Raw genomic sequence first — 144,179 nt, 5'->3', positions numbered from 1 at the left:
CTGTATGTACCTCTACTGGCTTCTACTATATTTTTGATGTGTTTATGTCTCATAAAAACTAGTTCCACTACTCTTATTCTAATCAAACTTCAATTTCTTTGCCATAGGGAGGCTCAGCTCGATTTTAGTGAAACTGCACAAAATGATCCGATGGTCAAAGGGTTTGAAACTTCATTCCTTTGGATAGTTCAACCGCACCAGCAATTTAAAGCCTGGTTAGGGTTCAGGGTTCAAGACCTAGGGACTGCATGGATTGTTTTTTTCTTTATCTGCCTCTGTTCCAAAATAAGTGTCAACTTTAGTACAACTTTGTACTAAAGTTGGCAAAGTTGGCATAAACTTGAGACACTTATTTTGGATTGGAGGGCGTATTGGCTATGATCTGTGAATCATTGAGATTCAATAGCATGCATGTTAGTCTCATTTGTATTTGATGGAATGTTGCAACAGGGCAACCTTGGATGCAAGATACATGAAATAAAAGCTGAAAGATTCATAGCATTGTACATTTTTCGCCGCTTTCGTGTTTTCGCTGAGCTGCCGTGTTTTTGCACTCCTCCACTGTAAGAGTGGAGAAAATTGTAAAGAGTGGAGACGCTCTACCTCCTTTCGCCAAAATGTGGGACATACAACATCCGGTGCACGTGTCATGCACCAAAGTAAAGTGTACAGTACAAGTGAGACTCAGCACCGTCATACCACCTCACTAATAATGACCAATGGGCCGTCAAATCACATAGAACGGGTAGTAAGTTGGATGGACGAATCAACCATCACTCTTCGTTGAATCCGCTTCTCCCTTCAATACATGCGCCAATGAGAGGTTGCGTCCGCTCTGCCCGGGCATGAATGCGACATCGATTCTCTAGAGCGGCGCTGGCCGTTTTGGGTGGGGAGTGCACACGGACGATGGAAGGGCCTTGGGTGGGCCAGGATGGTTAGGAGAGGGCGTGGCAGCTGTCCTGACCGGACGCCCGGAAACGAGAGGATGCACCGACTCTCACGGCTTCTTAGTTAGTACGTAGTACTACACACCATCTCTGTGTAAGTCGATGTATCGCTCTCTCTAACACACACACGCTGTTAAAAAAACAAACACACATGCACACACAGGTTCATAGAATAGGAATATTGTGGGAGTGAGATAAATGGAGTACGTACAAGAAGAGAAGGGCTACACGCACGTCCGTCGGAGACACAGTCGCTGCCTCCACTATAGCATTTAGAACACATAAAAAAGAAGCCAAAAATATTTATTTATTGTCGGCATGTATTAGCAGTTTACTACTTCCCGGCTAATCTCATTTTCTTTGTTTTCCCATATTATATAGTCTTATTTTCACTTCTTTCGACCACATGCTCACATTCCAAGGTGCATTAAATTGATGCATACAAGGATTAAAAGAAACCAACCAGTGCATGTAACAGTTCCTACTCATTTAGTGGCCGTCCATGAATATATTGTAATTAAAGTAGATTAAGTTTGAGTAATGTTGTAAACTACGAGATAAAGTACATTTCTGCACTCATCATCTGCCTTGGTTGATGAGATTTCAAATTTAAGCCCTATAAAGCGGAAATGAGGGAGTAGTTAAAAAAATTGGTCAAACTTTGACAAAAAAATATATGACGTGGCGTAAAGACCTGGACGTAGGTAGTAGTACGAGATACAGTGGCACACTGACTTAGGCTGAATACAAGTGCCTGCTCATTATTGGAAGAGACCAAAGTGTACATACAAAGTTAAAATTGAATTTCTCGAAAATATTCAAAATTGGAGGATGGTGCAGCCCACCTTTCCGATATTTTGACCGTGTGTGGTTCAGTTGTTGTTAACTTCGAAGGGTCATGTACCACATGTGAACGATAGTAAGCGCGACCGGGAGGCATGCAACGTTAATTGCGAGTTGACTCCTTCGAGCGTTAATTTTTCTTCACAAATTAGCATTGCCCTAGTATTTTTCTTCACTACGTTCAATAAAGAGTTCCATTTCGTGCACAATTTAAAATGATTTTTATGTAGAGAAAAATAAAACCACTCCAACTATACACGCTGCAACCTCGACGCTTGTTTTCTAGGGTTTGCTCTCTTCTCACTCTCTCTACTATATATATACACGCTGGAGCCTCAACGCTTGTAGTTGGTCTCTTCACACTCTCTCACCCTCTCCAAACCTAAACAAGATTGCGTTGTCCTCCCTCTCTCCCCTCACTGCTGGTCAAAGAGCCGACAGGATCCCGTCCGCCGGGGGAAAGAAGGAGGCTTAACGCTGTCGACATCGGCGAGGGAGGGAATCCACTACCGGCGCATTTGTTCCCTTTCACCCAGCGGTGGCACGGGAAGGCCTCCGACCCCTTCTTCCTCGCTATCGTACATAGTGTGGGCAGACTGGCCTCCGACCGTCCACTGAGCCACACCCCAAGAACCTTAAGATATAATTTACTGAATCCACATGCATTGCTCTAGCTGCATGTGGATTTTTTCCGCTTCTGCACTCGAATCTAGGTGTTGGATCAAATAGGAAAGTAGTGGGGAAAGTTGTATAGCATGAATCTAGGACGTGGTTCAAAGAGGAAAGGAAGGGGGAAAAGTAGTATAGACTGGCTATCCAGCACCTACGTTGGTTGAAATGGAAAACAATGACAAACGAAGTACGCATATGTGTAACGAACTCATCTTTCTGTGGGTGGGGGACAAGGCTATAGAGTTTGAGCAGGACTAGATTTGCTGCCCTCACATAGAGAAAGGTGTCTAAAGATAAAAAAAGCTGGAACCAACACAAATATGCTCCTTGGTTGTTTGTTCTTTGTTGCAACAGACTATGCATCACCCCTTTATACATCAGTAGATGCACATTGTGCTGGTGCGTCCACTATCCCGTACAACTCTTTAGCTGTTGTTAATCTAATAATGACATTGGAAAACTGAAGCAATGCCACAGTTAAAAGCAAATTACATGCTTAACGAATTTTATTGTTACTATAATCTCTCTATTAATATGAATCAATGCCACAGTTTGAGAAATGCTACTGCCTTGCTTTCTTTCCCATTTTGATAAGTAAGATGCTTCTTTTTTGTGGGCTTTAGTGTCATCCACTATTATTGACCAGTAATTGTTTCCTTTGCACCTCTGTGTAAACAGGGTTATCTACTTCACCTCTTTGCTATTGCGACCTTTCGTTGCACTGCACAAAACACTTTTGCTTTAAGAGTATTTTGTGCAGTTCAACCAAAATGTCACACCGACAACATTGCTTGATCTTAGTGGAACTGTACAAGAGGAGATCTGACTTCCTATCTGTGTTGGCAAATTTGTTTCAGATCTTCTTCTTGTGAGTTGTTTGAATTCCGTGTCATGAGAGGTCAGTAATGGCCTTCTTCCACATGATTGTGCAGTGTGCTTTCATATGTTGTGCTACTTATACGGTAATGCTGCTTGATTTTCGTGAACTACACAAAAGGAGACCAGACTTCCAATGTGTATGTGCACCGTAATATCCCATTGAGGTAAGATAATGATATTTCACAACTGTTGGCCTGTATTTTGCTACTGTCATTAGAAAAGTAATGTTGTTGTTAAGTGCTATACTTGTGCTCCCTAATTGACATGCCAAATCTTACATTGAAGGCGAAGCTTGTATGTTATTGAACCAAATGATGAAGGGGATGAACAAGCGGAAGAAGAACAAAAATCAACTCCCGGTGCTGTAATGAAGCACTGGAACTGTGGTGACACAAGTAATGATATAGTTTTGCATCTTAATTTATTGCTATGGATGGAATGACCAATTGTTTTGCCACTGTGATTTGATGCCACTGTTAATGTAATATGTAATTATCTCTACTTGTGTAAACATAGATCTTGTTTGCAGATAACATATATTTTAGTGGAACTGCACAAGAAGATGTTGGAAACATTAAACTAATCGAGGAGTTTATAGTAAGCATGGCAACCATAGTAGATAATAACAGATGGTTTCGGAGAAGTGTTTCATCTGCATGCTCTACACAATAAGCCTCCTGACAAAGGTTGGTACCGGCCCACGGATTTCATCCATATGATTGAGCTTTGTCATCTCTATTGGTGTCGTGCTACTATTTAGCTACTGTCATGAGAAAGTGGTATTGTTTCGCATGTTAATCTATGGCTGCCAATAAATTGATGCACCGGTTTGCCACCGTTATAACCACTAATAAAATTAAGTAATAATACAGTTCAAATTGAGCTGCTGTGTTTGGTATCATATCATTTCCTATGAGGATACTAAGGATGCATCTCTTTGTGACTATACATTTCATCAATTACTCCCTTTGTTAATGTAATGGCTATTTTAAATATTTCCTTTCCTCTTTTTCGAGCAAACAAGGATGCTAGCATTTAGTTGTTCTCTTGTCTTTGCACAACATGATCATCCTCCTCTGAAGAATAAAATGGAGCACGTGAAGTGCCTAGTTACGATTATGCCAGGATGAAGAAGCCCAGTCTATCTTCTCATCAGAAGCAGCAGTTGAAGGATGGTTACATTACTCCCCACAAGACCAAACTAACTTTAGCTCAGAAGGAGTCACCGATTTCCATCTTCTTTGCTATGATGGGCATGTACAATGTTGTTCTAGGATTCTTTCTGGTGAGTTCCATTTTTTTAAATGTGTGCTCTGCATGGACCATGTAGGTGCTTGTTTAAACTGTAAATTCATAATATGGTTTGCTTTACTAATCACTCTTTTTGTATTTATGCAAATAGGGGCGCTCAGCTTGATTTCAATGGGAACTGCACAAAATGTTCTGATGGTTCGTGCCCATTATACTTCATCATGCACAATACATCGAATGTTCTCGAATCATTCATTTCCACGTCAAGCAAAAAATTACCTATAAGAAAGGAGGTGCCGATATGTTTAAGGCATTGCAACATATAAAGGAGAAATCATCCAAGCTACGCACGAATTTTGCTAATTTTGGTGGAACTGCACAAAAAGAACTACTGGTTTATTTAGCACGAGGTGCCATGTCAATATCCGAATTGATGGAAAACCCGGCCCATTCCACAATCATAGGAATTTGATATTTTGGAATGGGAAAACCTTGTCAAAGTTTGCTCATTTAGGTACGCAAAAAGACATGCATTTGATATTTTGGAATGGGACAACCTTGTCAAATTTTGCTCATTGATGTTAGCAAGAAGCATGTGTTTGATATTTTTGAATGGGACGCCCTTTGCTGTCAGCATCATGGATCGATTTTTCTTTATTCTTTAGTTGTGAAGTAGATACTGGCTCTGACATGTGAATCACTGAGATGCATAATCATCAATTGTTTTGAATGTTCTCTATGAATTGCCAGACCTGTGAGTTTGATTTCAATGTACAGGCACGCTAAAAGGCTGCTCAAACTTTTTGTACCTGTGAAACTATTGCAAACGGGGTGATCATCGTGCGTCCTGGGAATAACGCTAGTATGTATTGTTTTGCATGTTCATCCAATGCCAATGATACAAGAATTCGAGCTAATCGAACTAAATTCGTTCATACACGGCCGGATTTAACATAAACATGCCGGATTTCATTACATTTCATACATTCTTCAACTAAAAAGGGGTGCACTGGAGGTACAATTAATTAACCTAATCTATGATCTCCGGCGCCCATTTCCCATGTCCGGCTGACCCGAACATAAGCTTATTCCCCAGCACAGCTCTCCGATTCCACGTCACCGCCAAGAAGTTAATCGGCCGTCAGTGTTCAATCCGCCAAGCTTGGCTTCAACCGGAGGGTAGCAGTGGTGGCCTTACTTGGACCCGAGTGGCGGCGACCTACTGTGTTCTACTCTTCCTCGTTTTCTATGTGGCGCGGCCTCGTTGGCAGTGGGGCGGGGACTCGACGGAGCCGACGATGTCCTCTGTCTCGTTGCCGACGGGGCAGCGCCTCGATGGAGCGAGGGAAATCCTCCCCGTCGTTGCTAGTAGGGCGGGGCCTCGGCGGAGCCACTGATGTCCTTTGCCTCGTTGTTGGCGGGGCGAGGCCTCGGTGGAGCAGGGCCACACCAAAGCCAGCGAAGTCCTCTGCCTCGGTGCCAATGGGACGGCGCCTCAGTGGAGCCGGCAATGTCCTCTGCCTCAATGTTGGCGGGGCGGGGCCTCGATGGAGCAGGGCCTCGCGGAGGCCGGCGAAGTCTGTCGCCTCGGTGCCGGTAGGGGGGGTGGGGGCGGGGGGCCTCGGCGGAGCCGACATTGTACTCCGCCTCGTCGTCGATCTTGCCAAACAGCGCCTCGCCCGCTTCATCGCCCTCTTTGTAGGCGGCCGCAACCTCCGCCGTCCGCATGCGGTATCGCTAGCGCGCGAGCCGGCTCTCGTGGGCGGAGCAGTACGACTCGAGCAACGCCTCCTGCTCCGCCTGATCCATGGCGACCTGCTCCTCCGCCTGCAGGTGCTCCTAGAGGACATGGTGGTTGTAGGCCGCGTCGGCCTGCACCTTCCGGAACTGCTCCTCACGCTTATGCCTCACCATGTCCATGTATTGGGCACGAGCCTCGCTGATGGTCATGGTGCAATGCACCAGCGAGGATGGCATGGAGGAGAGGGTTGGCGCCGGATCGTCGACTACCACGTTCTGCATTGGGACGTCATCGTCCTCCGGCTGCTTGCCGGCCAGCTAGTCGATAGCAATGGTAGCCATCTCCATCTGGTCCGTTGTCTGCTCGTCCCGAAGAGCGCTGGAGTGCGAGGAAGCCATGGTGGGAGTGGTGTGGACAGGAGAAATGGAACAGAGGCGGATGGCTGCGGCTATGGTCGACGCAGCAGTTTATATAGCAATGGTGGGCGGCAGAGGGACAGATGGGTGGCGCCGGAGAAGCCACCTCGGCAACCGCGTATCATTAATGTGGGCGGCAGAAGGATGGACGGACAACACTTGTGTCGTCTGAACACGGAGCAATCGCCTGCACCGGGAAGCGGCGCGGGCGGAGCTGACCGTTTCGGGCGGAAAGCGCGTGGGGGCCAGGAAGGCGGTTTGGGTGGGCCAGGGCGGTCAGACTCGTGCTTGGTAGTGGTCCGGTCCAGCAGCGGGACATGCTGGCTCGCCAGCGAGCTCGCCGATCTGAGCAACGACAATCAGTCGATGGACGTGGCTCCTGACCAAGAGCCGGCGCCACCGCCCAAGCCGGTTTATGCCGTGTTCACGATAGAGCAGGTGCGACCGCACTTTGACGCCCAAATGGCGGAAGAGCTTCCAGTGTAGGAGGACCTGTGCTGCGACCTCCGTCTCCTCAACGAGCACCGGCTCGCGGAAGGGCGCATCACCGGCGAACAAGCGAACGGCAATGCCGTTGTGGACTTGTGTCCCTATGATCCTGGCTTCGTGAATGAGCAGCGGGCGCTATATCAGACCATACGTTGGGCCCGCGAGGCCCTCTCCGTCGTCCTTTGAGTCATTGCGCTCGCCGGGGCGCCGTCGTCTCGCGTTGTCAACATGGTCAAAGAACATGAGGAATTAGGAGATGATTTTAATTTGAGAGGGTGACAGTGGGGACCTACCAGTGCCATAGCCACACGTACACAAGTGCCTCCTTATTATATACAACTATATTTTTTTTGCTTCCTCCTAGTTTCCTGACATCACGGCCCCACACCATTGTCAGCCTATATAGTCAATAAACGAGAGAATTCCACAAGGAGCTCCCAACAGCTGGGACACAACAGCTAGAGCAGTATTTATGTTTTTTAGATGTGAGCAGAGTTTTTCTTGAGCGATGTTTTTTTTGTTTTTCAGATGAGCAGGGTATCAACAGGGCGGGCTGTGGCCCATCTAGGCCAGGCTATTATTTCATGTCAACCAAATATATAGCCCAGATATTAATTTTTTTCAAGCTGAAAATGGCTAGCCCAGCTTTTTTTTTTTTGAGGAATACCCAGCCTAGGTCAACTTGTTATTCTCCGCCCCACTGGGCTGCATATCTTTCCTAGGAGGGATGCATTAGGCTTAACAAGAAAATGGGCTATAAGAAATAATAAATGGGATGTAATTATAAAAACTGGCCTGTAACTATAAAAAGTGCACCAAACACGTAATTAGTTAAAAATATTATTATTGGATTTTGAAAATTTTAATTTCATTACTTGTTGCGCGTGCAATATTTCGTTGGATTTTTACATAATACAAATTTATTTTGAAATTATATTTAGTCTGACTGGAATTTTTGGATAAAAATATTTTGGATCCCATCAAAATGTGGGAAATTTTATGAATTCTGTTTTGAGCGGTTGGTTGAAATTATTGATCGTTGTCCTAGCTAGAAAATGGGCTGTAATTTTAACAAACTGTAAATGGGCTATAGTAAATTCCATTAGAATTCAAAAATGTGATGTACATTCTTACATATCCCAAATGGGCTATATGTTCTCTTCCACACACTTGTGGGCCTACTAAGTTGACGTGTATGCAAGGCTTTGTCAACTTATAGTCAACACACGGTTCTAGCAGCAGTGGCCGTTGGATGTCCATCCAACGGATGTCGTGCTTCTTCTTCAATCTCGGATATTCTTGCTTCAATCGCCCAAACCACCGCTGGCGGTACCACCTCCCATGGCCTACTGTGCTGGCGCGCAGGACTCACCGGCCCACCCTACTCCCATCGCCGTCCAGGCCATTTCTCTACTCACAAACACCTCCTGTTATTCTTTGGCGACGACAGCCTCACGCCGCAGCCGAACCAGTGAACCCTCTTACTCCCCTCCACGTGGGCATCCACCTGCCTCGTCTTCCCTGGCTCCGCGTCATTCCCTTCCTAGGCCTCGCCGTCGTCCACCGCCTGGGTGCTGTCCGCGCGGCGTGGTGAACAGATGACAGCCATCGGAAGAGGACTTTACGCGGTGAGGCTTATAGATGGACCCACCAGCTACATCATCGCACGCAAGGAATTGCATCCATATTACGAGCAAAAAAATTATTCTTCCCTCTGACAGCTGGGACCCACCCGCTATAACTTCGCATGCAAGGAAGTGCGTCCTTATTCTCCCTCACAGCTGGGACCCACCTGGTCGTAGCATACGTAGCATTTTCTGTCTGATCGCGAATGTGTACGTACATACTGGTCGATCGGTCTCTCTACAACGATGAACCTTGGCCGAGCAAGCAGTGGCACGTGTAGCACTACTGCAGGATGGTCCAAATGCGACACTACGATCAGAGACCCGTCGAAGAAACTGTGTGCGATGCCATAATCGCAAACAGTGGTGCAAAAACACCGTCAAAAAGGTGCAAATCGTTTGCGATGGCGGATGCTTCAAACACGGTTTAGATTTTAGTTGTGTGTGCGATGCAGGGCATACGATCCAGTCCAATTAACTGTTTGGGATGAGGAGGAACAAAAGAAACATGCAGCCATATGAAGGTGTGTGCGATATACAACATACGGTTCACTAGGATGAACTGTGTGTGATTAGGCAACACAATGGAAATGGTTCAACTAAACAAGATGTGTGTGATACGCGGCAAACAGGTCCTTAATCAGAAATGTGTATAAAGACCAATAATAATAGAGACGATTGCTGCTAATAAGCCATGTGATTTGCTCTGTCTACAGAAGAATAACAGTTATATATATATAACTGAAATAAACATCCAATTACATAAGTGACTATACACATCATTCACACACACCTCAATAAACAATTGCATGCATTCTAAAGTAGGAGAAACGATCGTCTAGTCATCTACTTCTTGTGACGTTCCCGCCACTGCTCTATGGCTCGATCCCTTGTCTGGGGCAGGAAGAAGACACTTCCTCATGTCAACGATCCGCCTGTACATCTCGTAGCTTGTGTACGCGTCCATGGCCGCGTACTTGACATGTTGTCCATCCAGTCTCTCATGCCACACACTGTGCCAGGCGTTCTTGTCCTTCTTGCTCTCATTCTTCATCTTCATGTAGTAGGGGTGGATGACGGCCGAGGTGAGGTTGACTAGAGAGTTCAATTTGTTTTTTTCGCTGCCCCAGACCTTGTAGTGGTGTTGGATGTTGACAAGATTCGGGCATTTCTAGTCCGAAACCTTGAGCGCTTTTAGATCGTTGGTCGTGTCCACCGTAGCGAAACTATAGTCAGAGCTGTTGATAAACCTGTATAAATGCTCGCAAGGCCTTGTGGCAAGGTGGTAGTGGTAGATGAGGACGTCATGTCGCACACACAAGTGGGCGACGACAACCTTTTGATCATGCCCGGCACGACCGATGGTGTACTCGAGGACGAAGCCGACCACTCGGTAATTGTCCTCGGCAAGGAACTGCTCCATAGTTTGGATGGAGCTCTCCACCGAGACCGGATCATTCGTGTACACCACCGAGAGGGCCTTCCCCCTCACGTGGGTGTCAACTACGTGATGCGTGGTGAACTGCCCGCTGTTGTCGTCGGCGGCTGCTGGGAGCTCCATTGGAGCCACGGGGAGCGCCATTGGAACCGCTGGATGTCTTCTCTGTATGTGTCGTCGTGGGTGTGCTTATTGTGTCGTGTGACGCGAGAGATGAAGGTAAATGGCCGCAGGAATAAATAGGGCCGGACGGCCTGGATTCTCTGCGCGTCCGCATGTCAGTTTTTGCAGCGGGTAATTGCATTGTCGCACCGCGCCCGGCGCAACCGCATGCACACGAACGTGCGTGATCGTGCGCCGGCCCTGAACACTGGCAGCGCGCGTGGAGGGACGAGGGCAGAGCACTGGGAGGGACGCGAGAGCAGAGCGCGCACAGCGGGAAGCGAGCAGAGCGCGCCGCCTGCACCGCAAGCAACCACATGCATAGAGAAATTGAACACGCAGGAAATGGTCGCCCACAAGCCGGCCGACAGTTGCGTCGATGCGTAGAGAGCGGCCGTGTGCTACTACCTTTGTCTAGTCTATAGTCCCCTTTATATTCTGTGCCATACTTTGCCCTCAAATTTAACCAACAAAATGTTAATGCATGTTATAAAATTATATAATTGGAAACTATATTCAAATACGAATCCAACTATATAATTTTTGGCGACATGCATTCATATTTTATTAGTTAAACAATACTTATAAACCAGGACGGGGGTATAGTAGGTAATTAAATCACAATTTTTTATATTAACCGTATGTGTACGCGGCCTTTCGTCCTCCTTTCACACGTCTTGTGACCCCGCTGCCGCAGACGGCTTACAACACAAGCTTGCGCAGCGCGCGGGGGCGTTCTTTTGGCCAAACGGTGGTGCTAATGAATCGTCGGTGAGCCTGTTCCCGCGCAACCTTGAAGGTTCCCATGCAAGCTTCCTGCCCGACTCGGTGAAATCCCCCAAAATCCCAATGCTTACCGGCCTGCTATATAAACCCTCACGGTCGGTGAGTCATGCATCGCATTTTCCCCTCCCTCCCTGTAGCTTATCTCGTATGCTTCTCCCACAATCACGAATGGCAGCCGTCCGTCATCGTCGCTCAGCCACTCCGCCGTCATCAGAGGACAGCTCCAGCTGGGAGGCTACACCGCAGTGACGGTGCAGTCCCCGACGTAGTGTATTGCGCGTGGCGTCCCTGTTGGGTGTGCGTGGAACACCCACCACATGCTCTGCCGACGTTGCCGCCACACCACCGTCGAAAGCCAGGGCCATCGCCTGCTCCGCCGCCGCAGCCTGAAGGCGGGAGGTGGCCTTCGTGGCCGCCACCCCACTGCCGGCCACCGTGGCCATCACCCGCTCCGCCACCGCGGCCCGAAGGCGGGAGGTGGTGGTCGTGGCCGCCACCCCATCGTTGGCTGCCGTGGCCGCCAGCCCACCGTCGACCACCGGGGTCATCACCCACTCCGGCACCGCCTCCCGAAGATGGGAGGTGGAGGTGGATGCCCGCACGCGCGTCAGCGACCTTGCGCGCTACACCGAGTTCCTGCGGGAGGAGGAGGAGTGCCACATCGAGCCTACAAAGAGCCTTACTGCCGCCGTGGCCACGGCACATGCCGCCTCAGAGGCCACGGCAGGCACCGTATTGTGGTTGCCCAGCTTGTCAATAGGCTCCTCCTCCTCTTCCCCTTACCGAGTGTTCTCGGCCGGGGAGAGGCAGCCGGAAGTAGTACAAAGCCCCTCTGTAGTAGTAGTATTTAGGGGCTATTTTGTTCAGTTCATCTGACTATAGATGTGGTGGAACTGTACAACGTACTTAAAATTAGCTAATATATAGTTGAACTAGCTATTTCAGTACGTGGTTGACAACAATTGGGGAAAAGTTTGGTCGGTTCAGCTGTCGAGTTGAACTGTTTGTACAAATTAGGAACGACTTCTTAATCTATGAATGAAATCTATGCTTAATTACTGAATTTTAGTTGCAAAAACTAGATACTGCTAGTGATTTTTAGCTTCATATTTTGACAAGTCGCAGTGTTACAAGGTTGATAAATGGCAATGTTACTAGATCAACAAATGTCAATCTTTCCAGTTTGACAAATGGCAACATACCAAATTGTTTGTAAGTGGTTGCACACGGGTCATCCAAAAGAACCGTTTGCGTTGAAGAGATGCACAAATCCTGCTCTCACTTTGCATACGGGTGTTCTATCTATAACGTTTGCAATCAAGTGTTGCACAAATCCTGCTCGACACATTTTCCCTTGGCTTCCTGGGGAAGCTGTCGGTTTGCATATGGGTGTTCTAACTAAAACGCTTGCGATGAGTGTTTTATTTTTAAAAACCATTGACATTTTTTCAAAATAAAATTGTTTGATAAGTTTGTACATTAAGAGAGAAAAACGCAAGTTCGCTCAAATCATATCTTTCATTCAGTTATGTTGTGAATTTATATTCATATGATCGAGATACAGTATTAAACCCAAGAAAAAAAACTATTTCTGGCGGTGGCTGAGGCGGCGTGCCGCGCCGTCGTTGTCGTCCTCTGGGATGCCGTTGTTGAAGTCTTCAATGCAGCACAGAATGTTCTTCACTTGTAAATCAAACATCGTGTCGTCGCGCGATCGACGGGCGGGGCGCGGGAGGACGGCAGCTGGCGGCGCTGAGAGGTAGCGGTCGATGGCGGCGTCCCATGCCGCTGAGGGGGGCGCGCGCACTCGCACGGGCGCGGCGGGTGCAGCCAAATGCACGGGGACCGGCACCGCGGTGGGTGGAGGGGGTGCATGGGCACGGGCACGGGCGCTGGCGCTGGCATGTACATGAGCTCGCGCTGGTCCGCGGAGACCTCGCTGACGCTCGCAGCTTCCAGCTATGTGATAGTGCTCGGCGACCAGCCCATCAATGCTACGGGGATGGTCGCTGGCGCGGGCGCGGGGATGGGAGCTGGGATGGGAGCGAGGGCAGTAACCGCCACGGCTAGCTCATTCTTTGCCATGTCCATGAGGCCCCATTCCTCCTTATTTTCTCTCTCCTCCGGCTCGGAGTCGACTTCACCAAACTTGAAGACTAGTGGCAGATGATCCTTCTGCGCCATGGCGTTGGTGGAGGTCTGCGGGAGGGAGGGGAATGGGAGGAGAACAGTAAGGCCATTCCATGATAGCATGCCAAGTTTCATGAATTTCATCCCTGGGTTTACTAGAATTTAAAAACAAAGTATCTCAACATTTTGCCGGCAATCAACGGTGCCCTGTTGTTTGTAATTCATCCCCATTTCTTGCATGGGACCTAAGCATGCACCCAAGGACACATATTTGATTTTTCAACCAATTCATATGCACTGGAGCATGTGCATGTAGTTCAAATCTGAATTATGCATATAAATGCATTGAAAACTTAGTTAATGCATAAAAATGTCCAAATGAACCCCGAAAAATCATAACATCAACACAACACTCCTGTTGTTCTATGTTGACACGAGAAATTTTTTGAAAGCAATAAGAGGCAATGGATATCGTTTCGTCCCCAAAGGTGGGCCATTCCCTACCGAAATCATCATGCTTGTTCTGAGAAGCATATACCCAAACCTGCCCCAAATGGGACAAAAAATTTACCACGACATGTTCATGCCGCTCCATGATAGCATGCCAAGTTTCATGAATTTTAGACGAGTTTTGGATTTACTAGAATTTAAAAACCAGGTATCTTAATGTTTGCGGCCGAGTGACGGTGGCAAGGTGTTTGACATTCATTCCCATTTCTTGCATGGGACCTAAGCATGTAACCAAGGACACAAATTTGAATTTTCAACCAATTTATATGCATTAGAGCATGTGCACGTAGTTCAAATTTGAATTATGCACATGAATGCATTGAAAACTCAGTTAATGCATAAAAATGTCCAAACGAACCCCGAAAAATCACAAAATTGACACAACACTCCTGTTGTTCTATGTTGACACGAGAATTTTTTTGAAAGCAATAAGAGGCAATGGATATCGTTTCGTCCCCAAAGGTGGGACGTTCCCTACCGAAACCATCATGCTTGTTGTGAGAAGCTCTGCACTGGTACGCGTCGGTCCTAAACAAACGGTTTTCAACCCCTTTCTGCGACGGCATTCGGAACCGTCGCCAAGTGAGTGTGGGCGATAGGGGGTCCTTCCCACACGACCCAGAAATCGTTGGGGATATGCCCTCCTGGCACACATGCTCGGAAAAATGAGGTCGCGTGCGACCGGCGAGCACACAAATACAGAAATACGTACAATAGTGCTCAAAAAAATACAATTGTATAGGCGAAATCATTTCCGGTCGTAAGTACATCCACACAGTCAGTCACCACTAAATTTTTACGTTCATATATACATCCCACACAGTCACTACAAGGAAAACGTTTGCGCAAGGTGGCGTAACGCAAACAGTTTTGAAGAGAATGTCGTGTGTGATTGTTCATTGATCCAACACGCTTTATTCCTAGAAACTGTGTGCGTTGCTTGAGGTCATCGCCCACGGTGTTTTCTCATTAACCGTTTGCAATAGGAAAACCCAATTAGCAAGCTAATTGGCCAATTAGCAGGCTAGTTGCCCCATTATTAATAATCCATTTACTAATCTAATTGACATTCATATTAAGCACATAATATATTCCATTTTCATATTAAGGAAGCAGGATTTCATAATTGAAATACATCGGACTACAACATGATATAGCTTCAGCACTCAGCTACCCCATTACACAACTGCACCACCAGCAAGTTTCACATGCAACATCTAGAACCTTTCGAAATTAGCATCATAGACGGTACATAGAGAGATGCATCTCATCTGGAAAACTGCTGAAGCGGAAGGCGAATATTGAGCCTTCATTCATGTTGAAGGTCTTTGCAACTTTAGGCCAGTGCCTGTGGATGGTTGATCATCCATCCTTCGACCTCTTCAGGAACACTTCAATATTGAACCGTGGGTGTTGTATGAAAACTTTCCTCGCCTCCTGACCACAGAGGTGGTTTGAGAGGTAATCATCAGTGAACCCTGAAGACAAGGATGTGCATAAATATCTTCTCTATATTGGAAACAGGGCAAAGGAATAAAAAAAGGCAAGGTATAATAGTTAGTACCATCTTGTAAACCTCAGTGCTTCCCATTGTTTCCCTGCAACACATATAAGGTAGTTAGTCATCAGGTTAAGTAAGGGTTCGCATGCTATCAGTAAAATATGTTGATGAAAAATAAGCACATTGCAGATTCATCAGATTATTTCAAGCCACATGTAAAACCCATTTATCCAAACCAAGCATGATTAAGAACTAGGAAATATAGCACTTGTATATGTTTCTCATGTATGAAGTGCAACCAAATTCGATTTATTCCTCACATGGTATACAATAACAGAATGCAGCCACAACAATTGAACATCGCATTGCAGAATTGAACCAAGCAGTTAACTAAACACAACAACAAATGAACCAAACGTTAACTGAGCACCACATTGCACAATATAACATACTCCTAATTGAAGATCAGATAGTTAACCAAACCAAGCATGCTTAACAACTTGGAAATATAGCAATTGTATTTGTTTCTCATGTATTTAGTACATCCAAATTCGATTTATTCCTCACATAGTATACAATAACAGAATGCAGCCACAACAATTGAACATCGCATTACAGAATTGAACCAAGCAGTTAACTAAACACCACAACAAATGAACCAAACGTTAACTGAGCACCACATTGCACAATATAAGATACTCCTAATAGAAGATCAGTCAGTTAACCAAACCAAGCATGCTTAACAAGTTGGAAATATAGCAATTGTATTTGTTTCTTATGTATTTAGTACAGCCAAATTCAATTTATTCCTCACATGGTATACAATAACAGAATGCAGCCACAACAATTGAACATCGCATTGCAAAATTGAACCAAGCAGTTAACTAAACACCACAACAAGTGAACCAAGCCACAACAAAAGAACCAAGCAGTTAACTAAACACCAATTGAAAAATATAACATACTCCTAATAGAAGATCAGAAAATTGACCAAACCAAGCATGCTTAACAACTTGGAAATATTGCACCCTGAAGAATTGAACATCACATTTACAGAATTGAACCAGGCAGTTAATTGAACACCACATTGCACGACATATAGAACATATACACTATAGCAGAAGATTGCATGGTAAAAGTAGATAGCACAATTCACTAGAATTTGTTAAGGAAAGGCAGTAGCTAGCAAACTGGACATGGGTCCTTATAGTGAGCTAATAAGACAAGCTACTCTTCATTGTCGGAGATATCGATGACGATTGGCTCCTTGGACATGGAAGAGGGCGAGGCCTCCGCATCGTGGGTGCATCATTGTAGTGGTGAGTTGCCTGAGCCGCTCCGGGCACCAACCTGCTGGCTCTCGAGCTGAGGTAAGCACGTGCACGGTGAGAAAACACCACGTAGTCTTCGTCCAAGGCACCGACGGTGGCCTCGAGAAAACGCCACGAACTGTCATTTAAAGCAGCCAACCGCGTCGCAGCGTCGGCGCGCGAGGCGTCAACGGTGGCCTCGACGGCGAGGTGCTCCTCCAAGATCTAGGGTTCGGCACGAATGGCAGCCATCGCGACCTCATCCCCGCGTGTGGCCGCGCTTTGCTTCTCCGCTGCCAAATGCTCCTTGAGGTCCTGGCTATACTGTGTGCACCATGGCTTAGGCCGGCGCTTATTTGGTGGAGGGGTCGGTGATTTGGGTGGAAGGTGTCGCGCTCGCGCCGGCGGTCGGGGCATGTGGGATGTAGAAGGAGGAGGAGGATGGGGCTCGGGTGTGGATTACCTGCCTGAATAGGCGAGGCCGAGCACCGTGAAGTAGGGTCGCCGGCGAGGAGGCGGCGGTGCTGCAAGCAAGGAGTGAAGGCTTCAACTTGGAAAGGAAGGCAGAAAGAGGGGAAATGTGGCTTTTGGTAAGGGGGAGGGGCGGGGAGGTAGATATTTCCGCGGAAGCCGAAAATTTGGAATCGCTCCAGCCAAAAAACTGGCGCGCAAAGTGTCATCAGACACGGTCCGAAGATATTTTGTGCTGCATCTCACACGGTTGGTTATAATAAACTGTGCGGGATGTACTTGATTTTTCGTCTTTATTTGAATTACATAATGGGGTCACATCGGCCATGGACGGTGTTTGAATTGTTAGACCTTTTATCTGCAGTGATCATAAAAGAATTGGAATTATTCAGGGTTCGTTTGGATATTTTTATGCATTCAGTGAGTTTTCAATGCATTTATGTGCATAATTCAAATTTGAACTACATGCACATGCTCCAGTGCATATAAATTCGTTGAAAAATCAAATATTTGTCCTTGGGTGCATGCTTAGGTCCCATGCAAGAAATGGGAATGAATTTCAAACACCATGGCACCGTTGATTGCCGGCAAAACATTGAGATGCCTGGTTTTTAAATTCTAGTAAATCCAAAAATTGTCTGAAATTCATGAACCTTGGCATGCTATCATGGAGCAGCATCAACATGCCGTGGTAAATTTTTTGTCCCATTTGAGGCAGGTTTGGGTATATGCTTCTCACAAACCAGAGCTTTTCACAACAAGCAAGATGGTTTCGGTAGGGAACGCCCCACCTTTGGGGACGAAACGATATCCATTGCCTCTTATTGCTTTCAAAAGTTTAATCGTGTCAACATAGAACAACAGGAGTATTGTGTTATTTTTTTGATTTTTCGGGGTTCGTTTGGACATTTTTATGCATTAACTGAGTTTTCAATGAATTTATGCGCATAATTCAAACTTGAACGACATGCACATGCTCCAGTGCATATAAATTGGTTGAAAAATCAAATGTGTGTCCATGGGTGCATGCTTAGGTCCCATGCAAGAAATGGGAATGAATTTCAAATACCAAGGCACCGTTGATTGCCGGCAAAACATTGAGATGCCTGGTTTTTAAATTCTAGTAAATCCAAAACTCGTCTGAAATTCATGAAACTTGGCATGCTATCATAGAGCGGCATCAACATGCCGTGGTAATTTTTTGTCCCATTTGGGGCAGGTTTGGGTATATGCTTCTCACAAACCAGAGCTTCTCACAACAAGCATGATGGTTTCGGTATGGAACGCCCCACCTTTGGGGATGAAACGATATCCATTGCCTCTTATTGCTTTCAAAAATTTTCTCGTGTCAACATAGAATAACAGGAGTGTCATGGAATTGTCACGGCAGATGTCCTAGCAGAAGGACTTAGTTGTGGATCCATTGCGACGTAGTTAGCTTAAAGGGGTTAAAACGGGACAAAGGACACGAGGAGTTTATACTGGTTAGGCCCCTTACAGTGAAGGTAAAAGCCTAATCCAGTTTGAGGTGGTATTGCTAGGGTTTTGATTACCAGGGAGTGAATACGCTTAGCGTGACTTTCGATCTATTGTTTTCTTCCCCTAAGCCTCTGCTGGGTCGTCCCCTTATATACATGGGTTGACGCCCCATGACTTACAGAGTCCCGGCCGGCTCATACAAACGTGTCCGGCTCAGTGACTTATCTTACATGCCTTACAATACAAGTCGTATATAGATGGCGGTTTACACTTACGGGCCTTAAGCCGCCTTTGAGTTTTGGGCCCTTTAACAAGCCTACTACATGAACCGCCATCTTTAACATATTCATGGGCTTGGTTTATGAATCACCATTGGGATAACCCGGCCACTCCTAGGCGGGTCACATCCAATAGTCATATCCCCAACATTAGGCCCCAGGTTGATTTGAACTTGTTCATGTCAATCTTCAACACTTAGAAAAAAAATCCTTCTTCATTTTCTTGTGAAATATTGTAACCCGCCATGACGTCATCTCCTGAAATTGCGGTAATCTGTCGTGATGTAACACCCACGATGCGGCTATATCTCCCACGTGTCGAGGCACGGCTTAGAGGCATAACCGCATTTTAGGATTTGTCGCAAGAATGGTCATCTTCACACAATCCCATGTAATGAACGAGAATGGGATAAAGAGAGTTGGCTTACAATCACCACTTCACACAATACTTAAATAAATCATGCATCAATCAGAGTACACACATAGACCGACTATGGTCAAAGCCAAAAGAAAAGAAGATAACCCAACTGCTAGATCCCCGATCGTCCCAACTGGGCTCCACTACTGATCAACAGGAAACGAAACATAGTAACGACCAAGGCCCTCGTCGAACTCCCACTTGAGTTCGGTAGCATCACCTGCACTGGTATCGTCGGCACCTGCAACTGTTTTGGTAGAATCTGTGAGTCACGAGGACTCAGCAATCTCACACCCGCGAGATCAAGACTATTTAAGCTTATAGGAAGGATGGGGTAATGAGGTGGAGCTGCAGCAAGCACTAAGCAAATATGGTGGCTAACATACGCAAATAAGAGCAAGAAGAGGAGCAACGCAACGGTCGAGAAGCGAGAAGTGATCAAGAAGTGATCCTGAAACTACTTACGTCCAAACATCACCCAAAACTGTGTTCACTTCCCGGACTCCGCCAAAAAGAGACAATCACGGCTACACACGCGGTTGATGCATTTTAATTAAGTCAAGTGTCAAGTTCTCTACAACCGGATATTAACAAATTCCCATCTGCCACATAACCGCGGGCACAGCTCTCGAAAGTTTATACCCTGCAGGGGTGTCCCAACTTAGCCCATGATAAGCTCTCACGATCATCGAAGGATATTCCTTCTCCCGGGAAGACCCGATCAGTCTCGGAATCCCGGTTTACAAGACATTTCGACAATGGTAAAACAAGTCCAGCAAAGCCGCCTGATGTGCCGACAATCCTGATAGGAGCTGCACATATCTCGTTCTCAGGGCAACACCGTATGAGCACTACGTACAACTAAAACCAGACCTAAAGTTTCCCCGAGGGGGCGCTACAAGTGGCTGTAGTTCGGACCAACACTTAGAGAAGCATTGGCCCGGGGGGGGGGGCTAAATAAAGATGACCCTCGGGTTGGCCGACCCAAGGGAAGGGGGTAATAGGTTGTTAGGCAAATGTAAAGCCAAGGTTGGGCCTTGCTGGAGGAGTTTTATTCAAAGCAAACTGTCAAGGGGTTCCCATAACACCCAACCACGTTAGGGATGCAAAATCCGGGAACATAATACCGATATGACGGAAACTAGGGCGGCAAGAGTGGAACAAAACACCAGGCATAAGGCCGAGCCTTCCACCCTTTACCAAGTATATAGATGCATTAATTAAAATAAGAGACATTGTGATATCCCAACATATCCATGTTCCAACATGGAACAAACTTCAGCCTCACCTGCAACTAGCAACGCTATAAGAAGGGCTGAGCAAAAGCGGTAACTTAGCCAAACAACGGTTTGCTAGGAAAGGATGGTTAGAGGCTGACATGGCAATCTGGGAGGCTTGAAGAGCAAGTGGTAGGTAGCGCAGCATAGCAATAGAGCGAACAGCTAGCAAGCAAAGATAGAAGTGATATCGAGGGTATGTTCATCTTGCCTGAGATCCCGCAAGGAAGAAGAACGAGTCCAAGAAGAAGACGAACGGGCGTAGTCGAACGAATCCTCACAACTCCGGAACGAAACCGAAGGTAACGAGAGAAGCAAACCGGAAAGAAGCAAACAACATAGTAAACAACCATCACATAAACATGGCATGATGCGCAACCAAGTATGATGCATGTCCGGTTTAAAGAGGCATGGCATGGCAAAGTGCACAAACAATACTACAAGTTAAGTGGAGCACAATATGCAACGAGTTGCATATTGACGAAACACCACATTCAAGTTATTTAGTTCGCTCTCATTTATGTACCCCAACAATATTAAATGTTGTTAAACATGGCAAGAGGTGAAGCATAATTAAGCTAACTATTTAGGCAAGTTTAAATGAGGCCGGAAATAAGAAACAACAATTCCGGAAAATCCTGATATGCATATTTCGAATTTGTTAAACATGAAAAGTAATTCCACCATGTTAAACTATGAATTTTTCTACCCCATTTACATATAAAGTTTATTAAATTTGGAGCTACAGTATTTAGTTCAAATTAATGCAAATTAATGCAAACAACAAGTTAGGCAAATTAATGCAAACAGCAAGTTAAACATTTTAAACATGGATGAAAGTTGCATATTATGAAACTAGATGAAATTCTAAGCACTTTATATGTTTACATCACTTTAATATGATGCATGGTCCATGAGTTATTATATGCATGAAGTTTAGGGTCCAATCTGTAAATATGCAGTGCACTGGTTAATTAGAAAAACGTTCCGCGAAAAAAAAAGTGACTCGGGCCTAATCTGGCTGGCCCAACATGCACAGGAGAGGGGCGGGTGCTGCTCACCCTAGGCCAAGGCCCAAGTCGGTGGAGAGGCAAGGCATGGCGGGGCGCTGGCTGGACCGGCTCGCGGGACGCGGCCCAGGCGGTGGTCAACGTGAGCGATGCGGGGCGCGCTCGATCCCGAACTGCTGCTCGAAGCAGGGGAAGCAGGGGCCGACCATGAGGGACTTGGACGACGGCGGTGGACTTGGCGTGTACTCCAGCGAGAGCGACGACCTCAGGTCAGGGGGAGCTCGGGGGCGGGGAAGGCACTGCTCGTCGTCCTCCCGCTCGATGCAGAGGAGGCGACGGCGCGGGACTGCGGGGCTCCGGCGGGAGAGACTTGAGGCGCAGTGGTGGCGGGCGCGGATCTGGGCGGAACTGGAGGCGGCGCGACGAACTGAGGGGGCGACGGCCTCGGCTCCTGCAGCAAAACGACGGCGAGGCGGAGAAGTCAGCAGCGGCGCGACAAGAGGATAAGAAAGGGGCCGGAGGCGGCGCAAGGAGCTCACCAGCGGGCGGTGAGGACGACGCAGAGGCGACCCGAGGTCGCAGGTGAACAGGGCGGCGCAGCTCATCTCCATGGACGGACGGCCATGGTTGCTCTCTTGTCCAGAACGAGAGAGAGATGAGTCCGAGGGGAGCGAGAGAGAAAAGGAGAACGGAAGGAAAGCAAGAAGGCAGGGGCAGGGCGCTCATCTGCTGGTTTGGTCAGCCGGCGGCGGGGCTGTCGAGGTGGCCGGAGACGAGGCGAGGTGGAGGAGCACGGGGAGGCTCGGACGGCTACAGGCGCGAGAAGACGAGATCGGGTGGCTGCGGCTGTAGGGGTGGATCGAGCAGAGACCGGTGAGGTTGGTCGGGGATGGATTTTTGGATCGGCTCTCGGGGGGATCCCGAGAGAGAGTGGCAGCGGCGCTAGGGTAGGATCCCTAGAAATTAGGTGGTTTGCCTAGATATATATAGTAGGTGGATTTAATTTAGGGGTATATCGTCCCTCCGATCGTAATCGGACGGTCGAGATTAAATAGTTTACGAGAGTCCAACGAGAAATCGTTGATGATTTAGGGATGTTAGGGGATGATCCGGACCCATCGGTAACAACAATACGGGTCGGTTTCGGGAAAGCTTTCGAACGCGCGCGAGGGGTGGTCTGAGAAGGGTCGACAAAGACAAAGTGTCTGAAAAAAGGCCCCGGAGAAGACAAGAGAGAAACGAAGAGCAAGGTTGCAAGTGTGGTTGGTCTCGAAATGGTCAACGAAGGCAGGGGACGCGGCAACTACGAACGACTACTAGTTTTAAGAAAAACATGCGGATACAATGCGTATGATGACATGATGAAATGCAACAACAACAAAATAAAACACACGACGGTTACGCAAAACATGGAAGGCGTCTGGAGCGTTGGTCTCGGGGTGTCACACGTGACGTCACCTGTTATTAATATTACATACGGCCCAAATGTTAATACATCTTTTCCTTTAATGAACCTCCAAAAAACGAGCCGCCCGTGCCGTCACATATCCATTTTCTTGTCTCCTCGATCCCCGCGCATGTCACTTATCCTTCCAGCCTTATAAATAGGGCCACATGTCCTCTTTTCACTCTCCTCCTTTGCCTTCTTGCCTTTATCTTCTTCCTCGCAACGCTCCAGCGAGCCCGAGCTCCGCCGCCGTCGACCTTCGTCCACTGCTTCAACTCCGGCCACTGCATCACCCTGAATGAACTAGAACATCGCGGCGCCCCTCCGCTGTTCATCAGCGTCGGTAAGCATTCACTTTTTCCTTTTAATAGATCTACCTTAGGGTTTCCCTGTTCATCGGCGTTCATCACCATTCCTCCTTCTCTTTCCTAGATTGCATAATTTTGATCTGAAAACGACACTAATCTTATGCGGTAGCAGTTTTAGCACTTGTTTTTTGATATCAGAATATGTCCTCATTGCAACAGATCTCATCTGGGCATCCCCACTTTTCGGTTGCCGCCACCTTAGGTTTAGATTTTATTTCATTTTTCTGAACTGCTGCAGATCCAATCTTATAGCTCCAATCTGTGAAACATGTTTGCCCCAACACTTAGTAAAATTCACTCTTGTCAGATCTTTAAATACCAGTGCTTGTCATGGCGACTTTCATCACCGGATTATAATTACCAATATATCATTAGGCCCCATTTCAGCCGCCATTCTAAATATATGCTATAGCTTTTTACTTCCAGCTTAATGAATCAATTTGAACCTGCAAACTTTTTCTTTCCTTTAGGCTTCTCTCTTCACAATGCCGCCAAAGATAGTCACTTCATGTAACTGGGTTCCCTCCATTGTCACTGAGAAAACACTCAAAGACTTTGTCAAAATCGGGTACTTGCCAGCAAAGAATGTCATGCATTATCGCGCCCCTGATCCAGGAGAAGAAAGGCCTCAGCCAAAGGATGACGAAGTCATTGTTTTTACTGATCACATGAATCGGGGCTTCTCACCGCCCGGTTCTAAATTTTTCTGAGATGTTCTGCACTTTGTTGAACTGCATCCTCAGGACATCGGACCCAATTCTCTTTCAAACATCTGTAACTTTCAAGTTTTCTATGAAGTGTACCTTCAAGAGGAGCTCATCGTTGAACTCTTTAGAGAATATTTTTATTTGAACCACCAGAACAAGTTCACGAACGGACCCAGTTTGGAACTTGGTGGAATCTCAATTCAACGGAGAAGAGGTGCCATCTTCCCCTATGCTTGCTTGCCGAGTCATCTGAAAGATTGGAACCAGACATGGTTTTACTGTAAGGATACTTCTCCGACTGATGAGAATCCACTGACGGGTTATCGTGTCCAGCGTCTTGACCCAAAACATCATCTTCCGGAAAAGCTTACCACTGCTGAATGTGCAAAGCTTGCCCCCGCCATCGCAAAGGTTAAGGCTCTGCTAGGAAATGGGTTAACTGACGTTGACTTGGTTTGGTGCTGGATTTCTTGGCGGATCATACCCTTAAGCCGCCGGCCCGACTTAATGTGTACTTACACGGGCGGCATAAAAGATCCACTGCGCCACAACTCTGTGCGTTTAACTGATAAAGGCGTTGATGAGATGACAAAGTCCCTTCTAAATGAAGATCCGTAAGACTGCAGCAAAGTGGGTCTGAACCCTTTCTGCAAACTTAACCCGCCACCGGATGTGAGTTTCCAACTTACTTACTTTTACCTCATCATTTAAATATTATATTAACTCAACTTTGATGTGTTTCACAGGCTGACTCTGAATTCTGGAAAAAGAAATATGACCATGAAGCTGCCAAAAGGCCAGGGCTGCCAAGAAAGCCGCCAAGAAAACCACCAAGAAGACTAAGAAGAAATCAAGCGCTTCCAGGATGTTTGATTTGGATGACAACTCTGAGTCGGAGGTAGCCCTTGACTCCCTTGGCTCTTTTTTCAACTATCTTATTGACACTGATTATTATCAGGATGACACGGGGGGCAACCAAGCAGTTGAAGAAGAGGTAACTATTATTTCCTCCAGCTCAGCACCTTTGCCAAGACAGAAAATTCGACGAGTAACCCGGAAAGTAAGGTTTTCACACCCCTTAGCTCATTTGGATCCTCACTTTCTTTTGAAGCAATAGCAGCACAAGAACCGACGACAGACTCGAAATAGTGGAGGTGAAGAATTATCCTCCGGCTTACCAAATACTCCAGTTCATCGGAAACGTCAAAACGAGGTCCTTCCGAACTTAAACTCTTTTTACCCACTGGCGGGTCTCAATCGCCAGCCACTTAATTCTTCCGATTCAAACTACCAGGAGGTTTCTCGCTCTACCTCCGGCGACTCATCATAGACCCAGCTGCCGGCTTTCAAAACTACTCCTGGGTAACAACAATTACTTTTATTCTGTACCTCCTTATGCTTTTATAATTGTACTAACTTGTCGTAACTCATGCAGTGGCCAAGCAAAGCCTAGTAAGAAGGCCAAGGTGATCAAGCCAGTTGAAGATCCTAAGGTCCATGAACCGGAGCAGCAAGTCCCAGCATCAAAAGTTTCTAAAAAACGACCAGAAGAACCTGTTCATGATGTCCCACCAGAAATTCCTGACCTCTCCGGCGACCAAACAAAACTCAATCCTTTGAGTACTGAATCATCAAGCCCACTTAAGTCGTCGGAGACTCATGCCGATGACGTTATGATCACTGGCACCGGCTTTACAGAACCAGGAAATCCAACTGTCTCGGCCAAACATTCCGCTAAACAAGAGTTCATTGAAAATCGGAAATTGAGATTTGATGTCTGAGGGAGTCCTGGATTAAGGGGTCCTCGGGCGTCCGGCCTGTTAGTCATGAGCCGGACTGATGGGCCGTGAAGATACGAAGACCGAAGACTGCACCCGTGTCCGGATGGGACTCTCCTTGGCGTGGAAGGCAAGCTTGGCGACCAAATATGTAGATTCCCTTCCTTGTAACCGACCCTGTATAACCCTAGATCCTCCCGGTGCCTATATAAACCGGAGGACTTAGTCCGGAGGGGGATACACTCATTACCATAGTCTAACAGGCTAGACTTCTAGGGTTTAGCCATTACGATCTCATGGTAGATCAACTCTTGTAATACGCATATTCATCAAGATCAATCAAGCAGGAAGTAGGGTATTACCTCCCTAGAGAGGGCCCGAACCTGGGTAAAACATTGTGTCCCCTATCTCCTGTTACGATCGACCTTAGAGGCACAGTTCGGGACCCCCTACCCGAGATCCGCCAGTTTTGACACCGACGTTGGTGCTTTCATTGAGAGTTCCACTATGCCTTCCTCAGGAGGTTTGGTGGCCCTTCAATCGTTAACAACGATGCCGTCCAGGGAGAAACCTTCCTCCCCGGACAGATCTTCGTGTTCAGCGGCTTCGCACTGCGGGCCAACTCGCTTGGCCATCTAGAGCAGATCGACAGCTACGCCGTGGAGACTTGATCTTCACTGGATTCGAGACCGCAGCAGCCGCTCCCTATCACACCGATGCACACGATCTAAATCTGTCATCGGATCACACTCAGGAGATCACTCCCGTAACTGCTCTGGCCTTAGATCCGGAGCAGATCGTGCCATCCGAGGATGGGAAGCTCAACCCCACCACGGAGGCCACGGATTCCGCGGCATTAGAGCCACACACAGACTCCAACTCATGGAACATCCGTGTCACCGGAACTCCGAACTCGACTCCGGATATAAATTCCAAAGCATGTGCACCCGCGGACGCCGAGCTTGATCGGCTATCGATCTTCGAGTTCAACCCCGCAGATATCTTCCAGCACTCGCCCTTCGGCGATGTACGGACGACGATGCCGACGAGGAGCAGGGCCAAAACCCGCCATTTACTGGATGATGGACCGCCACTTCTTCGTATGATGTGTACATGGTGGATACACCCAAAGCAACTTACGATGACCACAAAGAAAATCCAGTTGAGAATAAACCTCCGGAGACACACCCCAAGCGCCGGCTTCCTCGGCGCCCCTCTAAGTCACGTTGTTCCAAAGACAGCAATACTGGCACCGGAGAAAATAGTACTCCGGACGATGCCGAAAATAATACCCCATCGAGGTAACCTACGAACAGGAGGAACGGGAAAATGGGCAAGTTAGCCCTGATGAACAGGCCATACACGAAGACTCAAAGGACAGTAATTATCTTCCGCTCTCCAAGGAAGAGGAGAGCCTCGAGAACGAGGATTTCATCGTGCCTGAGGTGCCTCTCGAGCAGGAGCACTTTAAACGCCGGCTAATAGCCACTATAAGGAGCCTGAAAAAGAAGCAGCTACAGCTTCAAGCGGACCAAGATATGCTCAATAATAGATGGTCCGAAGTCCCGGCTGCTGAAGAATACGGCCTTAGTGGCCCAGCCAAAAATTACCCGAAGCATAGATTGCTACCTCAGTTCGATGACGAGGCGCTGGAGCCCATACCATCATCGCACAACGTGGCCGACCGACCGCCACGCGGTCAGGATAAGGCGACAACTCAAGCCGAACACCAGACCGCCCCACCTCGCCGTAAAGGCAAGAATAAAACAGCTTGGGGTTGTACATACGACCTTCGACAGGACTTGGACATTAGAGCAGAACACACAAGATCGATCTACGGATCGCAAGGACGTGCCTCGACACGTGACGACGGCTACCTATTCGGACGTGACAAACCTAGCCACGCCCGGGCCGAAAACCGCAAACGGATCCCATCAGAGGTATGTCGCAGTGTGGCCCAATATAGAGGCGCCGCACACCCTCTTTGCTTCACGGACGAAGTAATGGAGCAGGAATTCCCAGACGGGTTTAAACCCATGAATATCGAATCATACGACGGAACAACGGATCCCGCGGTATGGATCGAGGACTTCCTCCTCCACATCCACATGGCCCGCGGAGATGACCTTCAAGCCATCAAATACCTACGACTAAAACTCGAAGGACCAGCTCGGTACTGGTTAAACAGTCTGCCGGAAAATTCCATTGGCAGCTGGAAAGATTTGGAAGACGCCTTTCGCGACAACTTCCAAGGAACATTTGTACGGCCACCGGATGCCGAAGACTTAAGTCACATTGTCCAGCAGCCCGGAGAGTCAGCCAAGAAGCTCTGGACTAGGTTCTTAGTTAAAAAGAACCAAATCGTCGACTGTCCGGAAGCGGAAGCCCTTGCGGCCTTCAAACACAGCGTCCGGGATGAATGGCTTGCCCGCCACCTCGGTCAAGAAGGACCTAAATCCATGACAGCCCTTACCGCTCTAATGACCCGCTTTTGCATGGGAGAAGACAGCTGGCTCGCTTGTAGAAGAAACAGGCCAGCGACCCGGGCACTTCCGAAATCCGAGACGGAAATGGCAAGCCACGACGCAGCAAACACAAAAGTCGCAATGATAATGAAAGATCACGCGACACAGCGGTCGACGCCGGATTCAGCAGTCCCAAACCCGGTCAACGGAAAAAGCCATTCAACGCGAACAGAGACGGACCATCCGATCTAGACAGGATATTGGATCGACCCTGCCAGATTCACGGCCACCCAGATAAACCAGCTAATCATACCAACAGAAGCTGTTGGGTCTTCAAGCAGGCTGACAAGCTCAACGCCGAGCACAAGGGGAGGAGGCCGCCAGGCGATAGGGACGACGAAGAGATTCACCAACCTAATACCGGGGGTTAGAAGCAATTTCCCTCCGAAGTAAAAATAGTAAACATGGTATACGCGACACACAATTTTATAAGGGAGCAGGAGAAGCACCCCCTTCGGACCGAAGATTATGCTATGGCAACTTAAGTACAAAGCGGTCTTATTAAACCGCATACCTTGTTGGCCATTAAGCGACCGGTCTCCATTCAACAGGATCAACCAATCCCGGAGCGGAAATAGCAGTTCGGCTTCTGCCACCCACCTCATATACCCGCGAAATTTGTATCGCGCATACATCACTACGTACTTAAGATACTATGGGCATCGGCGGAAGCACAATACGGACAAGCCTGCAAGCATTCCCGTAACATTTTTTCTCTAAATTACTCTTTCTTTCTTCATTATCTCTTAAAAACAGGTGACGCAAAGGACAAACATCTAACCGACTCTATCGGAGTTCGAATCCGTACACTCACCTAAGGGGCTACTTCCGTCAAGGACTCCCCTCCCCGAGGACAGGCGGCGCAGACGTGACACAGGAGGTCCAAAATAACTTTTTGTAGACCGCACTCTTTATTTCGAGCCTGTAATATGCCTCTTTCCTCCGCCTTCGACCTCGGGCATGTCAAATAGCCGGGGTGGTGGTCTTTCTATCTATAAAGTAACCATTGACATATCACTCAGGTCCCAGTAAAACATAATCCACATTAATCATTCGTTTCTTTTTCACAAATGAATATGGCTCCTATGGTTGTTTCACAAACATACGTCGGCATTTCCCGCCAGGGGCTCAGTATGGGAACAAATGAGTTACCGACAAAGTCCGAACAACTTTATAACGCACTTCGGCGTCGCGAGTTTGGCCTTATATGCATCAGCTCCGAATCATGTCTTGGGTCAATGGTTGGGTTGCCCGGCTCCTGTGCTTGCTACCTTACGTTCCGCTCTGTCGGCTAGGGTAGTAAAGGGAGAACTACTGCGATTGTGCTTCCGGTTCATCTGGTCAAGCACCTCATTAGAGAAAGCCGAAAACCGACTGTCATGATGCTGCGAGAGCTGGTCATCCACTCGATGACTTATTGGAATCTGTCGCGATTCCCTCCGTATCATATGAAGGACCTTTTTTCTTCAGGTCATATATGTAACGCACCATATTGGAATAAGCCGTACACATACCAGGGGCTATATCGTAGCCACCCCCTATAAAACTCCTATGGCTAAGTGAAAGTGTTAACGCCCTATAGTCTGATTGCCTGGTTCGCCGCATTGTCACCTCCTTCATGGACCAAGACGTTGGGTCAAGAGTGATCAAATGCTTTTCCGAACACCCCCGTACTTCCTGCGAGGGGGCTGAAGCCGACGACTGGAAAACTTTCAGATTATATAAAAACAGCCGCCGAGGAGGAACAAAAGCTTTTGAGCAAAACATAAAAATAGATTAACTATAAAATTGTCTTTTACAATTCCCATACACCTCACTCGAATATTATGTCTTTCGAGCATTGACCCTCTATCAAGCAGGCAGCCTCTAAGACGTCTTCAAAGTAATGCTCCGGTGCATGATGGTCCTTGCCCTTGGGTGGACTCTTCACCGCAACATCGATGGCCTTCATCTTCCCCCAGTATGTCTTGACATGGGCAAAGGCCATCCGTGCACCCTCAGTGCACACCGACCGATTAACAGTGTCGATACATGGTGCTGCATCGACAAGCCGCTGCACCAAGCCGAAGTAGCTATTCGGAATAGGCTCAGTCGGCCACAGCTGGACTACGACGTTCTTCATGGCAGCACCGGATATCCTATGAAGCTCGGCCCATTGGGACATCTGTTCATTTAGCAACAGAGGGCGCTTTGATGCGCCAAACTATGACCAGAGAAGCTTCTCCGTTGCATACCCCTCTCGCCCTTGGTAAAACTGCACCGCATCGGAAGAACTCTTCGGCAAGTCTAAAAACTCGTCTGGAGAACTCCACACTTGGTTAAGCTGAGCATAGTTCGGATCGCCGAACTTAGTCTGTAATAAAAAGGGCTTACTGGCCGCGATCTCCCCAGCTTGTCGTATCTCCTCCCGAGCCGCTCTAGATTCGGACCGCGCTTCCTTCGCCTCTTGTAAGGCCTTGTCAAGTTCAGCTGTTTTGGCTTTATTTTCCTTCTCAAGGAATTCACAACGGCCAGCAGTATCCTTCAGTTCGAGCGCCATCATGGATATTTTCTCCTCGTCTTGGGGCCGGGCAGCCTATTCGGCCTTTAACTCGGCCGATGCCTTTTCGGCAGCTGCATTACTAAACCGGGCTTGCTGCTTGGCCCGGGCCAGCTCTGCCCGAAGAACCTCAACTGCGGCAGCACCATCTGCAGCCATACATATCCTAGTATACAACTTTCAGCATCACGCCTATATCACAAACATGTATGTGTAAGGACTGCTCCGAATACATACCTAGCGACTCGTCAAGACGCATATTGATTAATGCAATGTCATCCCCTGCCACATCAAGCTTCCGCTACAGCTCGGCAATATCCGTAGTCTGGGAAGTAGCCAAGGGGGAAGCAGCCTGTTTTCCAATTAAACAGATTAGTCCTTGAGTGTTTCTTCTTGATCCTCCGTTCGCCTCCCATGGGAAGCCAACCCGAGTCTCAGGGGCTACTACCTATACACAGGTGCATTTTTGCAAATAAAACATAGTTGAAAATGTTACAAACCTCGAAGCGTCTTAGCAGGCTCATGAAGGCTTCATTCAATCCGCTCTTCGTGGATAGAATCTTCTCAACCACCGTACCCATCAAGGTACGCTGTTCCTCCGAGATAGATGCTTTTTGCAGCATAACCCTCAACATATCCGGCGCCGCCGGGTCTCCGGCAGCCGCCGTAGGAGCACGACCATCCTTTGAAGGAACCCGTTCACCCGTCTCCAGAATCATCGTTGGCTGAAAACCGAATAGTCCGGGGCCTTCATTGTTGGCCCCTGAATCCCGGACGATCGGAAGTCCACATTCGGGTACTGCCTCTATCATCCCCCGCACCACTTGTTGATCAAGAAAAACCCTCCCTGATGACACTTCGGAGACGTCCACCTTATTGGGCAAGGAGGTCGGGGGAGGCGTCTCGCTTTCCATCATCTCTGGGAGGAGATCTCCCGAAGAAGAGGATTGCCCAGGAAAACTCTGTGCCGAACTGTAAAAATACACAGGCACGTTACATGTCTCTTCGGTAACAAGAAAGGAACGGGATGCGATCAAAGCACCCTGGATTCACTTACGATATGGTCGAGGGCTTGTCCTCACGACGGAGCTGTTCAATAGCGTCGCCTCCCAATCCCGAGCCGCCCGACGGTGGCATCTTGCCCCTCTTGGGAGACCACCCCTCTCAACCTTCGGAGGTGGCCCTTTTCTTCCTGAATGGAGAAGGGATAATTGCTTCTCCTTCGCCTTTGTCTACGGGCGAAGAAATGTCGATTTCTCCGGACGCGGTATCTAATTTACCTCCAGAACGAAGGTCATCCTTGGTCTTCCTACTTTCCACCTTGCCCTCCTCTACCGGCGCCTGGCATGGTGCCGGTACCAGCATCCTTGTTAACACGGGGTCCGCTATGTCTTCGGGAAGAGGGGCCGGACACCTAATCCATTCCGCTTTCTTTATCCAGCCCTGAAAAAAGATGGTTTACTTAGTATCTTACCACAGGATACCTGATTAGGAGGTGTTCAGCGGATGGATACTTACCGTGGTGTCTGGATGGTTACAGTCGAGGCCGGTATCTTCGGTGGTGTCCGACCATTGCTTTCGTTTCCCAAAAAATAATTTCCACATTCCTTCGTGCGTAGTGACGAAGAAGTGCTGAAGAGTCCGTGGCCCTTCTGGGTTAAACTCCCACACGCGGAGAGGCCATCGCTGGCATGACGGAGTCCGACGGACTAGCATTACCTGAATAACGTTGACAAGATCGATATCCTTCTCAATGAGGCTTCGGATGCGACTCTGCAGGGTCCGCACTTCGTCAACTGATCCCCAGTCCAAACCCTTATTAATCCATGATGCAAGCTAAATTGGGGGGCTGGATCGGAACACAAGCGCATGTGGCCACTTGGAACCACGGGGCTCGGTGATATAGAACCACTCTTGCTGCCATAAGTCGGAAGATTCTGTGAAGGATCCTTTTAGCCAAACAGCGCTGGTTAGCCTGCTCACTGAGGCATCACCACACTCCGCCTGCTCCCCCTCTATCACTTGCAGCTTCACATTGAAGGTCTTGAGCCACAAGCCGAAGTGTGGAGGAGTTCGGAGGAAGGCTTCGCACGTGACGATAAACGCCCAGATGAGAAGAGCAGAGTTCGGGGCAAGATCATGAAAATATAGTCCATAATAGAACATGAGCCCCCGGACGAAGGGATTAAGGGCGAACCCTAATCCTCGGAGGAAGTGAGAAACGAACACGACCCTCTCACCGGATATGGGGGTAGGGATAACCTGCCCCTCCGTGGGAAGCCGATGGAGGATTTCTGCGGTCAGATATCTTGCCGCCCGAAGCTTCGCAATGTCCTCCTCTGTGACAGAAGAAGCCACCCACCGGCCTTGACGGCTGGATCCGGACATGACTGAGGCTTGTGGCGGTTGAAACCTGGGTTTTGGAACTCGAGGTAGTAAGGGTTGAGGAAGACGCAAGCGTGGAGAAGAAAGACGGGCCTGTACCCCTTTATAAAGGCCGTGAATATCGAACGCCTCCTCCCGGGCCTTGAAACTTGCCTATTCCCAAGGAGTTGTACCCTAAAGACGGTTGGGTTACCCATGTCCGTGTCGATAAAGAATCCCTTAATAAGGGGACACGATCTCTGCTTGGATAAGACGTGCCAATGACAACCGCGTCTCGAAACGTGGGGCAGTAGGCCAAAAAAATGATTCAAAATAATGACCGGACTGACGTAATGTCATGTTGTAAGAAGTTGCCAGAGGATTGGATTTAAAAATTATTATGCCCTCTGTGGAAGTATATGCTACTTGTGTTGTAGAGCCGAACTCGATTGTCTGAAGACCATTGTGAAGTATCCGTAAAGGGGGAACCTACCTTGCAATGCCGAAGACAAATCAGCGTGCCGGACTCCTCGTCATTGAAGCCAGGTTCAGGGGCTACTGAGGGAGTCTTGGACTATGGGGTCCTCGCGCGTCCGGCCTGTTAGTCATGGGTCGGACTGATGGGCCGTGAAGATACGAAGACCGAATACTGCACCCGTGTCCGGATGGAACTCTCCTTGGCGTGGAAGGCAAGCTTGGCGACCAAATATGTAGATTCCCTTCCTTGTAACCGACCCTGTGTAACCCTAGATCCTCCCGGTGCTTATATAAACCGGAGGACTTAGTCCGGTGGGGGATACACTCATTACCATAGTCATACAGGCTAGACTTCTAGGGTTTAGCCATTACGATCTCGTGGTAGATCAACTCTTGTATTACTCATATTCATCAAGATCAATCAAGGAGGAAGTAGGGTATTACCTCCCTAGAGAGGGCCCGAACCTGGGTAAAACATTGTGTCCCCTGTCTCCTGTTACCATAGACCTTAGAGGCACAGTTCAGGACCCCCTACCCGAGATCCGCCGGTTTTGACACCGACAATGTTGCCCACTATTCTCAATTGATTAGTAGTGAAGTACTCTCTGGCTACGTCAACCAAGTACACTCCAGCCGCGATCTTGAAATTGATATGGTGAAGCAGATGCATCAAAAATATGAGGTATGAATTCCTGTTTAAATAAGTTATGTCCACCTTGCCAGCCCCCAAGTCTACTAGGTATGATCAAATTAAATACACTGTAGACTTTAGAATAACCATGAACATCTTTGTAGAATCCTTCCAAGGCCGGCTTTCGTATTTATAGTTGAGCCGGATTTTAAACAATTAACTTTGCATCCGTAATCCCCAAGGGCCGGTTTAATCTGCATGAATGAGCCGGTCCTGTTCACCATTGTTTTATAAAGAGAGCTTAACTATATAGCCCCCATAACCCGGCTGTGATTGTTCAAGACACAACCGGGTTATCAGAAAGCAATAAGGAGACACAAGCGATATCCATTAGCCCCCAAGTGCCAAGTACTTTTGCTGGCAAAGTGCTTGGGACTTACTGTCATGAGCCATTGTATGAAGAATATTTCGGCAGGCATTAGGCCCCAAGTGCCAAGTGTTGTTGCTTGGAAAAGGCTTGGGACTTATATTCCTATAACCCGGATATGAATGTATTTGTAACTCTGTGCTTGTACAGGATGCCACTGCTGAACTTCAATCACAATTGGCTGATGCAAAGAGCTAGCTGGAGACTCAAGAATCTGAGACCCGGAAAGCTGAGTCAAAGTTCCAATTTAGCGTGGTTGAAACGGAAAAACTGAAGACCAGTTTTGAGGCGGAGAGAAGCGCTTGGGCTGAAGAAAAGACTGCTTTGACACAGCGAGCTGAAAAAGCGGAGGCGGCTCTTCAAGAGGTGACCACTGAGCTCACCGGTTTAAAACACCATGTATCCCAGATGGTTTCTACTATCTTTGGTGAGTCGCCTTGGTAATAATCAAAAATGAATCTTTTCCTTGATAGTATAAACCGCCTCTAACCAATCAATGACTTACTCAGGTCCCAGGAGCAGCAATCTTAACCAAGATATGCTTGTGAAGCTCAAAGCTGTTTACACACTTGTTGAACATCTATACACTAGAGCTCAGCATGGCCTGGCCACAATTTCTCATACTAACCAAGCACGTACTCTCTTGATAGATGTCTTGAAAACGCTTTCTGTGCTGCCTGCTAGGATGGATGAGATGAAGCAGTCGTCTGCAAGAGCCGGTGCCGTGACGGCTTTGAGCCGGGCTAAGGCATGGTTACCAGAGCTAGACCCGTCTGAGGTAGCTACTGGATATCCAAGCTTGAAAGAAGATGACACTTCATTTGATCAAAAGGACTTCACTGCCTGTGTGAAAAAATACGTCCTCTGGCCAGTCTGATTGCCAATGAAATGGACCTATCAAAATACCATCCGGCTTACAACATGGAGAATCGGAAGATGCCGATGCCGGCTTATAAAGTGATGGATCTAATCCCCCCAATCCGTAAGAATACTTTTCCCCCTGAAGTTTAGCCATCTGAACTTATAGATGATGAGGCTGAATTTCAAGCTTTATGTGGCATCGATTGGTCATCACCAAATTTTCAGACGGCGGAAGAGGATAAAGAACCAGAAAAGGATGATCCAGAGGCCTCAAGTTAGCAAGGCCAAGAAGAGTGAACCGCCGGGCGGTTTACATTGTTGATCCTTTGAAAACACTTGGTCTTGTTTGGCTCACGGAGTCATGTAATAGGGTAGTGAAACTTTAATCTACCGTGCCATCGTGCACGTTGTTGTTTTGCGCAATACTGCTGATCTGCCAGTTTAAGAAACTATCACTTTATGCTTATGATAATGTTTATTTATGCAGATCAGATTGATCATTACCCTGCACACAAACAGATCACGAGTGCCCTGGCGGTTTACCGCCGGGCGGGTCATGATACCCTATTGAGACCACTGGGGACAGATAGTCCATGACCAGGGCCGGTCTAACCACAATGTTGACACAATTGTTAAATAAAGAATCGTACATGTAGTGCGTGTTTAGACTGCCGGCTTATCATCTCCATGCAGTTAGAGTTTTTAGAGCTATAACTCTAATCATAAGATTATTATCCTCTGACGACTTAGAGTCTGCCATCCTGGTGGGTTGCAAAGACCCAAAGATGCTTCAAATATGAGACATAAATAGGGCAGCTTGGCCCGATTTGTGAAAACCATATGGCAAGAAAAAAGAGCTTATAATAAGGAATCAAAAAATTCGAGGCTTTTGCAGGCCGCCAAGCCAAAGTTTCTTCTTCAATGAAACTAGCCTGATGGCCACTGGAACGTACGCACTTTCCGTGAGCCGGCTCTCACATGACCCAATCGACATTTGAACCAAGATAAGTTCAGGTCTTTTTTAAAGATAGACTTATCAGGAGTACGCGGGGTCGGAGTAGCATCGTGCATCACAGGCCGATTTATCGAAGTTTCAAGGAAGGCGGCTTATGAGCCTAGATCAATCCTGACTATCTGTAAGCCGTGCTATCACATGACAAATCGGTGTTTTAACCTTAACAAGATCAGGATCTTTGGTGAATACACCGTAAAAGATTGATTGTTAAGGGTTCGGCGGGTCAATCAGGATTACCTAATGAAGAAGCAGCTGGTATATAGGTAGGATGAACCGGAAAGGTTATGTCCTCTTTGATGAATACACCTATGTTTGAACAAGATAACTTGGTCAAGAGGGTAGTAGTGCTATGTTCTCTTTGGTGAATTGTCACGGCAGATGTCCTAGCGGAAGGACTTAGTTGTGGAGCCATTACGACGTAGTTAGCTAAAAGGGGTTAAAATGGGACAAAGGACACGACGAGTTTATACTGGTTCGGCCCCTTACGTTGAAGGTAAAAGCCTAATTCAGTTTGAGGTGGTATTGCTAGGGTTTTGATTACCAGGGAGCGAATACGCTTAGCCTGGCTTTCGATCTGTTGTTTTCTTCCCCTAAGCCGCTGTCGGGTCGTCCCCTTATATACACGGGTTGACGCCCCGCGGCTTACAGAGTCCCAGCCGGCTCATACAAACGTGTCCGGCTCAGTGACTTATCTTACATGCCTTACAATACAAGTCGTATATAGATGGCGGTTTACACTTACGGGCCTTAAGCCGCCTTTGGGTTTTGGGCCCTTTAACAAGCCTACTACATGAACTGCCATCTTCAACATATTCATGGGCTTGGTTTATGAATCGCCATTGGGATAACCCAGCCCCTCCTGGGTGGGTCACATCCAATAGTCATATCCCCAACACGGAGTGTTGTGTTATTTTTTGTGATTTTTCGTGATTCGTTTGGACATTTTTATGCATTAAATGAGTTTTCAATGCATTTATGTGCATAATTCAAATTTGAACTACATGCACATGCTCTGGTGCATATAAATTGGTTGAAAATCAAATCTGTGTCCTTGGGTGCATGCTTAGGTCCCATGCAAGAAATGGGAATGAATTTCAAACACCATGGCACCGTTGATTGCCGGCAAAACATTGAGATGCCTGGTTTTTAAATTCTAGTAAATCCAAAACTCGTCTGAAAGTCATGAAACTTGGCATGCTATCATGGAGCGGCATCAACATGTTGTGGTAATTTTTTTGTCCCATTTGGGGCAGGTTTGGGTATATGCTTCTCACAAACCAGAGCTTCTCACAACAAGCATGATGGTTACGATAGGGAACGCCCCACCTTTGGGGTTGAAACGATATCCATTGCCTCTTATTGCTTTCAAATTTTTTCTCATGTGAACATAGAACAAAAGGAGTGTTGTGTTATTTTTTGTGATTTTTCGGGGTTTGTTTGGACATTTTTATGCATTAAGTGAGTTTTCAATGCATTTATGTGCATAATTCAAATTTGAACTACATGCACATGCTCCGATGCATATAAATTGGTTGAAAAATCAAATCTTTTGTCCTTGGGTGCATGCTTAGGTCCCATGCAAGAAATAGGAATGAATGTAAAACACCCTTCCACGGCCACTCGGTCGCAAACATTGAGATACCTGGTTTTCAAATTGTAGTAAATCCAAAACTCGTCTGAAATTCATGGAAAATGGGAGCAGGATTTGTGCATCTCTTGAACACAAACAGTTCTTTTGGATGACCCGTGTGAACCACTTACAAACAATTTGGTGCGATTTGCCTATGTCATATTGGGTATGTTGCCATCTGTCAAACTAGAAGATTGACATTTGTTGATCTAGTAACATTGCCATTTGCCAACATGGTAACACTGTGATTTGTCAAGATATGAAGCTAAAAATCACTCGCAGTATCTAATTTTTGCAACTAAAATTTAGTAATTAAGCATAGATGGAGGAGAGCAGGCGTGTTCAACCAGGCGTGCAGCGGGCGGCGCAGTACTATTCGATTTGACAGCGGGCAGCACAGTCTCGATACGGCTTTAATGCAGACGAGGGAGAGGGTAGCTGTTCCCGAAATGTTGAATGGCCAATGATGCATCCTTCTTCAATTAGCATCGTGTGAATGCATGAAGGAAGTAATGGGAGTACCGGGAAAAGAGGCAGCACGATGTGAATGCAGCGCAGTTTGCACTCATATAAAGGCGCCCCTCCATTCCAATGCATCTACCACATCGTACGCACCTAAGCATTTGCCTAAGAACCTAAACTAATAAGCGCAAAAGTGCCCACTCCAGACCCATGGCGGCGATGCGCACGAGCAGCCAGTGGCTGTGCAAGATGGTCCACGACGCCGGCCTGCGGCATGGCACCGTGGATCGTCTACATATGGTGCTGGCGACCGGCTGGTGGATGGCCGCCGTCGACGCCATCTACGACTCTCAGTTGAACCAGATGATCGTTCGCACCACCAATAGGTTCACCGTCGTCAAGAAGCTCATGGACGACATCGCCGTACTCCTCCAGCCCGCGCACTCGGGCTCCTCATTGCCTGCCACCCTAATCGGCCTCCATGGTCGGAACCTCTTTCAAGCACTGCTGGCCCTACGACTGCCCGCCGACGCCATGAAGAATGTCCACCTGGAGGTCGCGCTCGCCGCGAGGCGCCTTGCCCTGCAAGAAACCATCGATCTACACATCCATGTGTACGAGCGAATCGTTTGCATAGGTATCTACAAGGCCAGTGAGGATGCTACGACATTGGCCTTCTTCAACCAGCTGGAAGCCTTGGATGCCTTTGTTGAGAAGCACCTTGACCTCGCCACAAAAGCCGCCGCTCCTTAGCCGTCGGTCGGTAGCCCAGCCGGCGCACTGAGTTGAGGAGGAGGAGGTCGTACGTTGACGGATGCATCTTTCTTCTTGCCTCCTGTAACCACCACTGCGATTGCATCATCGTGGCCTTAATTCTTATTTTGCTATTGCAGTCTCGTTCTAGTCAATACATACATGTGCGATCCCTATGCTCAATACAGACATGTCCGTTCCAGTCTTATTTTGATGGCTTGAATGAAGGTCTATCCAGCCGTTAGGCGCCACAGCGCACTCTGCTCGCGTCCGCTGGCGCGCTCTGCTCGCGTCCGTCGCCGCGATCGGCTTTTCCTTGCGTGTTCAACTGCTATATGCATATATATATATGGTTGTCCGCCGTTGAGGCAAACGCGGAGCACTCTGCTCGCGTCCCTCCGCACGCGCTCTGCCAACGGTTGGGCGTGCACATGATCACATCAGGGGCCCCGTATGCATGCGGTTGCGCCGCGCGCTTTGCCATGCGATGCAGTTACGTGCGGCACGATGGAGTTACACACTGCAAATTAGAACCGCCATCAAGGCCTGCCAATATTCCTGGCCGTCCAGCTTCCCCTTTAATTCCCGCGGCCATCATAAACTTAGTCTCTTCAACCTTTCGATTGCGCCCCACAACACAACAAGCACACCCACGACGACACATAGAGAGGGGATGTCCAGCGGTGCTCCAATGGAGTTCGGCGAGCATATAGTGGAGACCCACGCAAGGGAGACGGATCTCTTGGTGGTGTACACCATCGACCCGGCCGTGGTGGATGACTACATGAACAACGTTGAGCAGTTGCTTGCTAGAGACAAGTACAAGGTGGTTGGCATCGACCTCTAGTACACCGCCGGTCGTCCCGGCATAGATCAGAAGGTTGTCGTCGCCCAGTTGTGCGTGCACCATCATGTTCTCATCTACCACTACTGCATGGCCACAGAGCCTGGCGACCGTTTCAACAGTTTTGTCAATAGCACCGACTATACAAGTTCTCCATGGTGGAAACCAAAGACGATGTAAAAGCGCTCAGTGTTATGGGCTTGGCCTGCAAGAACCTTGTCGAAATCCATGACCACTACAGGGTCTGGGGCAGCACGAAGAAGGACTCCCTGGTCGAACTCACCTCGGCCATCATCGACCCCTACTACGAAACGATGAAGCAGGATGCCCAGAGAACAAGCCCCCTATCCTGGCACAAGGCCTGGATGCGGCAATTGGATGAACCTCACCTCATGTTCGCGGCCAAGAGCGTGTACATATGCTACGAGATGCACAGGCGGCACATGAGGAAGTGCCTCCTTACCCAAATCGACGAGCCCGGATCGAGCCACAAGCAGAGCAAGCGTCACAAGAAGTAGATGATGATCAGCTGATCATTTATGCTAGTTAATCATGCATGTAATATATAGTTTACTTTATTGGTGTGTGGAAATGTCATCTGTGTAGTAGCCACCCATGTAATTATGCATGTAATAGTTTACTTTGGTGTGTGCAAATGCCATGGTTGTAGTAGCAACCTATGTAAGTGGATGTTTAATTTGGTTATGCAAGCATGTCCTTATAAGTGTGTGTGTGTGTGTGTGTGTCTATATATATATATATATATATATATATGTTGTTGTTTTGTATGCAATCATGTCGCACAACAAACACGTCTTGTTAAGTTGAACCGTTTCTGTTCTCTTGTCTCAACGCAAACAGTTCATCCGAGTGAACCGCATGTCGTATATCGCACACACCTTCATCTGGCTCACCATTTCGTTTGTGTTGCCTAATCACAAACAGTTCATCCGAGTGAACCGTATGCTGTACATCGCACACGCCTTCATCTGGTTCCCGTTTCTTTTGTTCCTCCTCATTGAAAATGGTTAGTTGAACTGAACCGTATGCTCTGAGTCACACACGCAACTAAAATCTGAACCGTGTTTGATGCATCCTCCATCGTAAATGTTTTGCACCTTTTGACAGTTTTTTACACCACCGTTTGCGATTATGGCATCGCACACAGTTTCGTCGAAGGGTCTCTGATCGTAGTGTCGCGTTAGCAGCATCCTGCAGTAGTGCTGGTTTGTGAGAAGCATATACCCAAACCTGCCCCAAATGGGACAAAAATTTACCACGACATGTTGATGCCGCTCCATGATAGCATGCCCAGTTTCATGAATTTTAGACGAGTTTTGGATTTACTAGACTTTAAAAAGAAGGTATCTCAATGTTTGCGGCCGAGTGACGGTGGCAGGGTGTTTGACATTCATTCCCATTTCTTTCATGGGACCTAAGCATGCAACCAAGGACACAGATTTGAATTTTCAACCAATTTATATGCATTAGAGCATGTGCATGTAGTTGAAATTTGAATTATGGACATGAATGCGTTGAAAACTCAATTAATGCATAAAAATGTCCAAACGAACCCCGAAAAATCACAAAAATTGACCCAACACTCATGTTGTTCTACGTTGACACGAGAAATTTTTTGAAAGCAATACGAGGAAACGAATATCGTTTAGTCCCCAAAGGTGGGACGTTCCCTACCGAAACCATCATGCTTGTTGTGAGAAGCTCTGGTTTGTGAGAAGCATATACCCAAACCTTCCCCAAATGGGAAATTTTTTTTACCATGGCATGTTGATGCTGCTCCATGATAGCATGCCAAGTTTCATGAATTTCAGATGAGTTTTGGATTTACTAGAATTTAAAAACCAGGTATCTCAATGTTTGCAGCCGAGTGACGGTGGCAGGGTGTTTGACATTCATTCCCATTTCTTGCATGGGACCTAAGCATGCAACCAAGGACACATATTTCAATTTTCAACCAATTTATATGCATTAGAGCATGTGCATGTAGTTCAAATTTGAGTTATGCACATAAATGCATTGAAAACTCAATTAATGCATAAAAATGTCCAAACGAACCCCGAAAAATCCCAAAAATTGACAGAACACTCCTTTTGTTCTATGTTGACACTTGGAAAAAATTGAAATCGAGAAGAGGCAATGGATATCGTTTCGTCCAAAAAGGTGAAACGTTCCCTACCGAAACCATCAGGCTTGTTATGAGAAGCTCTGGTTTGTGAGAAGCATATCCCCAAACCTGCCCCAAATGGGACAAAAAATTTACCACGACATGTTGATGCCGCTCCAGGACCGCATGCCAAGGTTCATGAATTTCAGATGAGCTTTGATACGTCTCCAACATATCTATAATTTTTGATTGTTCCATGCTATATTATATTCTGTTTTGGATGTTTAATGGGCTTATTTATACACTTTTATATTATTGTGGGACTAACCAATTAACCGGAGGCCCAGCCCAGAATTGCTGTTTTTTGCCTATTTCAGAGTTACGCAGAAAAAGAATATCCAACGAAGTCCAAACGGAATGAAACCTTCGGGAACGTGATTTTTGGAACGAACGTGATCCAGAGGACTTGGACCCTACGTGAAAGCTACCAGGAAGGCACGAGGTAGGGGGGCGCGCCTACCCCCTGGGCGCGCCCTCCACCCTCGTGGGGCCCATGTTGCTCCACCGACGTACTTCTTCCTCCTATATATACCTACGTACCCCCAAACTACCAGATACGGAGCCAAAAACCTAATTCCACCGCCGCAACCTTCTGTACCCGTGAGATCCCATCTTGGGGCCTTTTCCGGAGCTCCGTCGGAGGGGGCATCGACCATGGAGGGCTTCTACATCAACACCATAGCCTCTCCGATGATGTGTGAGTAGTTTACCTCAGACCTTCGGGTCCATAGTTATTAGATATATGGCTTCTTCTCTCTCTTTGGATCTCAGTACAAAGTTCTCCACGATTCTCATGGAGATCTATTCGATGTAATCTTCTTCTGCGGTGTGTTTGTTGAGACCGATGAATTGTGGGTTTATGATCAAGTTTATCTATGAACAATATTTGAATCTTCTCTGAATTCTTTTATGTATGATTGGTTATCTTTGCAAGTCTCTTCAAATTATCAGTTTGGTTTGGCCTACTAGATTATTCTTTCTTGCAATGGGAGAAGTGCTTAGCTTTGGGTTGAATCTTGCGGTGTCCTTTCCCAGTGACAGCAGGGGTAGCAAGGCACGTATTGTATTGTTGCCATCAAGGATAACAAGATGGGGTTTATATCATATTGCATGAGTTTATCCCTCTACATCATGTCATCTTACTTAAAGCGTTACTCTGTTCTTTTGAACTTAATACTCTAGATGCATGCTGGATAGCGATCGATGTGTGGAATAATAGTAGTAGATGCAGGCAGGAGTCGGTCCACTTGTCGCGGACGTGATGCCTATATACATGATCATACCTAGATATTCTCATAACTATGCTCAATTCTGTCAATTGCTCAACAGTAATTTGTTTACCCACCGTAATACTTATACTCTCGAGAGAAGCCACTAGTGGAACCTATGGCTCCCGGGTCTATTTTCCATCATATTAATCTCCCGACAACAAGCTATTTCTGGCGTCGTTTATTTTGCTTTCTTTTGCATCTTTATCATAAAAATACCAAAAATATTATCTTATCATATCTATCAGACCTCACTTTCGTAAGTGACCATGAAGGGATTGATAACCCCTTTATTGCGTTGGTTGCGAGGATTTTATTTGTTTGTGTAGGTGCGAGGGACTCGTGCGTGGCCTCCTACTGGATTGATACCTTGGTTCTCAAAAACTGAGGGAAATACTTACGCTGCTTTACTGCATCACCCTTTCCTCTTCAAGGGAAAACAAACGCAGTGCTCAAGACGTAGCAAGAAGGATTTCTGGCGCCGTTGCCGGGAAGTCTACGCAAAAGTCAACATACCAAGTACCCATCACAAACCCTTATCTCCCGCATTACATTATTTGCCATTTGCCTCTCGTTTTCCTCTCCCCCACTTCACCCTTGCCGTTTTATTCACCCTCTCTTTTTCGTTCGCCTTTTTTTCGCGTGCTTCTTGTTTGCTCGTGTGTTGGATTGCTTGCTTGTCACGATGGCTCAAGATAATACGAAATTGTGTGACTTTAGCAATACCAACAACAATGATTTTCTTAGCACTCCGATTGCTCCTCTTACCGATACTGAATCTTGTGAAATCAATACTGCTTTATTGAATCTTATCATGAAAGATCAATTCGCCGTCCTTCCTAGTGAAGATGCGGCTACCCATCTAAATAGCTTCGTTGATTTGTGTGATATGCAAAAGAAGAAAGATGTGGACAATGATATTATTAAATTGAAGCTATTTCCTTTTTCGTTTAGAGATCGTGCTAAAGCTTGGTTTTCGTCTTTGCCTAAAAATAGTATTGATTCTTGGAATAAGTGCAAAGATGCTTTTATCTCTAAGTATTTTCCTCCCCCTAAGATCATCTCTCTTAGAAACGATATTATGAATTTTAAGCAACTTGATCATGAACATGTTGCACAAGCTTGGGAGAGGATGAAATTAATGATACGTAATTGTCTTACACATGGTTTGAATTTGTGGATGATTATACATTTTTTTTTTGCCGTATTGAATTTTGCTTCTAGAAATCTTTTAGATTCGGCCGCGAGAGGCACTTTTATGGAAATCAATTTAGGAGAAGCTACTAAACTCCTAGATAATATTATGGTTAATTATTCTCAGTGGCACACCGAAAGATCTACTAGTAAAAAAGTGCATGCGATAGAAGAAATTAATGTTTTGAGTGGAAAGATGGATGAACTTATGAAATTATTTGCTACTAAGAGTGCTTCTTCTAATCCTAATGATATGCCTTTGTCTATTTTGATTGGGAATAATAATGAATCTATGGATGTGAATTTTATTGGTAGGAATAATTTTGGTAACAACGCGTATAGAGGAAACTTTAATCCTAGGCCATATCCTAGTAACTCCTCTAATAATTATGGTAATTCCTACAACAATTCTTATGGAAATTTTAATAAGATGCCTTCTGAATTTGAGACTAGTGTTATGGACTTTATGAATTCACAAAAGAATTTCAATGCTTTGCTTGAAGAAAAAATGCTTAAAGTTGAGGAATTGGCTAGGAACGTTGATAGAATTTCTCTTGATGTTGATTCCTTGAAACTTAGATCTATTCCAACTAAGCATGATATCAATGGGTCTCTCAAAGCCATGAGAATTTCCATTGATGAGTGCAAAGAAAGAACCGCTAGGATGCGTGCTAAGAAAGATTGTTTTGTGAAAGCGTGTTCTTCTAGTTTCTATGAAAATAAAGATGAAGATCTAAAAGTTATTGATGTGTCCCCTATTAAATCTTTGTTTTGCAATATGAATCTTGATAATGATGGGACTGAATATGATCCACCTTTACATAGAAGGCGTTTCAAAAATTCGGAGTTTTTAGATCTTGATGCAAAAATTGGTAAAAGTGGGATTGAAGAGATCAAAACTCTAGATATTAATGAACCCACTATTTTGGATTTCAAGGATTTTAATTATGATAATTGCTCTTTGATAGATTGTATTTCCTTGTTGCAATCCATGCTAAATTCTCCACATGCTTCTAGTCAAAATAAAGCCTTTACCAAACATATCGTTGATGCTTTGATGCAATCTTATGAAGAAAAACTTGAGTTGGAATTTCTATCTCTAGAAAAATTTATGCTGAGTGGGAACCTACTATTAAAATTAAAATTAAAGAGCATGAACGCTATGCTTTGTATGATTTGGGTGCTAGTGTTTCCACGATTCCAAAGACTTTGTGTGATTTGCTAGGTTTCCGTGATTTTGATGATTGTTCTTTAAACTTGCACCTTGCGGATTCCACCATTAAGAAACCTATGGGAAGAATTAATGATGTTCTTATTGTTGCAAATAGGAATTATGTGCCCGTAGATTTTATTGTTCTTGATATAGATTGCAATCCTTCATGTCCTATTATTCTTGGTAGACCTTTCCTTAGAACGATTGGTGCAATTATTGATATGAAGGAAGGGAATATTAGATTCCAATTTCCGTTAAGGAAAGGCATGGAACACTTCCCTAGAAAGAAAATAAAATTACCTTATGAATCAATTATGAGAGCCACTTATGGATTGCCTACCAAAGATGGCAATACCTAGATCTATCCCTGCTATTATGCCTAGCTAGGGGCGTTAAACGATAGCGCTTGTTGGGAGGCAACCCAATTTTATTTTTAGTTTATTGCTTTTTGCTTCTGTTTAGGAATAAATATTTGATCTAGCCTCTGGTTAGATGTTTTGTTATGTTTTAATTAGTGTTTGTGCCATGTTTAACCTATAGGATCTTCTCGGATGATAGTTATTTGATCTTGCTGAAAATTCCAGAAACTTTCTGTTCACGAAAATAATTGTTAAAAATCACCAGAACGTGATAAAATATTGATTCCAATTTCTTCTGTTCAATAAACAAATTTTCTAGGACTTCCTATTTTGTCTGAATTTTTGGAGTTCCAGAAGTTTGCGTTAGTTACAGATTACTACAGACTGTTCTGTTTTTGACAGATTCTGTTTTTCGTGTGCTGTTCGCTTCTTTTGATGAATCTATGGCTAGTAAAATAGTTTATAAACCATAGAGAAGTTGGAATACAGTAGGTTTAACACCAATATAAATAAATAATGAGTTCATTACAGTACCTTGAAGTGGTGTTTTTTTTTTCTTTCACTAACGGATCTGACGAGATTTTCTGTTAAGTTTGTGTTGTGAAGTTTTCAAGTTTTGGGTAAAAGATTTGATGGATTATGGAACGAGGAGTGGCAAGAGCCTAAGCTTGGGGATTCCCATGGCACCCCAAGATAATCTAAGGACACCTAAAAGCCAAATCTTGGGGATGCCCCGGAAGGCGTCCCCTCTTTCGTCTACTTCCATCGGTAACTTTACTTGGAGCTATATTTTTATTCACCACATGATATGTGTTTTGCTTGGAGCGTCTTGTATTATTTGAGTCTTTATTTTTTAGTTTGCCACAATCATCCTTGCTGTACACACCTTTTGAGAGAGACACACATGATTCGGAATTTGTTAGAATACTCTATGTGCTTCACTTATATCTTTTGAGTTATATAGTTTTTGCTCTAGTGCTTCACTTATATCTTTTAGAGCACGGTGGTGGATTTGTTTTCTAGAAACTATTGTTCTCTCATGCTTCACTTAGATTATTTTGAGAGTCCTACAAAACAGCGTGGTAATTTGCTTTAATTATGATAGACATTCAAGATTAGTATTTTTTTTTTCTTATGAGTGTGTTGAATACTATGAGAAGTTTGATACTAGATCATTGTTTTGAGATGTGAAGATGGTGATATTAGAGTCATGCTAGTTGAGTAGTTTTGAATTTGAGAAATACTTGTGTTAAAGTTTGTGATTCCCGTAGGATGCACGTATGGTGAACCGTTATGTGATGAAGTCGGAGCATGATTTATTTATTGATTGTCGTCCTTATGAGTGGCGGTCGGGGACGAGCGATGGTCTTTTCCTACCAATATATCCCCCTAGGAGCATGCGCGTAATACTTTGCTTCGATAACTTGTAAATTTTTGCAATAAGTTTATGAGGTCTTTATGACTAATGTTGAGTCCATGGATTATACACACTTTCTTCCTTCCACCATTGCTAGCCTCTCTAATACCGCGCACTTTTCGCCGGTATCATACACCCACCATATACCTTCCTCAAAACAGCCACCATACCTACCTATCATGGCATTTCCATAGCCATTCCGAGATATATTGCCATGCAACTTACCGCCGTTCCGTTTATTATGATACGTTCCATCATTGTCATATTGCTTTGCATGATCATGTAGTTGACATTGTATTTGTGGCAAAGACACAGTTCATAATTCTTTCATACATGTCACTCTTGATTCATTGCATATCCCGGTATACCGCCGGAGGCACTCACATAGAGTCATATTTTGTTCTAAGTTTTGAGTTGTAATTGTTGAGTTGTAAGTAAATAAAAGTGTGATGATCATCATTTTTTAGAGCATTGTCCCAAGTGAGGAAAGGATGATGGATACTATGATTCGCCCACAAGTCGGGATGAGACTCCGGACTAAAAAAAAAAGAGGTCATAAAAAAAGAGAAAAGGCCCAAATAAAAAATGAGAGAAAAAGAGAGAATGGACAATGTTACTATCCTTTTGCCACACTTGTGTTTCGAAGTAGCACCATGATCTTCATGATAGAGAGCCTCCTATGATATCACTTTCAGATACTAGTGGGAAATTTTTCATTATAGAACTTGGCTTGTATATTCCAATGATGGGCTTCCTCAAAATTCCCTAGGTCTTCGTGAGCAAGCGAGTTGGATGCACACCCACTTAGTTCCTTTTGTTGAGCTTTCATATACTTATAGCTCTAGTGCATCCATTGCATGGCAATCCCTACTCACTCACATTGATATCTATTAATGGGCATCTCCATAGCACGTTGATACGCCTAGTTGATGTGAGAGTATCTTCTCCTTTTTGTCTTCTCCACAACCACCATTCGATTCCACATATAGTGTTGTGTCCATGGCTCACGCTCATGTATTGCGTGAAGATTGAAAAAGTTTTAGAACATCAAAAGTATGAAACAATTGCTTGTCTTGTCATCGGAGTTGTGCATGATTTAAATACTTTGTGTGGTGAAGATAGAGCATAGCCAGACTATATGATTTTGTAGGGATAACTTTCTTTGGCCATGTTATTTTGAGAAGACATAATTGCTTAGTTAGTATGCTTGAAGTATTATTATTTTTATGTCAATATTAAAATTTTGTCTTGAATCTTTCGGATCTGAATATTCATACCAAAATTAAGAGAATTACATTGAAATTATGCCAAGTAGCATTCCACATCAAAAATTCAGTTTTCATCATTTACCTTCTCGAGGACGAGCAGGAATTAAGCTTGGGGATGCTTGATACGTCTCCAACGTATCTATAATTTTTGATTGTTCCATGATATATTATATTCTGTTTTGGATGTTTAATGGGCTTATTTATACACTTTTATATAATTTTGGGACTAACCTATTAACCGGAGGCCGAGCCCAGAATTGCTGTTTTTTTTGCCTATTTCAGAGTTTAGCGGGAAAAGAATATCAAACAGAGTCCAAACGGAATGAAACCTTCGGGAACGTGATTTTTGGAATGAATGTGATCCAGAGGACTTGGACCCTATGTCAAGAAAGCTACCAGGAAGGCACAAGGTAGGGGGCGCGCCTACCCCCCCAGGTGCGCCCTCCACCCTCGTGGGGCCCATGTTGCTCCACCGACGTACTTCTTCCTCCTATGTATACCTACGTACCCCTAAACTACCAGATACAGAGCCAAAAACCTAATTCCACCGCCGCTACTTTATGTACTCGGGAGATCCCATCTTGGGGCCTTTTCCGGAGATCCGCCGGAGGGGGCATCGACCACGGAGGGCTTCTACATCAACACCATAGCCTCTCCGATGATGTGTGAGTAGTTTACCTCAGACCTTCGGTTCCATAGTTATTAGCTAGATGGATTCTTCTCTCTTTTTGGGTATCAATACAAAGTTCTCCATGATTCTCGTGGAGATCTATTCGATGTAATCTTCTTTTGCGGTGTGTTTATTGAGACCGATGAATTGTGGGTTTATGATCAAGTTTATCCATGAACAATATTTGACTCTTCTCTGAATTCTTTTATGTATGATTGGTTATCTTTCTAAGTCTCTTCGAATTATCAGTTTGGTTTGGCCTACTAGATTGATCTTTCTTGCAATGGGAGAAGTGCTTAGCTTTGGGTTCAATCTTGCAGTGTCCTTTCCTAGTGACAGCAGGGGCAGCAAGGCACGTATTGTATTGTTGCCATCGAGGATAACAAGATGGGGTTTATATCATATTGAATGAGTTTATCCCTCTACATCATGTCATCTTACTTAAAGCGTTACTCTGTTCTTTTGAACTTAATACTCTAGATGCATGCTGGATAGCGGTCGATGTGTGGAGTAATAGTAGTAGATGCAGGTAGGAGTCGGTCTACTTGTCGCGGACGTGATGCCTATATACATGATCATACCTAGATATTCTCATAACTATGCTCAATTCTATCAATTGCTCAATAGTAATTTGTTTACCCACCGTAATACTTATGCTCTCGAGAGAAGCCACTAGTGAAACCTATGGCCCCCGAGTCTATTTTCCATCATATTAATCTCCCGACAACAAGCTATTTCTGGCGCCGTTTATTTTGCTTTCTTTACTTTGCATCTTTATCATAAAAATACCAAAAAATATTATCTTATCATATCTATCAGATCTCACTTTCGTAAGTGACCATGAAGGGATTCACAACCCCTTTATTGCATTGGTTGCGAGGATTTTATTTGTTTGTGTAGGTGCGAGGGACTCGTGCGTGGCCTCCTACTGGATTGATACCTTGGTTCTCAAAAACTGAAGGAAATACTTACGCTACTTTACTACATCACCCTTTCCTCTTCAAGGGAAAACCAACGCAGTGCTCAAGAGGTAGCAAGCTTTGGATTTACTAGAATTTAAAAACCATGTATCTCAATGTTTGCGGTCGAGTGACGGTGGCAGGGTGTTTGACATTCATTCCCATTTCTTGCATGGGACCTAAGCATGCAACCAAGGACACATATTTGAATTTCCAACTAATTTATATGCATTAGAGAATGTGCATGTAGTTCAAATTTGAATTATCCACATGAATGCATAGAAAACTCAGTTAATGTATAAAAATGTCAAAGCAGACCCCGAAAATTCCCAAAAATTGACACAACACTCCTGTTGTTCTATGTTGACACTAGGAAAAAATTTCAAATCGAGAAGAGGCAACATATGTCATTTCGTCCAGAAAGGTGAAACGTTTCCTACCGAAACCATCACACTTGTTGTGAGAAGCTCTGGTTTATGAGAAGCTTATACCCAAACCTACCCCAAATGGGACAAAATTTTTGCCGCAGCATGTTGATGCCGCTCCATGATAGCATGCCAAGCTTCATGAATTTCGGACGAATTTTGGATTTACTAGAATTACAAAAGCAAGTACATCAACGTTTGCCGGAGAGCCACTGTGCTGTGGTGTTCGATTTTCATCCCCATTTCTTGCATGGGACATAACCATAAACCCATGGACACATATATGATTTTACAACCCATGTTGGCGCACCGGAGCATTTGCATGTAGTTTAATTTTGACTTGTGCACCAGAAATTACTAGAAAACCAATTTAATGTGTAAAATGTGCAAATGAACCCTGAATAATTCCAATTCTTTTACGACACACATATAGTTGCATGTTCACCACAGATATAAGGTCTAGCAATTCAAACACCGTCCATTGCCGCTGTGACCCCATTACATAATTCAAATCAAGATGAAAAATCAAGTAAATCCCACACAGTTTATTATCACCAACTGTGTGAGATGCAACACAAAATATCCTAGAGCACCGTCGGTGTATAGTACGCCTATGGCTTATGTGAGAAGGTCCGTCGCAACTGTCCACAGCCGGCGTCTCAAGCACACTAGCTCGCTCCACAAATATCATTTCACTGTTCAATCGTCGCCGGTGAAAGATGGGCACGTGGACCCGCGTCGTGAGGGCAACTTCGGTGGCCCACTCCGGCGAGAGCACGGTCGCAGCCGCCATGCACGTGCTAACAAGCTGCAGGAGCGCGGCCGCAATCTGCGACAGGGCGGCCAAGGGAGCCCAAACGGCTGCGGTTGTTTCTCAGGTGGCGGCAGCAACATCTGCCTCGGGGATAGCAACTGGCGAGAGCGACATAGCAGCTGTCCTTTCCGCAGCCGTGGCCTTAGCCCTGATGGAGGCCGCCCACGACCATGTCGAGGCCACCCACGCCCAGCTCGTGGCGGTCACCGCACAAATCAAACGAAGCTTCTCCGACAACGGTCGACAACCCACGGCCGAAGAGTTGGCAATCGCCGAGAGCGTTCGAGCAGCCGTCCGTTCCTCCGCCGCATACCTTGCAACAACGGAGCCCGTCCAAGCCCAGATCACGGCCACCCACGCCCAACTCGTTGCGGCCTTTTCCAAAAGATGGCGGACGCGGATGGCGAGATGCTTGCCGAATATGGTGCGATGGATGCCTGGAGCCCCTTCCCTAGGAGACCATCGGGCGTGAGCTGGACATGGAGGCGGCGGCGGAGATCGACGAGCACCAGCAATAGTAGTACTCTTTGTTTTGTTTAATTAAGAGCGCTGGTCTTTAATTTGTTAGAGTAATGTTTAGGTCAGCTAGCTCTGTTTAATTGCTGAAGTTGCTCGATTAAGAAGTGTGGGTGTGCTGTAGTCTCCTTTGTGTACCCAAATTATGCAATGACGTGGATGATCACCATAACCAGGGAAATTTGAAACAAAATTTTTGACGTTCAAACTCATCACACACGGGTTAAGCTATCTGAATCATTTGTGATGTTCACATATCATACACAGTTCTGAATAAGGGACCGTGTCTGATGACGCTTTGCGCGCCAGTTTTTTCGCTGAAGCGACTCCAAATTTTCGGCTTCCACGGAAATATCTACCTCCCTGCCCCCTCCCCCTTACCAAAAGCCACATTTCCCCTGTTTCTGCCTTCCTTTCCAAGTTGAAATCTTCACTCCTTGCTTGCAGCGCCACCTCCTCACTGGTGACCCTCCTTCATGCTACCCAGCCTCATCTATCCAGGCAGGTAATCCACACCCGACCCCCATCCTCCTCCTCCTCCTTCCACATCCCACATGCCCCGACCGCCGGCGCGACAAATTCCACCCAAATCACCGACCCCTGCACCAAATAAGCGCCGCCCTAAGCCATGGTGCGCGCAGTATAGCCATGATCTCAAGGAGCATTTGGCAGCGGAGAATCAAATCGCGGCCGCACACGCAGATGAGGTTGCGATGGCTGCTATTCGTGCCAACCCCCAGATCTTGGAGGAGCACCTTGCCATTTTCTAGCTACGCCGGTTAAGCATGCTCGGTTTACCCGTTGCATGTGCTGCTCCTGCCTTTCCTTCACAAATTCTAGTGAATTGTGCTATCTAATTTTACCATGCAATTTGTTGCTCTAGTGTATATGTTCTATATGTCATGAAGTGTGGTGCTCACTTATTAACTGTTTTGTTAATTAGTTGTCGTCTTCAGTTAACTGTTTGGTTCAATTCTGCAAATGTGATGTTCAATTCTTCGGGCTGCAATTTTGTATTGTCTTCCATGTGAGAAATAAATAGAATTATATTTACAAAATACATGAGAAACAAATACAATTGCTATATTTCCAAGTTGTCAAGCATGCTTGGTTTGGTTATACATTGTGCAATGTGGTGCTAAGTTAAAGTTTGGTTCATTTGTGTTGTGGTGTTTAGTTAACTATTTGGTTCAATTGTGCAATGCAATGTTCAATAGTTGTGGGTGCATTCTATTATTGTATACCATGTGAGGAATAAATTGAATTTGGCTGTAGTAAATACATGAGAAACAAATACAATTGCTATATTTCCAAGTTGTTAAGCATGCTTGGTTTGGTTAACTGTCTGATCTTCTATTAGGAGTATGTTATATTGTGCAATGTGGTGCTCAGTTAATGTTTGGTTCATTTGTTGTGGTGTTTAGTTAACTGCTTGGTTCAATTCTGCAATGCGATGTCCAATTGTCGTGGGTAGAATTTTGTATTGTTGTCCATGTGAGGAATAACTCGAATTTGGCTGCACTTAATACATGAGAAACATAGACAAGTGCTATATTTCCTAGTTCTTAATCATGTTTGGTTTGGATAAATGGGTTTTCCATGTGGCTTGAATTAATCTGATTAATATGCAATGTGCTTATTTTTCATCAACATATTTTACTGATAGCATGCGAACCCTTACTTAACCTGATGACTAACTACCTTATATGTGTTGCAGGGAAACAATGGGAAGCACTGAGGTTTACAGTCGAGGTTAGCACGTGCATGGTCCGTTGTCTAGTAGCACATTATTGTGCAATTGTAGGAACCATTCTAATATTTTGGTTTTTAACAATTTGGTCTTGCACATGTAGGTCCTGCTGTCAGAGGTTTTGACCCACTGTTCGACCCTTTTTGCATATGGGGAAATGATTTGTCCATGAATATCAATCAAGTCAAGAAACTCAGAAAGATTGTTAGGATAAAGAAATTAGTGACAAAAAACAACAAGATCTTTGTCTTCACAATGAAGAAGAGATCAGTTCACTACAAGATGGTACTAACTATTATACCTTGCCTTTTTTTATTCCTTTGCACCATTTCCAATATAGAGAAGATATTTATGCACATCCTTGTTTTTAGGCATTTCCCAAGCAGTTCACTGATGATTACCTCTCAAATCACCTCTATGGTCAGGAGGCGAGGAAGGTTTTCATACAGCACCCACGGTTCAATATTGAAGTGCTCCTGAAGAGGACGAAGGACGGACGGTTGTCGGTGTCAAAACCGGCCGATCTCAGGTAGGGGGCCCAAACTGTGTGTCTGAGGATCAAAGGTAACAGGAGACAAGGGGGACACGATGTTTTCCCAGGTTCGGGCCCTCTTAATGGAGGTAATACCCTACTTCCTGCTTGATTGACTTTGACGAGTATAGGGGTTACAAGAGTTGATCTACCTCAAGATCGTAATGGCTAAACCCTAGCTGTCTAGCCTATGTGAATTCTGATGATCTCTACGAACTAAACCCTCCGGTTTATATAGACACCGGAGGGGCCTAGGATTGTACAGAGTCGGTTTACAGAGGAAGGAAACAACACATCCGAACGCCAATCTTGCCATCCACGCAAAGGAGAGTCCCATCCGGAGAAGGGAAAAGGTCTTCTGCCTTGTATCTTCACGGCCCATCAGTCCGGCCCATGTCACATAGCCCGGACACCAGAGGACCCTTAATCCAGGACTCCCTCAGTAGCCCCTGAACTAGTCTTCAATGGCGATTTATTCGGCACGTATATTGTCTTCGGCATTGCAAGGTGGGTTCCTCCTCCGAATACTTTAAAGCAGTCTTCTGAATAAGAGAACTGTATCCAGCTCTATATAACAGTTACAACCCTCAACCACAAGGGCACAATACTTAATCAAAATAAGGTATGTCCACTGACAGCTTTTTCGGCGAAACGTTACGTCCAGCCTCTTTATCATTTCGAACCATTTTTGGCCTCCCGCTTCGCGTTTCGAGGCGCAGCCTCTATTGACACGTCGTGTCAAAGCAGAGATTGTGCCCCCTTATTGCGGAATTCTCATCAAAGCGGGTTTGGGTAATCCAACCGTGCCATCCACACGACCCCTTGAGAACAGGCTAGTTTTAAGGCTTGAGGGGGGCGCTTGGTATTCACTGTCTGTATAATCGGATAAAGATCCCTTCTTTTCACCCCATGCCTTCTTCCTTCCTCAGCCTTCCCATCCTCGAGCTCCAACGGCCAAGCTTCGATCTTCTCCACTGCCAGCAACCCTTCCAGCCATGTCCGGATCCGGCTCTCAAGGCAAGTGGGTGGCCTCCTCGATGAAGGAGAAGGACATCATGGAGCTCCGGGAGGCGGGGTACCTGAGTACGGACGTTGCGCATAGGAACCCCGCCAAGAAGCAGGTCATCCCCACCCCGGAGCTTGGCGAAAGGGTGGCATTCATCCCCCACTTCCTCCGCGGACTACGGTTTCCCCTCCATCCCTTTGTCCATGGTCCCTATTACAGGCTAGATTTCCAATATCTAGCCCCGAATTCCCTCCTCCACATCTCGGCGTCCATCGTCATGTGCAAGGCGCTCCTCCGCATCCCCCCACACTTCGGCCTATGGCTCAAGGTCTTCAACGTGAAGCTGAAGGTGGTCGACGGGAAGTACGCGGACTACGGCGGTGCCATGGTGAGCAAGCTCCCCAACGTCACCTGGCCCAAAGGGGCGTTCATAGAGACTGCCAAGATATGGCAGCAGGAGTGGTTTTACATCACTGAACCTCACAGCGCCACATGGGCAGCCACTCCTAAGTTTAGATCCGGACCCCCAATGCGGCTCGCATCATGGACCAACAAGGGTCTGGACTGGGGGTCGACCGACGAGGTGTTGATGCTGCAAAAGTGCATCAAAACATGATAGAAAAGAACACCAGCCTCACTGACGTGATCCAGGTGATGTTATTCCGCCGGCCCTTCCCTGCTAGCGCTGGCCTCTCCATATGTGGGAGTTCAATCCGGAAGGGCCGTGGACCCTGCAGCGATTCTTCGGCATGACGCACGTAGAGATCTGTAAGCTGCTCTTCAAGGCCTAGAAGTCGTTGCCAGAGAAGACCGACGACATCGGCCTCGACTGCACTCATCCGGCCACCCCGGTAAGTATTTTAGTTTCCGAACATAAATTTGGTTCACAAATCAAAGGGTATGCTGAGCCTTCCATCTTCTATTTAGGGCTGGACGAAGAAGGCGGAGCGGATCAAGTGTCCAGATCAGCTGCCCGAAGACCCAGCCATTCCTCTGCTAATGAGGATGCTGGTCCCGATGCCGTATCAGGCGCCGGAGAAGAAGGCCACTAAGAGGAGCAAGGTGGACAAAGGTGGCCTCCGCTGTAAAGGTACTTCAGACGCTATGTCCGGAGAGACTGAGGCTCCCTCCTCCCAAGAGGGAGATGAATATGAAGTGGAGGAGGAGGCCGAAAGCGATTCTCCCCTTAAGGGGAGGGAGAAGAAAAGGGCGGCCTCCGTAGACCCAGAGGCGGAGGCGTCCAAGAGGGGGAAGATATCCCACTCGGACGGCTCGGATTCGGATGCCGAAGCCATCCCCGAGTGGTGCCCCAGGTCGAAGCCCCTGGCCCCATCTTAAGTATCCAAGGATGCTTTACATATATCCGGTCTTTATGATTGTAGTTTTGACATATTATATTGTGTGCTTCAGTCCGGCCCACGATCTCCCCCAACAATCATCATCGAAGGGGAACCCTCTGGAGCCGGGGATGGTGGAGAGCGAGACGCCTCCGCGAGCCTCTCCGCCCACCGCCATGGACGACACTGAAGTGTTGTCCCAAAGGGCCTCTCCGGGCCATGGAGAGGTGCGGGAAGCTGCCAGGATGGCACCAGAGGGTAATGCCTCGGCTGGTCAGAACATGGGGGTGCAAACCCATGGAGACTGACAACGGGGGCCCTAACCAGTCTGGCCCCCATCCGAACACCATTCCGGAGACCCATGTGGCTCCGGAATCGAGCGAGCAACCACTTTCAAAGGAGGGCGGAGCGCCCACTCCGACGCCGACCTCCAATAATCCGGAGGCACCGAACACTCTAGTGGACGCACTGCAATGTGCTTCCATCATGGAGGAGCACCGTACCCTGATGGGTACGGTGGTTAAGAAGGTTCAGGCCGCCAAGAGCGGGCTGAACAAAGCCTTCACCATCCTATTAACAGGCTTTGTGGAATGCGATGTAATATTCTTAGCCGATTTTCATATGCAAAAAATATGCCTGCGTATAGATAGTAGCCCCTAAGACTCTGTTCGGCTTTTGAAAAAAGGCCGAACAGAGGATCAATTAATATTCGCAGGAGATAACGTACTTGACTATTTTGATAAACAGGCTTCACTGTTAGCGGCGACCGCCCAGGCCGCTGAAGTATCCGAACCCAGGCGAAAGCTGGAGCTGACCGATGAGGATATCATCCACATTAACAAGCGGTTTGATGAGGCGCAAGGTATGTTTGAAAAATTCTTTACACGCCTGAAGTTATATGCCAATGCATAGTTTTAAGCTTCTGTGTTGCCCTGATCGTGATTACAGGTAGTGCTGCCGAGGTCGAGACCTTGAAGAGCGCCCTCGCCCAAGCCAAGAAGCAGGCAAGGGTGAGTACAGCGGCCGCTGACAAAGTGACAAAGGCCGAGTAGGTCGCCCGTCGCCAGCATGAGGAGCGGGTGACCGAAGTGGAGCAGGAGCTCAAGGACGCCACCAGCAAGTGCGAGGCCTTGGAGGAGAAGAATAAGGCCCAAGAGGTCGATCTCACCAAGGCCCTCCAAGAGGCCAAGGAGGCGCAGACCAAATCCCGGGCAACTCGCGAGGAGATCAAGCAGGCCAAACAGATAGCGGCTGGTAAGTCCTTTCTTTTGCAGAGTAAATTTGGCAGTCAGAAATATGCCTTGCTCACTCGACTATGGAGTTCTCCAGACGCCTTTGCGGATCTTCCGAAGAGTGCTGTCGACGTCGCACAGTATTTCCGGGCCCAAGAGGGGAACACGACGGAGAAGCTCTTCTGGTTGCAGTACCTGGCGCCGGAGCTGCCAGCGCTGCTGAACAACCAGATGATGCAGCTCGCGGAGATGCGTAGGATGTCCGGTTTGGCCATAAAGGACATCATAGTCCGACTGTGGCCAGCCGGACCCATTTCTAGCAGCTACTTCGGCCTGGTCAACCGGCTCGGCGATGCCCTGCCCCGAGTTGAAGCTGTGAAGCGCTCGGGGTGCATAGAGGGTGCGCGGATGGCCTTTGCCCGTGTCAAGATGCACTAGGCGAAGATGAAGGCCGCCGTCGTGGCGGTCGAGGGCCCACCCGAAGGCAAGGACCACCGCAAGCCGGAGTGATATTTTGAAGACGTCCTAGAGGGTGCCCGTTGTCGGTGTACAAAAAGAGGGGTGCGTTGTTGTACCCCTATACCTGTGCACAGGCAGTCGGAGCCGCACCTACGGTCACGCCAAGCAGAACAGGGGATGTGAGCCAAGGTAAGACCGAAGCTCAAGATCACAAGAGCAGTGCCAAGACCAAGACCACAAAGAGTAGAGGGACGAAGCAGGTTCCCCCAGCAAGGCCCTTGCCGGGGCAGACTCAGCAGCCCCGGCAAGACCCTTGCCGGGGCAGCTCGCCCCACACCAACAGAGCGAGCCACCCTTGAGCCCACGGTCCCCAACGCCATCGTCCACGTGGGGCCAGGGCTCGGGAAGGCACCTCTGTGGTGGCATGCAGATCTTTGTGAGGACATATTCAAGATTAGATGCGGATTAGAAGACGATGATCCTCGGCAAGATCCTTGCCGAGGAAGGCCACCAGACCCCCGGCAAGGTCCTTGCCGGGGACGACAACGCACCGCGGGAAGACCCTTGCCGAGCCACATGGCAAGACCCTTGCCGGGCCACCCGGCAAGGCCCTCGCCAAGGACGCCGGCGGGGCCACTGCCAAGCCCGCGCCAACCAAGCTTCCACCGCCGTTCACATGCAGCTGCCAGCCCAACCAGCTGGGCAGGCACCTGCATGGCAACATGCAGCTCCCAGCCCAACTCATCGAGCGCCTATGTGGCGGCATGCAGATCTTCGTGAAGGCTCCGCCAATGCGCCACCTCAGCTGCCTGCCTGCCTACATGGCACCACGCACCTCAGTGGCCAGGGCGCGTGTCAAGGCGAGGAGGAGCGGCGACGGACGGGACGGGCCTCGCCCCCGTCCCCAATAAAGCAAGGGGACACCTAAGCTACGCATTAAATGTGTCTTGTCCTGTAGTACGAGCGATAAGCTCAGGGCACTGTACGCCTTTCAACCTCCTGTGTGCCACTGTGGCAGCCCCTTCCAACTATAAAAGGAGGCCCATGGCATACTGGAGGAGGATTTGGCTCTTTCGAACCACGCACTGACCACAGCTAGTTCGAGAGCTCAAGAACTCTCTGAAATACACCCACCAAATGCAGGACTAGGGTTTTACGCATCCCCGCAGCCCGAACCTGGGTAAACGATCCGTGTGCCATCTACTAGCCCTGCTCTTCTCGCAACCCTGCGCCCCGGCAACCGTAGTAGGGATTCTTGTGATCCCATAGGTGTCGTTCCACACCGACATCTTTGGCGCGCTAGGTAGGGGGCGCAATTGTGAGAATCTGGTCTAGTAGTTAGCCTAGCAGTTCTTCGTCGCCATGGCTCCTAAGAAGAAGATGGCCACGGCGATCGGCTCGATGGGAGCCGAACGGCCCATGCCGGTGCGGACGAGCAGTGGACCGGTCGCAGACAGGACCCGGGCCGCGGTCCATGAGCACCAGCATCACCCAGGCAGTCGGAGCCTGGCGAGCAGCGTCGTTCGCGCGCCAGACGACCGGCTACACGTCGCCGGATCCAAAGACGGAGCTGGCCCCCCCGCAGGCGGCGCGGGGTCCTCCAGGGGTGTCGTTGTGCCACCCCCGGGTGGCGCAGCGACCTCCCGGATGCCCACACCGGCGACCACCGCGCGCTCTTCCCATGGTGTGCGCGCCGAGCAGTGTCACCACGTTGGTGACCCTGGGCACCGCCGTGGGAAGAGCCCTGTGCGTCATCCGCAAGATGAAGGGGTTCAGCATGCTCGCCGAAGCGCTGGCGAAAATGGCACGCAGCCGCTGGGTCGTAACGGAGCTCCTTCTAACGTAGTTAGAAGTCGAAGCGCGCCGCGATCCACGCAGTTGTTGCCGCCGCCCACGCCAGCGGAAGCTTTGGCGCGCGCGCAGTTGCTCCTCGACTGCCCTCCTGCTGTGGAGAAGCTCGACGAGTGGAGGGCCACCATCCGGAGCCTCGTCGCCGTCGCCAACAAAGACGATCCATGACCGGTGGGGCCCTCGGGTCGGCGCTCCACCGAGCCACCACATGCTGGCGCCGGGAGGACCGGGGGAGCTGCGGCCACGGTGCACTCTCCTCCTCCTCGGCAGCCGCAGCGGGCGTCGGCCCGTCGTGACGACGTTTGTGATAACATCTGAATAGCGTCGTCCGACCCGCGGACCCTCCACGACCAGCGCCAGGTCCTTCGGGAACGAGCTCAGGAAGACGCTTGAACCACCGTCGAGCGTCAGCGCGAAACGCGCCGCCAGTCGGACAAGTGGGCGGGACCCGCTGTGGACCACCCGGCACAGGGGGGCTCCGGCGCCCTACCTTACGAGGTCGGCTACCCGGCCTTTACCCGTGAGCTGCGGCAGTTCCAGTGGCCGTCCCACCGCACGTTCAAGCCCGACGTCGGCGATAAGTACACTGGCAAGACCCATCCTTCCGAGTTCCTCAGCATCTACACCATCGCGATGCAGGCTGCTGGGGCTCGCGACGACAAGGTGCTTGCCAACTATTTCCCGCTGGCGCTCTAGCCCAATGTGATGTCTTGGTTGATGCACTTGCCGGTGGATTCCATTTCTTCTTGGTCAGATATGTGCCATGAGTTCGTTGGCGCCTTCACAGGAGGCCACCAAGCTCATGGCCAGGCCAGTGATCTGCATATCATTCCCCAGAAGGAAGGGGAGACCCTGCGCAAGTACATCCAGAGATTCAGCCGGGTGCAGTACAACATCCCCAACGTTCATCCCGCCGTTGTGATTAGCACGTTCCACCAGAACATGCGCAATCGCAAGATGCGCGAAGACCTGGCGATGACCAAAGTTAAGGATGTGGCCGAGCTCTACGTTCTGGCCGATAGGTGCGCCCGGGCTGAAGAGGGAAGGAAGTACCCCGGCGAAGACGCCGGCGCAGAAACCGACTCTACCGATGAAGACGCCGCTACCCCGACGAAGAAGGGCCGGTGTCGTAACAGGAGACACAAAGGCAAGGCCGTGCTTGCCGTTGAGGGATTTGACGACAACGGTGCCGGCAAGAAGGTCAAGGCAGACGCCCCCGGCAAGGAGATTGCCGGGTGCACCGCCTGCCAGGCCTTGGCGGCTACCGACAAGCCATGAAGCTCTGGCAAGCAATACTGCAAGATCCACCGCACCAAGGGCCACAACCTCCAGAACTGCCGACAAGTCGAGCTGCTTGCTGAGAAGCAAAAGGCTGAGTATGAGAGGCGGGACAAGGAGAAGGACCAGCACAGTGCTGAGGGATCCGGCAAGAAGCGTGGCGGCCAAGGAGGCCGCCCCGGCAAGGAAAACCAGCGAGAGAGGCCCGCCCGGGGCCACGACAAGAAACAAGAGGACGATGAGCACGACGAGGACGACGAGTCTGGTGAGCAAGGGTTCCAGAAGGCTACGGAGGGCATGTGCGTCAATGGCGGCGCCTCGCTGCATACCTCTCACCGCCAGCTCAAGCAGTGGGCGCGTGAGATTATAGCAGCAAAGCCGTCGTTCGACGCTCAGAAGCCGCTGAGGTGGTTCAGCACGCCCCTCATCTTTGACGCCGAGGACGACCCTGACCGCACTACCGCGGTCGGGTGATTGCCATTGTTGGTCTCACCAACGATACACAACCTCAGGGTGAACAAGATGTTGGTTGACGGCAGGGCCGGCCTAAACCTGATCTCGCGTGTCGTGATCAAAAGGTTGCAAATCCCTGATGGATACCTCGAGGAAACGGGCACGTTTCAAGGGGTCAATCCGGGGAGGAGCCAGCCGAAGGGAAAGGTCACACTGCCTGTGACATTTGGAGGAGAGTTGAACTACAGGACGGAGAGGATCGTCTTTGACGTGGCCGAGATCCCCTTGACCTACAACGGGATCCTCGGCCGCCCGGCAGTAGCCAAGTTCATGGCGGCGTCACACTACGCCTACAACATGCTAAAGATGCCCGGGCCATTGACCATCATCTCCGTGCCCTCCGACGGGAAGGACGCGCTGATTTGCGCCGACCAGCTCTACCGAGAGGCAGTTGCAGCAGCTGCCGCCAAGGCACCTGCTCCTGCCGTTGAAGCCCCGGAAGGGAGGAAGAAGCCCGGCAAGACCTCTCGCACCCACTCGGGCAAGCACACCTCTTCGGAGTGTTGTGCTGCCGTCGAGGACGTGCCAAAGAGCTCCACCGTCAAGAGCAAGAGATCCAGAGCCGAGCCACCACAAACCAAGAAGGTGTCACATACCTAGCTTCTGGTAATGCACTAGGCTAGCCTCATGTGTGCATCATGTTTAATCTTGAAAGAAACTTGAAATGGGGATTGCCTAAACCCCTAGCATCAAAGGAATTCACTAGGTTCACCTAAAATATTTTCAGTAAATCCAAAATGCCTTTCAAAAATGTTCATCATTTATGGAAAATGTTGTAAACAGTAACCAGAGGTGATGCACATTTTTCCATGACATATTTGGGCTCTGAATTAAATCATACGCTATTTGCATTTGGGCATTTCAATGCTATAAAATTTTTTAAATGCTCAAATAATCATAAACTAAAATGTTTACTGTTGGATATATTCTAAACAGTAGCCATGATTAGTTTCATGATTTTTGGAAATGCCCTGGCATTTTTAATAAAGCCCTAAAGTCTACAGAATAATAGAAAACAAGAAATAAGAGAGAGAGAGAGAAGAATTACCTGGCCCACCTACCTGTAGCCGGCCCAGCTCGCTGGCCCAGCCCACCTGGCGCCTTCTGTCGTCTCCCTCCCCGAGCTAGTAGGCAGGGCGTGTGGCCGCCGTGCGCGCACATGCGCGCGTCACCTCCTGCTTCCCGCCGCTTCCCTGGTGCGCCGGGAGACGCCACAACACCCCCGGACCTCTGCACCTCTCCCCTCTCTCCCTGGACCTCCCCCTCCTCTGCATCTTCCTGCGGAGCCACCGAACGCTGCCGTCGCCGCCGCTTGCTGCTGCCGCGGCAACCGCCTCCCCCTCGACCCCTCGCCGTGCCTGCGAGCTCCGTCTCGACGTCCCGACCTCCTCGATGACCCACGAGGCCCCGGACGGGCCGCAACGCCGCCACCGCCGCCGTTTCCCTCGTCGGCCACCGAAGATCGTCATCCTCGATTCGCCGCATCCCGAGCGTCCCCGAGCCCGCTAACCATCCCTATGGGTCCGCTGTGAGCTCCTGCTGCTTCTCCTTTGCTCACCCCCTCCGTTCCCGTCCCCTGGCTCTATCTTCCACCATGGCCGAAACTCGCCGCCGCCGTGCCTCGTCGCCGTCGTGGCCAGAGCTACAGTGGCTCGAAGCCGAGCACACTGTCGTGCTCAGCGCAGCTCTAGGAGCCCGTAGCCACCAGTAGCTCCCCCTCCCGTGCTTCCTAGCGCTAACCCGCACCAACCCCGAGCTCCGACAACCGCCGCGGGCTCCACTCCGGCGAGCTCCGGCCACCCCGTGACCTGCCACTGCCTCCGCTGGATGCACGGGCGCAAGGGCTATGCCCTGGTACCCTCAACGAGCCAAACCGCCGCCCGTAGCATGTTTCCGAGCCGCGCCGCCGTTGTTTTGGTCGTAGCCGGCGAGGTTCCGGTGACGCTGATGTGGCAGTTTAGATTAGTACTAATTATGTTATTAGTCTAACCCTATGACAATGACAGCTGGGCCCCACGCCCTAACTAACCCAGGTTTTTTTGCGTTTAGATTAAACTAGCCCCCGCGGGCCCCACATGTCAGTTTGACCTGGCCACGTCACACGTTGACCGACCCCACACGTCAGTATTGACTTGCTGACTTGTCTGTTGACCCGGCCCCACCTGTTAGCGACACTAAACAGCACTGTGTCACTGACCAGTGGACCCCACTGGTCAGGTTTGACCTAGACTGCTGCTGTTGACCTGCTGAGGTCAGCATGATGTAGGGCTGACGCTATACTTGTTTTCTGGGGTTTTAAATAAATCAGAAATGATTTATTTAATTCAGAAAATATCCAAAACTTCTAAAAATCATAGAAAATCAACCGTAACTCCAAATGAGACAAATTATATATGAAAAATGATCAAACAAATCCAATCTATCCATATGTACTAGTTTCATGCATGTTAGAGCAACTTAAACATGCTGTTTAGCTCAAAACATGTTAATGTACTTTATAAACCCATAACTTGAGTTTGTATTTGAATCTTTGATTCAAATGAGCTCAAACCACCCTGGTTGTAGATGCAGTAGCCCAACACACTCATTTTGCCATGTCATATTCATGCATCATATTGTGCATTGCATTGATTGTGTTCTTTCTGTGTTTGCCGGTGGTTGTTCCCCCTCGGTAGACGTATGTTCCAATGATGACTTCGATGACACCGATGAAGAGCTATATCATCTTCAGAAGTGCCAGGCAAGCAAAACCCCCTTGTTCATTCCGATACAAGCCCACTCTCTCGCTCCTGCTCTCTTTTACTACATTAGGACAACAACAATTCAACTGTTACATGCTGCGGTAGTCGAACCCCTTTTCCTCTGCATGACCTGTCCTTGCCATAGTAAATAGATGAAACCCACTAGCATGAGTAGGAGTTGTTTGAGCCCTGATGTGCCTACTCATTCATGCTTGTTTGTCATGCCTGCTACTGCTTAGAGTTGAGTCAGGTCTGATTCATCGGGGATGAATTGGAATGGTGATGAACATGTCCTACTGGGTGTGAGATAAGTGTGTGAACACGATTTGGTAAAGGTATCGATGAGAGGCCATGTAGGAGTACATGGTGGGTTGTTTCATTGGAAACGTCCTTAAGCACTGAGATCTGTATGTGTGATTTAAGATTCAGCTACTACCATGCATTGGGCCTGAAACCAATGGACCCTCTCGGCTTCTTATCCACCCTTGTCCTCTTGTAACACCCACGATGCGGCTATATCTCCCACGTGTCGAGGCACGACTTAGAGGCATAACCGCATAGTGGTTTTGTCGCAAGAAGGGTCATCTTCACACAATCCCATGTAATGAACAAGAATGGGATAAAGAGTTGGCTTACAATCGCCACTTCACACAATACATAAATATAAATCATACATCATCCAAAATACACACATAGACGGTCTACGGTCAAGATCCAAATGAAAATAAGATAACCCCAAATGCTAGATCCCCGATCGTCCCAACTGGGCTCCACTACTGATCATCAGGGAAAGACACATGGTAACGACCACGTTCCTCATCGAACTCCCACTTGAGATCGATCCCATCATCTGCACTGGCATCGTCGGCACCTGCAACTGTTTTGGTAGAATCTGTGAGTCACGAGGACTCAGCAATCTCACACCCGCGAGATCAAGACTATTTAAGCTTATAGGAAAGGATGGTGTAATGAGGTGGAGCTGCAGCAGGCAATAAGCATATATGGTGGCTAACATACGCAAAAGAGAGCGAGAAGAGAAGCAACGGAACGGTCGTCATCTAGAAATGACCAAGAAGTGATCCTAAACTCCTACTTACGTCATTCATAACTCAAACCGTGTTCACTCCCCGGACTCCGCCGAGAAGAGACCATCACGGCTACTCACGCAGTTGATGTATTTTAAATGGGTCAAGTGACAAGTTCTCTACAACCGGACATTAACAAATTCCCATCTGCCTCATAACCGCGGGCACGGCTTTCGAAAGATAATACCCTGCAGGGGTGTCTCAACTTAGCCCATCATAAGCTCTCACGGTCAACGAAGGATAAACCTTCTCCCGGAAAGACCCGATCAGTCTCAGAATCCCGGTCTACAAGACATTTCGACAATGGTAAAACAAGACCAGCAAAGCCGCCCGAATGTGCCGACAAATCCCGATAGGAGCTGCACATATCTCGTTCTCAGGGCACACCAGATAAGCGAAGCGTACAGGTACCAACATAACCCAAGTTGCCAAGGGACGGTCCCGCACGGTGCTCTAGTTTGGACCAGCACTCAGAGGAACACTGGCCCGGGGGTTAAAATAAGATGACCCTCGGGCTCGCGAAAACCCGGGGGAAAAAGGCTTAGATCGCAAATGGTAAAACCAAGGTTGGGCCTTGCTGGAGGAGTTTTATTCAAGGCGAGCTGTCAAGGGGGTCCCATAAATCACCCAACCGCGTAAGGAAAGCAAACTCAAGGAACATAATACCGGTATGACAGAAACTAGGGCGGCAAGAGTGGAACAAAACACCAGGCATAAGGCCGAGCCTTCCACCCTTTACAAAAATATATAGATGCATTAATTAAATAAGAGATATTGTGATATCCCAACATATCCATGTTCCAACATGGAACCAACTTCAACTTCACCTGCAACTAGCAACGCTATAAAAAGGGCTGATCAAAGCGGTAACTTAGCCAAACAACGGTTTGCTAGGAAAGGATGGTTAGAGGCTGACATGGCAATATGGGAGGCATGATAATAGCAAGTGGTAGGTAGCGCGGCATGGCAATAGAGCGAACAACTAGCAAAGCAAATATAGAAGTGATTTCGAGGGGTGGTCATCTTGCCTGCAAGGTTCTCAGAGTTGTCGAAAGCTTGATCCTCGTAAGCGTACTCAACAGGTTCCTCGTTCACGAACTCGTCTCCCGGCTGTACCCAGGACAAGAACACAAGCAAAGGAACCACAATCAATCACGAGAAATGCACAAGAAACATGATGCAATACATGAATGATATGCGATGCATATGCGTGCTCCGTAAGGAAAATGATGAACAAGGCAGTAACTTGGCAAACCAAGCATGCCACTGGAAAGATGAGATGATTTCGTTTGAAATCGATATAAAGATCACCGGAAACGGATGCACGGTTTGCAAATGGCAAGCAAAACAAGAATGACACGAATCTGCGATTAACAGCATGATAGCACTTAAAATGCAACAAGCAACAATCCCACAGCACTCCAACATAGCAACAAAGCATATGGCCGTAATATACAGGAGATTCTTGACAAAAGATGAACACTGAGCTACGGCTATATCACACCACAGCAGGTACAAACAAGCATGGCAAAAGAGCAAAAGATAACAGGTTCACAGACTTGGTGAAATTACTGGACATGTCTGAAAACAGCATCAGGTAGCAATGTTCAGAGCACGAAATCAACATGCTACAGGAACTTAACATAGCAAAACAAGGCATGAAAGTATTCTACTAGATGCATATGACAAAAGTCCCTTACTGACCATAAGCCAAAAAGGACAAGAAGATATGATGGGAAGCATGTAAACATAGCAAATTTCGTTAACAGGTTTCAGACTTAGCAGAAAACAGAGCATGGCAGAAACAATAATATGAGGGCATCTTGGTGAGCTTGATGCACTTACCACAAGGCAACTCAGGACAAAACAAGCATACCTACAGAAATATGGCATGTTTATGAAGCTATCCATTGCAAGAACAAAAGCATAGCATGTATGGATCAACTACAACAAGCTTTGCAAAAATGAATATCATGTTTAGAAACTGCCAGAAATATTTTATAGCAAAAGTAGAGCAAGATTGAGTCATGTTATGGCACACCATAATTGCAAACAAGGGTAGGGATGGATCAACTACCACTATATCTACAAATCATCCTTACTGAACATCTCCAAAATATGCATGGATCTCTCTGTAGCATCAAGTTTACATGGCAACAAAATAACAGCAGACAAAGACATTACTAAGTCCCTGAAATCAGAAACATTACGGAGCCTAGTTTGCATGCTTGTTCTAGTCACCACAGAGATCACAAAAATACATGGCATACACCCTTGGAAAGATGTCATGGCATACAACAAAACACATGTAGAGCTCATGCCCATAAGATGCACAGATTAAATGATACAAAAATAACAAATCCTCAAGTTCTGCTAAGAACCAGCAGATAACAGCAACTACCACTCTTGCACCAGAGATTTGGGCATGAAGATGGACTCTAATGAACCTGGTGCAATTGAACAAAATGTAGAGCCTCAGGAGGCGAACAAATCGATATATTACATGCGCGAAACGGAGCTATGTACAGAGAGTTAGGCCATGATGAACAGGGGTATATAATGTGAAAATGCACAAAAACTTAGAAATATTTCGGGGGGTCTTGGGTCAACCTTGTTGACTGGATCGGGATCGAGGGCTCGGGCTCCCGAGGCGGCTCGCCGGAGACGGCAGCGGGGACGAGGAGGAGGGGCGACGAGGGGAGGACGGCGGCCGGAGGGGCGACGGCGGGCGACGGCGCGGAGGCGGCGGCGCTCGGGCGCGGCGGCAGAGCAGCGCGCCGGCGATGGCGGCGGCGGCGGCCGGTGGCGAGCGGCGAGGCGGCGGGCGAGCGCGGGCGCGGGGCGGCGGCGACTGGCTCGGGCGGGCCCGCGGCGGGCCGGCGCGGTACGGGCGGCGGCGGGCGCCACGTGGCGGCGCTGGATTGGTCCGGGGCGGCGACGCCATTTTTGGCCGGCCGGCGGCGGACGTGTCCGTCGGCGCGGAGGGATAGGGTTAGGGTTGGACTGCGAGTGTATTTCGGGAGAGATGCCTATTTATAGGTAGCGGGAGCTAGGAGAGTCCAAATGAGGTGCGGTTTTCGCCCACACGATCGTGATCGAACGACCTACAGCATGGAAGAGAGTTTGCTGGGTTTTTGGCTGTTTAGAGAGGGGGTTTTGCTGCAACACACAGAAGGCATCTGCGGTTACCCGGTTAACCGTTGGAGTACCAAACGACCTCCAAATGGAACGAAACTTGACCGGTGGTCTCCCGGTAGTATACCAAGGCCAGTTGACAAGCCTCGGTCCATTTCAAGAAAGTTCGACACCCGCTCACAAAAGAAAACAAGAGGGGTACGCCGGAGGAGATGGGAGCGCCAGATTGCAAAACGGACAACGGGGAAAATGCTCGGATGCATGAGACGAACACGTATGCAAATGCAATGCACATGATGACATGATATGAAATGCATGACATGAACAAAATGCAAAACGAAAGACAAAACCCGACCACGAAGGGAATATCATAACACATAGTCGAAAATGGCAAGAGTTGGAGTTACAAATATGGAAAGTTACATCCGGGTTGTTACACCTCTGTCCAGGAGTTGCAAGTAGTTTCCGGTGTTTGTAGTATGCCGGAGGCCCTGCGTAGTGCTGACCCGAGGGGTGGGCTGTGATGCGGTAGGCACGTCGCCGGGCATGCCGAGCGCTCGTTTGGTGTCTCGGAACCCTGTACACATCGTTCGGGGCCGTATGTGGAAACCTCGGCCGGATTCCCTGCGGATGGAACCTGAATAGGCGATAAACCTGGACTAGAGACCTGAGTGTTTAGGTAGGCCGTGGCCGACACCCTCGATGGGCTTCCGCTTGAAGGTTGCCGAGTACATGTCGTGTAAACGGCGATAAGTGGTGAGAGCGTGTGTGAAGAAGTACACCCCTGCAGGGTTAACATCATCTATTCGAATAGCCACGTCCGCGGCAAAGGACTACTTGGTTGCCTGTATAGTTCATAGATAACTTGAAGTGGATACTCTAAAATGCGCAAGATAAGCGTGAGTGCTATGGATGGCGTTCTCGTAGGTAGACGGGAGCGGATCCATAGTGGTGTATTGATTGGTGAATATGTGGACTCATGTGCGCCACCTCAAAAGAGTTGCTTGCAGTCGTAGTTAAGGTTAGCCACTGAGTCAAAGCTGGCTTGCTGCAGTTAAACTCCACTACCCCCTTTGTTGATACCGATGCATATGTAGTTAGTTCTGATGTAAGTCTTGCTGGGTACATTTGTACTCACGTTTTCCTATTTTATGTTTTTGCAGAGAGACGTCAGTCTCGCTAGTAGTTCCGCGTGGACTTCGACGTTTAGCTTGTTACCTCAGCTACGATCTTGTGCCCTCGGTAGGGTCTTGTAGATAGTCAGGCTTCTCAGCCTTCTTCATTTGTAGTTGTCTGTACTCAGACAAGTTAAGCTTCCGCATGTCCTTGTTGTTTGTATGCTCTGTATGTTGGGGTCATGAGACCCATGCTTGTAATACTTGGCTCCTCGGAGCCTAATGAATAAATACTTGAGTCATAGAGTTATGTTGTGATGCCATGTTGTATTTGCACATATCGAGCATATTGTGTGTATGGTTGAAATGCTTGGTATGTGTGGGATCCGACAACCTAGTTGTTTATCCTTGGTAGCCTCTCTTATGGGGAAATGTAGTCTTGTGCTTCCACGAGCCATAGTAGTCCGCTACAGCCCGATTCGCCGGAGTCTTGCTAGCCCAGCACTACTGCTCCGGAACACTTGACTGGCCGGCATGTGATTCACTTCGTTCCTGTGTCTGTCCCTTCGGGGATATGTCACGCGGTGACATTCGGAGTCCTGCCTAGCCTGCTACAGCCCGGGTTCCCGGAGTCCTGTTAGCCCAGTGCTACAGCCCGGATTCGCACGCTGCTGACCGACATGCTCGATGTTGATTCATGTATGCCTATCCCAGTAAGTTAGTGCCACTTTGGGTTCATGACTAGTCATGTCGGCCCGGGTTCTCTATCATATGGATGCTAGCGACACCATCATATACCTGAGCCAAAAGGCGCAAACGGTCCCGGGCCATGGTAAGGCGACACCCGTGGGAATACCGTGCGTGAGGCCATAAAGTGATATGAGGTGGCACAGGCTAGATCGGTGTGACCTAGAATCGGGGTCCTGACAGAAGGTGTCCGCCAGGGAGGATGGCACGGGAGGAGCCTTCACCATAGGCTTCACCCTCGACAGCAAATAGGAAGGCGCGCTCATCCCCTTCCTGCGGGCGAATGTCGACGTGTTTGCATGGCAAGCATCCGACAACCCCGGTGTTCCCAGGGACGTGATTGAGCACCACCCAGCTGTCTGCCCCCATGCGCGGCCCGTCAAGCAGAAGGTCAATAAGCAGGCTCTGGAAAGGCAGGAATTCATCACAGAGGAGATCAGGAAATTGGAAGCGGCAGGTTTTGTGAGAGGAGTGCTCCACCCGATGTGGTTGGCCAATCTGGTAGTGGTGCGCAAGGCGAATGGGAAGTGGAGACTGTGTATTGATTACACAGATATCAATAAGGCTTTTCCTAAGGACCCCTTCCCGTTGTCGCGCATCGACCAGATTGTTGACTCCACAGCCGGGTGTGATCTGTTATCATTCCTCGACGCCTACTCAGGCTACCACCAGATCTTCATGACGAGAGAGGATGAAGAAAAGACAACATTCATCACCCCATGTGGTACGTATTGCTTTTTACGGATGCCTTTCGGGTTGAAGAGTGCTGGCTCAACGTTCGCAAGAGCAGTCCAAATTGGTTTTGAACCTCAGCTCCATAGAAATATGGAGGCCTACATGGATAGCATAGTGGTCAAAACCAAGGATGGGCCAACTCTTGTGCAAGATCTGGAAGAGACATTTTCTAACATGCGCAAGATCAACCTCAAGCTGAACCCTGAGAAGTGTGTCTTCGTTGTTCCATCCGGCAAGCTTCTCGGGTTCTTTGTGTCGCGGTTCGGGATCAAGGCAAACCCAGACAAGATCAAGGCTATTGAGCAGATTGAGGCGCCCAAGCGGATCAAGGATGTGCGTCGGCTCACCGGCTGCGTTGCCGCCATGAGCCGATTCATCTCCAAATCCGCCGAGCGTGCCCTTCCCTTCTTCAAAATCTTGAAAAAGGCAGGCCCAATAGAGTGGACCCCAGAAGCCGAGGTAGCATTGCAAGATCTGAAGAAATACCTTTCCTCCATGCCAATACTGGTTGCGCCTAAACCACAAGAGCCGTTGCTGCTGTATCTGGCGGCGACGAATCAAGTGGTCAGCGCCGCGCTGTTGGCACAGAGGGAGGTCAACGAGGACGCAGTGGCGGCGGCAGAACCAGCGGGTGGCAAGCCCAAAATTCCCCCGGCAGGGCCTGGTGCCAGCATGGCAAGGCCCCTGGCAGAGTCTGATGCCGCCGAGGCAGTGACTGTGCAGTCAAGTGAGGTGGTGCAGAAGAAGAAGATGATGCAGCACCCGGTTTACTTTGTCAGCTCCCTCTTGCAGGGAGCTAGATCGAGGTACTCCGGTGTGCAGAAATTGCTCTTCGGCTTCCTTATGTCCTCGAGGAAGCTGTGTCATTACTTCCAAGCCCACGAGATCACTGTCGTCACCCGCCTCCCATTACGACGGATACTGCATAACCCAGATGCAACTGGAAGGATTGTGGAATGGGCCTTGGAGTTGTCAAGCTTTGGTTTAAAGTTTGAAAGTACCTCGACAATTCAGAGCAGAGTCTTGGCGGAGTTCATTGCAGAATGGACCTCGATGCCTGACGAAGAAATCCAGGAGACCACTCTCCCCGGCAAGGAAGCAGACCGCGACTGGATCATGTACATTGATGGGGCTTTCTCGCTGCAAGGCGGCGGTGCCGGTGTGCTGCTCGTCGCACCCACCGGAGAGCACCTCAAGTACGTGATCCAGATGCACTTCCCCAGTGAGATGTCCACCAACAACACTGCTGAGTACGAGCGATTGCTTGCCGGTCTCAGGATCGCGGCAGACCTCGGGGTTAAGAAGCTCATCGTTAGGGGTGACACGCAGCTCGTTGTCAGACAGGTCAACAAGGATTATCAGAGCCCATTGATGGAAGCTTACGTAGATGAAGTGAGAAAGCTGGAGGAACTCTTTGACGGTATCTGGGCGGAGCACGTCCCCCGAGCGGAGAACGGCATCGCCGATTACCTGTCAAAGCGTGCCGCATTCAAGCTACCTGTGGAACCAGGTACCTTTTTGCTCCGGTTAACTCAACCATCCGTCGAACCATCAGCGGGGCAGAACAAGCGGAGGAAATCAAGTCCCGGCAAGTACTTTCCTACCGAGCCCCCTGGGGCTGCCGGCAAGGGTGCTGCCGCGGACGCTGAGCCTGCCCAAGAGCAACTGGCTCCGGCAGGGCGTCAAGCCCTGGCCGTAGAGACAACCGCTCCCATGGCAGAAGAAATGCCTTTGTCCTTGCCGTTGAGCCCTAGGCTCGGGCATGGGCGCAACATACCGTCCAATTCCTCCAAACAGGGGAGCCTCCTGAGGAGCAGGAAGAAGCGGAAAAAGTAGCCCGTCGGTCCGCCCTGTACCAGTTCGTCGATGACATCCTGTACAGGAGAAGGCCAAACGGTGTGAAATTGAAGTGCATCCCCCGGGAGGAAGGACTGGAGCTGTTGGCGGAGATACATGGAGGCATATGTGGCTCCCACATAGGATCGAGGGCCCTTGCCGGGAAGGCATTCCGGCAAGGTTTCTTCTGTCCGAGGACACTTACGGGATCGCTGCCAGGCCCACGTCTGCCAAGACTACACCGCCCCTCCCATGCAGCTGCTAGCTCAACCAGCTGGACAGGCACCTGCGTGGCAGCGTGCGGCCTTTACTCTGACTCAGCTAGCACCTGCGTGGTGAGATACAGATCTTCGTGAAGACTCCACCACCGCGCCAGCCCAGCAGCCAACCAACGTGGCGCTACAACGCCTCGTCAGCTCGGACGCGCGTCACAGCCAGACGAGGCGGCGATAGCTGGGACGAGCTTCCTTGCCGTCCCCGATAAAACAAGAGGGGCACGTCGGCGGCGCATTAAATGTGTTTGTCCGACGGTGCCAGAGGATAGACTCATGCACTGTAGACCTTTACACCTCCCGTGTGCCACTGTGGCAACCCCTTTTGCCTATAAAAGGAGGACCGAGGCGACCAGGAGAAGGATTCAGATATTTTGGACTAGGGACACACCGTAGCTAGTTCAAGAACTCAAGAACGCTCAAATACATACACGAAAGCAGGACTAGGGTTTTACGCATCCTCGCGGCCCGAACCTGGGTAAACGATCCTTGTGCTGGCATCTGGACCTGCTCTTTGCACAACCCCGCGCCCGCCAACCGTAGAAGGGATCCGAGTGATCCCATAGGTGTCATTTCCACCGACATCTTTGGCGCGCTAGGTAGGGGGCGCAGTTGTGAAAATCCGGTCTAGCGGTTAGCCCAGCAGTTCTTCATCGCCATGGCTCCCAAGAAGAAGAAGATCATGGAGATTGGTTCATCGGAGCCGGACGGCCCGTACCGGTGCGGGCGAGCAGCGGGCCAGTCGCGGATAGAACCCAAGGTGCGGCCCGCGAGCACCAACATCGCTCTAGCAGTCAGAGCCTCGCGAGCGGCATCGTTCGTGCGCAAGACAACGGGCCGCACATCGCTGAACCCAAAAGGACGGAGCTGGGACCCCCACAGGCGGCGCGAGGCCCTCCAGGGGTGGCGCCGTGCCACCTACGGGCGGCGCAGCAACCTCCAAGACACCTACGCCGGCGCCCACAACGCACTCTTCCCAGGGAGTGCACGCTGGTGACCCCGGACACCGCCGTGGGAAGAGTCCTGTGCATCATTCGCCGGACGAAGGAGGCCAGCATACTCGCCGAAGTGCTGGTGAAAATGGCACGCAGCCGCCAGGCCGTGATAGAGCTCCTTCTAACGTGGTTAGAAGTAGGAGCGCATCTTGGTCCACGCAGATTTCGCTGCCACCCACGGCAGCAGAAGCTTTGGCGCGCGCGCAGCTGCTCCTCGACTTCCCTCCTGCCGCGGAAAAGCTCGATGAGTGGAGAGCCACCATCCGGAGCCTCGTCGGTGTCGCCAACAAAGATGAACCGTGACCAGCGGGGCCCTCGGGCCGACGCTGCATCGATCCACGACATGCCAGTGGTGGAAGGACCAGAGGTGCTGCAGCCACGGTGCACTCTCCTCCCCCACGCCAGTTGCCGCCGGTGCTAGTCCGTCGTGATAACGCTTGTGATAACATTTCCATAGCATCGTCCGACCCATGGACCCACCGCGATCAGCGCCAAGTTCTTCGGGAGCGAGCCCATGAAGACGCCCGAACCACCATCGAGCGTCGGGAGGCTCTGGTGGCCTACCCTACGAGGTGGGTTGCCCGGCCTTTACCCGTGAGCTGCGGCAGTTCCAGTGGCCGTCCCACCGCACGTTCAAGCCTGACGTCGGTGAGAAGTATAATGGCAAGACCCACCCATCAGAGTTCCTCGACATCTACACCATCATGATGCAAGCCGCTGGAGCTCGTAACGACAAGGTGCTTGCCAATTACTTCCCGTTGGCGCTAAAACCCAATGTCATGTCTTGGTTGATGCACTTGCCGGCGGATTCCATTTCTTCTTGGTCAGATCTGTGTCATGAGTTCGTTGGTGCCTTCACTGGAGGCCACCAAGCTCATGGCCAGGCAAGCGATTTGCATATCATTCCCCAGAAGGAAGGTGAAAACCTGCGCAAGTACATACAGATGTTCAGCCGGGTGCAATACAACATCCCAGATGTTCATCCCGCCGCCGTGAACAGTGTGTTCCATCAGAATGTGCGCAACCGCAAGATGCGTGAAGAGCTGGCACTGAACAAGGTTAAAGATGTGGCCGAACTTTATGTTCTGGCCGGTAGATGCGCCCGAGCTGAAGAGGCAAGGAAGTACCCCGGCGAGGACGCCGGCGCGGAAACCGACTCTACGGACGAAGACACCGCCGCCCCGACGAAAAAGGGTTGGCGCCACAACAGGAAGCGTAAGGGCAAGGCCGTGCATGCCATCGAGGGATCCGACGACACCGGTGCCACCAAGAAGGCGAAGGCAGACGACTTGGCAAGGAGATTGTCGGGTGCGCCGCTTAACGGGCCTTGGCGGCTGCCGACAAGCCAGGGGGCTCCGACAAGCAGTATTGCAAGATCCACCGAACCAAGGGCCACGACCTCCAGAACTATCGACAAGTTGAGCTGCTCGCTGAAAAGAAAAAAGCTGAGTATGAGAGGCGGGACAAGGAGAAGGATCGGGATGGTGCCGAAGGATCCGGCAAGAAGCGTGGTGGCCAAGGAGGCCGCCGCGGCAAGGATAACCAGCAAGAGAGGCCCGCTCGGGGCCGCGACAAGAAGCAGGAAGACGACGATCATGATGAGGACGACGAGTCCTGTGAGCATGAGTTCCAAAAGGCTACGGAGGCCATGTGCATCGATGGTGGCGCCTGGTTGCATACTTCTCACCGCCAGCTCAAGTAGTGGGCGCGTGAGATCACAGCAGCGGAGTCGTCGTTCGACGGTCAGAAGCCGCTGAAGTGGTCCAGCACGCCTATCATATTTGACACCGAGGACCACCCTGATCGCACAACTGCGGTCGGGTGTTTGCCGTTGTTGGTTTCACCAAGGATACGCAACCTCAAGGTGACCAAGATGTTGGTTGAGGGCGGGGCCGGTCTGAACTTGATCTCACCCGTTGTGATCAAAAGGGTGCAAATTCCTGACGGAGACCTCGAGGAGACGGGCACGTTTCAAGAGGTCAACCCGGGAAGGAGCCAGCCGAAGGGTAAGGTCACGCTGCGTGTGACGTTTGGAGGCGAGTTGAACTACAGGACGGAGAGGATTGTCTTTGATGTAGTCGAGATCCCCTTGCCCTACAATGGGATCCTCGGCCGCCCGGCACTAGCCAAGTTCACGGCGGCGTCGCATTATGCCTACAACACGCTGAAGATGCCTGGGCCGATGACCATCATCACCGTTCCCTACGACGAGAAGGATGAGCTGATCTGTGCCGACCTACTCTACCGGGAAGCAGTTGCAGCAACTGCCGCCAAGGCACTTGCTCCTGCCGCTGAAGCCCCGGGAGGGAAGAAGAAGACCGGCAAGACCTCTCGCACCCACTCCGGCAAGCGCACCTCTTCAAAGTGTTGTGCTACAGTCGAGGACGTGCCAGAGAGCTCCACCGGAAAGAGCAAGAAATCCAGAGCTGCACCGCTAGAGACAAAGAAGGTGTCCGTTAAGGAGGATGGCACGGGAGGGGCTTTCACCATAAGCTCCACCCTCGACAGCAAATAGGAAGGCGCGCTCGTCACCTTCCTGCGGGCGAATTTTGATGTGTTTGCATGACAAGCATCCGACATCCCTGGCGTTACTGGGGAGGTGATTGAGCATCACCTTGCTATTTGTCCTCATGCGCGGCCCGTCAAGCAGAAGGTCAGGAAGCAGGCTTTGGAAAGGCAAGAGTTCATCACAGAGGAGATCAGGAAGTTGGAAGCGGCAGGCTTGGTGAGAGGAGTACTCCATCCGACGTGGTTGGCCAATCCGGTGGTGGTGCGCAAGGCAAATGGGAAGTGGAGGCTGTGTATTGACTACACATATATCAATAAGGCTTGTCCCAAGGACCCTTTCCCCTTGCCGCGCATGGACCAGATTGTTGACTCCACGGCCGGGTGTGATCTGTTATCATTCCTTAACGCCTACTCAGGATACCACCAGATCTTCATGACAAAAGAAGACGAAGAAAAGACAGTATTCATCACCCCATGTGGTACGTATTGATGCCTTTCGGGTTGAAGAGTGCTGGCTCAACGTTTGCAAGAGCAGTCCAAATTGGTTTTGAGCCCCAGCTACATAGAAATATGGAAGTATACAAGGATGACATAATGGTCAAAACAAAGGACAGGGCAACACTTGTACAACGTTTGCAAACCTGCGCAAGATCAACCTCAAGTTGAACCCTGAGAAGTGTGTCTTCGACGTTCCGTTCGGCAAACTTCTCGGGTTCTTTGTGTCACAACGTGGGATCGAGGCAAACCCAGACAAGATCAAGGCTATCGAGCAAATTGAGGCTCCCAAGCGGATCAAGGATGTGCGTCGGCTCACTGGCTGCGTTGCCGCCATGAGCAGATTCATCTCCAAGTCTACCAAGAGCGTCCTTCCCTTTTTCAAAATCTTGAAAAAGGCGGGACCAATGGAATGGACCCCAGAGGCCGAAGCAGTGCTACAGGATTTGAAGAAATACCTCTCCTCTACGCCGATACTAGTTGCACCTAAACCACAAGAGCCATTGCTGCTGTACCTAGCGGCAACGAATCAAGTGGTCAACGCCGCGCTAGTGGCACAGAGGGAGGTCAATGAAGAGGCAGTGGAAACGGCAGGACTGGCGGATGGCGAGCCAGGGCCCCCCGATAGGGCCTGGTGCCGGCAAGGCAAGGCCCCCGGCAGAGCCTGACGCCATCAGGACGGGGCGCACACAACCAAATGAAGTGGTGCAGAAGAAGAAAATGATGCAACACCCGGTTTACTTCGTCAGCTCCCTTTTGCAGGGGGCTAGGTCAAGGTACTCCGGTGTGCAGAAATTGCTCTTCGGCCTCCTTATGGCCTCGAGGAAGCTATGTCATTACTTCCAAGCCCACGAAATCATAGTCGTCACCCGCCTCCCGTTGCAACGGATATTGCATAACCCAGACGCAACCAGGAGGATTGTGGAGTGGGCCTTGGAGCTTTCGAGCTTTGGTTTGAAGTTTGAAAGTACTTCGACGATCCAGAGCAGAGTCTTGGCGGAGTTCATTGTGGAATGGACTTCAAAACCTGACGAACAAATCCAGGAGACCACTCTCCCCGGCATGGAAGCAAGTCACAACTGGATCATGTACTTTGACGGGGCTTTCATGCTGCAAGGCGCCGGTGCTAGTGTGCTGCTCGTCGCACCCACCGGAGAGCACCTGAAGTATGTAATCAAGATGCACTTTCCCAAGGAGATGTCCACAAACAACACTGCTTAATACGAGGGGTTTCTTGCCGGTCTCAGGATCGCAGCAGACCTCGGGGTTAACAAGCTCATCGTCAGGGGTGACTCACAGCTTGTCGTCAAGGAAGTCAACAAAGATTATCAGAGCCCGTTGATGGAGGCCTACGTAGATGAGGTGAGGAAGCTGGAAGAGCGCTTTGACAGTATACAAGCAGAGCATGTCCCCGAGAGGAGAACGACATCGCCGATTACCTGTCGAAGCGTGCTGCCTTCAAACTACCTGTGGAACCAGGTACTTTTGTGCTTCGGTTAACTCAGCCGTCCGTCGACCCATCAACAGAGACGAACAAGCGGAGGAAATCAGGCCCCGGCAAGTACTTTCCCGCCAAGCTCCCAGGAGCCGCCGACAAGGATGCTGTCGTGGACACTGAGCCTGCCATGGGGCAACCAACTCCGGCAGGGCGTCAAGCCCTGGCCGTAGAGACAGCCGCTCCCATGGCGGAGGAAATGCCTTTAGTCCTTGCCGTCGAGCCCCAGGCTCCGGCATGGGCACAACATACCGTCCGGTTCCTCCAGACAGGGGAACATCCTGAGGAGCAGGAAGAAGCGCAGAAGCCCGCCGGTCTGCCATGTATCAGTTCGTCGACGACGTCCTATACAGAAAAAGACCGAACAGTGTGAAATTGAAGTGCATCCTCCGGGAGGAAGGACTGGAGCTGTTGGCGGAGATACATGGAGGCATATGTGGCTCCCACATAGGGTCGAGGGCCCTTGCCGGCAAGGCGTTCCGGCAAGGTTTCTTCTGGCCCACCGCCCTCCAGGATGCGACGACACTAGTAACCAAGTGTGAAGTGTGTCAATTCCATTCAAAGAAGCTTAATCAACCAGCCCAAGCACTTTAAAAAATCCCTCTCTCCTGGCCATTCTCGGTCTGGGGGCTCGACATACTGGGCCCTTTCCCCCGGGCTGTCGGGGGCTTTGAGTACTTGTACATTGCGATCGACAAGTTCACAAAGTGGCCGGAGGTGGAAGCAGTGGGAAAGGTGACTGCTCAATCAACTGTCAAGTTTTTCAAGGGACTGGTCTGCCGTTTTGGTGTGCCAAACAGAGTCATCACCGACAACGGCACGCAGTTCACGAGCCGCACCTTCATGCAATACATTCAAGACCTCGGTAGCAAGGTCTGTTTTGCTTCCGTGGCACACCCATGGAGCAACGGCCAAGCGGAGAGGGCGAATGCTGAAGTGTTGCGAGGCCTAAGGACAAAGACTTTTGACAAGCTGCGCAAGAGCGAAAGGCGCTGGATTGATGAATTGCCGGCGGTTCTTTGGTCGATCAGGGCGACGCCAAATCGAGCCACCAGCCAGACACCTTTTGCCCTGGTCTACGGGGCAAAAGCAGTTCTCCCCACGGAACTCATATATGGGTCACCTCGAGTGCTCGCTTATGATGAGCTTGAGCAAGAGCAGTTGTGTCAAGATGACCCGACACTCCTTGAGGAAGATCGTCTTCGGGCGGCTATGAGAGCAGCGCGCTACCAGCAAGCCTTGTGCCGCTACCATAGCCGCAAGGTTCATGCCCGAAGTTTTGAGGAAGGCGACCTTGTTCTTCGGCGCGTTCAGTCGGCCAAGAATACCAACAAGTTGACGCCGAAGTGGGAAGGCCCTTATCGGGTAATACGAGTCACTAGGCCCGGCGTAGTCTGCCTGGAGACCAAAGATGCCGTCCCAGTGAGCAACTCCTGGAACATCGAGCATCTTCGCAAGTTTTACCCATAAGGCGCGGCTTGTCGGGCCTCCCAGCAAGCCACCTTTTGTACTAGCTTTGCCGGCAAGGCATGTAACCCTTCGTACAAACAAGGCGCAGACCCTGAGCATATATAAATGAAGCCCTGGCGCCCTAAGTTATAGCATGCATGCTTGGTCGAGTCTCTTCCTTGGTTAGGGTTGATAGTGCTCAGCAGCGACTAGCCCCTAGCTTAGAGGTCTAGTGCGCGTCTATCTGTTTCTCTTCTGTTCGCAGGGCACATGAGCACTTCTGCCGGGCTACTTGGAAGAAAGAAAACGGACCGGCGTCCCGACCCCGGCAAACTGGAGTTGCCGGGGGCTGCAAGCACAAGGATCCAACCACGGCAAGATGAGATTGCCGGGGGCTGCAGATCCAGATAAGTCTTTTATCCTCTGTCATGCATTTCGGAAAGGACTGGGCATGTGGAACCTCGTTTTTACCTCTAGGCTATCGTGCTCCCCTTTTTCCTATACCTAAGGATTATTTCCTGGGTCCGGATTTGGTTGTAGCCGTGGCGGCAAGGGGGTAGAACAAGGAGCCTGAAGCCCACTTCATCCCTGCCTCCGCCAAGAGCGCGGGAGCGGTCGAGTGGAGTGGGGGGACGGCAAGGCCTGTTGCCGGGCGAAAAACGTTTATCTTAAACAATAACAAGGATTCGCTCCTTGTCGCGGGATTTACCCATGAACGAAAAACCCGGCAAGCATCCCTTTTTCATTAAAAACATCCCATACAGGTACAGTTTGTACGAAATGAAAAACATGAACAAAGGGGATTAGAAGCTTTAAATTTACCAAGGCCCGAAGGCTTACGGATTAAAAAAGAGATAAGGTGCCCATGATTCCTTTCTTGTCCCTCTCCTCAGGAGGCAGGTCAAGGAGGCGAGAGGACAAAAGGGGCGCCTAGGCGAGCTACGAGCAGCAAAAAGCACCAAGAGAACACCTCGGTGGCCGCCCATGGGTAGGCCGGTGATGACGGTGCCGGGAAAGGAGCTGGAAGACGAGGCGGTAGGATCGGTAGTATGCGACGAAGGCGTCGGTGCCCGCGTACTCCAAGTTGACGGCCTTGCCGTCCGCCCTCTTCCTCTTCCGCAGCCTCCCACCGCCAGCCGCCCAAGGAGACGGCCCCGAGAAGTTCAAGGAGCTGGCCCCACCCCCGACAAACCCTACCGGAGGAGTGGCCAGGTACAGATGCTGCTGCTGCCGCACCCGCCCAGGCGCGCGGCGTCCGACGCCTAGTCGGACTCATCCCCGTCATCAACCCCACTGTCCTCCTCATCACTTTTGCTCGAGGAAGAGCTTCCATCGTCCGAATCTCCATCGGAGGAGCTCTCCACGCAGCACTTCAGGCGAGTCCCGAACTCTCCGAAGACCTTGACGGAGAGTAGGCCGTCCTCCATCAATTTGAAGTAAAGGACGAGCCCCGCCGTCAGGCTGTGGATGCGAGCGAATGTCTTCCACCCACGATGGAGGTACATGACCAGAGTAGTCGGGAAGTCGACGTCAACCCGCGTGCCCCCATTCCCGCAACCCCTCATGTGCAATCTGAGGGATTGGGGCCGGTCACGCTCCATCTCCAGAGCAAACGGGGCGGGAAGACGGAGACGACGACGCAGAGGCCGGCGCAGCCTAATGAACAACTTGCGGGGCTGATCTCCGACATGGCCTTCCATCGGGAAAGGCACCATTGGCGGGGGCGAAGCTGGCGCGCCACCCCGTCCTCCTCTTCCCCGAGCACTGCGACCTCTGCCCTGGCCTCGCCCACGGCCTCGCCACCTCCCCCTTCCCCTCGCGGCCGGTTCCACCACCACGGGATCAGGAGGAGGAGGGACGCGCTGTCGAGCGCCGACCCTCGCCGGTCCGGATTTCCTTTCTCCATGGCGAGTGAAAGTAAGAAGCAGAAGCAAGAGGAGGCAGATGACACAAGAATGCGGGACGCCATCCCTGTCCCCCCTCTTTATAAAGGGGCGGGGTCGGGGCTCGGCCGCCCCACTCGGCCAATCCAGCCACCGGAGGCGCAGGGAATCAGGACCGACCCGCTGCCCCAACCAGCGACAGCACGGTTTCCCGCCTCCACCGCTTGCCACCCCAGGCGCATGAAGGACGCGTGGCGGACATGCAGAACTGAGGGGACGGGTGAAGCGACCTCTCCCCACCCCGTGACTGTGGGGAGTGGACGCCTTGAAGACCGCAACCCGGCCCCGTTCTGTAAATGAGCCGCGCCTCCACGCCTCCCTCTTTTTACGGGGAAGGCGCGAGCCGCCTCTTTACTGCGATATAACGCATGCGTGTGGAAACCGCCCCACGCATGCCGCCCACGTCACGCACACCCCTCCACACCGTGCCACGCGCTCGGGTCCTGGGAAGCGCAACGCGCGAAAAGTCTTACCACGGTAAAAACCACCCCGCCTGCCCGCGCACCGTTTTGGGCCTGGGCCAACAACGTGTCGCGCTTATGTGTGGTCCAGGCCCGGGGGCTCCTGTCGGTGTACAAAAAGAGGGGTGCGTTTTTGTACCCCTATACCTGTGCACGGGCAGTCGGAGCCGCACCTACGGTCACGCCAATCAGAACAGGGGAGGTGAGCCAAGGTAAGTCCGAAGCCCAAGATAAAAAGAGCAACGCCAAGACCAAGACCACAAAGAGAAGAGGGACGAAGCAGGTTCCCCCGGCAAAGTCAGGACCGGTTTTTCGGGATATTAATTTCCCAGAAAACGGCCTTTGTGCTCACCAGCCCCAGGATTACTGTTAGCTGATGAGGCACCAACTTGATACAAGAATTCCAAGCAAGAACAAAATATGTAGTACAAGACCATTGTGGCCTCCGAGTACAACACTTGGTTTCTAGTGGTTGATGGCGGAAGCGGTTTGTGGTTCATCTACGTCTCTGGGACTCCATTTCCCACAAGAACAGCTGACCAGGATAACTCCTATCTTCGCGAGGCTGCTATCCTCAATGCATGGGTTCCAGCGCTGTCGTCGAAAAGCTCTCTCCACGCAAGAAATCTGGTCAAGACAATAGCCAGGGACAAGCCAGTGAGTACGTTTGAATGTACTCGCAAACATTAAGAACACGGGTATAATATAACAAGGGGGTGATCATACTCCGAAATATTTTATGATGATAACGTCTGCCATGAAGTAAACGAAATCCGAGATGCACGCATGCAGGTGAAATATGAACATGCAATACGGGGGTAGAAATAGAATGCGCTGATCGAGTGTCTGAAATGACTCCTCGAAAGGGAGCAAATAAATTAACAATGCCGCAGTCGGGCGTCTGAGCGACACCACATAAAGGGCTCATAAAGATTAATTAAATAACATGCATGCCGCAGTCGGGCGTCTGAGCGACACCACATAAAGGGCTTATAAAGGATAAATAAATAATAAACATGCCGCAGTCGGGCGTCTGAGCGACACCACCTAAAGGGCTTATAAAGGATAAATAAATAATAAACATGCCGCAGTCGGGCGTCTGAGCGACACCACAAAAAGGGCTTATAAAGGATAAATAAATAATAAACATGCCGCAGTCGGGCGTCTGAGCGACACCACATAAAGGGCTTATAAAGAATAATCACAGTGAATATCCAGGAGGTAGAACCATCCCAGGGATACTCAAAAATTCAAATAATGTATATGGTTAGTCCATAATAATAAACATAATCCTCATACGTCACAGGTCATAAACAAAGTTCTAGTCTAGCCGTTTCTCCATCCGAAGACCGTTACCATGATCCAGTTTAGCCGTTTCTCCATCCGAAAACCGTCACTAGACCCATCTCAGACTGAAGTCCTTATCCATGAACATGGCTATCCAAATAGATATGACCTCTGCAGAGGGTGTACTCTTTACCCACGAGTAACGGATTTATTTAGTCCATCGGGACTAATTCCGCATATGGCCTTTTAATTGAAAACACGCCTGACCTGCACACACCAGCTTAACTTACCGGTGTCTGGAATCACCCACAACACATATCAAGCCAAACTCTAAGTGGGGAGGCTACAACCTCGACGTAGCATGGGATCAAATTTATGTCGCGCGCTCTAAGGGGTGCCCCCCTCTCGGTCCCAACCGGAAACACCCATGCCCCCGGACCAGGTGGCATGCCTACCGGATGCATCCAGTATCTTCCACCATGGCCTCTCTGTACGGTGTGTGCCTTGGTAAGGGGTTGACAACTTACTGAACCATACCCTACCTGCGGCAGGGACAAGTGGTAGTACAAAACAAGTAGGGGAAGTTACTGAACAAGACTCGACCTACGACCGACTCAGGTGGTCCAAGTATTCTCCGAATGATTTGCATAACCAAAATATCTCCATTAACAGACAGAATCACTGCTCATCAAGCCTCATCATGCCATACCGGACACACTCGTCTCGACGAGGAACTAGGGACAAGCTCGTGTCTACCCAACACCACGACTCTCCCGGCTTCCTGCCGGTATGCATGAAAAGCTCGCGAGGGTGATCACTATCACTAGCATATCCCTACTAATAGTAAAGCATCTCCAATACGCACTTATGCGTGTGACAGAATCGATACATAGAAATAGCGCATACTCCAAGTCAAAGTGGTGTTGTAACTGTATCAAAACACCTCACGAAAATATCATGCCAGGGTTCAAAATGCTTGCCTTCAAGAGTATGCATGGGGGTGCACTTTTTGAAAGTTTTCTTCTCTCTCCATTTCCTATTTTGAAAAAATATTCAAATAACAAATATTTCAAAACCAGTACAAAACGTTGTCCCAAATATTTTTGAAATAAATCTTAAAATAAACTAGATGAAATTTGAGAGAGGTAGGAAAAAGAATCAACTCATTTGGAGTTTTATTTTAAAAGATATAGCCAGTCAAAGTTCTGTTTTAAAAAATAAAACAGAAAAAGAAAACGTTTCGATACAGAATACGCTTTCGAAGCATAGGAAACGTACTCAGGCGTTTACGTGACCACTTAAGCCAGCGTGGATGGCGCGGGGGTCACTGACAGTGGGTCCAGAGGGCCCACTGGTCAGGTTTGACTATTCCCTCCTCTTCCTCTGCCCGAACGGGGCGGGACTCCGGCGATCGCCGTCAACGAACGGCGGCTCCTCGAGGGCACCTGAGGGCAGGGATGGACCCGCCAGACCGGGGCGGTCCTCCCGGTGGTCGCTGGGTCGACGGTGGTGGGAGGAGTCGCCGGCGGCGAGCTCCGCGGCGGAGGGGGCTTCGGGAGTGAAAGGGGGTTTGGGCTCCGGTGGTTTCCGATCGAGGCTGAGGCGCTGGGCAGCTCCGCAAGAACAAGGGGAAGTGAGTGGTGGCGCTGGATGGGCGAGGGAGTGCCTGGTTGCGACGAATGGCACCGGAAGGCAGCGGCGGCCGAACCGGCCGGAGGTGGGGGAGATGGCCTCTTCCGGTCAATCCACGGCTAGGGGAGCTCTAGGGGGGAGGCCTGAGGTCTCCTGAGCGCTCGGAGGGGCTCGGGGCCTCCTTTTATAGGCGTTCGAGGCTGGTCCTGCGGCGGGCGTGGATAAGAACGCCGGCGACCGTCGCTCTGTAGCCGCAGGGCGACGTGGCGGCGACGAGCGCATGCCGACGGGCTCCAGGATAAGCTCGAGCTGTTCACAGGGGCAGCTGGCGCGCGCGGGTGGCTTGGGCGGCGCCGTCCATGGCAGGGGCTCACTGCCGACGCCGGCGTGCCGCCAAAAGCTCTGACGGCGGCGCTGTAGGGCGCCAGAGGTGGCGTGGAGAGTGGACGAGGGTAGTGCATGGCTCTGCAGGCGAGCAAGGGCCAGGGGCGGGACGCGGCGAGGGCGGCAGTGCGACGCGGCGACTCGGTGCGCGCGCGTGCAAAACGTGCGCTCTGGGCGCGCCCAGAGCACACACGGGACGCGCTCGACGAAATGCCAGGGCAGCCTAGAGTGCGAGAGGGAGGCTGGCAACTAACAGGGCAGGGTTATGGATAGCTAGGATCTTAGTGGACAAGGTTGCTGGGTCAGGGGATCAAGTACACAGTGCAAACAAAAACTCATGTCAAAACAGACTGTGCACACCAAGTGTTCGACAGAATGCTAAGTGCATCTAGGCAACTCTTGGAGTGGCCAAAAACTCCAGGCCAGTGTCTCCCTAGATGTAGATGATGATGGCAAGATCATTTGGGCAAAACCAGAAACTTGCTAGTGCAAGTTTTCCAAAACTTCAGTTTTGGACAGAAAGAAAAAGGTCTCATTGCATGCACTTAAAATCCTCCAATGGGTCCACTCTCCTGGACTTAAGGGTTTTGTAGGGAGGGCTACAAGCAGGAAAAAGGTCATGGGCACTAGAGCAAAATAAAATAGGGTTGCAGTACAAATCAGCAAACTGGACCAGAATGAAAAAGATGTTGATTCACTCAAATTTTTCAAAGAACATCACTGGGTTTTAGCATGAAGTTGAATTATATGCATCTACTGACCTCTCCAAACACTTGGAAGAATTTTTAAAAGAATATTTAAATAGGTTGTAGTGCAAAAATGCCTACTGGACCAGATTTGAAAAGTTGATGTAGAGCTCAAAATCTCCAATAACCAAAAGATATTTCTGCATAAAAGTGATGTGGAAACATCCCATGACATCCCCAAATTTTGGTGGAAATTTTAAATGCATTTGCCAAATGGTTGCAGTGCAAAACATGCTCCAAATTTATGAAAGATCATTTTAAAAGAGTAAAGCTCAAGAAAAAGCAAACCTTGCAATTAAATCCACTGATAAAGAATTGTTTCATAGAGAGAGTATACAAGTCCAATAATATTTTTGGAAAGTTTCCACTTGGGCTAAAAACCCACAATATCAAAAGGGTAAATCTAGACAAATGGAAAAGTTTAATTTCCTGGCAAAATTTTAATTTATAAAACGAGGTCAAAATTTTGGGGTGTCACAACACTACCCCCCTTAAGAAAAATCTCGTCCTCGAGATTTGTTAAAAGCTGTTTTGAACAAACATTGCCTTTATCAAAAGAAATCATTCTGATGTGCAATAAAAATGTGGCTACAGTGGAAGGCAATTAGTGGTGTAAAACCACAGTGTGGAATACTGGTGCTGCGCGGAAAAATCCATGGTTGGGGGAAAACGAGATATTTCTACGTGGATACAGTAATTTAGAATAAATTCTAAATTACTAAAACACGCTGGTCACACCCGAGAGCACAGTGCTCTCTCTGGCTGACAGGTGGACCCGGGGCCCACTGTCGGCCTCTTCTTCTACCTCTGGCTCTCTCATCTCTCTCGCGTGCTCTCCCGCGCTTCCTCCACCGGCGACGCCTAGTGCGTAGGGCATCTAGGCCGTACTGCGGTAGTGCGCGGCGTGCTAGCTTCCGGTGCAGCGTGCACTCACCTCGCGGGGCAGTGCACTGTCGGCACTGCTCGCGGACTCACCTCCGAACACCGGCGATCGAGCGACGAGTGGCGCTGGTGGACCTCGCCCACCGTACACCGATCTCGAGCTATAAAAAGGTCGCGGTGCTCCTTTCTTCTTCCTCACACCTGGCCTCGCTTCTACTTCTCCTTCCTTCTCCTCCATTGCTGTTAGCAGGAGCTCGAGACGAGGCTTTAATGGCGGAGGCGATGCTGGACTGGTACGTGGTCCTGGTGTGTGGAGGTTTGGCGATGTTGCTGGGGTTCTCCGTGCTCTTGTGTGCGATGATCCTGGATGATCGCCGTGATGCTGCCGCTCGAATGTTAGCTCTTCGCGGTGGCGGCGATCACGAGGATTAGGCGCGGCATCGAGTGCTAACTGCTGTTGGTGTGCTGGGGCAACTCGCGCCCGAATGATTACTCACAAATCTCTCTTACTGAGACTGCGGTGTCCTCGGGCATGGTCAGTTAGGCGCAAAAAGTGTACGAGGATTTGTAATTAGCGCATGAGGTCGAGTGGTTGTGGTTGTGAGTCTGCTGTTATGGTGCTGCGCGAATAAAAATCTATGTCGTGAAGATACATACGCTGCAGCAACTCGGGGTAAGAAATCTCACTACAAAATTTATCGCGAGTGAAAATAAAATTAATTAGCTAAAACAAAATTAACGGCAGTAAAACTGCTCACATAATTGAAACCAAAAATTTGATCCGTCGCACAAATTTCTGGATACCACGCACAAGTTACAACACATAAATAAATACTGGTATAATAAACACAGTGGCGACGTTTACTATAAAAACGGTAAACGGACAGGATCCTGAGAAAACGTCTCTGGTACTGGGGCGCACTCTTCTTCTATCGGGGGAAGCGGGTTGACCACTCGATGAATGCGCCCCTCCTGGTCAGGCCTCAGTGGTCTGCCAATAGCGATCCGAGGATTTAAATCAGCGAGGCTCTGGAGATAACCCATTACCCGCTGAGTCAAACGCTCCTGAGCGATAACGTAATGGGCAAGGTTGGCCAGTACTGGATCTCTCTCAATTCGTCCACCGGGAAAAGATGCAACTTCTCCGGGTGCTGCACGACTCGGAAAATAATAATATCCCCGTTCGCTGGCATAGGGTACCGCGAATCGAAGACGAGCGAGCGCCTCGTACGCAGCAGCTTCCATGGCCATATGCGGAGTCGGCATGGATTTCCCCACGAAGGAAACTTCCGTCGGATCTTGGTTTGGGTTTGAGGGAGGGATGTGCGCCACTGCCCAATATTTCGAGGTGGATGGGGTGATCCTCGATTTGAGCAACTCGTACTGGGGTGGATGGATGGCACTCATGGTATTGCAGGAAAAGTCCCGCAATAATTTAACAAAACTACCCGGGGTTGCGTCTGGAGTTCTCAGATAAATACTGGGGATCGGCATGGCAAAAAATGGCTGTGAGGGTTGCGCACAAGGTGAGGGGTACCCGGCAAGGTCACGAGGTGGCCTTTTATATAGCATTGGGGCTGGGTTATCTACCGGGGTGGAGGGTAACTGGTTGTCGATCCTGTTTTTGGGTCAAAGCCACAGACGTACATATCTCATAAATGTGACGCATTGCTGCGGGAGTCGTCGGGTGTTGTTTTGGTAGCTGCGCCCGGAATTTAAAAATGCAACTGTACGCCATCGTACATATGCATAGCTACTACTCCAAAGATAGGGGCGCTCAAGCAGATAGCATTAAAAAAACGATACAAGATCACACCATTACGAAGCGTAGGGAAACTAAGGCTTGATACAACTCGAGTGTCTTAGTCTACTTCGTTAATGTCTAAGTGGGCTGGCCTGGTGGACGCCGGGGTTTCTCCACGGGTTTCACCGTCGGGATTTGCTGGTTGAGGTTGAGGGGCTGCAGGGTCGGGGTAGTGGTGATGACCATCGCGAGGGTTGCTGGCCACAATCCTGTTGGAACGGGTTCCCAAAAGGCGACGAAGCGCTTCTGGGGACACCAAAGCACTCTGGTTAATGGCTGGGGCAGACCTCAAGGGCTCGATCGGGTGTCCGAACAGCACGACTGGGTTGTCGGCGTCGGGCTCCACTTCTCCTCTCGTCGGGGCTCGGCGAACCAGTTCTCCATGAGCTGCGATCAGATCAAGGGTGATTTGATCGAACAGTTGCTCTAGTGCGCTTACATAGCGCACCAGGTGCAATAGTGCAGGATCTGTCTCGTGATCTCTGTTGGCAACCTGGGGCGGCCTACCATACCCGTCACGACTGGGGTAGTAGTAGAACGAGCGACAGTTAACTCTGGGCGACAAGTGCCGGAGTTGAACTATAGCTTCTCGAGCTGCCAGTTGGACGGCTTGTGGCTCAAAGGAAGTTGTCCTTCCGGTGAACCTGTAGGGGCGTTCTGGCAATAGACCCCTACCATAGATGTGTACAGTGGCCCAGAATTGACGGCTCTCACCGTACATGGGTCCTTGGTACACAACATATTCAGGGGGCTCTTCTAATGCATAGGCACGGCGGGTGAGGTTTGCGAGCACGGTCACAAAACCTCCAAGGTTGGTTGCTGTGGTCTCATTGTGAACAATGGGGCCAGGCATCGTGGCTTGGTTTGGGGAAAGAGGCTGTGCTGTGCTGTGTTGAGGCTAGCGTGCCCTTTTTATAGGAAAAGGGGACGGAGTCTTCCTTCGCACGCTTGCGAATGAGACGTGTTAGGTATTGGTCACTGGCGCGTGATCGACGGGCTAGGCTGATAGGTTGGGCACCGTCTGCCGAAAGGCGTCGGGTCACTGTGGGGCTATCTTACGCGAGAAGCTTGGCCGGGTTTAGGTTAAGGTTAGGTGGTTTGGTTAACCTAGGTTTATTGACCTGGCTAAGATAGGATTAGCCAATGGTCAGCCTGGCTCTGATACCAAGTCGGTCAGGACCGGTTTTTCGGGATATTAATTTCCCAGAAAATGGCCTTTGTGCTCACCAGCCCCAGGATTACTGTTAGCTGATGAGGCACCAACTTGATACAAGAGTTCCAAGCAAGAACAAAATATGTAGTACAAGACCATTGTGGCCTAGGAGTACAACACTTGGTTTCTAGTGGTTGATGGCGGAAGCGGTTTGTGGTTCATCTACGTCTATGGGACTCCATTTCCCACAAGAACAGCTGACCAGGATAACTCCTATCTTCGCGAGGCTGCTATCCTCAATGCATGGGTTCCGGGGCTGTCGTCGAAAAGCTCTCTCCACACAAGAAATCTGGCCAAGACAATAGCCAGGGACAAGCCAGTGAGTACGTTTGAATGTACTCGCAAACATTAAGAACACGGGTATAATATAACAAGGGGGTGATCATACTCCGAAATATTTTATGATGATAACGTCTGCCATGAAGTAAACGAAATCCGAGATGCACGCATGCAGGTGAAATATGAACATGCAATACGGGGGTAGAAATAGAATGCGCTGATCGAGTGTCTGAAATGACTCCTCGAAAGGGTGCAAATAAATTAACAATGCCGCAGTCGGGCGTCTGTGCGACACCACATAAAGGGCTCATAAAGATTAATTAAATAACATGCATGCCGCAGTCGGGCGTCTGAGCAACACCACATAAAGGGCTTATACAGGATAAATAAATAATAAACATGCCACGGTCGGGCGTCTGAGCGACACCACATAAAGGGCTTATAAAGGATAAATAAATAATAAACATGCCGCAGTCTGGCGTCTGAGCAACACCACAAAAAGGGCTTATAAAGGATAAATAAATAATAAACATGCCGCAGTCGGGCGTCTGAGCGACACCACATAAAGGGCTTATAAAGAATAATCACAGTGAATATCCAGGAGGTAGAACCATCCCAGGGATACTCAAAAATTCAAATAATGTATATGGTTAGTCCATAATAATAAACATAATCCTCATATGTCACAGGTCATAAACAAAGTTCTAGTCTAGCTGTTTCTCCATCCGAAGACCGTTACCATGATCCAGTTTAGCCGTTTCTCCATCCGAAAACCGTCACTAGACCCATCTCAGACTGAAGTCCTTATCCATGAACATGGCTATCCAAATAGATATGACCTCTGCAGAGGGTGTACTCTTTACCCACGAGTAACGGATTTATTTAGTCCATCGGGACTAATTCCGCATATGGCCTTTTAATTGAAAACACGCCTGACCTGCACACACCAGCTTAACTTACCGGTGTCTGGAATCACCCACAACACCTATCAAGCCAAACTCTAAGTGGGGAGGCTACAACCTCGACATAGCATGGGATCAAATTTATATCGCGCGCTCTAAGGGGTGCCCCCCTCTCGGTCCCAACCGGAAACACCCATGCCCCCGGATCAGGTGGCATGCCTACCGGATGCATCCGGTATCTTCCACCATGGCCTCTCTGTACGTTGTGTGCCTTGGTAAGGGGTTGACAACTTACTGAACCATACCCTACCTGCGGTAGGGACAAGTGGTAGTACAAAACATGTAGGGGAAGTTACTGAACAAGACTCGACCTACGACCGACTCAGGTGGTCCAAGTATTCTCCGAATGATTTGCATAACCAAAATATCTCCATTAACAGACAGAATCACTGCTCATCAAGCCTCATCATGCCATACCGGACACACTCGTCTCGATGAGGAACTAGGGACAAGCTCGTGTCTACCCAAGACCACGACTCTCCCGGCTTCCTGCCGGTATGCATGAAAAGCTCGCGAGGGTCATTACTATCACCAGCATATCCCTACTAATAGTAAAGCATCTCCAATATGCACTTATGCGTGTGACAGAATCGATACATAGAAATAGCGCATACTCCAAGTCAAAGTGGTGTTGTAACTGTATCAAAACACCTCACGATAATATCATGCCAGGATTCAGAATGCTTGCCTTCAAGAGTATGCAAGGGGGGTGCACTTTTTGAAAGTTTTCTTCTCTCTCCATTTCCTATTTTGAAAAAATATTCAAATAACAAATATTTCAAAACCAGTACAAAAAGTTGTCCCAAATATTTTTGAAATAAATCTTAAAATAAACTAGATGAAATTTGAGAGAGGTAGGAAAAAGAATCAACTCATTTGGAGTTTTATTTTAAAAGATATAGCCAGTCAAAGTTCTGTTTTAAAAAATAAAACAGAAAAAGAAAACGTTTCGATACAGAATACGCTTTCGAAGCATAGGAAACGTACTCACGCGTTTACGTGACCACTTAAGCCAGCGTGGATGGCGCGGGGGTCACTGACAGTGGGTCCAGAGGGCCCACTGGTCAGGTTTGACTATTCCCCCCTCTCCCTCCTCTTCCTCTGCCCGAACGGGGCGGGACTCCGGCGATCGCCGTCAACGAACGGCGGCTCCTCGAGGGCACCTGAGGGCAGGGATGGACCCGCCAGACCGGGGCGGTCCTCCCGGTGGTCGCTGGGTCGACGGTGGTAGGAGGAGTCGCCGGCGGCGAGCTCCGCGGCGGAGGGGGCTTCGGGAGTGAAAGGGGGTTTGGGCTCCGGTGGTTTCCGATCGAGGCTGAGGCGCTGGGCAGCTCCGCAAGAACAAGGGGAAGTGAGTGGTGGCGCTGGATGGGCGAGGGAGTGCCTGGTTGCGACGAATGGCACCGGAAGGCAGCGGCGGCCGAACCGGCCCGAGGTGGGGGAGATGGCCTCTTCCGGTCAATCCACGGCTAGGGGAGCTCTAGGGGGGAGGCCTGAGGTCGCCTGAGCGCTCGGAGGGGCTCGGGGCCTCCTTTTATAGGCGTTCGAGGCTGGTCCCGCGGCGGCCGTGGATAAGAACACCGGCGACCGTCGCTCTGTAGCCGCAGGGCCACGTGGCAGCGACGAGCGCGTGCCGACGGGCTCCTGGATAAGCTCGAGCTGTTCACAGGGGCAGCTGGCGCGCGCGGGTGGCTTGGGCGGCGCCGTCCATGGCAGGGGCTCACTGCCGACGCCGGCGTGCCGCCAAAAGCTCTGACGGCGGCGCTAGGGCGCCAAAGGTGGCGTGGAGAGTGGGCGAGGGTAGTGCGTGGCTCTGCAGGCGAGCAAGGGCCCGGGGCGGGACGCGGCGAGGGCGGCAGTGCGACGCGGCGACTCGGTGCGCGCGCGTGCAAAACGTGCGCTCTGGGCGCGCCCAGAGCACGCACGGGACGCGCTCGATGAAATGCCAGGGCAGCCTAGAGTGCGAGAGGGAGGCTGGCAACTAACAGGGCAGGGTTATGGACAGCTAGGATCTTAGTGGACAAGGTTGCTGGGTCAGGGGATCAAATACACAGTGCAAACAAAAACTCATGTCAAAACAGACTGTGCACACCAAGTGTTCGACATAATGCTAAGTGCATCTAGGCAACTCTTGGAGTGGCCAAAAACTCCAGGCAAGTGTCTCCCTAGATGTAGATGATGATGGCAAGATCATTTGGGCAAACCAGAAACTTGCTACTGCAAGTTTTGCAAAACTTCAGTTTTGGACAGAAAGAGAAAGGTCTCATTGCATGCACTTAAAATCCTCCAATGGGTCCACTCTACTGGACTTAAGGGTTTTGTAGGGAGGGCTACAAGCAGGAAAAAGGTCATGGGCACTAGAGCAAAATAAAATAGGGTTGCAGTACAAATCACCAAACTGGACCACAATGAAAAAGAGGTTGATTCACTTAAATTTTTCAAAGAACATCACTGGGTTTTAGCATGAAGTTGAATTATATGCATCTACTTACCTCTCCAAACACTTGGAAGAATTTTTAAAAGAATATTTAAATAGGTTGTAGTGCAAAAATGCCTACTGGACCAGATTTGAAAAGTTGATGTAGAGCTCAAAATCTCCAATAACCAAAAGATATTTCTGCATAAAAGTGATGTGGAAACATCCCATGACATCCCCAAATTTTGGTGGAAATTTTAAATGCATTTGCCAAATGGTTGCAGTGCAAAACATGCTCCAAATTTATGAAAGATCATTTTAAAAGAGTAAAGCTCAAGAAAAAGCAAACCTTGCAATTGAATCCACTGATAAAGAATTGTTTCATAGAGAGAGTATACAAGTCCAATAATATTTTTGGAAAGTTTCCACTTGGGGTAAAAACCCACAATATCAAAAGGGTAAATCTAGACAAATGGAAAAGTTTAATTTCCTGGCAAAATTTTAATTTATAAAACAAGGTCAAAATTTTGGGGTGTCACAGGCAAGACACTTGCCGGGGCAGCTCGCCCCACACCAACAGAGCGAGCCACCCTTGAGCCCACAGTCCCCAACGCCATCGTCCACATGGGGCCAGGGCTTGGGAAGGCACCTCTGTGGTGGCATGCAGATCTTTGTGAAGACATATTCAAGATCAGATGAGGATTAGAAGATGACGATCCTCGGCAAGATCCTTGCCGAGGAAGGCCACCAGACCCCCGGCAAGGTCCTTGCTGGGGACGACACCGCGTCGCGGCAAGCCCGTTGCCGAGCCACACGGCAAGACCCTTGCCGGGCCACCCGGCAAGGCCCTTGCCAAGGACGCCAGCGGGGCCACCGCCAAGCCCGCGCCAATCAAGCTTCCACCGCCGTTCACATGCAGCTGCCAGCCCAACCAGTTGGGCAGGTACCTGCGTGGCAACATGAAGTTCCCAGGCCAACTCATCGAGCGCCTGTGTGGCGGCATGCAGATCTTCGTGAAGGCCCCGCCACTGCGCCACCTCAGCTGCCTGCCTGCGTACATGGCACCACGCACCTCAATGGCCAGGGCGCGTGTCAAGGCGAGGAGGAGTGGCGACGGACGGGACGAGCCTCGCCCCCGTCCCCAATAAAGCAAGGGGACACCTAAGCTACGCATTAAATGCGTCTTGTCCTGTAATACGAGCGATAAGCTCAGGGCACTGTACACCTTTCCACCTACCGTGTGCCACTGTGGCAGCCCCTTCCGACTATAAAAGGAGGCCCATGGCATACTGGAGGAGGATTCGGCTCTTTCGAACCACGCACTGACCACAGCTAGTTCGAGAGCTCAAGAACTCTCTGAAATACACCCACCAAAAGCAGGACTAGGGTTTTACGCATCCCCGCGGCCCGAACCTGGGTAAACGATCCTTGTGCTGTCTACTAGCCTTGCTCTTCTCGCAACCCCGCGCCCCGGCAACCGTAGTAGGGATTCTTGTGATCCCATAGGTGTCGTTCCACACCGACACCCGTTTAATAGAGGGTCAATGCTCGAAGGATATCATGTTGGAATGAATGTATCCGGGCTGCCCAGACGTTGTTTTATGAACCAGGGCTTTGTAATATATTTATGCCTTTTATCTGAAAGTACTTTCCTCCTGTGTGGCTGTTCATTAATCTTGAGAGTTTGCCAGTCGTTGGCTTCAGCCCCCACGTAGACACTACGGAGCTGTTAGAAATAATGCATGATCACTCTTAACCCAACGTCTTGGTCCGTAAAGGAGGTGTCTGCATATTGAACCAGGCAATCAGACTATGTGGCTTTAGTACTTTCACTTAGCCATAGGAGTTTGACGGTGGGGCTAGAGATTAGCCCCTAGTGTGTATGCGGCTATCCCAACTAGGAAGCCTTAGACGCATGACTGTACGAAGGCTAGTCCTTCGTATAGGACAGAAAAAATCGCAAGGTATTTATATCAAGTCGCCGGACTGCTGACCAGCTCATGTCGCATCATGATAGTCAGTTTTCGGCTTTCTCTACTGAGGCGTTTGACCAGACGAACCGGAAACACAATCACAGTAGTTATCCCTTTACTACCTTAGCTGAACAAGCGGAAAGTAAGGTAGTAACCACAGGATCCGGGCAACCCAACTATTGACCAAAGACATGATTCGGAGCCAATGCATATAATGCAGTATTCGGGACGCCGAAGTATACGATAAAAGTGTTCGGACTTTTTTTTGAAAAATATATGTGGCCGAATAGAGCCCCTGGCGATTTAAATCATGTCGAGTTGTATATGCCAATCTGACGTGAAGAGGGAATACAGATATACCAAATAGGGTTGGACACAACTGTTTCCATTATAGTCTGATTGATACATCAAAACATTCACTTACATAGAATGCCATAAGCATCAAGGCTATTTTACATGCCAAGAATTTCTGAACAAGGGAAAGCTATATACAGGTCCTAAAAAAAGAAAAGGTGTTCTTGAAGATCCTTTGGACACCCTGTCACACGTCTGCGCCACTTTTCACCTTGGTGTAGGATCCTTTGAGAGGATAGACGATCGTGTATATAGAAGGGGCCTGGGAAAGGGCCCTTGTGCCACCGAAAAGTGATTTAGGTTTTACAGAACCTGAAATATGAGAGAAAAGAGAAAAAGGAGAAGAAAAGGAAGAAGATTAAGGTCCGAATAGGGCCAAGCCGTATTATGGACCTTGTCCTTAGTGTGCCTCCGTCCTTGCCCAAGCTATTTTTAGTGTGTAGTTATGCACGCGCGATACGTATGCCGCGATTAGATGGGGGATTGACAGAGGCGGAATTGCTAGTCTAGCTCTAGATGGACCGAGCTGTCCTTCTGCAGGGTAGGCGAGACATGTTTGACAGTGTCTGGGGCCTTGATGGCCGATGAAGTGTTTGGCTTGATAGGGCCGCTCTGTACCTCGGTGGCGAGGGCCACGGTGTTCTCCTCGGCACGGAGGGAGCGCTCCATGTTTCCATTAACTTTGATGACGCCACAAGGTCCAGGCATTTTGAGCTTTAAGTAAGCATAATGCGGGACCGCAATGGAGTGAGCAAAGGCGGTTTGTTCGAGCAGTGCGTGATAAACACTACGGAAGGGGACAATGTCGAAGATCAAGTCTTTGCTTCGGAAGTTATCCAGCGAACCGAAGACTACTCATTGGTGCCCATTGGTCCTGAACAAACGGTTTTTTACACCTTTCCGCGACGACATTTGGAACCGTCGCCAAGTGAGTGTGGGCGTTAGGGGGGTCCTGCCCACACGACCCAGAAACCATCGGGGATAGGGAGCCTTGATGCATACAGTTGTCCCTATATAACCATTTCTGATATCTCGAATATCCAAAACGCTTTATCCTTGCTGCTCGTTTGTGCTCACATTGCCGTCACAGTTAGAGTTTTGTGGTTCTGCCTAAAACCAGGAAGATTCTAGGCACGGGTGCTTTCCACGCAGATTCTAGGCAGATTCTAGGCACGGGAGATTTACGATGCCTGGCACATCACAAATAGTTCATGATTATAAACCGTGTATGATAGGTAGACAATCACACACATTTAGTTTTCCCGCACCGCTGACATCACGCACGCTTTGCATACAGCAACTGTGTGCATGCTTGCACATGTTTCCTCTCTGTGAACCGTCTAGGATTATGGTGTATATCGCAAACGTTTGTGTTTTACCAACCGTGTGTGCCGTAATGACCTGCACAACGTAATTTCGCCCTAATTTAATTGCTGCTATTTAAAATTGTACCTAATTTAAACTTGAAAGTAGGCTATAGCTTTATTCATATCCATTAGGTTCAAACAACCAATGCATTATTCGATTCACAGGTACATATGTTTAAGAATTACAGAAGCACCAAATAAAAGAATGATGTACCAGGGTTCTATACTTGTACTATTACATATGGTAAAGAAAGAGGCGACAGACATTCCAGTTGCTGAACAAGCTGAAGCGGAATGGCCCTATTGTGCTCTCCTGGATGCAAAAGGCATGCAAGACTCTAGTCCAACCCCTTGTGATGGCCGGCCGCCAATCATGTAGTTTGAGAGGTAATCTTGAGTAAACTGCTTCAGGATCCACTGCAAAAGAAAAAAGATTCGGATATTGTCATCTAACACAACTCATTAAGGGCATTAAAAAGAAGGCTACAGGGTTCTTACTTACCATCCTGCAGTTCACTGTTGTCTTGCATAAAGTGTAAACAAATAGTTCGATTGACATCTTTTGACCCATCTTAGTAACAATCTTTATCAGTTTCCTCACTTGATGCTGGTTCATGAATATCTCACTGCCCCATACGCAGAAAGGGTCAAAGGTTGGATCTTTGGCAATGATATATGTACCTAAAAGCACAAAGTTAATATTAGAAGCTAAACAACAATTGAAAAATGATGTAGTACAACACTCCATCCATCCCATTATATAAGATTTTAATACATGTATATCTAGACATCATCAGAACATTAAGGTAACACTCTTCCTTGTTTCTATGAAGCCTGGGATTGCATATTTAGTCATTCAGTACAATGCATGTTGCTAAACAACAATTGAAAAACGAAAAGGCATGTTAACTGCAATATCCTTAACAACAACCAAATATCGTAATTCATAGTGGTATTGTTGAAACTATTATTGGTGAAATTGAACTGCACAACAAATAGTTGCACATACAGAGCATCACATTGTGAAGAACTTAAATAAACAAGTCATAAGGACATCTCTAGGCGATCCTTAAAAAGTTAAAGGACTAAAACTCTTAGTGGATATATATATACTCCATCAATTTTTGGCCTTTTCTAGTCGATCCCCTAAACTTAAGGTTGTAAACTTCAATTAGATCAAGTTCAAAGCAGGTTCAACCGAAAGTAGCATGCATTCAAACATAAACATAGATAGTTTTGCATAACCGAACATAAAACATAAATTTAAACTCAGCTAAACTACTTTCAGTCGAAATAGAGGTCGAGCCAATCCTTCCTCGTCATGTACAGTGTGCCGCGAGCCGGGTCCGGGCCAGTACCGTCGTCGGGGTCATTGGGGAAGGCACTCCTCCACTCGTCGACGTCGATCTCCTCGTCCTCGGGGCCCACCTCGACGCCCTCCGCGCCGCCATCGCCGCCGCCTTCGAACTCGTCATCAGAGGAGAGCGTGATAACCTCGCCGCCCTCCGCGCCGTCATCCTCGCCGCCTTCGACCTCGTCATCGGAGGAGAGCGTGATAACCTCGCCGCCCTCCGAGCCGGCAAAGATCGCCCGCTCCGCCTCCACGAGCTCCGTGTGCTGCCGGCGAAGCTCTTGCATGTAGGCCTCGTCGGTGGCCTCGGCCTCGAGACGCTCCCACGCCTCGCGGTCCTCCCGCGCCATAGCCGAGCTCACCACCCCCGGCTCTGGTGAAACGAGGTGGACCGGACGTGTGCCAAAGGGGAAATGGATCCTAGCCGCCGTGCTGTGGTAGCGGACCTGCAAGTGGTCGTACTCCATGGCCGTGAGCTCGGCCTTGTGGAAGCTACCGAGCCACCGGCAGGTGTGGGACTCTCAATCTGTAATCTCGGCGACCCACGTCCCCCACCGCCACTGCCGGACTCTGAGGTAGGACTTCTTCGGTTGCCGGGTCCGAGGCAGGACGGCTAAGTCCTCGAACCAGCGTAGGGTGCGGTGGCGGGTGGATCGAGCGACCGACGACGACGGATCGGGCACATAGAGGACGACGTGGACACCTCGGCGGCCACCTCGCCGGCGTCGGGCGAAAAGGCCGCGATAAACCACTTTTTGTCCATTGGCTCCTCGAGCTCCCCGGCACACGGGCAGAGGTTGAGGATGGAGGCTCCGACGATGGCGGCGACATACCAATGGTTTCGAGGGTTGTGTGTGTCTGTGTGACCGGAGGTTTTGGGGTGTGTGTGTGGAGGGAGGGGGAGCAAGGTTGTGTTTGAGGAAATACTCCGGCAACTGAAAATTTTACTAGGCGGGAGTAACAAGGCGGGGCTACTGAAAATTAGGATCAAGGGCGAGCAGATATTTTTGAGATTGCAAGGGATGCAGAGGCGGGAGTAAAATGCCGGGGCTACTGAAAATTTGAATCAAGGGACTAAAGCAGAGCGGGAGTAACAGACATCGCACACAGTCCGCACATACTAATCGTGTGCTATCAAACATTAAAACCTTCCAGGTGGTAGATATTTTCACGATTGCGAGTGATGCAGAGGCGGGAGTTTTCAGGGAGTGAGCTAGTGTGCTTGACACGCCGGCTGTGGACTGTAGGCGACGCACCTTCTCGCGTAAGACAAAGGCGTACTATACACCGACGGTGCTCCAAGATATTCTGTACTACATCTCACACGGTTGGTGATAATAAAATGTGTGGGATCTACTTGATTTGAATTACAAAATGGGGTCACAGCGGCAATGGACACTGTACGAATTGCTAGACCTTTTATCCGCAGTGAACATGCAACTATATGTGTGTCGTAATAGAATTGGAATTATTCAGGGTTCATTTGGACATTTTATACAATAAACTGGTTTTCTAGCCATTTCATGTGCACAATTCAAAATTAAACTACATGCACATGCTCCGGTGCATACAAATTGGTTGAAAAATGAAATCTGTGTCCTTGAGTGCATGCTTAGGTCCCATGGAAGAAATGGGAATGAATTTTTCAGGGTTCGTTTGGCCTTTTTTATACATTAAATGGATTTTCTAGGCATTTTATGTGCATAATTCAGATTTGAACTACAAGAACATGCTCCAGTGCACCAAAGTTGGTTGAAAAATCACATGTGTGTCCTTGGGTGAATTTCTAGGTCACATGCAAGAGATGGGAATGAATTTCAAACACCAGGGCACTGTTGATTGCCGGCAAAACGTTGAGATACCTGGTTTTTAAATTCTAGTAAATCCAAAACTCGTCTGAAATTCATGAACTTGGCATGCTATGATGGAGCGGCATCAACATGCCGTGGTGAAAAATTTGTCCCATTTGGGCCAGGTTTGGGTATAAGCTTCTCACAAACCAGAGCTTCTCAGAACAAGCATGATGGTTTCGATAGGGAACGTACCACCTTTGGGGACGGGAGATATCCGTTGCCTCTTATTTCTTTCATAAAATTTCCAGTGTCCACATAGAATAACAGGAGTGTTGTGTTTAATCTTGGAATTTTTTGGGGTTCGTTTGGCCTTTTTATACATTAACTGGGTTTTGTACGCATTTTATGTGCATAATTCAAATTTGAACTACAAGCACATGCTCCAATGCACTAAAGTTGGTTGAAAAATCACATGTGTGTCCTTGGGTGAATCCTAAGTCCCATGCAAGAGATGGGAATGAATTTCAAACACCAGGGCACTATTGATTGCCGGCAAAACATTGAGATACCTGGTTTTTCAATACTAGTGAATCCAAAACTCGTCTGAAATTCATAAAACTTTGCATGCTATGATGGAGCGGCATCAACATGCCGTGGTGAAAATTTTGTCCCATTTGGGGCAGGTTTGGGTATAAGCTTCTCACAAACCAGAGCTTCTCAGAACAAGCATGATGGTTTCGATAGCCTTTGGGATGGGACAATATCCATTGCCTCTTATTGCTTTCATAAAATTTCTAGTGTCAACATAGAACAACAAGAGTGCTGGGTTTAATCTTGGAATTTTTGGGGATTCGTTTGGCCTTTTTTATATATTAACTGGGCTTTGTAGGCATTTTATGTGCATAATTCAAATTTGAACTGCAAGCACATGCTCCAATGCACTAAAGTTGGTTGAAAAATCACATGTGTGTCCTTGCGTGAATTTCTAGGTCCCATGCAAGAGATTGGAATGAAATTCAAACACCAGGGCACTATTGATTGCCGGCAAATCGTTGAGATGCCTGGTTTTTAAATTCTAGTAAATCCAAAACTGGTCTGAAATTCATGAAACTTGGCATGCTATCATGGAGTGGCATCAACATGCTGTGGTGAAAAATTTGTCCCATTTGGGGTAGGTTTGGGTATAAGCTTCTCACAAACCAGAGCTTCTCAGAACAAGCATGATGGTTTCGATAGGGAACGTACCACCTTTGGGGACGGGACGATATCCGTTGCCTCTTATTGCTTTCATAAAATTTCTAGTGTCAACATAGAACAACATGAGTGTTGTGTTTAATCTTGGAATTTTTCGGGGTTCATTTGGCCTTTTTATACATTAACTTGGTTTTGTACGCATTTTATGTGCATAATTCAAATTTGAACTACAAGCACATGCTCCAATGCACTAAAGTTGGTAGAAAAATCACATGTGTGTCCTTGCGTGAATTTCTAGGTCCCATGCAAGAGACTGGAATAAATTCAAACACCAGGGCACTATTGATTGCCGGCAAATCGTTGAGATGCCTGGTTTTTAAATTCTAGTAAATCCAAAACTGGTCTGAAATTCATGAAACTTGGCATGCTATCATGGAGTGGCATCAACATGCTGTGGTGAAAAATTTGTCCCATTTGGGGCAGGTTTGGGTATAAGCTTCTCACAAACCAGAGCTTCTCGGAACAAGGATGATGGTTTCGATAGGGAACGTACCACCTTTGGGGACGAGACGATATCCGTTGCCTCTTATTGCTTTCATAAAATTTCTAGTATCAACATAGAGCAACATGAGTGTTGTGTTTAATCTTGGAATTTTTCGGTGTTCGTTTGGCCTTTTTTGTACATTAACTAGGTTTTGTAGGTATTTTATGTGCATAATTCAAATTTGAACTACAAGCACATGCTCCAATGCACTAAAGTTGGTTGAAAAATCACATGTGTGTCCTTGGGGGAATTTCTAGGTCCCATGCAAGAGATGGGAATGAATTTCAAACACCAGGGCAGTGTTGATTGCCGGCAAAACATTGAGATACCTGGTTTTTAAATTCTAGTAAATTCAAAACTCGTGTGAAATTCATGAAACTTGGCATGCTATGATGGAGCGGCATCAACATGCCGTGGTGAAAAGTTTGGCCCATTTGGGGCAGGTTTGGGTATAAGCTTCTCACAAACCAGAGCTTCTCAGAACAAGGATGATGGTTTCGATAGGGAACGTACCACCTTTGGGGACGGGACGATATCCGTTGCCTCTTATTGCTTTCATAAAATTTCTAGTGTCAACATAGAACAGCAGGAGTGTTGTGTTTAATCTTGGAATTTTTTGGGATTCGTTTGGAGTTTTTTTACATTAACTGGGTTTTGTAGGCATTTTATGTGCATAATTCAAATTTGAACTACAAGCACATGCTCCAATGCACTAAACTTGGTTGAAAAATCACATGTGTGTCCTTGGGTGAATTTCTAGGTCCCATGCAAGAGATTGGAATGAGATTCAAACACCAGGGCACTATTGATTGCCGGCAAAATGTTGAGATGCCTGGTTTTTAAATTCTAGTAAATCCAAAACTGGTCTGAAATTCATGAAACTTGGCATGCTATCATGGAGGGGCATCAACATGCCGTGGTAAAAAAATTGTCCCATTTGGGGCAGGTTCGGGTATATGCTTCTCACAACAAGCATGATTGTTTCCATAGGGAACGTCTCACCTTTGGGGACGAAACGATATCCATTGCCTCTTATTGCTTTCAAATTTTTTTCTCGTGTCAACATAGAACAACATGAGTGTTGTGTCAATTTTTGGGATTTTTGGGGGTTCGTTTGGACATTTTTATTCATTAACGGAGTTTTCAACGCATTTATGTGCATAATTCAAATTTGAACTACATGCACATGCTCCAGTGCATATAAATTGGTTGAAATATCAAATATGTGTCCTTCGGTGCATGCTTAGGTCCCATGAAAGAAATGGGAATGAATTTCAAACACCACGGCACCGTTGATTGCCAGCAAAACATTGAGATGCCTGGTTTTAAATTCTAGTAAATCCAAAACTCTTCTGAAATTCATGAAACATGGCATGCTATCATGGAGCGGCATAAACATGCTGTGGTGAAAATTTTGTCCCATTTGGGACAGGTTTGGGTATATGCTTCTCACAAACCAGAGGTTCTCACAGCAAGCATGATGGTTTCGATAGGGAACGTCCCACCTTTGGGGACGAAATGATATCCATTGCCTCTTATAGTTTTCAAATTTTTTCTCGTGTCAACATAGAACAACAGGAGTGTTGTGTTAATTTTTGGGATTTTTCTGGCTTCCTTTGGACATTTTTATGCATTAACTGAGTTTTCAATGCATTTATGTGCATAATTCAAATTCAAACTACATGCACATGCTCCAGTGCATATAAATTGGTTGAAAAATGAAATATGTGTCCTTGGGTGCATGCTTTGGTCCCATGCAAGAAATGGGAATGAATTTCAAACACCAGGGCACCGTTGATTGCCGGCAAAACATTGAGATGCCTGGTTTTAAAATTCTAGTAAATCCAAAACTCGTCTGAAATTCATGAAACATGGCATGCTATCATGGATCGGCATAAACATGCTGTGGTAAAAAATTGTCCCATTTGGGGCAGGTTTGGGTATAAGCTTCTCACAAACCAGAGCTTCTCGCAACAAGCCTGATGGTTTCGGTAGGGAACGTATGTCCCACCTTTGGGGACGAAACGACATCCATTGCCTCTTATCGCTTTCAAAAAATTTCTCGTGTCAACATAGAACAACAGGAGTGTTGTGTCAATTTTTGGGATTTTTCAGGGTTCGTTTGGACATTTTTATGCATTAACTCAGTTTTCTAGGCATTTTATGTGCATAATTCAAAATTGAACTACATGCCCATGCTCCAATGCACCAAAGTTGGTTGAAAAATCACATGTGTGTCCTTGGGTGAATTTCTAGGTCCCATGCAAGAGATTGGAATGAAATTCAAACAGCAGGGCACTCTTTATTCCCGGCAAAACGTTGAGATGCCTGGTTTTTAAATTCTAGTAAATGAAAAACTCGTCTGAATATCATGAAACTTCGCACGCTATCATGGAATGGCACCCGACATGCTGTGGCATTTTTCGTGTGCATTTTGAGAGAAGGCGCACTCGAATAATGACAGCCAACAAAGGCATTTTGAAAAAATAGCTACCACTTTAATATCTTAAACGTTTGTAGAATTCAAGCCGTGTGCGTTCTTTTAACCATTCACGTGACGCCACGTGTCTTGGTTTTAATGGCTGTAGGAGGTGCCGTGCGGACAGCTGCTTGACCTTGAGTGAATGGGAGGCTTGCGAGTGCAGTCCGGTGCGCAGGCTAACCGAGAGGCGTGCAAGCTGTCATCCAATGCGCAGGCTCACCGGGAAGCGTGGGAGCTGTACGCTACGCAGGCTCACTGGGAAGCGAGCCCTTTGACTTCCATGGCCGCCTGCCTTCCTCTCCATTAATGGCGCCCGAGCCGCTGTTTAATATGGGTGGCCTTACTGTCCGCCTCCCATTCCCCTCCCTCCCGCAGCCACAGACCTCCACCAACGCCATGCCGTAGAACGATCATCTGCCACTAGTCTTCAAGTTTGGTGAAGTCGACTCCGAGCCGGAGGAGATAGAAAATAAGGAGGAATGGGGACTCATGGACATGGCCCAGAACGAGCTGGCCGCGGAGGTTGCTACCCCCGCTCCCGTCCCCACGTAAGCGCCAGCGACCATCCCCGTAGCATTGACGGGCTGGTCGCCGAGCACTATCGCAGAGCTGGAAGCCGCGGGCGTCAGCGAGGTCTCCGTGGACCCGCGCGAGCTCGTGTACATGCCAGCGCCAGCGCCCGTGCCCGTGCGCGCCTCTCCACCACCATAGCACCGGCCCCCGTGCGTTTGGCCGCACCCGCCGCGCCCGTGCCCGTGCGCGCGCCCTCCTCAGCGGCATGGGACGCGGCCGTCGACCGCTACCTCTCAGCGGTGCCAGTTGCCGTCCTCCCGCGCCCCGCCCGTAGATCGCGCGACGACATGATGTTTGATTTACAAGTGAAGAACATTTTGTGCTGCCTTGAAGACTTCAACAACGGCGTCCCTAAGGATGACAACGACGGCGCGGCATGCCGCCTCCGCCGCCGCCGGAAATAGTTCTTTTGGGGTTTAGTACTGTATCTTGAATTCTCGATCATATGAATATAAATTCGCAGTGTGACTGAATGAAAGATATGCTTTGAACGAACTTGCGTTTTTCTCTCTTAATGTACAGACTTATCAAACGATTTTCTTTTGAAAAAAACGTCAATGGTTTTTAAATATAAAACACTCATCGCAAATGTTTTAGTTAGAACACCCGGATGCAAACTGACAGCTTCCCCAGTAAGCCAAGGGAAAATGTGTCGAGCAGGATTTCTGCATCCCTTCAACGCAAACGGTTCTTTTGCATGACCCGTGTGCAACCGCGTACAAACAATTGGGTAAGATTTGCATATCTGTCATTTTGGGTATGTTCCCATTTGTCAAACTGGAGAGATTGACATTTGTTTATCTAGTAACATTTCCATTTGTCAACCTTGTAACACTACGATTAGTCACTAGCACTGTTCATATGGACACCACTAGCACTATCTAATTTTTGCAACTAAAATCACTAGCACTGTTCATATCGACACCACTAGCAGGCGTGAGTTGATGGACACATATGCAAATGTACCATTGATTACATACAACAAGTCATCAGCCCACAACGACAACGAGGATACACGTTGGATTATAGATCATTTCCAACAAAACATTCTAGCAAAGTTTTTCTCTCTCAACAAATAACAAAGCGATGAAATGAACTTCAGCTCAACCACTCGTCGGCGTTGGAAATGCTTGCTTTGAACCAGAAGTGATTCTCTGGGAAGGGCCAGCTACTGTCAATATCGAGACCAACGCAGGACTGATCATCCAGGCTGAAGCGGCCTATGTCAGGACCCATATTGGGACGGTAGGGAAACATAGCAATGTCCGAGGTATAGATACAACTGCTTCTCATAAATGGTAGTAACGTTGTGTCAACAGCAGCTGGATCGCCTTCCACCATCATTGGATAGTTTTGTCCAAGGAAGAGCGAGTTTCCTCCAAGACTTTCAATACTGAACCAGGGAGAAGGTGTTGGCGCTAGTACACTAGGATCCATCCCAAATACCCTGCAACGAATGTTGGAATAGGTCCGGAGAGTGCGACCATGCGAGATAACACCTGCTTCCTTAGTAACATCAGAAGTGCCCTGTATACAGACAAGAAGAAGAGGTGATCCATCGGAAGAAGTTGCCAGGCGCCACTGAGTATATGGGTCCAGGTCGTCCTCATGCTCGTGATCATCAGCATCGTCGTCTCCCCCTTGGTTAGAAAAATTTAAAATTATAGGTGGTGGAATGTTCACAGGACCTTGGAAACACAAGAAGGTTAATTAATTAGTAAAGGAAAACTAGCTAACCCGCATGCATGTGGATGAAACAATTATAAATATGGTGGAAGACAAACGTACCGAAAGCATGATGATTCCATGCAAAAATAGTGCCACAAGTGGTAACAGCAAACACAAGACCCTCGTATTGAATTCCATCACAGTACTCATCCATGTACAGAAATTGATTTTTGAGCAATATCCATCGAGGCGTGGAAGTAAGGAAGGCAACAAGCTTGTCGAAGATAGCAATAACTTCATAGTTCGAGTAATCCCAATAGCGGCCGGGAACTCGACAAATTGCTATCTTCCATAGACGATAGTCACCATGATCGTATTTTAACTCACGTAGAATACCGGTGTACTCAACCTCTGGGCAGCCATCTGAGATTTTTGGAAGTGGAACCCGGTGACGTGTGTACACATTCACAAGTTACCACTCGCAGTTGTACCCAATGTAAACAACCCAATCTCCATTTGCGCATGCCCAAGCCTTGCCCTCAAGCGATGGCATCTTAACATCATACGTATCATTATCAAGCGGCATCAACTTGCACAAGGCGAGGCTTCCCTCGTCCCCACGCCAGTCAGCAGGGTCACGGCGAAGAAGATAGGGGAGATCAAACCGCTCCTGGACCCTTGGGTTCCTTGTAATGATGTTATTAGTTGAGTCGAGAATGGTCTTGAACAAACCTGCCATGCTAGCCGAGGTGATGACGTCGCACCGATCAATGAGTTCCTCCACCGCATCATCATTCAGATCGGGCAAGAATAACAGGGTCGTTTCCGGCCTATTCCCTCCATGGAGAAGATGATCGAACAATGGTAGAAGGAAGGGTGAAGGCGAATGGAGGAGGGAGGAAGAGTGTGCGATAGCAGTTATAAGTTGAGAGGGAAAGGCGAAGAGGCGGTGGATGGTTGCCACGGTACACGAAGAGGCACCTGGGGAGCGAACAGTTGCCACAGAGGTCATCTGAGTGAACCGTCTGTTGTGTATCGCACACGCCTTCATCTGGCTGCCCGTTTCTTTTGTTCCTCCTCATCGCAAAGAGTTAATTGAGCTGAACCGTATGCCCTTCATCGCACACGCAACTAAAACCTGAACCGTGTTTGATGCATCCATCATCGCAAATGTTTTATACATTTCTGACGGTTTTCATACAGCACCGTTTGCGATTATTGCATCGCACACAGTTTCTCGAAGGGTCTCTGATCGTAGTGTCGTGTTAGCAGCATCCTGCAGTAGTGACTTCCAATGTTATTGAGCCCGTGCAGTGGGCCTCCACCGGGTATCACTCCTTTAAAGTGGTGTTAGTAGGCTTGAGTCTTGATCGGTCAATGCTCATTTTGCGGACCGTGTCTTGATAAATCAAGTTAAGACTGCTACCGCCGTCCATGAGGACTCGAGTGAGATGGAATTCGTCGATTAATGGATCAAGGACTAAAGCTGCCGAACCTCCATGACGGATATTGGTTGGGTGGTCCTTACGATCGAAGGTGATCGGACAAGCCGACCAGGGGTTGAATTTTGGAGCGACTGGCTCTATGGCGTAGACGTCCCTTAGTGCGCGCTTGCGCTCCCTCTTGGGGGTATGAGTGACATATATCATATTCACTCTTTTTACCTAAGGGGAAAATTTCTTCTGCCCCCCTGTGTTCGATGGGCGGGGCTCATCATTGTCCTCGCTTGGCGGTCCTTTCCCCTTATGTTCGGTATTTAACTTACTGGCCTGTTTAAAAGACCCAACAATTTCTGTTGGAGTGGTTGGCAGGCTTGTCAGGGGTGCCATGAATCTGGCAAGGCCGATCGAGTATTTTGTCCAAATTGGATGGACCATCTTTATTTCCTTTGAATGGCTTCTTCCGCTGACCGGATTTAGAGCCACTGAATCCGGCGTTGAGCGCTATGTCTTCAGTATCTTCATTGTTGCTTCGACGCTTGTGTTTGTTGCATCGTGGACTGCCGTTGCCGTCTCTGGCTTCGGAGGTGCCAGGGTCGCCGGTACTGTTGCTTCTACGAACTAACCAGCTGTCTTCTCCCGCGCAAGAGTGGGTCATGAGTGTGGTAAGAGCTGCCATGGACTTCAATTTTTCTTGGCCGAGGTGCCGGGCGAGCCATTCTTCACAGACGCTATGTTTAAAGGCCGCGAGGGCTTCAGCATCCGGACAGTCGACGGTTTGGTTCTGTCTAATTAAGAACCTTGTCTAGAGTTTGGGGGGTGACTCTCCGGGTTGCTCGACTATATGACTGAGGACATCGGCATCTGGAGGCCGGATGTAGGTGCCTTGGAAGTTGTCTCGAAAGGCATCCTCCAAATCTTCCCAACTACCACTGGAGTTCTCTGGGAGGTTGTTTAGCCAGTGTCGTGCTGGTCCTTTCAGCTTTAAGGGGAGGTATTGGATGGCATGGAGATTGCATCGCGAGCCATATGAATATGGAGAAGGAAATCCTCAATCCATACCGCTGGATCTGTCGTGCCGTCGTATGATTCAATGTTTACGGGTTTAAACCCTTCTGGGAACTGGTGCGGCATTACCTCATTGGTAAAGCATAAGGGGTGTGCGGCGCCTCTGTATCGGGCAATGTCACAACGGAGTTTGGATGACGTATGCATTTTCGGCCTGGGTGAGGTTATGCCTATCGCGCCAGGCTTGATGGCCGTCTTCTCGCGTTCGGGCACGCCCCCTTGATCCATAGATTGATCTGGCTCGGCCTACTATATTGTCCAGGTCCTGTCGAACGTCGTAGGTGTATCCTGGAGCCGCTGCCTCTTTGCCTGTACGGCGAGGTGGTGTGGGTTGGTGTTCGGCCTAGTTTGCCGCTTTATCTCGTCCACGTGGTGGTCGGTCTGGTTCATCAATATGATTATATCTCGACGGTATTGGCTCAAGGGCCTCATCGTCGAATTGTGGCAATAGCCGCCTCTTTGGATAGCTCTTTGTTCGGCGTTGAAGGCCATATTCTTCGGCATCTAGGACCTGGTCCATCTGTCATTGAGTGTATCCTGTTCGGCTTGGAGCTGTTGCTGCTTCTTTTTAGGCTTCTTGCGGTGGCGATTAGCTAACGCTTAAAGCACTCTTGCTCGAGGGATTCCTCTGGCACGGTGAAATCTTTGTTGCCGAGGCTGACATCGTCCTCAGAGATCGGTAGATAATTACTATCTTCTGAGTCCTCATTCCCGACTGGCTTGTCGGGGTTAACCTGTCCCTCCTCCCATTCATCCTTCTCGGACGCAGGCCCGACTGGGTCTTCGGAATCTTCGGCATCATCCGGGGTGTCATTGTCTCTTGTGCCGGTGTTGCTTTCCTTTGTGCGGCGTGATTTTGAGTGGCGCTGCTGACGTCGACGTTTTGGTGGTGCCTCAGCGGGATTGTCCTTGATCGGATCTTTCCTGCCTCCGTCATTGTCCTCTTTGGGTGTATCCACCATATACACATCATATGTGGAGCTAGTCGTCCAGCGTCTGGTAAACGGCGGGTCTTGGTTTTGTTTGTCTCCAGCATCGTCATTCATGTTGTCGATGTCTTCGGAGGCGTAATCTAGCATGTCAGTTAAGTCTTCGATAGTGGCTATGAAGTGGGTGGTGGGTGGGACGTAAAATTCCCTGCTCCCAGCCCCTAATCCGGGCTGGGCGTAGTTCGGAGGTGACTCTTCTGTAATGACGAGGGATCGCATTAAGTCCAGAGCCTCGTTCAAGAGCGAGGATTGGACTAGGAAACGAGAGTCCGTGGAGCTAGGAAGGGCAAAGGCCGCCTGGCCCTGCTCGCTTGGCACAGACCTCGAGGGTTCGGAGCTAGCGTCCGGGGGTGAGTCTGGCTCTCCAATGATAGGGGGAACCCGATTTGACTCTAGGCTTGCCAATGACACAATCGCCTCCGGGTCTCCGGTAGTGAGCTTCATAATAGCAGAGAGTCCGGTGGGCTCCAAACTCCCTTCTTCAGACCCGACAGTTTGCTCCAGATCTAAGGCCAGAGCGTTGGTCGAGGCTGCAAACCCTTCGAAGATCAAGTCTCCTCAGATATCAGCGACATATTCCAGGCTTCCAAATCTGATCTGATGACCAGGGGCTTAGCTGTCAATCTGTTCAAGGCGACCAGTTGAATTGGCACGCAGAGCGAAGCCGCCGAACACAAAAAGTTGACCAGGGAGGAAAGTTTCCCCGAAAACAGCATCGTTGTTGATGATTGAACGAACCATCGAACCTTCTGCCGACGACACAGTGGAACTCTCAATGAAAGCACCAAGTGTCAAAACTGGCCGATCTCAGGTAGGGGGTCCCGAACTGTGCATCTGAGGATCGAAGGTAACAGGAGACAAAGGGGACACGATGTTTACCCAGGTTGGGGCCCTCTTAATTGAGGTAATACCCTACCTCCTGCTTGATTGACTTTGATGAGTATAGGGGTTACAAGATTTGATCTACCTCGAGATCGTAATGGCTAAACCCTAGCTATCTAGCCTATGTGAATTCTGATGATCTCTATGGACCAAACCCTCCAGTTTATATAGACACCGGAGGGGCCTAGGGTTGTACATAGTCGGTTTACATAGGAAGGAAACTACACATCCGAACGCCAATCTTGCCATCCACCCAAAGGAGAGTCCCATCCACACACGGGGAAAGGTATTCTGCCTTGTATCTTCACGGCCCATCAGTCCGGCCCATGTCACATAGCCCGGACACCCGAGGACTCCTTAATCCAGGACTCCCTCAATGGTCAATCATCCACAGGCACTGGCCTAAAGTTGCAAAGACCTTCAACATGAATGAAGGCTCAATATTCGCCTTCCGCTTCAGTAGTTTTCCACATGAGATGCATCTGTCTATATACTGTCTATGATGCTAATTTCGAAAAGTTCTAGATGTTGCATGTAAAACTTGCTGCTGGTGCAGTTGTGTAATGGGGTAGCTGAGTGCTGAAGCTATATCATGTTGTACTCTGATATATTTCAATTATGAAATCCTGCTTCCTTAATATGGAAATGAAATATATTATGTGCTTAATATGAATGTCAATTAGATTAATAAATGGATTATTAATAATAGGGCAATTAGCCTGCTAATGGCGAATTAGCCTGCTAATTGGGTTTTGCTATTGCAAACAGTTATTCAGAAAATATCGTGGGTGATGACCTCCGGCAACACACATTGTTTCTAGGAATAAACCATGTTGGATCAATGAACAATCACACACAACCTTCTCTTGAAAATTGTTTGCGTTAGGCCACCTTGTACAAACGTTTACCACATAAAAACTGTGTGTGAGGGGCAGCCTTTGCCACACGGTTTTTTCTACACACCGTGTGTGATGCATTCAATAATGCAAACGATAAAATTGTTAATATCGTGTGCAATGGCAACGCTATCACAAACGATTTAACGGGGAAAATTATGATTGATGTACCTGTGAACGGAAACGTTTTCCTTGGAGCGACTGTGTGCGATGTACATACGAACGGAAACGTTTAGCGAGGACTGATTGTGTGGGATGTACTTGCGACCAGAAACAATTTGGCCTGTATAATTGTAGTTTTAGCTCCATTGTATGTATTTGAGCGCTCGTCGGTTGCACATGAACTCATTTTGCCGAGTGTGTGTGCCAGGAGGGCATATCCCCGACGGTTTCTGGGTCATGTGGGAAGGACCCCCTATCACCGTCACTCACTAGGCGACGGTTCCAAATGCCGTCGTGGAAAGGGGTTAAAAACCGTTTGAGGCGGCTCGCGCCTTCCCCGTAAAAACAGGGAGGCGTGGAGGCGCGGCTCATTTACTGTGCAGGGCTGGGGCGCGGTCTTTAAGGCGTGCACTCCCACGATCACGGGGTGGGGATAGGTTGCTTCACCCGTCCCCTCAGTTCTGCACGTCCGCCACGCGTCCTTCATGCGCCTGGCGTGGCAAGCGGTGGAGGCGGGATACCGGGCCGTCGCTGGTTGGGGCAGCGGGTCGGTCCTGATTCCCTGTGCCTCCGGTGTCTGGATTGGTCGAGTGGGGTGGCTGAGCCCCAACCCCGCTCCTTTATAAAGAGGGGGAAGGGGGGATGGCATCCCGCATTTTTCCATCTTCTATCTCCTCCTGCTTCTGCCTCTTCCTCTCACCCGCCATGGAGAAGGGAATCCTGGTCCCTCGACGGTGGCGGCGAGGGTCGCCGCTCGACAGCGCGTCCCTCCTTCTCCTGAGCCCGCGGTGGTGGAACCGGCCGCGAGGGGAAGGGGGAGGGGGCGAGGCCGTGGGCGAGGCTGGGGCAGAGGCCATAGCGCTCGAGGAAGAGGAGGACGGGGCGGCGCGCCGACCTTGCCCCCGCCAATGATGCCCTTCCCGATGGAGGGCCACGTTGAAGGCCAGCCTTGTGAGTGCTTCATGAGGCTGCGCCGGCCTCCCCGTCGTTGTCTTCGTCTCCCTGCCCTGTTTGCTCGGGTGATGGAGCGTGACCCGCCCCAGACCCTCAGGTTGCACATGAGGGGCTTTGGGAACGGGGGCACGCGAGTCGATGTCGACTTCCCGGCTCCTCGGGTTATGTACCTCCACCGTGGGTGGAAGACGTTCACCCGCATGCACAGCCTGATGGCGGGGCTCGTCCTCTACTTCAAATTAATGGAGGACGGCCTGCTCTCCATCAAGGTCTTCGGAGAGTTTGGACCTCGCCTGAAATGCTACGTGGAGAGCTCCTCTGATGGAGATTCCGACGATGGAAGCTCTTCCTCGAGCGAAAGTGACGAGGAGGACAGCGGGGACGAGTTCGACTAGGCGTCGGACGCCCCTCGCCTGGGCGGGTGCGGCAGCAACAACATCTGCACCTGGCCGCTCCTCCGGCAGGGTTTTGCCGGGGGTGGGGCCAGCTCCTTGAACTTCTCGGGGCCGTCTCCTTGGGCGGCTGGCGTCGGGAGGCTGCAGAAGAAGAAGAGGGTGGGCGGCAAGGCCGTCAACTCAGAGTACGCGGGTACCGACGCCTTCAACGCGTATTGCCGGTCCTGCCGCCTTGTCTTCCAGCTCTTTTCCCGGCACCGTCATCACCGGCCCGCCCGTGGGCGGCCACCGAGGTGCTCTCTTGGTGCTTTCTGCTGCTCGTAGCTCGCCTAGGCGCCCCTTTTCCCCTCTTGCCTCCTTGACTGCCTCCTGAGGAGAGGGACAAGAAAGGGACCACGGGCACCTTATCTCTTTTTTAATCTGTAAGCCTGCGGGCCTTGCTAAATTTAAAGCTTGTAATCCCCTTTGTTCATGTTTTTTTATTTTGTATGAACTGTACCTGTATGGGATGTTTTTAAGGAAAAAGGGATGCTTGCCGGGTTTTTCGTTCATGGGTAAGTCCCGCGACAAGGAGCGAATCCTTGTTATTGCTTTAGATAAACGTTTTTCGCCCGGCAACAGGCCTTGCCGTCCCCCCACTCCACTCGACTGTTCTCGCGCTCTTGGCAGAGGTAGGGATGAAGTGGGCTTTAGGCCCCTCGCTCTACCTCCTTGCCGCCGCGGCTACAACCAAATCCGGACCCAGGAAATAATCCTTAGGTATAGGAAAAAGGGGAGCACGGCAGCCTAGAGATAAAAACGAGGTTTCACATGCCCCAGTCCCGTTCCGAAATGCATGACAGAGGATAAAAGACTTATCTGGATCTGCAGCCCCCGACAACCTTGTCTTGCCGCGGTTGGATCCCCGTGCTTGCAGCCCCCGGCAACTCTGGTTCGCCGGGGTCGGGACGCCGGTCCGTTTTCTTTCTTCCAAGTAGCTCAGCAGAAGTGCTCATGTGCCCTGCTGTAACGCCCACGATGCAAAACATGTATGATATGCAGGATATGATATGCGATGCATATGCGTGCTCCGGAAGGAAAATGATGAACAAGGCAGTAACTTGGCAAACCAAGCATGCCACTGGAAAGATGAGATGATTTCGGTCGAAATCGATATAAAGTTCACCGGAAATGGATGCACGGTTTGCAAATGGCAAGCAAAACAAGAATGACATGAATCTGCGATAAACAGCATGATAGCACTTAAAATGCAACAATCAACAATGCTACAGTACTCCAACAAAGCAACAAGGCATATGAAAGTAATCTACAGGAGATGCTTGACAAAAGATGAACACTGAGATACGGCTAGATCACAACATATCAAGCTCGAACAAGCATGGAAAAAGTGCAAAAGATAACAGGATCACAGACTTGGTGAAAAACTGGACATGGCAGAAAACAGCATCAGGTAGCAATGTTCAGAGCACGAAATCAACATGCTACAAGAACCTAACGTAGCAAAATAAGGCATAGCAATGTTCTACTAAATGCACGCGACAAAAGTCCCTTACTGACCATAAGCCAAAAAGGATCAGAAGATATGATGGAAAGCACTTAAACATAGCAAGTTTCGTTATCAGGTTTCAGACTTGGCAGAAAACAGAGCATGGCAGAAACAATAATATGTAGGCCTCTTTGTGAGCTTGATGCACTCACCACAAAGCAATGCATAAGAAAACAAGCATACCTACGGCAAGATGGCATGTTTATGAAGCTATCCATGGCAAGAACAAAAGCATAGCATGTATGGATCAACTACAATATCCTTGGCAAAATTGCTTATCATGTTAAGAATCTGCCAGAAATATTTTATAGCAAAAGTAGAGCAAGATTGAGTCATGCTATGGCACTGCATAATTGCAAACAAGGGCAGGAACTGAACATCTCCAAAATATGCATGGATCTCTCTGTAGCATCAAGTTTACATGGCAACCAAATAACAACAGACAAGGACTTGGAGAAATCACCAAGTCCCTGAAATCAGAAACATTACGGAGCCTACTTTGCATGCTTTTGATAGTCAACACAGAGATCAAAAAATACATGGTATACACCCTTGGAAAGATGGCATGGCATACAACAAAACACATGCAGAGCTCATGCCCATAAGATGCACAGATTTAAAGATACAAAAATGACAAATCTCCAAGTTCTGTTAAGAACCAGAGGATAACAGCAACTTGCCCTCTTGCAACAGATATTTGGGCATCAAGATGGCCTCTAATGAACATGGTGCAACAGATATCTGTTAAGGGCCTTCCCACTTTGGCGTCAACTTGTTGGAATTCTTGGCTGACAGAACGCGCTGAAGAACAAGGTCGCCTTCCTTAAAGCTTCGGGCATGAACCTTGCGGCTATGGTAGCGGCGCAAGGCTTGCTGGTAGCGTGCCGCTCTCACAGCCGCCCAAAGACGATCTTCCTCAAGGAGCGTCGCGTCATCTTGGCACAACGGCTCTTGCTCAAGCTCATCATAAGCGAGCACTTGAGGTGACCCGTATATGAGTTCCGTGGGGAGAACTGCTTCTGCCCCGTATACCAGGGCAAAAGGTGTCTGGCCGGTGGCTCGATTTGGCGTCGTCCTGATCGACCAAAGAACCACCGGCAACTCATCAATCCAGCGCCTTCCACTCTTGTGCAGCTTGTCAAAGGTCTTCGTTCTCAGGCCTCACAACACTTCAGCATTTGCCCTCTCAGCATGGCTGTTGCTCCGTGGATGTGCCACAGAAGCAAAACAGACCATGCTGCCGAGGTCTTGGATGTACTGCATGAAGGTGCGGCTTGTGAACTGCGTGCCATTGTCGGTGATGACTCTGTTTGGCACACCAAAACGGCACACCAGTCCTTTGAAGAACTTGACGGCCGACTGAGCAGTCACCTTCCTCACTGCTTCCACCTCCGGCCACTTTGTGAACTTGTCGATTGCAACGTACAAGTACTCAAAGCCCCCGATAGCGCGGGGGAAAGGGCCCAGTATATCGAGCCCCCAGACCGAGAATGGCCAGGAGAGAGGGATTGTTTGAAGGGCTTGAGTTGGTTGATGAAGCTTCTTTGCATGGAACTGGCATGCTTCACACTTGGTTACAAGGGTCGTCGCATCCTGGAGGGCGGTGGGCTAGAAGAAGCCTTGCTGGAACGCCTTCCCAGCAAGGGCCCTCGACCCTATGTGGGAGCCACATATGCCTCCATGTATCTCTGCCAACAGCTCCAGTCCTTCCTCCCGGGGGATGCACTTGAGTTTCACACCGTTCGGCCTTCTCCGGTACAGGACGTCATCGACGAACTGGTACAGGGCGGACCGACGGGCTACTTTCTCCGCTTCTTCCTGCTCCTCAGGAAGCTCCCATGTTTGGAGGAATTGGACGGTATGCTGCGCCCATGCCAGAGCCTGGGGCTCGACGGAAAGGACCAATGGCATCTCTTCCGCCATGGGAGCGGCTGTCTCTAGGGCCAGGGCTTGACGCCCTGCCGGAGCCAGTTGCTCTTGGGCAGGCTCAGCGTCCGCGGCAGCACCCTTGCCGGCAGCCCTAGGGTGCTCGGTAGGAAAGTACTTGCCGGGACCTGATTTCCTCCGCTTGTTCTGCCCCGCTGATGGTTCGACTGATGGTTGAGTTAACCGGAGCAAAAAGGTACCTGGTTCCACATGTAGCTTGAATGCGGCACGCTTTGACAGGTAATCGGCAATGTCGTTCTCCGCTCGGGGGACGTGCTCTACCTGGTTACCGTCAAAGCGTTCCTCCAGCTTCCTCACCTCATCTACGTAAGCTTCCTTCAATGGGCTCTGATAATCCTTGTTGACTTGCCTGTCAACGAGCTGCGAGTCACCCCTGACGATGAGCTTCTTAACCCTGAGGTCTGCCGCGATCCTGAGACCGGCAAGCAATCCCTCGTACTCAACAGTGTTGTTGGTGGACATCTCCCTGGGGAAGTACATCTGGATCACGTACTTGAGGTGTTATCCGGTGGGTGCGCCGAGCAGCACACCGGCACCGGCGCCTTGCAGCGAGAAAGCCCCATCAAAGTACATGATCCAGTTGCGGTCTACTTCCTTGCCCCCGCCAATGATGCCCTTCCCGATGGAGGGCCACGTTGAAGGCCAGCCTTGCAAGTTCTTCATCAGGCTGCGCCGGCCTCCGCGTCGTTGTCTTCGTCTCCCTGCCCTGTTTGCTCGGGTGATGGAGCGTGACCCGCCCCAGACCCTCAGGTTGCACATGAGGGGCTTTGGGAACGGGGGCACGCGAGTCAATGTCGACTTCCCGGCTCCTCGGTTTATGTACCTCCACCGTGGATGGAAGACGTTCACCCGCATCCACAGCCTGATGGCGGGGCTCGTCCTCTACTTCAAATTAATGGAGGACGGCCTGCTCTCCATCAAGGTCTTCGGAGAGTTTGGACCTCGCCTGAAATGCTGCGTGGAGAGCTCCTCTGATGGAGATTCCGACGATGGAAGCTCTTCCTCGAGCGAAAGTGACGAGGAGGACAGCGGGGACGAGTTCGACTAGGCGTCGGACGCCCCTCGCCTGGGCGGGTGCGGCAGCAGCAGCATCTGCACCTGGCCGCTCCTCCGGCAGGGTTTTGCCGGGGGTGGGGCCAGCTCCTTGAACTTCTCGGGGCCGTCTCCTTGGCGGCTGGCGTCGGGAGGCTGCGGAAGAGGAAGAGGGCGGGCGGCAAGGCCGTCAACTCAGAGTACGCGGGTACCGACGTCTTCAACGCGTATTGCCGGTCCTGCCGCCTTGTCTTCCAGCTCCTTTCCCGGCACCGTCATGAACCGGCCCGCCCGTGGGCGGCCACCGAGGTGCTCTCTTGGTGCTTTCTGCTGCTCGTAGCTCGCCTAGGCGCCCCTTTTCCCCTCTTGCCTCCTTGACCTGCCTCCTGAGGAGAGGGACAAGAAAGGGACCACGGGCACCTTATCTCTTTTTTAATCTGTAAGCCTGCGGGCCTTGCTAAATTTAAAGCTTGTAATCCCCTTTGTTCATGTTTTTTATTTTGTACGAACTGTACCTGTATGGGATGTTTTTAATGAAGAAGGGATGCTTGCCGTGTTTTTCGTTCATGGGTAAGTCCCGCGACAATGAGCGAATCCTTGTTATTGCTTTAGATAAACGTTTTTCGCCCGGCAACAGGCCTTGCCGTCCCCCCACTCCACTCGACTGTTCTCGCGCTCTTGGCAGAGGTAGGGATGAAGTGGGCTTTAGGCCCCTCGCTCTACCTCCTTGCCGCCGCGGCTACAACCAAATCCGGACCCAGGAAATAATCCTTAGGTATAGGAAAAAGGGGAGCACGGCAGCCTAGAGATAAAAACGAGGTTTCACATGCCCCAGTCCCGTTCCGAAATGCATGACAGAGGATAAAAGACTTATCTGGATCTGCAGCCCCCGGCAACCTTGTCTTGCCGCGGTTGGATCCCCGTGCTTGCAGCCCCCGGCAACTTTGGTTCGCCGGGGTCGGGACACCGGTCCGTTTTCTTTCTTCCAAGTAGCTCAGCAGAAGTGCTCATGTGCCCTGCTGTAACGCCCACGATGCAAAACATGTATGATATGCAAGATATGATATGCGATGCATATGCGTGCTCCGGAAGGAAAATGATGAACAAGGCAGTAACTTGGCAAACCAAGCATGCCACTGGAAAGATGAGATGATTTCGGTCGAAATCGATATAAAGTTCACCGGAAACGGATGCACGGTTTGCAAATGGCAAGCAAAACAAGAATGACATGAATCTGCGATAAACAGCATGATAGCACTTAAAATGCAACAATCAACAATGCTACAGCACTCCAACATAGCAACAAGGCATATGAAAGTAATCTACAGGAGATGCTTGACAAAAGATGAACAGTGAGATACGGCTAGATCACAACATATCAAGCTCGAACAAGCATGGAAAAAGTGCAAAAGATAACAGGATCACATACTTAGTGAAAAACTGGACATGGCAGAAAACAGCATCAGGTAGCAATGTTCAGAGCACGAAATCAACATGCTACAGGAACCTAACGTAGCAAAATAAGGCATAGCAATGTTCTACTAAATGCACGTGACAAAAGTCCCTTACTGACCATAAGCCAAAAAGGATCAGAAGATATGATGGAAAGCACTTAAACATAGCAAGTTTCGTTATCAGGTTTCAGACTTGGCAGAAAACAGAGCATTGCAGAAACAATAATATGTAGGCCTCTTTGTGAGCTTGATGCACTCACCACAAAGCAATGCATAAGAAAACAAGCATACCTACAGCAAGATGGCATGTTTATGAAGCTATCCATGGCAAGAACAAAAGCATAGCATGTATGGATCAACTACAATATCCTTGGCAAAATTGCTTATCATGTTAAGAATCTGCGAGAAATATTTTATAGCAAAAGTAGAGCAAGATTGAGTCATGATATGGCACTGCATAATTGCAAACAAGGGCAGGAATGGATCAATTACAACTATAGCTACAAAACATCCTTACTGAACATTTCCAAAATATGCATGGATCTCTCTGTAGCATCAAGTTTACATGGCAACCAAATAACAGCAGACAAGGACTTAGAGAAATCACCAAGTCCCTGAAATCAGAAACATTACGGAGCCTACTTTGCATGCTTTTGATAGTCAACACATAGATCAAAAAAATACATGGCATACACCCTTGGAAAGATGGCATCGCATACAACAAAACACATGCAGAGCTCATGCTCATAAGATGCACAGATTTAAAGATACAAAAATGACAAATCTCCAAGTTCTGTTAAGAACCAGAGGATAACAGCAACTTGCCCTCTTGCAACAGATATTTGGGCATCAAGATGGCCTCTAATGAACATGGTTCAATTGAACAAAATGTAGAGCATCACGAGACAAACAATTTGACATATTACACGCACGAATCGGAGCTACATGCAAGGAGTTATGGAACTATGAACAGGGGTATATATTGTGAGAAAAAAGGACTTGGAGGAAATTAGGGTTTCGGGAAAAGTCAACGTTCGCCTCATCCTCACCAGATCCAATCGAGGGCTTGGCCGAGCTGCTCCTCGAGCTCGCCGAAGCTCGGGCGAGGGAGGCGATGGAGGGCGGCCGGAGCGGGCACGCCGGCGCAGGGAAGGACGGCGGGGCGCGGCGGCACGGGGCGGCGGGCTCGTCGGAGTTCGTCGCCGGTGGGAGGAGGCGACGCGGCGGCGGCGGCGAAGAAAGGCGGCGAGGCGGCGTCGGCCGGTGGAGGCGGCGGCGCGGGGCGGCCTGGAGGCGCGCGCGGGCAGCGGAGGCGCGCGGGCCCGCAGGGGCCGGCCCCGGGCCTCGGCGGGCCGCGGCGGCGCGGGGTACGGGCGGCGGTGCGGCTGCCACGTGGCGGGCGCTGGTTCGCTGCGGCTTCGTCCGGCGACGGCTGGACGCGTCTGCCCGCGGAGAGGAGATTTTTAGGGTTTCGGGGACTGCGAATGTTTTCGGAGGGGAGTACCTATTTATAGGTAGAGGGAGCTAGGAGGCTCCAAATGAGGTGCGGTTTTCGCCCACACGATCGTGATCGAACGACCTAGAGCATGGAACAGAGTTTGGTGGGTTTTGGGCTGGTTTTTGAGGGGGTTTTTGCTGGACACTCAAATGGACATTGCGGATGCCCGGTTAACCGTTGGAGTACCAAACGACCTCCAAATGGAACAAAACTTGACCGGTGGTCTCCGGGTGGTATAATAAGGCCACTTGACAAGCCTCGGTCCATTCCGAGAAAGTTTGACACCCGCACACGAAAGAAAACGAAAGGAGTGCACCAGGGGAGATAGGAGCGCCGGATTGCAAAACGGACAACGGGGAAAATGTTCGGATGCAAGAGACGAACACGTATGCAAATGCAATGCACATGATGACATCATATGAAATGCATGACATGAACAAAATACAAAACGAAAGACAAAACCCGACCACGGAGGGAATATCATATCACGTAGCCGAAAATGGCAAGAGTCGGAGTTACAAATATGGCAAGTTACATGCGGCGTGTTACAACACTCCACCACTACGAGAGGATCTCGTCCCGAGATCTAGGACTGAAAGAACTCCGTATATTCGGAACGAAGATGGTCCTCGCGTTCCCAGGTGGCTTCCCGGTCGGAATGGTGCGACCACTTCACTTTCAGGAATTTGATTGACTTGTTGCGAGTCTTGCGCTCAGTTTCTTCAAGAATAGCAACGGGGTGCTCATGATAAGACAAATCTTCTTGGAGGTCAATCACTTCGAAGTTGATAGTGCGCTCAGGCGTCTTGAAGCACTTGCGGTGCTGTGACACGTGGAACACATCGTGCACGTTCGCGAAGTTGGAAGGAAGCTCAAGTTGATAGGCGAGGTCGCCTCTTTTGCCAATGATCTTGAAAGGACCCACGTATCTAGGGGCAAGCTTCCCGTTGATACCGAAGCGACGAGTGCCTTTCATTGGAGAGACGCGGAGATAGACATGGTCTCCGATCTCGAAAGCCAAATCACGGTGCTTACTATCATAGTAACTCTTCTGGCGCGATTGCGCGGCTTTGAGATTATCACGGATGACTTTACACATTTCTTCATTTTCAGTGATTAAGTCATTGCCAAGAAGTTGGCGTTCACCAGTCTCTGACCAATTGAGAGGAGTACGACACTTTCTGCCATAGAGAATCTCGAATGGGGCCTTGCCCGAACTCGCTTGGAAGCTGTTGTTGTAGGAGAATTCAACATATGGAAGTCAATCTTCCCATTTCATGCCAAAGGAAATGACACAAGCCCTGAGCATATCTTCAAGAATTTGATTGACTCGCTCGACTTGGCCACTAGTTTGAGGATGGAAAGCTGTGCTGAAGCGAATGTTTGTGCCCATGGCCTTCTGGAAGGAGTCCCAAAACTTAGAGGTGAAGATGCTTCCATGATCTGAAGAAATCAATTATGTAATGCCGTGCAAGGAGACAATTCTGGAGGTGTATAGCTCTGCCAACTGAGCTGCTGTGATGGATTCCTTGATTGGAAGGAAATGAGCCACTTTTGAAAGCTTGTCGATGACAACGAAGATAGCATCATTTCCGCGCTTGGACTTTGGAAAACCAGTCACGAAGTCCATTTCGATATGATCAAACTTCCATTCTGGGATAGCAAGAGGTTGGAGGAGACCAGCTGGTCGTTGGTGTTCTGCTTTCACTCTTCGACAGACATCACATTCATTCACGAATTGAGCAATTTCTCGCTTCATTCGAGTCCACCAATACGACTGCTTGAGGTCATGATACATCTTCGTACTTCCGGGATGAATGGACAGGAGGGAATTGTGCGGCTCGTTCATAATGACTTTCCTTAGATCACCTTTAGGAACCACAATCCGGTCCTCGAAGAATAAACTGTCTCTGTCATCAATGCGATAGCACTTGTATTTGGAAAGACCCTTGTCGATACCACGTTTCACCTTCTTCACCATGGCATCAAGGAGTTGTGCCTCACAAATTAGATCTTCCAAAGTAGGAGAGACTATGAGGTTGGCAAGAAAGCCTTGAGGAACAACTTCGAGATTCAGCTTGCGGAAAGCTTCACAAAGATCCGGTTGGAAAGGCTTGAGAATTAAGCTGTTGCAATAAGCCTTCCTGCTTAAAGCATCTGCAATGACATTTGCTTTGCCTGGAGTATATTCAATACTCGGATTGTACTCTTGAATCATTTCGACCCATCGAGTCTGCCTGAGGTTGAGGTTGGGCTGAGTGAAGATGTACTTGAGACTCTTGTGATCGGTGAAAATGTCCACTTGTCTTCCCAACAAGAGATGTCTCCACGTTATTAATGCATGGACAACTGCCGCCAACTCAAGATCGTGAGTGGGGTAGTTCTTCTTGTTGGGCTTCAACTAACGAGAGGTATAGGCCACAACTTTCTTCTCTTGCATTAACACAGCACCGAGACCTTGGAGAGAAGCATCACAGAAAACTTCAAACGGCTTGGATTCATCAGGAGGAGTTAAGACAGGAGCTGTGACTAGTTTCTCTTTGAGAGTGTTGAAAGCAAGGTCACACTCAGGAGACCAGACATACTTCACATGCTTCTGGAGGAGGTTGGAACGAGGCTTTGCAATCTTGGAGAAATTCTCAACGAATCTTCGGCAATAGCTTGCAAGACCAAGAAAACTGCGGAGCTGCTTGACATTCTGAGGAGGTTCCCAATTCACAATTGCGGACACCTTCTCGGGGTTAACAGCGATGCCCTTGGCAGAGATGATGTGACCAAGGAAAAGAACTTCATCGAGCCAAAACTCACATTTGGAGAACTTCGCATAGAATTGATACTCTCTGAGCTTGTCGAGCACCAATCGCAAATGTTTGGCATGATCCTTCTTAATCTTGGAGAAGACTAAGATATCATCGAGATACACCAGAACGAATTCATTGGTATAGGGGTTGAAGATGAAATTCATCATCCGAGAGAATACTGGAGGAGCATTGACAAGGCCGAAAGACACGACAATATATTCATAAGAACCAAAGCTTGTTCTGAATGTTGTCTTGGGAATATCTTCTTCACGAATGCGAATCTGATGATAACCCATACGAAGGTCAAGCTTCGAGAATACTTTAGCACCTTTGAGTTGCTCAAATAGCTCATTGATGTTGGGAAGTGGATACTTGTTCTTGATAGTCTTCTTGTTCAATGGACGGTAGTCGACACAAAGTCGGTCCGTGCCATCCTTCTTCTTGACAAAAAGAACACCACAACCCCATGGAGAAGAACTCGGTCTGATCAAACCCAGACGCTCTTGTTCATCGAGCTGTTTCTTCAATTCCTTCAGCTCGTTGGGTCCAAGCTTGTATGGACGCTTGCAAACGGGTTCAGTACCAGGCTCTAGTTCGATAACAAACTCAACTGGCCGATGAGGAGGCATACCCGGAAGCTCTTCTGGAAAGACATCTTGATACTCACAAACTACTGGAATTTGGGAGATGGCATTCAATTCGCCCTTCTCATTGAGAGAAAATAACCGAATGGTTTCATCACGAGCGGCATAAATAATCACATCCTCAGAAGAGTGTGTCAATTGAATTTCCCTGGCAGCACAATCAAGTTGAGCCTTGTGCTTAGAAAGCCAGTCCATCCCGAGAATAAGATCAATATCCGAGTCACCATGAACAATTGGAGAAGACAGAAATTCATAGTCGCCCATCTTGATTGCGGAATCCCGAACGAATGCTCGAGAAGTTAGTTGACGAGCCGGAGAAACAATAGACAGAGGACTCGGCAAAACTTCAGTAACCAGATCATGCATAGCCACAAAAGGTCTAGAAATGAAAGAATGCGATGCACCAGTATCAAAAAGAACTTTTGCAGGAATATCATTAATAGGAAGATTACCCATTATCACATCAGTAGATTCCTCCGCTTGAGCTGCATTCATCATGTTCACCTTTGCAGACTTTGGATTATGCTTGACCACTGCATTGCTGGAAGATCTGACAGGAGGAGGAGGAGGCAGACGCCTTTGGTTGAAGCACTTGTTAGCATAGTGACCTTTCTGCTGACACTTGTTGCAAGTCACCTCTGAGAGTGGACGGTGATAAGGAGCATTGGACTTTGGAGCTTGATTCTGAGACTTGTTCTGATAGCCAGAGTTGGAAAAACCATGGCCACCTTTGTTCTTCTGCTGATAAGGCTGACGAAACGGAGGAGGAGGAGGCAACCAGAACTTCTGTTGCTTAGCTGTCACAAGTGAGGAAGAAGAAGACTGAACTGCGTCCCTGACTCTTTTCTTAGAAGCCTCACACTTGAGCTGAGCATCCTCTTGCTTCAGTGCCATATTGTAGAATTGATCAAACTGAGTAGGCTCAACAAGAATGAGAGCTAACTGCAGATCCTCTTTAAGGCCACCTCTGAAGTGATAGATCATGCTCTTTTCATCAGGAACGTCTTGTTTAGCGAAGCGAGCAAGTTTCTGAAACTGGATGTTGTATTGATACACAGACATGTTGCCTTGCTTGAGATTGCGGAACTCCTCACGCTTGCTCTCAACAACACTGTGGAATGTGGTGCGCTTTGAAGTCTCGACAGAAGTCAGTCCAAGTGATCACACGACCTCCTCTGGAATCTTTGTATTGCTGAAACCAATCAGCAGCTTAGTCCTTGAGCTGGAAAGAAGCGAACTTGACATAGTCCTCAGGCCTGACATTGCTACATTCAAAATGCTTGTTGATGTCCACGAGCCAATCATCGGCATCCGTGGCCTCGGCACAGTAGCTGAAAGACTTGGGCTGATTTGCGAGAAACTGGTTGAGTGTAGCGAAGTGAAACTGATTTTTGCCTTGACCTTGATTGCCTTGATTGCCTTGCCCTTGGGTGCGTTCTTGCAAGAGTTGCAGAATCATCTGAGCATTGGCGTTGGTGGCTGCCATGATAGCTTGCCATGCCTCCGGAGGTGGAGGTGGTGGCGGAGGGTTCGCTTGACTCCCTTCATTGCGATCTGGATTCTGACGCGTTGGCGGAGCCATCCTGAAGAGGGTGACATCCATTAGCATCTTGATAGACAAATAGATAAGTAGAATCAACGGATAGAAATTGCAACATATAGTCTTCACAATAAACATTCAAACGAAGATGAACGAATTAATTCCGTAGTAAATCATCACAGTTCCATAAGTTGAGAAGCCACTTGAAAAAGATATGGAATCAACATATGACTTCGAAGCAAACTCGAATATCACAATTCAAAACAAAACAAAGTATTGGCTTGCAGAATAAGCCGGAACAAACATATGATAGATATTTCGTCCGAAGTTTTCGTGGTGTTCCCACACGGGCTCAATCGTACAGCACCATCATGTACAAGGCTGTGCACATGACATACGAAGCGTCCCCGAGTCAGCATAGCCATGGACTCTTTAAGACACTACGAGACAACTGTAAAATCAACCGTGTACAGGCGGACCACTAGACGTCGAACCCCAATCTCATATCATGCGTCTGTCGGAAAGATATCCTAAGGCTACTTGAATTCCCACTTATAAACTCCCGAAACTTTCTGGTTATGCAATCTGGTGTAGGGGATACAGGGGACACAAAATATATCACCCAAACTAGCAATCCCTAGATCCAGCTATATCCATCCGTCAACACATAACCAAGAAACCTTCGGAAATCGTTTACCTCAACCTTCGAAAAGCATCCGTTATACAAGTTAGGGCAATACTCCCGAACTCCCACCCAGTACTGGGTGTCGTCGAGGTGATCTCACCAACAACTACATAAAAGAGATTTCGATGTCGGCGAAACTCAGGTATTCCAGAACTGCAACGATAAAATTGTGACGACAACACCTCGGAGCTCAACTCCCCGGGACACTGCCACAACCCCTAAATGTCAGGAGGCACCAAGAACAATGTTCTCGTCACAAAACCATCAGAACGATTCCAAGATACCCGCGTGATCCTAATTTTTTTTTTGTGAAATTTGAGGAGAGAATAGTCAAAACTTCTACGTCAGGAGACCTCACCAGAGCGACGAAGGGACTGAGGAGTAAAAAGAATCCTACTCTCCGATATATATAATCCTAAGACTCAAAACATTTTTGTTCTAGACTCAACAACGCCAGCGATTCGATCAAGAAGGGGGCTCCTAAGTCGGGGATGGCTCTGATTACCAACTTGTAACGCCCACGATGCAAAACATGTATGATATGCAAGATATGATATGCGATGCATATGCGTGCTCCGGAAGGAAAATGATGAACAAGGCAGTAACTTGGCAAACCAAGCATGCCACTGAAAAGATGAGATGATTTCGGTCGAAATCGATATAAAGTTCACCGGAAACGGATGCACGGTTTGCAAATGGCATGCAAAACAAGAATGACATGAATCTGCGATAAACAGCATGATAGCACTTAAAATGCAACAATCAACAATGCTACAGCACTCCAACTTTGCAACAAGGCATATGAAAGTAATCTATAGGAGATGCTTGACAAAAGATGAACACTGAGATACGGCTAGATCACAACATATCAAGCTCGAACAAGCATGGAAAAAGTGCAAAAGATAACAGGATCACAGACTTAGTGAAAAACTGGACATGGCAGAAAACAGCATCAGGTAGCAATGTTCAGAGCACGAAATCAACATGCTACAGGAACCTAACGTAGCAAAATAAGGCATAGCAATGTTCTACTAAATGCACATGACAAAAGTCCCTTACTGACCATAAGCCAAAAAGGATCAGAAGATATGATGGAAAGCACTTAAACATAGAAAGTTTCGTTATCAGGTTTCAGACTTGGCAGAAAACAGAGCATGGCAGAAACAATAATATGTAGGCCTCTTTGTAAGCTTGATGCACTCACCACAAAGCAATGCATAAGAAAACAAGCATACCTACAGCAAGATGGCATGTTTATGAAGCTATCCATGGCAAGAACAAAAGCATAGCATGTATGGATCAACTACAATATCCTTGGCAAAATTGCTTATCATGTTAAGAATCTGCCAGAAATATTTTATAGCAAAAGTAGAGCAAGATTGAGTCATTCTATGGCACTGCATAATTGCAAACAAAGGCAGGAATGGATCAATTACAACTATAGCTACAAAACATCCTTACTTAACATCTCCAAAATATGCATGGATCTCTCTGTAGCATCAAGTTTACATGGCAACCAAATAACAGCAGACAAGGACTTGGAGAAATCACCAAGTCCCTGAAATCAGAAACATTACGGAGCCTACTTTGCATGCTTTTGATAGTCAACACAGAGATCAAAAAACTACATGGTACACACCCTTGGAAAGATGGCATGGCATACAACAAAACACATGCAGAGCTCATGCCCATAAGATGCACAGATTTAAAGATACAAAAATGACAAATCTCCAAGTTCTGTTAAGAACCAGAGGATAACAGCAACTTGCCCTCTTGCAACAGATATTTGGGCATCAAGATGGCCTCTAATGAACATGGTGCAACAGATATCTGTTAAGGGCCTTCCTACTTTGGCGTCAACTTGTTGGAATTCTTGGCTGACTGAACGCGCTGAAGAACAAGGTCGCCTTCCTTAAAGCTTCGGGCATGAACCTTGCGGCTATGGTAGCGGCGCAAGGCTTGCTGGTAGCGTGCCGCTCTCACAGCCGCCCAAAGATGATCTTCCTCAAGGAGCGTCGCGTCATCTTGGCGCAACGGCTCTTGCTCAAGCTCATCATAAGCGAGCACTCGAGGTGACCCGTATATAGTTCCGTGGGGAGAACTGCTTCTGCCCCATATACCAGGGCAAAAGGTGTCTGGCCGGTGGCTCGATTTGGCGTCGTCCTGATCGACCAAAGAACCACCGGCAACTCATCAATCCAGCGCCTTCCACTCTTGTGCAGCTTGTCAAAGGTCTTCGTTCTTAGGCCTCACAACACTTCAGCATTTGCCCTCTCAGCATGGCTGTTGCTCCGTGGATGTGCCACAAAAGCAAAACAGACCATGCTGCCGAGGTCTTGGATGTACTGCATGAAGGTGCGGCTTGTGAACTGCGTGCCATTGTCGGTGATGACTCTGTTTGGCACACCAAAACGGCACACCAGTCCTTTGAAGAACTTGACGGCCGACTGAGCAGTCACCTTCCTCACTGCTTCCACCTCCGGCCACTTTGTGAACTTGTTGATTGCAACGTACAAGTACTCAAAGCCCCCGATAGCGCGGGGGAAAGGGCCCAGTATATCGAGCCCCCAGATCGAGAATGGCCAGGAGAGAGGGATTGTTTGAAGGGCTTGAGTTGGTTGATGAAGCTTCTTTGAATGGAACTGGCATGCTTCACACTTGGTTACAAGGGTCGTCGCATCCTGGAGGGCGGTGGGCCAGAAGAAGCCTTGCTGGAACGCCTTCCCGGCAAGGGCCCTCGACCCTATGTGGGAGCCACATATGCCTCCATGTATCTCTGCCAACAGCTCCAGTCCTTCCTCCCGGGGGATGCACTTGAGTTTCACACCGTTCGGCCTTCTCCGGTACAGGACGTCATCGACGAACTGGTACAGGGCGGACCGACGGGCTACTTTCTCCGCTTCTTCCTGCTCCTCAGGAAGCTCCCATGTTTGGAGGAATTGGACGGTATGCTGCGCCCATGCCAGAGCCTGGGGCTCGACGGAAAGGACCAAAGGCATCTCTTCCGCCATGGGAGCGGCTGTCTCTAGGGCCAGGGCTTGACGCCCTGCCGGAGCCAGTTGCTCTTGGGCAGGCTCAGCGTCCGCGGCAGCACCCTTGCCGGCAGCCCTAGGGTGCTCGGTAGGAAAGTACTGCCGGGACCTGATTTCCTCCGCTTGTTCTGCCCCGCTGATGGTTCGACTGATGGTTGAGTTAACCGGAGCAAAAAGGTACCTGGTTCCACAGGTAGCTTGAATGCGGCACGCTTTGACAGGTAATCGGCAATGTCGATCTCCGCTCGGGGGACGTGCTCTGCCTGGTTACCGTCAAAGCGTTCCTCCAGCTTCCTCACCTCATCTACGTAAGCTTCCTTCAATGGGCTCTGATAATCCTTGTTGACTTGCCTGTCAACGAGCTGCGATTCACCCCTGACGATGAGCTTCTTAACCCTGAGGTCTGCCGCGATCCTGAGACAGGCAAGCAATCCCTCGTACTCAACAGTGTTTTTGGTGGACATCTCCCTGGGGAAGTACATCTGGATCACGTACTTGAGGTGTTCTCCGGTGGGTGCGACGAGCAGCACACCAGCACCGGCGCCTTGCAGCGAGAAAGCCCCATCAAAGTACATGATCCAGTTGCGGTCTACTTCCTTGCCGGGGAGAGTGGTCCCCTGGATTTCTTCGTCAGGCGTCGAGGTCCATTCTGCGATGAACTCCACCAAGACTCTGCTCTGAATTGTCGAGGTACTTTCAAACTTTAAATCGAAGCTTGACAGCTCCAAGGCCCATTTCACAATCCTTCCGGTTGCGTCTGGGTTATGCAGTATCCGTTGCAACGGGAGGTGGGTGACGACAGTGATCTCGTGGGCTTGGAAGTAGTGACGCAGCTTCCTCGAGGCCATAAGGAGGCCGATGAGCAAGTTTTGCACGCCGGAATACCTCGACCTAGCCCCCTGCAAGAGGGAGCTCACGAAGTAAACCGGGTGCTGCATCATCTTCTTCTTCGGCACCACCTCACTCGATTGCACAGGCATTGCCTTGGTGGCACTAGACTCTGCCGGGGGCCGCGCCTTGTCGGCACCAGGCCCTGCCGGGGGAGTCTTTGGCTTGCCATCCGCCGATTCTGCCGCCATTGCGCCTCCTCGTCGACCTCCCTCTGTGCCACCAGTGCGGTGCTGACCACTTGATTCGTCGCCGCCAGATACCGCAGCAACGGCTCTTGTGGTCTTGACGCAACCAGTATTGGCATGGAGGAAAGGTATTTCTTTAGGTCCTGCAGTGCTGCCTCGGCTTCTGGGGTCCACTCTATTGGGCCTGCCTTCTTCAAGATTTTGAAGAAGGGAAGCGCGCGCTCGGCGGACTTGGAGATGAATCGGCTCATGGCAGCAACGCAGCCGGTGAGCCGACGCACATCCTTGATCTGCTTGGGCGCCTCGATCTGCCCAATAGCCTTGATCTTGTCCGGGTTTGCCTCGATCCCGCGCTATGACACAAAGAACCTGAGAAGCACATGGGGTAATGAATGTTGTCTTCTCTTCATCCTCTTTTGTCATGAAGATCTGGTGGTAGCCTGAGTAGGCGTCGAGGAATGATAGCAGATCGCACCCGGCCATGGAGTCAACAATCTGGTCGATGCGCAGCAACGGGAAGGGGTCCTTAGGGCAAGCCTTATTGATATATGTGTAATCAATACACAGTCTCTACTTCCCATTCGCCTTGCGCAGCACTACCGGATTGGCCAACCACGTCGGGTGGAGCACTCCTCTCACCAAACCTGCCGCTTCCAACTTCCTCATCTCCTCTGTGATGAACTCCTGCCTCTCCAGAGCCTGCTTTCTGACCTTCTGCTTGACGGGCCGCGCGTGGGGGCAGACAGCTAGGTGGTGCTCAATCACCTCCCTGGGAACACCGGGGATGTCGGATGCTCGCCATGCAAACACGTCGACTTTTGCCTACAGAAAGGTGATGAGCACGCCTTCCTATTTGCTATCGAGGGTGGAGCCTATGGTGAAGGCCCCTCCCGTGCCATCCTCCTTGACGGGCACCTTCTTGATCTGCGGCGGCTCGGCCCTGGGTCTCTTGCTCTTGTCGGTAGAGCTCTCTGGCACGTCCTTGACGGCAGCACAACACTCCGAGGAGGTGCGCTTGCCGGAGTGGGTGCGAGAGGTCTTGCCGGGCTTCTTCTTCCCTCCCGGGGCTTCAGCGGCAGGAGCAGGTGCCTTGACGGCAGCCCCTGGAACTGCTTCCCGGTAGAGCTGGTCGGCGCAGATGAGCGCGTCCTCCTTGTCGGAGGGGACGGAGATGTTGGTCAACGGCCCAGGCATCTTTAGCATGTTGTTGGCGTAGTGTGACACCGCCATGAACTTGGCTAGTGCTAGGCGGCTGAGGATCCCGTTGTAGGGCAAGGGGATCTCGGCTACGTCGAAGACGATCCTCTCCGTCCTGTAGTTCAACTCTCCTCCAAACGTCACGGGCAGTGTGACATTTCCCTTCGGCTGGCTCCTCCCCGGATTGACCCCTTGAAACGTGCCCGTTTCCTCGAGGTCTCCATCAGGGATTTGCAACTTTTTGATCACGACATGCGAGATCAGGTTCAGGCCGGCCCCGCCGTCAACCAACATCTTGTTCACTCTGAGGTTGCGTATTGTTAGTGATACCAACAATGGCGAACACCCGACCACGGTAGTGCGGTCAGGGTGGTCCTCGGGTCAAAGATGAGGGGCGTGCTGGACCACTTCAGCGGCTTTTGAGCGTCGAACGACGGCTCTTCTGTTGTAATCTCACGCGCCCACTGCTTGAGCTGGCGATGAGAGGTATGCAGTAAGGCGCCGCCATCGACGCACATGGCCTCCGTAGCCTTCTGGAACCCTTGCTCACCAGACTCGTCGTCCTCGTCGTGATCATCGTCTTCTTGTTACTTGTCGCGGCCCCGGGCGGGCCTCTCTTGCTGGTTGTCCTTGCCGGGGCGGCCTCCTTGGCCGCCATGCTTCTTGCCGGACCCCTCCGCACCGTCCTGGTCCTTCTCCTTGTCCCGCCTCTCGTACTCAGACTTTTGCTTCTCAGCAAGCAGCTCGACTTGCTGGCAGTTCTGGAGGTTGTGGCCCTTGGTGCGGTGGATCTTGCAGTATTGCTTGTCGGAGCTTCCTGGCTTGTCGGTAGTCGCCAAGGCTCGGCAGGCGGCGCACCCGGCAATCTTCTTGTCGGGGGTGTCTTCTTTGACCTTCTTGCCGGCACCGGTGTCGTCAGATCCCTCAACGGCAAGCACGGTCTTGCCTTTGCGTTTCTTGTTGCGACGCCGGCCATTCCTCGTTGGGGTAGCGGCGTCTTCATCGGTAGAGTCGGTTTCCGCGCCGGCGTCTTCGCCGGGGTACTTCCTTCCCTCTTCAGCCCGGGCGCACCTATCGGCCAGGACGTAGAGCTCGGCCACGTCCTTAGCATTGGTCATCGCGAGCTCTTCGTGCATCTTGCGATTGTGCATGTTCTGGTGGAACGCGCTAATCACAGCGGTAGGATGAACGTCGGGGATGTTGTACTACACCCGGCTGAATCTCTGGATGTACTTGCGCAGGGTCTCCCCTTCCTTCTGGGGAATGATGTGCAGATCACTGGCCTGGCCATGAGCTTGGTGGCCTCCTGTGAAGGCGCCAACGAACTCATGGCACAGATCCGACCAAGAAGAAATGGAATCCACCGGCAAGTGCATCAACCAAGACATCACATTGGGCTTGAGCGCCAGCGGGAAATAGTTGGCAAGCACCTTGTCGTCGCGAGCCCCAGCAGCCTGCATCGCGATGGTGTAGATGCTGAGGAACTCGGACGGATGGGTCTTGCCGGTGTACTTCTCGCCGACGTCGGGTTTGAATGTGCGATGGGACGGCCACAGGAACTGCCGCAGCTCACGGGTAAAGGCCGGCAGCCCACCTCGTAAGGTAGGCCGCCGGAGCCCCCCGGTGTCGGGTGGTCCATAGCGGGTCCCGCCCGCTTGTCCGACTGGCAGTGCGTTTCGCGCCGGCGCTCGACGGTGGTTCGAGCGTCTTCGTGAGCTCGTTCCCGAAGGACCTGGCGCTGGTCGCGGAGGGTCCACGGGTCGGACGACGCTATGGACATGTTATCGCAAGCGTCGTCACGACGGGCCGACGCCCGCGGCGGCTTGCGAGGAGGAGGAGAGTGCACCGTGGCCGCAGCTCCCCCGGTCCTCCCAGCGCCAGCATGTGGTGGCTTGGTGGAGCGCCGACCCGAGGGCCCCGTCGGTCGCGGATCGTCTGTGTTCGCGACGGTGACGAGGCTTCGGATGGTGACCCTCCACTCGTCGAGCTTCTCCGCAGCAGGAGGGAAGTCGAGGAGCAGTTGTGCGCGTGCCAAAGCTTCCGCTGGCATGGGCGGCGGTGACAGCTGCGTGGATTGCGGTGAGCTTCGACTTCTAACTACATTAGAAGGAGCTCCGTTACGACCCAGTGGCTGCGTGCCATTTTTGCCAGCGCTTCGGCGAGCGTGCTAAACCCCTTCATCTTGCGGATGACGCACAGGGCTCTTCCCATGGCAGTGCCCAGGGTCACCGACATGGTGACGCTGCTCGGCGCGCACACCATGGGAAGAAAGCGCGGCGGTCGCCGGTGTGGGCGTCCTGGAGGTCGCTGCGCCACCCAGGGGTGGTACAGCAACACTCCTGGAGGGCCCCGCGCCACCTGTGGGGCCACGTGTAGCTGGTCGTCTGGCGCGCGAACGACGCTGCTCGCCAGGCTCCGACTGCCTGGGCGATGCTGGTGCTCGTGGCCCGCGGCCCAGGTCCTGTCTGCGACCGGTCCGCTGCTCGTCTGCACCGGCACGGGCAGTTGGGCTCCCAACGGGACGATCGCCGTGGCCGTCTTCTTCTTAGGAGCCATGGCGACGAAGAACTGCTAGGCTAACTACCAGACCAGATTGTCACAATTGCGCCCCCTTACCTGGCGCGCCAAAGATGTCGGTGTGGAACGACACCTATGGGATCACAAGAATCCCTACTACGGTTGCCGGGGCGCAGGGTTGCGAGGAGAGCAGGGCTAGTAGACAGCACAAGGATCGTTTGCCCATGTTCGGGCCGCGAGGATGCGTGAAACCCTAGTCCTGCTTTGGTGGGTGTATTTCTGAGAGTTCTTGAGCTCCCGAACTAGCTGTGGTCAGTTCGTGGTTCGAAAGAGCCGAATCCTTCTCCAGTATGCCATGGGCCTCCTTTTATAGTTAAAAGGGGCTGCCATAGTGACACACAGGAGGTGGAAAGGCGTACAGTGCTCTGAGCTTATCGCTCGTATTACAGGACAAGACACATTTAATGCATAGCTTAGGTGTCCCTTGCTTTATTGGGGACGGGGGCGAGGCCCGTCCCGTCCGTCGCGGCTCCTCCTCGCCTTGACACGCGCCCTGGCCAGTGAGGTGCGTGGTGCCATGTAGGCAGCCAGGCAGCTGAGGTGGCACGGTGGTGGAGCCTTCATGAAGATCTGCATGCCACCACGCAGGCGCTCGATGAGTTGGCCTGGGAGTTGCATGTTGCCACGCAGGTGCCCGCCCAGCTGGTTGGGCTGGCAGCTGTATGTGAATGGTGGTGGAAGCTTATCCGGCGCGGGTTTGGCAGTGGCCCCGCCGGCGTCCTTGGCGAGGGCCTTGCCGGGTGGCCCGGCAAGGGTCTTGCCGTGGCGTGCTGTCGTCCCCGGCAAGAACCTTGCCGGGGGTCTGGTGGCCTTCCTCGGCAGGGATCTTGCCGAGAATCGTCGTCTTCTAATCCTCATCTAATCTTGAATATGTCTTCACAAAGATCTGCATGCCACCACAGAGGTGCCTTCCCGAGCCTTGGCCCCACGTTGATGATGGCGCTGGGGGCCATGGGCTCAATGGTGGCTCGCTCTGTTGGTGTGGGGCGAGCTCTCCCGGCAAGGGTCTTGCCAGGACCGCTGAGGCCGCCCGGCAAGGGTCTTGCCGGGGGGACCTGCTTCGTCCCTCTGCTCTTTGTGGTCTTGGCCTTGGCGTTTCTTTGATTGTCTTGGGCTTCGGTCTTACCTTGGCTCACCTCCCCTGTTCTGCTTGGTGTGGTCGTGGGCGCGGCTCCGACTGCCCGTGCAGAGGTAAAGGAGTACAAAAGCGTGCCCCTATTTTTGTACACCGACACAAAAGAAGATTACATCGAATAGAACTCCAAGAAAATCAAGGAGAACATTGTGTTGAAGATCAAAGACAGAGAACAAGCCATCTAGTTACTAGCTATGGACCCGTAGCTCTGTGGTAAACTACTCACACATCATCGGAAGGGCAACAATGATGATGTCGAAGCTCTCTGTGATCGATTGCTTCTCCAGTAGGGTGCCGGAAAAGGCCTCTAGATTGGATTGCAGAAGAACAGAAACTTGCGGCAGTGGAAAATGTATTTCAGATGGCTCTTTTATGTATTGGGAATATTTGGGAATTTGTAGAGGTGGAATTAGGCCAGCAGGTGCCACGAGGGGCACACAAGCCTAGGAGCATGCCCCCCTGAGCTTGCCGCTTCCTCGTGACTCCTTAGGTCTTCTCCTGAACCTTCGTGGGTCTATTCTGGTCCAGAAAAGTTAATCCAAAGTTTTTCTCTGTTTGGACTCTGTTTGATATTGATTTTCAGAAAAACTAAAAACAAGCAAAAAAATAGCAACTGGCACTGGGAATCATATTCATGCTCAAGATCAATGGCGTATTGAATTTCATCAAGGATCTGAACATATAATCTTCCACCAAATAAACCAACTAGTATCAACTACAAGATGTAATCAACACTACTAGTAACCCACAGGTACCAACCTAAGGTTTTGAGATGGAGATTGAATACAAGAGATGAACTAGGATTTGAGATGAGATGGTGCTGGTGAAGATGTTGATGAAGATTGATCCTGGAGGGAAGTGTCCCCGGTAGAATCGCTCCGCCCGGAGAGCTAGAGTGCTCCTACCTAGGTTTCACCTTGAGACGACGACACTTCATCCTGAAAGTCTTCTCTTGATTTCTTTCGAGGGAAAATGGCATCACATAGGAGAAGATGGGCCTCGGAGGCCGTCCAGGGCCCCCATAAGGCACTAGGGCGCGCCCAGGGGGTCGCACCCTACTGCCTTGTGGGAAGCTGGTGGGCCCCCTCTGGTACTTCTTTGCTCCAGTATTTTTATATATTCCATAAAAAAATTCTGTGAAATTTCAGCTCATTTGGAGTTGTGCAGAATAGGTATCTCTGATATAGCTTTTCAGGTCCAGAATTCCAGCTACTGGCAATCTCCCTCTTCATGGAATCTTGCAAATTAAGAGAGAAAAAGCATTAGAAATGCATCACAAAGTATTATAATGATAAAAAAACATCATACATAATAGTAGGAAAACATGATGCAAAATGGACGTATCAAATCCCCCAAGCTTAGACCTAGCTTGTCCACCATTTAGTCTTCTATGATTGCCAAAACTCATGAGATATATAGGGAGCAAAAGTTTCAGTCAGACACATAGAAAGCTAGGGGCTTATAGTTTCGCCTCCCAACTTATTTACCTCAAGGGTAATGTCAACCATAATAACTCATGATCACTCATATATAAATGGATATATGTGCCTAGATCTTTCCCCACCACATGATCCTTGCAAATAGAAAAATGAAAAAGGAATAAACAAGAACACTATTGACTCTCGCATAAAAAGTAAATACATAAAAGTACAAGATAGGTCGTTCTCACAGGGAAGCAGAGGTTGTCATGCACTTTCTATTTTTGGATGTGCAAGCTCTTAATGTAAAGGAACGTCACTTTATATTGCCCCTTGTGATAGCAAACTTTATTATGCAGTGTGTCGCTTTTATTTCTTTACCATCACAACATCGTACAAAGCTTATTTTCCCATACAATAAAAGATCATACATATTCAGGAGCAATTTTTTATTGCTTTATGCACTGATGCAACTTACTTGAAGGATCTTATTCAATCCATAGATAGATATAGTAGACTATCATGGCATGAAACTGGGTTTAAGGGTTTTGGATGTACAAGTAGTATCTCTACTTGGTGCGGATTTTTGGCTAGCAAAGATATTGAGCAAGCACTACATGCTGGAGGATCCATGACAATACAACATCTATGTGAACATCAGCAAACATAACTCGTTACGTTGTCTTCCTTGTCCAATGTTAACTAATTGACATAGAATATTTAATGGGGGATCACAATCATAAAAGATGTCCAACATAGTATATTTATATGTGAATCTTTTCTTCCCTCATTAATCTTTCATGAATTGCATCGTTAACCAATACCATGTTTATCAACTTCCAACAAAATTATCAATTATACTTTTCTTTATGTAAACTCATTACTTTCCATGGGATTAGCATATGATATTTTCATTATTTTCAATGCCAAGATTGAAACATAAAAGTAAAGAAGCAGAACTCAAACTACTCTTTATCATATACCTCTCAACTCGATTACATAGATAGATCACGAAGCAAGCACTCAAAAAAAGATCATACTAAACCTTTATTCTTCTAAATCATGAAATAACTAAGGATCGAACTAAGATAGGTAAAGATAATAAAAGTGATGGTGATACGATACCGGGGCACCTCCCCCAATCTTGGCACAAGCCTAGGGTGGTGCCCATACCCGTGTACTCAAGTTTCTTTCTTCGGTGATGGTGGTGCAATATTCATGGCGATGATTTCCTTGAGGATGCGGTTCTCCTCCTCAATCTTATTCACTTGATATTTAAGCTCCATGATTTCCTCATAGAGCTTACCTGTGACAGTCAGAGTACCATCAACCCAAGGATGCAACTTGCTGAGGGGGATGAAGCAACACTCTTTTGCAAGTTACAATAGGAAATAAAATCAAGTGTTGGGAGGTTTAACTAACTTTGGGATGAACCAACTTTGCATATCTTCGGGTTGAGGTAGAGGGGCTTCTTCTTCTTCTTCCAACCTAGACTCCTCCATGCTCTTCAAATCGGCATCTCGCTCCTCATCCCTGGACTAGCCATAAGGATCCATGTCCCCATAGATCCTCGGATTTACAACATAGTGGGAAACAAAGCTCTTCCTGTCTGAGTCTTGGGACGACATACTGTCAGATCTTCCAGAAAAATAGCATTCTCGTGATATGGTGGTCAAACCATTCGGGAGTATATATAAAGAATTTTTATCTTGCGAAACAAGTATTCTAGAATAAAATAGAGCCAGGCGGGCACACGAGGGGCCCACAAGGCACTAGGGCGCGCCCCCTACTGCCTTGTGACCTCCTTGTGGGCCCTCTCAGTTGTTTCTTATTTTGGTACTTTTTCTAATATTAAAAAACAGACAGAAATTACTTTTATGGAATTTTTTGGAGTCGGTTTACTTACCGTATCACATACGTACTCTTTTTCACAGTTCTAGAGTGTTCTAGCAGGTCTCTCCTATGTGTTCCTTGATACATCTCGGACGTATCTATAATTTTTGATTATTTCATGCTGTTATATTATCAATCTTGGATGTTTTATATTCATTTAGAAGCAACTTTATATCCTTTTTGGGACTAACCTATTGACATAGTGCCCAGTGCTAGTTGTTTTTTTGCTTGTTTTTTACTTCGCAAAATATCAATACCAAACGTAGTCCAAACGCCATGAAACTTTTTGGAGAATTTTTCTTCCCAAAAGACACACAGGAGGCCCAAGAAGTGCACCAGAGGGGGCCTGTGGGGCCCATTAGGTACCAAGGCGTGCTAGGGCCTCTAAGCATGCCCTGATGAGTAGTGGAGCCCACAGGCACCTCCATCGTGGACCTCCACCTCTATAAATACTCTAAAATCCCAAAAACCCTATGAGGGTCGAGAGAAAACAATTTCCGCCGCCGCAAGTTCCAGAACCACGAGATCCAATCTAGAGGCCTTGTCCGGCACTCTGCTGGAGGGGTCAACGATCACGAAGGGGTTCTTCGTCATCCTTGTTGCCCCTCCGATGATGCTTGAGTAGTTTACCACATACCTACAGGTCTGTAGCTAGTAGCTAGATGGCTTCTTCTCTCTTTTTGATCTCTAATACAATGTTCTCCTCAATTTTCTTGGAGATCTATTCGATGTAATGACTTTTTGTGGTGCGTTTGTTGGGATCCGATGGATTGTGGGCTGATGATCAGTTCTATCCATGAATATTATTTGAGTCTTTTCTTAACTCTTTTATGCATGATTGTTATAGCCTCATATTTATTCTCCGAAATTTTGGTTTGGTTTGGCCAATTAGATTGATTTTTCTTGCCATGGGAAGAGATGCTTTGTGATGGGTTCGATCTTGCGGTGCTCAATCTCAGTGACAGAAACAGACATGACACGCATGTATCATTGCCATTAATGATAAAAAGATGGGGTCTATTCCTAAATGAATAGATCTTGTCTACATCATGTCCTTGTTCTTATTGCATTACTCCGTTTTTCCATGAACTTAATACACTAGATGCATGCTGGATAGCGGTCCATGTGTCGAGTAATAGTAGTAGATGCAGAGTCGTTTTGGTCTACTAATCTTGGATGTGATGCCTATATACATGATCATTGCCTCGGATATCGTCATCATTATTCGCTTTTCTATCAATTGCTCAACAGTAAATTGTTTACCCAGCATATGCTATTTACTCGAGAGAAGCCTCTAGTGAAAACTACGCCCCTCGGGTCTATTTTCCTATCATATAAAACCCAAAATATCTTGCTGAGATTTTTCCTTTATTTATTTTAGTTTATGTTTTAGTTAGATCTATTTATAAAATCTCATATAATTTAATCTATCTCAATACCGAGGAGGGATTGACAACCCCTCTTACACGTTGGGTTGCAAGTTGTTGTTGTTTGTGTGCAGGTGTTGTTTAGATAGCGTTGCTTGGTTCTCCTACTGGATTGATAACCTTGGTTTCATAACTCAAGGAAATACTTACCGTTGCTATGCTGCATCATCCTCTCCTCTTCGGGGAATTACCTGCGCAGATACAAGAAATCAAGAAGAATTTCTAGCGCCGTTGCCAGGGAGACATCATCAACATCTATCTGGTTCCTACGCACAAACTCTCATCTCCTTGCAATTACTTTATTTGCCATCTTCCTCTCATTTTCATCTCCCCCGCTTCTAAAACTTTTTTGCGAAAATCCAAAAATATTTTTCATTGCCTTTTTGTTTTGGTCATCTTGTCATCATGACTAGCACGACTACCCCGCGCTCCTTTGTAACCGGATTTTGAAGTTCTATACTTCAAGCAGAAACAAGGAGAAAATTTGAAAGATGCCTATTATAGGCTAATGGAATCTTACCGTATTTTCAATATTAAAGGAGATGCAAAAAATTTGCTTCAAAATTTTTATATAGGTTTAACCTTGCATCATAGACAACTTTTGGATTTTGCTGCTAAAGGGAATTTTGTTGGGATTGATGCTAATGCTGCTTATGAAATAATAGAGGGAATTTTGGGAGTTCCACCACCACAAAAAGGATTTACTTTTACTCAGGAAGGGATTCAAATGTTAGATAAATTGGGGATATACAAAAAAAATTGGTTGCGTTGAAAAAGTCTAACGAACCTCTACAAAATATTAGTGGAAACCTCAATCGCATGAATACTTTGATTACTTTTTGTAATAAGCGGTTGGATATCTTGGATCTCAAGATGGTCTCATTCCCTGAGAATATTGGGAAGCGTAAAGAGCCTCCCGGGTTTGAGAAATCTCTTACAAACATTGCAAAAACTAATGATGACAATACTTGAATCTATGCATTAAGCCTGACTAGGGCGTAAAAGAATGGCGCTTGTTGGGAGGCAACCCAATATTTATCCTTTAAATTTTTGTTTATTTTCTGTTTTTCAATAAATACACAATTATGCCTCAGATATGATTCTCCTTTTTATGTTTTAATTAGTGTTTGTGCCAAGTAATGCCTTTAGGATGGCTTGGGTGATAGTTGATTTGATTCTGTTGGAAAACAGAAACTTTTGCGTCCAGTAGCTGAATTTTAAAAAAAACAAGAACCGACCAAAAATTCTGAATTTTTGTACACATGATTGATATAAAAATTTCCTCTGTTTTCCTAATTGTTCATAAATTTTGGATTTACATAAGTATGGTTAAAGTACAGATTACTACATACTGTTCTGTTTTTGACATATTCCGTTTTTGTTGCTTTGTTGTGTGCTTGTTTTGATGAATCTATGGATTGTATCAGGGGGTATAAGCCATGGTAAAGTTATAATATAGTAGGTATAATGTAATAATAAAATATGAATGGGTTTTCAATAGTACTTAAAGTGGTGATTTTCTTTATTATACTAACGGATCTCATGAACGTTTTGTTATTTTTTGTGTGATTCAAGTTTTCATGTTTTGGGTGAGCTCATAATGGATGAAGGAATAAGGAGTGAAAAGATCCTAAGCATAGGGATTCCCATGGCACCCCAAGGTACTATTCAAGGAGTACCAAGAAACTAAGCTTGGGGATGCCCCGGAAGGCATCCCCTCTTTCTTCTAACGACCATCGGCAATTTTACATGGATCTATATTTTTATTTGTCACATATCATGAGTTTTCTGCTTGGAGCGTCTTGTATTATATGAGTCTTTGCTTGTTTTGCCTTTTATTTTGTCGCAATCATCCTTTCTGGACAC

This window comes from Aegilops tauschii, chromosome 6 (genome assembly GCF_002575655.3).
Source record: "Aegilops tauschii subsp. strangulata cultivar AL8/78 chromosome 6, Aet v6.0, whole genome shotgun sequence".
NCBI classification, from domain to species: Eukaryota; Viridiplantae; Streptophyta; class Magnoliopsida; order Poales; family Poaceae; genus Aegilops; species Aegilops tauschii.
The sequence above is the reverse complement of the archived record's forward strand: the minus strand, read 5'-3'. Positions refer to the sequence as shown.